We start from the raw sequence: 141,503 nt of genomic DNA on the forward strand, positions 1-141,503 counted from the left end.
CACATTCTTCCCCAATTAAGCCCTTTCACCCTTTGCTAATTAATTAGCCCACGACAACGAAAGTCGTTCTGCTCAGTATCTAAGCAGCAGAGCTGCCTTGGACGCCGAAACCTGGGGAGACAGCCCTCCCAAGGTGACGCTAGGTGTGTCTACGTTGACTTCTGACCTTTGTCACTGAGATAAGACACGAATGGACAAATGCCTGTGGAAACCCCGTGGACCCCGATGAAATGTCCACAGAGAGTAGCAGAAAGGCCCAAGCAGACACAGGTCTGTACCCACAGCGTTCTCCCATTGTCACGGTCACGACTCGCTGATCTGCGTGCCTCTGCGGTTTCAGAGCGCTGGAGCGGGTGCACACAAGGGAAGTGAGGCCTGTTCTTCAAAGAGCGCCTGGAATTTCTCCTCCTCATCCTGCCCCTGCCCTTCCCTTGCTGGTTGGCAAAGGACCAGGGACTGGCCTATTGGTGCTACGGTGATTCGCAACTCTGGAGAGCTCTAAAACCATTAATACTGTCCCCCTCTCCCCCCGCAGAGACGGTGATTTAATTAGTCAGAGATAATCCCCAGACATCTATTTTGAAAAGCTCCCGGATGAGTCTACCTGTGCAGCTAGGGCTGGGAACCCTCGGCAACCACACGGAGACCCGCGTGCTATTAGAGACTCAGCCACCAGGTGGCGCTACAAACTGCCCAAAGACGTACAATAGGCTGTCCGACCCAAAGCTCCCAAACCCGGCTGCGGCTGAGTCTCCTGGGAGGAGGCAGAGTCCTCGGACTCGGGCAGCAGTCACCAGCCTCTGGCCACTCCGGGTTTTGCCCACCCTAAGAGTGCGGGGTGTCGTGCGTACCAGCGGTGTTTCCCCCAGGTTTCCAGGCTATTCCTAGTTGGAGCCTTGGTGGGCCTCAGTAGGCTACGGGGGGTCCCAGAAGGGGCACCCACTCCACCACAACTCACACAGAGCAAACGCCCATGCACCTACGCCCTGGTCAACTAAGAAAACAAAAGGGCTGCTGGCACCCCCTCCCAATGCAGGAGCCCCAGGAACTCGGAAAGAGGCTCCTCCCAGGGCCCAGGGGTGGGGACCTCAGGCCCCTGGGCCCACAAGACAGTTGCCTCCCCTTTTGGCAACCAGGGGAGAGACCTCTAAGCAGGCAGCACTCGCACCTTAACAGAAGCCAGTGGGTCCACATCTCCCTAAAATGCCCTTGGGAGAAAAAGCCGGTTACCAGGTGGTGCCTACTCCCCAAAGAGAAAGACAGACCCCCCGGGAAGTCCCATCTCCCCGAAGCACCTTGACCTCCCCAGCGTTTAACATGGAGGGCATGGACCACTCTCACCTGGTGCAAAATTCTGTGTGTGCATTCTTCCCCCCAAGAGAGAATCTATGGCTTTCACTAGAAAGATTTAAAAATACAAATGATTAAGAACTGTCAAAACAGATGGACTTTAATAAAGAAATTTGAGATTTTGGGGATCCAGTTACTGCTCATCCCACTGCTACAGCCCTCCTGACGGGGAGACATTGCTAGACCCCCACCCTCAGTGGCTGGAGGGCTTGGCTAGCCAGCCTAGGGCCTCCCCCCAAACACCGCTGGTCATCTGCAGGCTCTGGGTGGGATAGAGCCCACCTTGCTCAGGAGGCACCTTTTCTGGAAAGTAATCAGAAAAGAGATTGTGTTTCAGGTGCCTGCATGCCCCAGGGGAGGGGCACGCCCATGGATCATGGACCCCAGGCACTGTGGGGCCCCTACCTGACGAGGGGGAAGATGAAGGAGGGAAGCTGGGGCTTGGGGAGACCAGGCCTGATGGTCAAAGCCCCTGTGAGTTGTAAGTGCTTTTCTGATGGACCGGGCACTGGCTGCTCAGGGTGGGCTGCAAGGGGCCCTGAATTCGGTGGTGCCTCCCCAGCCCTCCGCCAGCGGGAGAGGTGGAAACAGGGTGGGACAGAGCCTAGTGCCTCATTTTACCGGGGAGGAAACCAAAGCTCCGAGAGGGGCAGGCCCCACCCAACATCACACAGCAAGGGGCTGCAGAGCCCTGCCTCAGACCCACACCTCCTGCCTTCCATGCAGGGCTGTCCCCTGGCCCAGGAGGCGTCCCCAGCTCCAAGCACCCCTGCTGCTGATGGAGGAGCTCCATGGGAACAGAGCCCACCCAGGGTGGGCTGCTGGCCTGCCCTCCAAGGGAAGGAGGCGCCACCCACCCCTCCCTAGACACCCTCCGCCTCCCCTGACTGGCCTGGCCACCCTCGAAGCTCCTGAGGTGACCCGTTTCCCTCACTTTCCTCTCAGCTTCAAAACAAACCAAAATACAGACCAACATCCTTTGTTTGTTTTGGGGGATCAGAGAAAGGGGAAAGCAGCTCTGTGGGTTTGCTCTTAAAAACAAAACTGCTCCGAGCTGCCCTAGCAGAAACCAAACCAAAGGTGAATGCAGAGGCCAGAAGCCCTCGTGGCAACGCTGTCTCAGAATGAGTCAAGGGAGGGTGTGGTGCGCTCGGAAACAAGGCCGCCCGCTGGCCCGCGCTGATGGCCTGGGCTCAGGCAGCCCGCATCGTGGCTCAGACCTCGACCACCCTGAACTCGCCCCGGGCAGTGTGGGCTTCCCAGAAGACCTCCTCCCTTAGCATGGGGGCGGGGTGGGGGGTGCAGGGGAAGATGGGGCACAGCAATGGAAACCAAGCCCAGTGACTCTGGACCACACTGTCCCCACCTATTCTCTGTCTTAGCACCCCTTAGCCCCTAGGCCCTGGCTGGGCACCCAAGACTAGGTGAACAGATCTGGGCCCTGCCCCTGGGAGCTCCTGGCCCTCGGGTAAGACATGGGGGCCCACCTAGCACTGGGTGCTTCATGAGGGCTGCCCAGGCTCTGCCTCGCCTGCCTGTTGGACTAATGCTCCATGATGGGCCTGGGTTCCCCCAGCCTCGCCCTCTGGGATGGGACACACAGTAGGGCAGAAACCAGGATGCTCCGGGGCACCTGCGGGCTCGCCTCTCACCAGCCAGGCTATGTGGGCCGTAAGAGACACGCTGGGTGGGGCCCTGCGAGGCTTTTCCTGAGTCTGGGTGAGGGAGCGCCTGAAGGCTGACCACGGGGCCCAGCTGGTGCTGTGGGATCCCGCCAACAGCCCCAACGAACACCTATGAGCCAGGTGGGACAGATGGCAGGAGAACAGTGGTCAGAGCCTCTGGGATGAACGGCGGGTTGGCCGGCCTGCAGCGCGACACCCTGGATACCAAACCTGCAGAGATGGCCAGAGAAGCTGCCAGATAAGAGAGGACCCCTCCCGGCTCCCAGCAGTTCAGATGCACAGTCTCACTGGGGCCTCCCAACCCTCCAGGCTGGAGAACGCAAGGCAGCTGGGGTTCAGGCGGGCCAAGCAATTTCTCACATTCGCACAGCCAGCCAGCGCCAGTCAGCAGGGCCAGACCCCTCCCAGGAATCAGCCCATGCAGGGCTGCTCCTTGGAAGTCACTGGGCAGTGCTGGGAACACAGAAGAAGATTCGAGACTGCAGGACTGACTGGTGGGAATTGGCTGGACAGGCCTCCTCACCTCCCCGCTGGCTATTCTAGCCTAGGACGGGTTGGCAGACTTTGGACTGAGTGGTTCCAGTTTCTTAAGCTGCCTTTTTTTGTCTATTTATTTGGCAATGAGCCGAGCGCTCCCCTCTGATTCTCTTCCAATCCTCCCGGCTGCTGTGATAAGCGGGTGCCTTCATTAGCCCATTTCAGAGATGGGGCGGGAACTAAAGAACCAGCCCAGGGTCACGCAGCTGGCGAGGGGCAGACTGGGACCCAGCCCAAGCCCCCTGCATCCCACCCCCATCTCTGTACCCGGGGCACGTTTAGCTAGCACGTCCTCGTTTCCAGGATGACCGCCGCAAACTCGGGCCTCCCCACAAATTAGGGTGGGTTGCAACTCATGGCCTGGATGTCAGGGGCTCGTCCCCCCTTGCGGGTGCGGGGGGTGGACCCAGACATCTGTGCCGGCTCCTGTCACACGCAGGTGTGCGTACCCACCAACGGCAGCGGCATCTGGCGACCACCGCCTATCAGCGGGAGATCTGCCCCATCCTTCCTGCTGCGCCTCCCAGCACGGGGCCCCCCAGGGAAGCCCCTGCTGCCCGTGGGCTCATAAACTCTTCCCAGCCCCTGCAACGCCAGCTGGCATCTCAGCTCTCTTGGTGGGACCGTAGTGTCCTCTCTTCCTCCAGAACAGGGGCTCGACAGCTCTGTGTGTGTGCGTGGTGTGTGCGGGAGCCTATCGAGGTGTGTGTCTAGGCACCGAGGTGTGTGATGCGCTCAGGGTGTGTCTGTGAGTGTCATCAAATCATTCATTCAACACACAGTGCTTGAGTGCCTGCTTGGGGGGAAGCCACAGGGCCAGTGCAGGGAGCACAGATGGGGGTCGGGCAACGAGGCCACAGGCAGCTGTGGCCTTCTAGGGCCTTGGTCCCAAGACAAGCCCAGCACAGGGGTCCAGCTACCCCCAACACGGCCCACACCCTGCAAAGCTGCACTCTGTGCCTGGAGTCTCCTCACAGGCTAACCCCCCAGGGCCACAGGAGACAAGCCAAAGCTCCTTCCATGGGGGAGGAACAGTCGGGGTTCAAGTTCTGCAAAGAGGCCCCGGCCAGGCAGCTCAGCTGGTGAGAGCATTGTTACCCGAACTCGGCAAGGTTGTGGGTTCGGTCCCCAGTCAGGGCACATGCAAGGAACAGCCGATACACGCATAAATCAATGGAACAACAAATGAATCTCTCTCTCTCTTCCTTCTTCTTCCTCTTTTAACATCAATTTTTTTTTAAATTAAAATAAAAAGATTCACAAAGAAAGTCCACAAAACCAGCCAAAGCAGGCGCGCCCCGCTGGCCTGACCCCACAGCGCCCCCACTGGCCTGGCCCTCCAGAACGCCCGCTTGCTGAAGGCAGGACAGCTGGAGCCCAGCACGGCCGCTTCCTGTTGCTGCTGTCACAAGTGACCACGGACTTGGTGACAACACAGCACACGTTCCTTACCTTACAGTCCCTGAGGTCGGAAGTCCTACAGCAAGGTGGCAGCTGGACCCCACCTCTGCAGGCTCAAGGGGGAGTCATTTCCTTGTCTCTTCCAGCTTCTAGAAGCTTCTGGCATTCCTTGGCTCACAACCTCACCCTCCTTCTTCAACGGCAGCACCTTCGATTCTCCCTCCTCAGACCTCTGCCTTGGTTGTCTCAGCTCTCCTGCCTGACCCCTGCCTCCCTGTCAGCCCCACCTGGGCGAGCCAGGCACCTGCCCCCCACCCCCCGCCCCGGGGCCTAACTCATCACACCTGGGAGGCTCCGGCCACGTCAGGGAGCGTGCCCACAGGCTCTAAGAGTAGGGTGAGGTCAATCCAGGAGGAGGAATATTTTTCTGCCTCACACACCCAGAGAGCGGAAGGACCAACCCAAGGTCTAAAGGGATTCAGACGCCCCAGGTCTGGGTCCCTCTGGGCAGCACCTCAGGATAGAGGAGAAGGAGGCGCCCCCCAAACTTCAGCTGGTCTCCTAAAACACTCTGCACACAGTGTGGCCATAGCACCTGGTGTGCGTTTTAGCCCAGCCACTACTACCTACTAGTGGGGTGACCTTGGCTGTGGCTTAGCATCCCTGGGCCTCAGTCTTCCCATCTGTGAAGTGGGGGGAGATGCAGAGAGTCACCGTGTGCCTGGTCTGGGGACAAGAAGAGCCTGCGTTGTGGCCGCACCCTTAGAGCTGTGGCAGTGACCTTAGCCCACCCCGTCCGCACCCCCCCACACACACTCCTTCAGAAACCAGGGACGTGAGGGCTGACTGGTCCCACAGGGGTGCCCCTGGCCCTGGGAGACCTTCTCCTGCCCCTGGGGCTGCTTTCCTGGAAAGCCCCCCAGGGAATGAAGCCTTTGGTACCACGTGGGTCCTGGAAAGGGAAGAAAGGGATGCTTTTTGCCTGAAAAGCCACCTGCTGGTGCAGGGAAGAAGCCTGGTTAAAAAGTGGGGGGAGGGGTGACTGCAGACACAGAGGCAGGGGCTCCATGGGGTACCTGGGGGCGGCATACCACAGGGAAGCAGCAGAGACTCAGGAAGAGCCCCCCAGCTTGGAGGGAGGGTGGACAGCAGAGGCACTGCCGGAGCCTCTCCACACCAGAGCCAGCCTCTGAGGACCACTCCTGTAGGGGATAGGAAAGATGCTCTCTCATCCCTCTACAGGCCGTGGGGCCTCCATTCACCCCCATAGGAGGGCCCCCAGCCCCTCACTGAGGGGGCTGTCTGCTGCCGGGCCGGAGGCGCTTCCCCGCTCCCGCTGCTGCAGGCCCCGCCATCCGCGGGAACCCCAGGGTCTCTCCTCCGCTTGCTACCTTGTGTCCGAGTCTGCTTGCCTCTCCGTGCAGTGTGGATGCAGGCGAGGCTTGTGGTCAGCACAAGCCCTGCCGGGGAGGCGGGCTGGAGGGGAAGGGGCAGCAGGGCGGGGCGGGTTCCACACGCCCACATCACAGCGCACATGGGAGCGTAAAAGGCTAATCAACACGCACCACCACTTTCCCCTCACTGTTTAGATGTATGTATAGAAGCTTGATGACGACTCATAAAAGAAATTCGCACTCATTACAGAAAACTGGGGTACAGGGACCGACACCCCACAGCCTCGCTCTCTGTCCTCAGGCAGTCCCCACTGGCAGCTCGGTCTGTTTCCTTCCAGCCTTTTTTACCCCGGAGAGCTTTCCGTTGTTGTAACTTATTGATTTCTGTATTTTTACAGCTCTGTACTCTGAACTCTGTACTCTGTGCTCAGGCTGCACACAAGCCTCCTGTTTTTCCACTGAGCACTAACTTAGGAACTTCCGCAGCTCCAGCACTCAGTCAGAGCAGCCTTGGCGCAAATAGGACCTCAGTAGATAGGGCTGGACTGCTCACACTGCGTAGCTCAGTGGGTTAGAGCATCGTCCCCACGCACCAAGGGTGCAGGTTCGATCCCCAGTCAGGGCACATGCAAAAAGCAACAAACAAGTGCAACAAGCCAATCTCTCTCTCTCTCTCTCTCTCTCTCTCTCTCTCTCTCTCTCTCTCTCTCCCCCCCCTTCCTCTCTCTCTAAAATTCAATAAATGAATGGCATAGGTGATTTTTCTATAGTATGCTAAGTAATAACCATCAGAACATACATGTGAGTGAAGGATTTGTGCCAAGTACTTTATACGTGTTCCCTTATCTGATACGATAACCCTAGGAGACAGGTGCTATTATCACCCCATTTTGCAGATGTATAAACTGAGGTTTGGAGAGAGAGAGTAAGCCCCAAGGCTGTGCAGGCGGTGCTGGGGGTCTGGCCCAGGTCTGACCCCACTCTGGCTGACCACAGGCCTAGACATCACTGCCTCCCAGTGAACGTTTTTTAGAAACCGCATTTAAAATGACTTCATAACATTCTTTTAAATGGACTTATCCATTTCTCAAGCACTACAAATTTAGGTTGTTTTCTGGGTCTTTTTCACTGTCATAAATAATTCTGCAATGAAGGACTTTACACATAACCGAACTCCACGTTCAAGGGTGTTCATCAGCAAAAACTCCCCAGAAACTGAATTACCGGCTCGCAGGGTGCAATTATTTCTAAAGCTCTTGAGTCATGTTTTCACTCAATTATGCTGTGTTTTACATACGGAAATTGAGGTGCATTATCCCCACCACCTTCTCTTTTATAATGTTGTCCACAATTCCCAGCTTTGAAACACCTTCCCTTCTCAGAGAAGGGAACGATTCTGCTTCCCGGTGGCTGTACAGTCTGCTTGTCAATTGTTCAGCCGGTTGGTTCCTCGGCACATCCTTTGGGGGCCCCATTTACACTTCCAGGCCCGCCTCCCAGAAGCCACCTCTCCCTCTCTCCGTGGGCAGGGGCAGAGGCAAAGGTGAGATGGGGAGAGAGTGAAAGAGGGGGCTGGTGCTTTCCTCATTTCAGGGCAATGGTCGCCCCTTCTACTCACGCCTGACTTTCTCTCACCTTCTTCCACTGAGTCTTGGAAGCTTCTAAATGCCCCGGTTGACTTGGTGTTGAGACAGAACTGTCCTAATGCTTAAGAAGCTCCTTGAAAGATTCAAAGGATGTGAAAGTTCTTTAAATGGGATATTAGAAACGTGTCAAATTGGGAGTGCGGGTGTTGCCACATATATTGATTTTTTTCTGACTTGACTTTGGGCAAGTGGTTGCTGGGGTCCGGCCAGGGACAGGGGCTGTGACCCCAAGGGATAAAGACCTACCACTCCCCAGCAGCCACGGGGCATCTGGCGGATCAGGGAAGGCCTCTGGGTGGTTCTCGAAGGCGTGTGTGACGCTGGCTGCGGTCAGAGCAGGCTGTGTGGCATGCATGCCATGTGCAGCGTGTGGGCCATGCCCTGCAGGAGGCCATGTGGTCAAGGGGGCCGGGCGCGTGGGGGTGGGCTGAAGTCCAGCCTCGCCCTCCAGCCAAGAGCACCGAGCAGCTTCGTTTTCTTAGGCAGCTGCCTGAGCTGTTCAGCATAGAAGGAGCGCTGGCCCAGGAGCCAGGGGGTGGGCCCTGACCCCAACTCTGCTGTGGCTCTCTGGGTGGGAACCCAATCACCCTCCCTGGCCTCAGCGTCCCATCTGTACGATGAGAGAGAAGCTAGCCCGTTCTGACGTCCCGTGCAGCTCTGAGGCCGAGTCTATGCTGAGAATCTACACACAGCGCCCCTCGCTCTGTCCAGTTCATCGGCTTCTTTTTGTGGGCTTGCTGGTTTGCAGGAGCTGGCTGAGCAAGTCAGCCAGGCCCGTTCCACCTCTCTTTCCCCTTCCCGTAAACCCAGCTGAAACTGTACTGACTGTCAACACCAATGGCTTTATGGAGCGCGGCCGGTGTGCCATCCCGATGCTTGCCGCTGCCGTGCTGACCCATTTAACCCTGACCTCCCAGCCCCGAGGAGGCCGCTCCCCCCATTTCTGCAAGGCTAAGAAACAAAGGCCCCAGATCCCACAGTACATAACCAAGCAGGATTCAAACTCAGACCCGTCTGACTCCAAACCCAAGCCCTCCTATCAGTCCCACCTCTTCTGCAGGTGAGGAAACCACACGCGGAGAGGTCCTGCCACTTGTCCAGTCACCCAGCACGTCAGCAAGAAGAGGACTTTCAGCTCCTCTCAGGAAGGCCCTGACCCTAGTGGCGAGGGCCCTCAGAACCGCGCCCGAAGCCTGGGAGGGTCTGCATTTTGTCGATTTCCTGCGCATCCGTGGCTGGGCCCACTGCCCATGCCTCCGCCGTTCCCTAGGGTGCTCCCATGGGCCCTGCGCTCCAGGGAGGAGGCCTGGCACCCATCCTGGAGGAAGAAGTGCTTGGGGTGGCCTGCATCCGGGAGTCAGTCCCAGGGAGCTGGGCTGGGAGGAAGCCTGGCAGGGGGTGGGGGGGGAGGGGGGGGGGAGGGGGGGCGGGGAGGGCAGGTAAGAGGAGGGGCCGCAGAGCAGGTTGCAGGCTCTTCATCCTGCCTGCCTCAGGCCATGTTGTACTCAGGGCAGGAGCATCAGCCAGGCCACCCCGCACTGTAAGGGAAGGGTCTCCCCTCCAACCCTCCCTTTGCTGGGCAATTTGGGCAAGTCTCTCAGTGTCTCTGTGCTAGCCCAGGCCCCAGCCCACTGGCTGTGGCAGATGTCCAACCAACAAGGCTGCCCCCTCCCAAGTCAGCCAGTCAGAGACAGGGCTTCCCCTTCCTTTATCTTTAAGGCGGATTCCTCCCGAGCTGGCATTTACTCACAGGCATTAAAAATGCAAAGAAACAAAGTTACGACTTCCGACTTCCCGTGGGCTGCAGGAGCCAGGAGGAGGAAACAATAGGGCCCTTTGTTGCAAGGGTGGCTGTTTGTCACTGACAATGGCATTCTTAAGGAATTATGATATTAAAGACTTAATCACCATTTGATATACGCACTAAAACATTTCATTTACAGCATTCTGGAAAGTGCTGTCTTCCGTCTGTTACAGGAATTTGCTTAGTGTCTTTTAATTAAGCCGGCCCTAAGTGAGCCACCTCCTCCCTGGTGCGGAGATCTGCTGAACGGAGCTCCCCTGAAGTACTAATTAGTTTGTTTTTAATGCTTCATTTACTCCGCCAGCACCGTGGCTAGGGTGGGGCCGCCCGCTGAAACTGGATGGGGTCCCTCAGGCCGGGCCCTCCCTCCGTCCCACACGTTAGGGCTCCGGGCCGGCGGAGAAATGGAGCCACTTCACTTCACCCTGTCGGGCTCCTCAGCTGCCCGCTGAGAACTGACCACAGACTTGAAATTGACTGCGCCACTGTCCCTCCTCTGAGTAAGTCAAGGAAGACACTCACCCCCTTCAGGAAGGGGACTGAGCTGCCTGGGGTGGCAGTGGCTGCCCAGCATTCGAGGTGTCCAGCCGAGGGCATTGGGCATTGGGTAGGACAGGGGGCGGGGTGAGCTCGGAGGTCCCTTCCCACCCAGTGTCCCTCCGATGGTTCCTACATTATTCAGTCTAGTGTTACTCACCAAACATTTCACGGGGCCCCTCTCTGTGCATAGAAATGAAGAGCGCAGAGCAGCAGGATCCTGCCTGGATGGTGCCCAAGGACCAGGGGCAGCGGCATGGGATGGGGCGGGGACATCACCAGGGTGAAGTGGCCACATAGGAGACAGGCAGGGGTTCTGGGAGCACAAATGGGGGCAGAGACATCCCCTGGGAAGTCCCGGGAGGGACGGAAGGTAGGCAGGGGAGGTCGTTGGGAATGGGAGTGAGAGGCAGCTGTGGCTCCCACCAGGAGAGCAGGCCTCAGGGAAGGTTTTGGCCACCGGGAAGGCGGGAGAAACCTCGTCCACGTCTCCCATCTCATCCCGGGGTGTCCAACCTCGGCGTCTCTGGGCCACACTGGAAAAAGAAGAGTTGTTTTGGGCCACCCGTTAAATACATTGCAACACGTAATCACACAAAAATCTCATAATGTTTTAAGTAAATTTACCATTTTGTGTTGGGCCCCAGTCACAGCCGTCCTGGGCTGCACGCGGCCAGCGGGCCACGGGTTGGACACCCCCGACACGCACATGCATTCAGGTCCTCGTATGGGTAAGGCCAATGGCCTGTTTCGTTGTCAGTTGTTTTTTCTTTTTTACTTACAGTGAATGCACACTTGCCCTGGCCGGGTGGCTCATGTGCTTGCGGTGTTGTCCCTTACACCAAAAGGCTGTGGGTTTGAATCCTGGTCTGGGACACGCAGTGTTTCTGTCTCTCTCCCTCTCTCCACCCCGACCCGCTTCCTTCCTCTCTCTCTAAAATCAATAAACATTGAAAAAATAAAAGAAACTAAGCGCACACTTTTAAAAGCACCACACGACCTAGGAATAGATTGAAAAGTCAGTCCCCTCCCAGAGAAAATCTCCACTGACTTCCGTCCAAACCTGTTCCTCTGTGTGGACGCCCCCATCCCCGCCGGCGCTTGTTTAACAGACTCACATTAACTCACGGTCCTGTGACCCGCTTTTGCTCTGCGACACGGCACGAAGGCCCTTTCGCGCCGGCCAGCTCACACACACCTGCCTCGTCCCTGCGAACGGCTGGAGCATCTGCAGAGGCAGGACTGTTCACACGCCACCTCCCGAGGGCGTCGGGGCTGCGACGCTTTTCCCACAGTTGCGGACAGAGCTGCCGTAAACATTCTTGAACATAACTTTTTGTGATATACACTTAGAGAAATACGTGACATTGTAAGATGGTTTTATATCATTGTGTACATTTTTCTACACAAAATGTTCTCGGAAATGTACTGCTGGGTCGCAAAAAAGTACAAAATGCCTGTCTGTCTTTTGAACACTCACGAATACCGCCTGGCCCTCCGGAAACAGGCCCGTGCTCCCTGCCATGTGACGGCACCTGCTTCCCGCGTGCTCTTCAGTCCTGGGGACCATTAGGCCTTCCATCTTTTTGCTACTCTGATGAGCAGAAGAAAATTGAAAGGCACTCCTCGCCATTTTCACTTCTGTCCTTGTTTGCAAGAAAATAATGAAAGAAGGCTGAGTGAGTGGTGGGAGGGCCCAGGCCGGTGGCCTGGCTGTCCCTGTGGGACCTGGGACCCTGACTCTGAAGACCCCCTGCAACACCTTGGGCAGACCCCCCGTGGCACCAGCCTTGGTTACGTGAGGTCTGTTCCCGTCAGGGCCGATGGGAGCAGAGTCCCAGCAAGGGAAGGGACCTGGGCAACATAGGCCCAGCCTCCAAAGGTTCTCAGAAAGCCTCTCTCCAGCCACCCCAGCAGGCAGGCTCTGGGGCTCACCTCCAGCTCTGCCCAGCAGCCAGAGGTGGGCTTCACCTGCCCCAGGGCCTCAGAGGGGCTAGGCGCCTGGCACCCCTCAGCAGCATAGACAAGCCCAAGTGACTCAGCACTGCCCGTGAGTCACAAATTACAGGCCTTCCTTCCAGCAGGCTCTGCCAGCCTGTGAGCAGCCATGGACGCTGGCAGGCAGCTACGGAGCTCTAGGCTTGGGGTGGTGGGAAAAGAAAGGGCTGGACAGGAGCAGCCGCCTGGGCACCCTTACAGCTTCCTGCCCTGCCAGCCAGCCAGCGGAGACTCCCAGGCTCCCAGGCCAGAGAGCCAAGGCCTGCTTTCAGGGGTGCAAACCCAACGGAAAGGCCTGGACGTGCTCCGACCCAGGTCTCCCTGGGCTCCAGACCAAGACCAAGCAGAAGCTGGCTGGCGTCAGAGTCAAGTGGAGTTTCAAGGCCTGCATCTTCCAACTGAAACTTCAGGAGAGTCCCGTGCCTAGCGCCTGCCGTGTACTCTAGGTGCTGGGCCCCGAGGGGCACACCGCTGCCCTCCATGGTGTCTCCCCGCTGAGGCCTGGATGCCGACCCCTCCGGTCTTTTGGGCATCGACACACCCCCGAGACATTTTAGGGGTTTCGGAAGGCAGCAAGGGCTTCCAGACTTTCCAGAAACTAGGTGATTCTCTGGTGCTATGATGATGGAGCCAGACACTCCTGCCTCCCCACCCCACCCCATCTCACTGAAGCCTTCCTAGTTCCCACAGTTTGCCGGGAGATGTCCTTGAATTTTTTTACGTAAACGGTCATGTCATCTGCACTTCAAATTGCAATTATTTTCTTCCATTGCAATTTTCACTTTTTAATTCTCTTCCTTGTCTTTGCTTCCTAAAACATGCGGTGCAATTTAGATGGTGTCGCCAGTAGCCGGAAGACCTCTGTCATGTCTGATTTTGAAGGAAATGCCTCAGTATTTCACCACCAAGCGTACGGTGTGCTGCCGGTGTTTAACATATTTTTTTTATCGGGTTCAGGAAGTTTCCTTCCATTCTGAGTTGCCCAAGAATTTTTGTAATGTATGATGGTAAATTGTCATCAAATACTTTTTCTTTGCATCTATGATACGATTATGTGGGTCTTCTTTGCTCTGTTAACTTGGTGAATTATTTGGAGTGTTCTGATTTTACTCCTGCTGGATCAATTATATGTATTTATTTTCAGTTTGCTAATATTTCACTTAGGATTTTTGCCTCTTCATAAGTGACATTGGTCTATAATTTTCTTTCTTTTTTTAAATTTTATTTATTTACTTTTAGAGAGAAGGGAAGGGAGGGAGAAGAAGAGGGAGAGAAACATCAATGTGTAGTTGCCTCTCATGTGCCCCTCACTGGGGACCTGGCCCGCAACCCAGGCATGTGCCCCGACTGGGAATTGAACTGGCGACCCTTTGATTTGCAGGCCGGCACTCAATCCACTGAGCCACACCAGCCAGGGCTAATTTTCTTTTTTCATATTGTCCTTGACTAACTTGCATACCAAGCTTATGTTAACCTCATAAAATTAATTAGAAAATACTCTCTCAAATTTCCATAACAGTTTAAAGAAAAGAAGGATATCTGTTCCTTGAGTAATTTGGCAAAAATCACCGATAATACAACTGGGCCAGTTTTTCAGTATGTTGGAGGGTTGTTGCTTTTTTTAAAAAAATAAACTTTTAATTTTGGAATAAGTTTGATTTACAGAAAAGTTTTCCAAAGATAGAAGGAGGGTCCCCCTATTCTTCTTGCCTAGCTTCCCCTTATGTGAGGGTTATACAGCCCTGGTACATTTGTCAAAAGAAGAAACTCTGATTGGTACATCACCCGACTTTATGCGGATTTCACCAATTTTTCCGCAATGTCCTTTTTCAGCACCCAATGTGGAATAATGGCTCATTATGTTGAGGGAGGGTTGATTTTTATGTTTGCTTAACAGTTGTGGTCGATCTGTGCCCCGTGAGTGTCTCTCTCTGTACCCTTTCCCTGCGTAAGCCTCCCACGTCGACTTGCTTGGGCCAAGACTTGTTGTTATTTGGCCAAAGAGACATTGGAAAAGATGACACACGCAGAGGCTTGAAAATACCTGTGCACCGGGGCCGGCCCATTCTGCGGCTTGCTTCTGCTCAAGGAGAAGCCCAGAATAGCCTGGTGGAGGCCGTGACTCAGCTGACAGCCGGCATCACTGCCAGACACGAGAAGGAGGCCACCCAGACCTGAGGGAGCGGCTGACGGCTGCCACCATCTGAGTGTCCCCAGGTGAGACCCACGGAAGACCCGTTCTCATGGTGATGGCCAGCTGACCTGCTGACCTGCTGACCCGCTGACTGGCAGAATCCTGAGCCAATAAAGCGGCGGTGTGTCAGGCACCGTGTTTTAGGGTGGTTTTGTTACCCCGAAATAGAAAACTGGTAAAGAGGATATGAAACTTTTCTGTTTTCCATACATTTCTAAACGTTTCTCATGTTTCTACAAAATCATCCATTTCTTTTGAAATCTCAATTTTATTGGCATAAAGCTATTTGTAGTAATCACACGTAATATTTTTTTAAATCTCTCTACAGTGTTTTTATTACTTTTTAATATTTTAAAAGTAATCCATTGACTACACTAATTTAGTAAACTAATCTAGTATTAATTTGTTCCTTTTCTCTCTCCCTCTCTTTTTCTTTTCTTTTTTTTGGTTCATCCATCTTGCCAGAGGTTCGTCTTGGGTTTTTTTTTTCAAAGCATTCTTTGTATTTATTTTGTTCATGTCTATTCTTATTTCTTTTTCACTACATCCTGTTATTCTTTTTTTTAATGTTTGAGTTGGATACTCAACTTATGAATTTTTAGGTCTCTTCAAATGTATTTTTAAAAGATACAAATTTCTCCTCCAACTGGTGCTCTAGCTGATTCCCACAAATTTCCTTAGATGATGTTTCAGCGTCTTCCACTTCCAAATATTTTGTAATTTCCTTTATGGGTTCTCCTTTTTCCCATGCATTCTTTAGACAGAATTCCAAATGTAACGGGGTTATTTTCTCTTCCTCTTTGACTTTGACCTCTCATTTTATTTAATAATGTTAGGGAACATGGGCAGCATGATAGCTATCCTCTGATGTTTGTTAGAATTTGCTTTACGAGTGACTTCAGGGCTCAGCAGGCTTTTTCTGTAAAGGGTCAAGTAGTCATTTTCTTTTACCTTGTAGGCCATACCTCTCTGTTGTAACTATTTGACTCCTGCAGTATACCTTGAATGCACCTGTGGGCTGTATGTCACAAACAAGTTGGCTGTGTTGATTCTGGGGTTTTTTTTTGTTTTATCTTAACCTGAAATCATTGTCTTTTACCTGGTGAGTCTAATCCATTTACTTTTACTGTGACTTATAACATTTATATTTCTACCTACTAAATAAGTTAGTATACTGGTTCAGATGCTTTTGCAAAGATAGCAAATTAAAAATGGCTTAAGCAAGATGGAAATTTTGATGTCGCACATACAAGTTCTCGCTCAGATGCCGGCGCTGTGCGCGGTCACCAGGGGCCAGCCCCCTTAGCCTCAGTGCTCTGTCGCTCTGTTGTCCTAGCAGGCACCCGACTACCTGCAGGTACAAGGCAGCTGATCTGCAGCTCATGCCGTTACATCTAAATTCCAGCCAACCAGAAGAAGCAGAGGAGAGAGAGAAGGGAATTTGCCTTCCTTCTCATGCAACCCAGAAGCGGCAACACCACCTCTGTTCGCAAATCGTTGGCCACACCTCTCTGCGAGGAAGGGTGAGTGGGGTGAACTTTACATCGGTATGGCTGAAAATTCCACTACCGTGTGCAAAAGGGAGCACAGCTATCCATGGTCAGGTGAAATTTTGGCCACATTTGCCGTTCCAGTTTGGGTTTTCTATTTATAATGTCTTTCCTTTGCCCCGCCCCCATCTTTTCCTGCTTTTGATTGGTTTGATCAAACTCTCTTATCTTAATTTACCCTACCAGGTTAGAAGTGACACATTTTGCACCCTGGTCGGTGTGGCTCAGTTGGTTGGACATCGTCCTGCAAACTGATAGGTTGCCAGTTCTATCCCCAAGAGGCAACCGATGGATGTTTCTCTCCCTCTGTTTCTCCCTCCCTTCCCCTTTCTCTAGAATCAATAAAAGGAAAAGAAAGTTACACATTTTGTTTCTTACACTTTTAGTAGTCTTTACATTTTTTCTACATACATAACTGTTTTAATAAAATCTAAATATAAAACATTAACCCTACCCCAGAGGCAGATCCAGAGTTATGGGACCAGAAGCTTAATCCCTTTGGGAGTCTCTTTAAGAAAAAAGTTGAGGCCTGCAGCTGACACTTCCTTCGTTTCTTGATAAATTAACTCTCTTTCTGCCCTACTTTCTTCCAAAACAACAAAAGAATCATAGAATGTTTTACTCAAATGATCCCGTTTCATCTGATCTATTATGGCTGCCCGGTACTTTTTTGTTGTTAAACCCTCCACAATTAGTTGCCACTGTTATTGTTGTTGCTTGTTACTTTTTATATACAAGGTTTATTTAGATTTCCCCACACATACACTTTCTGTTTCTCTGTATTGCTTCGTTCATTGCACTGCTTCCTTCAAGGTGGAATCCCCTTCTTCCTGAGGAATCTGTTGGGCAGAGGTTTCAGTGAGGACGTGTACCTGAAACCCTTTCTCAGCCCTTCGCTGTCTGCGTGCCCGCTTTGCCCTCCTTCTAGAACAACGTGGAAGAAGTCAGAGTGGAAGTGGAGAACGGCCATCCTTTCCCCTCTGCACGGTGAAGCTAGCATTCTCACCGCCTTTGTTGCTGATGATGTTTAATGATCGTTTCTTTGTAGGTAATTTTTCTTTTTTCTGTGGTTTCTTTCAGGACTTTCTCACTGTCTTTGGTGTCGGGAAGTTTCAGTTCAGCACAGCAAGATAAGGAGTCTTTGGTATTCTTTCTGCTCAGAAATCGCTATGCCTAAACATTCACGGACCCGTCAGCTCTGGAAAAGCAGGAGCCATTGAGTATTGCTTCTTTCTCTCCACCGGCTACTTCTGAAATCCACGTTAGCGGTGTCGGACCGGTTTATTCTAGCCTTAGTGTTTTGGTCTCCTTTTCTCGTTTATTTCCAATCTTTTAAAAATCTCTACGTTGATTCGGTACATTCATCTAAAGTGAATTTAGAACAGCTACAACAACAAAAAAAGGTTCTCTGGGAGGTGATTTTTGTGTGTTTTAGTCAAAGCAACTTGTACTTCGCAGCAGAAACTTTGGGAGGTGGGGCAGCAAAACTCCCACCCACACAGCCCCCGCTTCGCCCCCAAGGTTTTACTGTGCTTTCAAAGGAAAACAAAGATGAATGCTAAGGAAATCAGAAGCGTGGAATGACTTAGAGTAACAAACTGCCGTGTTAGCAGCAAGAACATCAGAAGATCTCCAAAGCTAACTAGAGAAAAGGGAATTTTTTTTGTTCTCCGGTCAGTCTGGCAAAGGCGGATGGCCGCTTCACGACGGCAACATGGCAGCTGGGCTCAGCTCTCTGAGCACGTTCCGAGACAGCGGACCTCTCCTCAGCACTTCTGTCCCAGCGTCCTTGCCCTAATGATTCAGGACTGTCCTTCACCACAAGAGGGATCAGCCATGAGTGGGTGGGTGGGGAGTGGAGAGGGGTGGATGACCACGCAGAGGTGGAGGGACCCTCCCACAGCTAAGTAATCACACCTTCTAGAAAGAAAGCTGAACGTCTGACATTTTCAAGTTCTGTAGAAGCTCCTACCCCCACCCAGGTCTCCCAAGTAGCACCAAAGAGTGAAAAAACCCAGACCCAGGGCCTGTGGGAACCAGGCCATGGTCTGGGGATCCCATCCCTGCTTCGTAACTTTCTGGCTTTCTCACTGCTAGGTGGCTGAGGGCTTGGGTTGCACTGGGAGGGGTGTGCATGCTGACACAGCAAGGAAGCCAAGAGTACCTGGGCCCTGGCCACACCTGAAGGGGACATGTGGTCAGCAGTGGGCAGAGCCCAGGGGAGCCTGCTCGGGATGGCGCTGTTCTGCCCAAACCCCCCCAGCACCCCGACCGCCGCTCGCCCCCCATTGTCCACTCCCTGACTCCAGGCAAGCTCTGAGAACTGGAAGGAGCTCTTTGTGGTTGAAGGACAGTCTGGCCCTGCTCTGCCTCCACCTACAGGCCATCCGTCACCTCCCAAGGCACCAGCCTCCTCTTCTGTGACAAAGGGGTGATAATAATTGTCCCCCCACACACACCGAGGCTGGTGGCTGTTTTGAAAACAAAAGAGAGAAATATACTGAAGTCTTACAGAGTGCCATTCCAATTCAGAAACTGGGAAACTTGGTAAAATTTTGCTCTCTATTTTTAGAACTGAAGTTTTTTTCTATAAGATTTTAAGAAAGATTTTATTGATTTATTTTTAGAGAGTGGGGAAGGTAGGGAGGAGAGAGGGAGAGAAGCAGCAATGTGTGGTTGCCTCTCATGGGCTCCCCACGGGGATCCTGGCCCACAACCCAGGCCGGGGCCCTCGCTGGGGATTGACCCAGCGACCTCTTGGTTTGCAGGCTGGCACTCAGTGCCCTGAGCCACACGAGCCACGGCTTAGGACTGAAGTTTTATTTCAATAAAATTTAGTGCTTTGAAATACATGACTATGGTAAAGAGTGTTAACGATTTTGGCATCCTACATACTTTCCCGTCTTTTTTCCATCCAGGCACACATCGTTATTGCTTTAATTTAGCACCAAGAGCATTGGGGTAGTAAACTGTTGGTCTACGTCATCGTTGCTGGCGCTTTGAAGTCAGGGATTTTTCCAGCGGTACCGGGCCCGTGGTAAACTAGTTGGTGACTATAACCAGTCTCCACGGGCCTCTGCGTCCAGTTTCCCGCTCGAGACAGTTCCAACGCGCTGCGTGTGTAGACATCTTTGCTCACTTTTGTGTGATTATTTTCTTTGCACCAATGGAGTTGCTTGATCAAAGGCGTGCAGCGTTTAACTGCTGGTACAAATATGTTGCCAAGGTGGCCAGTTGAGTTTTCCTTGAAAACTAGTCCCCACGTCCCCCAACCCAAGCCACCTCCTCCGTGCAGAGGTCCTGCCCAACCCACCTCCGCCAGGGGGACTCCGGGGGCTCTGACCAGCTCGCCCTAACTCTGGAGGTTTGCGGGGCTAACCCTGCACTCCTAGGCTCTGAGACCCCGGAGGCGAAGTGCCCCGGAGCGGCCCCCGCGCCGGGCCTTCCGGGGGAAGAATTTACAGAGAGTGACCCGCGGGTGTCACCGGGCCCTTTCCCATGCAAAGCGCCAGGCCGCTGCCCAGGTGCGGGCGCAGCGGGGGTGGCGCTGCACTGGGGAGGGGGGCTCCCATCTCGGCCACTTCAAAGCGCTCTGTTTGGGGCTGTCAGGGGAAGGGCTGGGCTCCGAGGCCCACAAAGGGAAGCCTCCTGGAGCTGCGCCCTTCCCCACCCGTCCGGGAAGGGGAGCGGGTGGCTGGGTTGCGCTGGGCAGGTGGGGACATCCTCTTCCTCCCGCCTGGGGCAGGAAGACCCCCTGCTCAGCCCGACCCCGGGACCCGATCCGCACACTTAGGCTCCCCTAGCCGGGGGGCACTTGGGGTGCAGCCCCTCCCAGATTTAAAGTAATACCCTGAGCTTTTCCACTGAGCAGAATTCCCCCAGCTTGTACTTTCGCTTTTGGGGTTAGGGGTGAGTGTCTTGAATGAAATGAGAAGTTGAGTTTTGAGTCTGAAAGGGTTAAAATAGTCCCTTCACTCCCCCCAGTTCCACTATTACTGCAGAGCCCGCGGGTGAAGGCGGGAGGAAGCGTGGGTGATGGATGGGATCCAGGACGCGGGTCCTTGCCCGAAGCACTGCCGCCAGGCCTGCGGCCAGGCTCTGAGATCCACCCCAGCCTTCCTCCCCACACTCCCCTCCCTCCTCTGGAAGCCCCTGCAGAGGAGGCAGAGTTCCCCGCACCCCCCAGTCCCCTTCACAGCGGAGGTTGTGCAGAGGTTTTCCAGGTGGGACCCAGCACCTCAGGGCTGGACGGTGCCCTCCACCCCCAGGGAGCCAGCGGCCTGGCCCGAGTCCATCTTGCTGACATGTACTAAGATATTTATTTGTTCATTTTTAATTTATTCCACAAGGGCCTGTTAGATTCTCATTATGTGCTAGGTGCTGAGATGACAACCATGAAAAACCAGATAAGCCATTCAAAACCTTAGCTGTAACCCAAAAGGAAAAGGCCCACCAGCCGGTTTCAAACATTTCTGCGCCAGAGGAAAACTAGATGCGAATGTTGCCCTCGCGGAAGGAGCGGGCCGGCTCTCCTGGGGCAACGGCACTGCAGTCCCTCACTGTGGCTGGCCCTGGGGCTTTCTCCCTCCCCCTTGGGCCGCCTGCAACAAATAGAGAAGCCAGCAGTCCTGAGGAAGCTTCTTTCTGACATCAAGGTTGCTGGGGTTGTAGACAGCACCTGGGAGTTCAAAGGGCAAGGGAACGGGTAAGCTGCGAGGCGTCAAATGTCAGCTCAGGCAGGAGGCGCTGACCAAATGTCCCTTGGGGTCTGGCCTCAGTCTGCAATGGGACCATCCGCAGATGCAGAACCGTCCCTCTCAAAGCCACCAGGAAGGCCTGGGAAGGGGGCATGTTTTTGGTTTCAGGGTCCAGGCTCCAGGTTCCCTGACTCCCATTCCCGTAACAGTGTCCCCCAACCCCCTTGCGACCTCCTGCAGTCCAGCTGGGAGCAAGAGTGCCTCCAGTCCCGAAACCTCAGACCTTTAGTAGCACCTCTCTGGGGATGTGGTCTTCGGTTGTTTCTTTTATGAAAACCTCAGAGCGCTTCCCAACCACGCAGTGTAAACAGCTCAGCACCAGCCTGGGAGCCCTTTCTCAGGCTGCATGGGGAAGATTGGGGTGAAGGGCAGGGGTGGGGGGCTGCCCAGAAAAGGCTGGTCCTGCAGGCTACGTCTAGAGTCAACAGGCCTCTGGCTTGGGGGCCCAGCTGGAGTATCACCAGACAGCCTTGCTAGCCAGCCCTCTGGACCCACCACCCGTGGCCTGCAGGGCACTACCTCCCAGCAGGACACCAGAACACCCACTCCTCATCAGAGGAAGAGCCCGGGTGAATTCTGGGCCTGGGCCTTGTCACCAGGCAGCCCCACCTGCGAACTTGTCAGAAATGCAAATTCTCTGGCCCATACCAGACCTCCTGAATCAGAAACTCCAGGCACCTGGCCCAGCCACTTGCATCTTTAAAAGCTTTCCAGGTGATTCGCACACACAATAAAGTGTAAGCATCAGTGTTCTGAGGTAAGGAAGACATTATTTCACCTTCTACTTGAATGCCTCCTCTGATGGAGATCTCATCACTAACCAAAACAGCTATCCTTGAGTTGAGTAGGCCGAGAGCCACAGGAAAGGGTTTGCTTGTGCAGGTGAGGCTCTGGAAGCAGTGTGAACGAATGTTCATGAATGAGCGAATGAGCAAACAGCCCGGGAAATGCTGTGCAGCCGTGAAAAAGAATGATGCTTCAAGATCTCTAAGACGGACCATTCAGTAAAAAAAGACGTTACTAAATGATGCAAAGGGCTCACATTTATGTAAAAAGAAATATTTACACCAAACAAAACCATCTACCCTCGTATCTACACACATATCGATGAAACTGCATCGAAAACAGACTAGAAGACCCACCTGAATGACAACCCCCAGGTGGGTGACCTGGATGAGAGAACACTAGCTTAGCCAGGCTGTTGTTTTTCCCCCCAAGATCTGTATTATTACATCATTAAACGTCAACCTTAAAGAATGAATAGAAAGTTTGAAACAAAATCTAATTTGAAAAAGGAGCTTAACCTGAGAAGCAAGCATGAGGGGTTGCGGGCATCCTGAAACCTGGGGTCAGGCACCAGCCTCCTGCTCAGGGCTGGGGGCTCTGGGCTCAGGAGCAGCAGGTGACCTGAGAAGGAAGGGAACCTGAGAGAGAGGAAGCAGCGCGGCACAAGCAGAAGGTGGGCCGTTCGGGGGCCTGGGAGCTGCTGCTCTGTTCAGATCCACCTCACCTGTGGGACAGGGGTGGTGTTCGCATTTGTTTAAAAGATATATTTTATCTATTGATTTGAGAGAGAGAGAGAAAGGGAGAGAGAGAAAAACATCAGTTTGTTGTCCCACTTATTTATGCATTCCCTGGTTGCTTCTTGTATGTGCTCTGAGTGGGGATTGAACCCACAGCCTTGGTGTACCAGGACGATGGTCTAAGCCACTGAGCCCCAGCCAGGGTGTTAGGACAGTGATTTGCAACCTTTTTCTTCTCATGGCACACATAAACTAATCACTAAAATTCTGTGACACACCAAAAAATATATTTTTTCCCAATCTGACCCAAAAAAGGGGTATAATTTGGATTCATTCACACCCTTACGCCTCCTTCCTCTCCCACTTGCCTGGCAAAGTCTTCCTTCCCAGGCACAGGAGAAAACTTGACCTCAGCACGGTCCAAAATATCAAAAACTCTAAATCCTTCCCACAGCCTCCTGCTGAGCACCTACTGTGAGCCAGAAGCAGCCTCTACTCTCCCGGAGCGGATCCCTCATGGCAGAGGGGCCTGGCCTCCCCCACTGGGGCCCAGACACTCCCTGCCACCGGCACCCCATCATCAAGGCTAACATATATGGACCTAACTTTGCTGTTTAAAAGCTTCACGCGTGCTCCCTCATTTAATCCTCACAATAACCTCATGAAGCAGGGACTCCCTGTTGTCCAGATGAGGAAACTGAGGCACAGAGAGGGCTAGGCCTCCCTTTGGCCTGCCCAGCACTCACCCAACCCAGAGGGGCCATTTCTCCAGGAGTGGAGGAATATTTTCTCAGGAGCTGGGCAGGTGGGCTGAGTGCTCCAGCCTCCGCCACAGGCCACACCTACGGCCACAGGCAAGGACATGAAAGGGATTCAGTGTCCACAGACATTCCCTTGGACAGAGACCCTGCCCCCTAATTACCGATTCCACAGGGCACGTTCCTTATAAAGCAAGCTGCACCAGGGACCCGGGGACAGGAAGTTGCTGTCACATGCCAGCTGCTTCCAGACCCGAGGCAGATTCCCTGGGGTTGTGAGAGGGACCGAGGGACAGCTGTTCAGGACACACCTACCAAGGCCCTGCTCCATGCTGGATGCTCCTTGGCGGGACAGGGCTGGGCTGACCTGCAGACACAGAGCCCCCCCACCCTCAGAGGCTGGAGATGTGTGTGCATGGGCGGCAAGGGCAAAACACGCTGCACACACATGGGCAAGGAACCAATGCTGGCTGTTTCTCAGGAAAGGCCGAGGGGACCGGGGGGAAACAGGGGTGCTGGGGGGTTCAGCTGGAGGGTGAGAGTTGTTGCCCTGGGAGGTCCAAGGCCAGGCAGGGGCCCGTTCGGAGCATCGTGCAAGGCCCAGAGCCCAGGGAGATGAGAGGCTGCCTGGGGAGCCCCGAGTTTCTGGGAACCCTCAGCTCGAAGGGCGCTCATCTCTGGGAGCCAGCATGAGCTCTGAGAGGCAGGGGGCCACCCTGGGCCTTATAGGCCACAGTAGGGACTTCCAGTTTGCCACCAGTCTAGGCAAGAACGGTAAGCAAAAAGGTTCATTTGTGATGGGGTCGTCCAGCCTCTGGGAAGGATGGTTCTCCAGCTGCTGTGCTGTGTGTGGGCGGAACTGGGGCAGGTGAGAGGAGGAGAGAGGGAGGTGCCGTGCAAGGGGCCCGGGGGCTTGACTATCACCGAGAAGGGGGAGGCAGGGTTGGGGAAACGCTGAGGAAGAATGACAGGTGGGCTGAGTGTCCACTTGGGCTGGGAATTAGGGAGAAGAAAGGCCAGACAGGGGCCTCCTGTGTGTCTGGCACAGGGGAGCAGCTAGAGGTGGTATTTGCTGGACCAGGGACTGAGGAGGAGCTGCCTCTGTGTGGGGACATACCACATTTCACTCTAGATCAGTTGAGCAAACATGCAGGGAAAGCCTACTGTGTGCCCGGCCACAGGCTGCCTTTGCTTGCAGGGCCCCAGGTGAGCTCGGTCATTTTCACAGCCTGCTGCACACAGCAGCCTCCCGGGCCTCCCAGGTGGGGGCTCTGGCCGAGGCATCTGCTGGTGGGGCCCTAAAGGCTACTGTCACCCCAGACTTTCAGCCCAAGAAACCCACTGCGCAAGAGAGCCCAGAGGCCAGAATAGAAAGAGAAATAAAGGCTGTTGTTGACATAAGAGGAAAAACCAGGCTTCCTGTTTGAACTTGGGCAGGTACTGGAAGCTGTGAGTAATGTCTGAATCTTGGCCTGCGCTGAAGGCGGCCTGTGGTGGGGGCTTCTCACACTTGCTGTGAACAGTGGCTTTGAATCACTCACTTGCAGGGGACCCGGGCCCGGCGGGGCTGGCTGTGTAGAACCAGGCACACAGGCCACACGGTGCGAGGCGACAACTCAAGGTGGGCAGCTCGCTGCGGTCAGTCATTCTGAATTAGGACCCAACGTCAGATGCTGAGAGATTCTCAAGGCACAGTGCCCAGTGGCCCTGGCTCCCGACAGCCAGACCATCCCCAGATCCTCGGAGGCTGGGATTGTCTCCTTTGGTCCTGCTTGGGGTCAGGCCAGTGCGAGGTGCCACCGGTCTGGGGACCCACTCAGGACTGGGAATGCTGGCCTGCGCTGCACCAGCTCTCTGGGAGGCCAGGGGCAGTGTGCTCAACCCGTCCCAGGGCCAGGCCCTGTCTGTAAAGATCTCATATAGGAATGAAATCTGCAAGCCCTCTCGAGAGGTAAAATGCCAGACCCTGGGCTAACCTGTATCTCAAGTCGGCTTCTCCCGGGTCACAGACAAGCAAACCATCCTATTCGAAAATGCATAGTTTTCAACTTTATTGAAGAATAGTTGGAACATACAAAACTATCCAATATTTAAAGTGTACAGCCCCAGCTGGTTGGCTCTGTTGGTAGAGTGTCGGCCTGTAAACTGAAAGGTCAGAGGTTCGATTCCTGGTCAGGGCACATGCCTGGGTTCGGTCCCGGTTGGGGTGCACGTGAAAGGCAACCAACTGATGGATGTCTCTGTCACATCGATGTTGCTCTCCCTCTCTCTCCCTCCATTCCCCTCTCTCTAAAATCAGTAAATAAAAATTCAAAAAATAAAATAAAGTATACAATTACTAAGTTTGATGTGTTTATAGCCATGCAGTCACCACGCCAATCAGCAGAGCAAACATCCCCATCACACCCCGAAGGTGCCTCATGACCCTTTGGAAACCGTTCCTCGCTCCTTCCACCCCAGGCCCAGGCCGGCTGCTATGGGGCTTTCCTTCTTCCTCCCTTCCTTCCTTCCTTCTTTCCTTCCTTCCTTCCTTCCTTCCTTCCTGTCTTTCTTTCTCTCTGTGTTTATTTGATTTTACAGAGCGAGGAAGAGGGAGAGAGGGGGATTGAGAGAGGAAGAGAGACATCGATTTTTTGTTTCGCTCATTTATGCTCACTTTGGTTGATTCTTGTATGTGCCCTGACTGGGGATCAAACCTGCAACCTTGGCATACGGGGATTATGCTCCAACCAACGGAGCTACCCAGCCAGGACCTTGCTGTCCACGTAGATTCCTTTACATTTTCAAGAGTTTTCTATGAGTCAAACCATATAGTATGTACTCTTTTGTCAGGGTTTTCTCATTCAACGTAATTATTGTGAGGTTGATCCATGTTGTTGCAAATAGCAATAGCTCACTTCTTTCCACCACTCAGGATTGGTCCACTGTGTGGAGCACAATGGACTCCTGCTTGTTTATCGATTCACTGATTGGTAGACATTTGGGTTGTTTCCTGTTTGGGGCTGCTACAAAGATAAGTTGCTATAAACATTTGTGAACCAGCCATTGTATGGCTTCATTTCTCCGGGGTAAATATCAAGGGGTAGAACGTCTGGGCCAGATAGTCGGTATTTGTTCAACTTTTCAAGAAACTGCCAAACGGTTCTCCAAAGTGGCTTCACGGCCCCACCGGCAGCACAGCTGCTTCCTATCCTGCCCGACATCCGGGATGGTCAGTTGGGCGCGCTTTTTTATTTAGCCATTTCGGTGCACATGGCAGTGGTATTGCATTGTGGTTTCAATTTGCATTTCCCTGATGACTGATAATGCTGAGCACCTTTTCATGTGTTTACCAGCCATTTGCATATTATTTTTTGTGAAGTGTTTGTACAAATCTTAACATCTGTGAAACTGAGATACATCTTACAATTGATACTTTTTCTTTCTTGGTGGGAACTTACAAGGGATGGAGCTTTAGATCCATGAAATCCATGAAGTCACTTGCCCCGGGTCGCATAGTGGACGGTGGAGAGAATGTCCCACCCTGACCCCATGTGTTTAAATAGCACAGCACCCACGTGGTTTGAAGAGTCAGGAGCAGGTCCGTGGTTAGTGGGCATGAAAAACAAACTGGGTGGCCCCGCAGCACGGCCACACTCTAAGCGCTCAGCCAGCACCCGGAATGGTCAGCAGCAGGCCGTGTTGGACCAGCTGGAAGCAGCAGCAGCCCCAAGGCTTGCAGGCCCCTGCCGGCCTCGGCACCCCTCTGCACAGCAGGTGTCTGCCCTCGCTGAGCCTTCCGCTAGCGAGGGCTTACCGAGCCCAGCTCTGTGCCAGGCAGGTGTGTGGGGTGGATGGTGCCGAACAGGATGCAGCCCCTGACCTGCAGGACCCAGAGCCCGGAGAGGGAGACGAGAGAGACCCACAGAACACACACTTCTTTCAGGCTGGGGAAGCTCAGGAAAGGAAGGGGTGTCCCCAAGTGCTTTGGGAATGGGATAAAGTGTCCTTCGGTACGTAAGGTCTTGGGCCTTGGAGATCACGAGGTTCAAATCCTGGCTCCAGCCCCTACCAGCTGTGTGATCTCAAGCATGTGGCTTAACCCTCTGAGCCTCGGTTTTCCCATCTGCAAAACAGGAGATAAATGCTGGTACAGGGGTCCTGCTGTTCCCATATCACAGATAAGGAAACAAAGAGGATTAAATAAGAGGTTTGCAGAGTACTTGCCTCAAAGGAGGACTCTTGGGTCTGGGCTTTAAGGAGAGCTAGGAGTTCAATGGGCCGCAGGAATGAGGGGGTCGCGGGAGGGGGACCTATGTGATCCAAGGTACAGGGTGTGGACATAGGAAAGGGCTGAGGGGGAAGAGTCTGCTGGAACGGTGATCCGCTGCCTCCACCTCGAAGGGCCAACTCCTGGAAGGGTTGCCAGGAGTCCCGCCCGCATGGGCCGTGGGGCCCAGCAACTGGAGATGCATGTGGTGAGCAGGTGCAGGGGCCCCACACTCAAACCCAATCCTGAAGCTCTGGCCCCATCTCAGGCCCCTCCAGGATGGCACAGTAGGGATCCCTGATGGAATGAGCTGCCCACAAGACGTTCTAGAAATCCCCACAGGTCTGCTCAGGTCCTCACCAGCCACCAGCTCACTAGGGTTCCTACGGCTAGCCTCTTCACCTCCTTGCACCTCAGTTTCTCGGTCTCTCAAGTGGGGATGTGAAAACATGACATGCCTGACTGCCCACCCCACAGAGCTGCGGCCAAGATCAAATGAAGTGCTGAAAGGTATGTGAAAGTGCTTCGAAACCTATATGATGTTATGTTTATGCAAATCCAGGGTAATTCACAGAAGCACCAGATCACGGGTTGCCATGTATGGCAGGGATCCTCAAGAGCTTTTACTATGACACCTGGATTTTCCTGATGAAGAAACTGAGGCCCAGAGAGGTAAAGTAACTCACCTAAAGTCACACAGCTGGGAAACCAGATCCAAGCCTCTATTCTTCAAATTCAAGCCAGCTCCATTTCCTCTGCCTCCCAGGCTGGGGATCTCTGGGGTTCCTGAGCACAAGGTAAAGCTAAAAGCGAAGTCAACAGCCAAGATGGTCACTCCTAAGACACTTGGGAAGCCACCAGGCTTGGCCCAAAGCTGAGAGGTCTTTGCGAATGCCTGGTCTCTGCAGACTCAACTGTGGGACTGTCACCGAAAACCCCTCCCTTGGCCCTGGGGTAGTCCTGCCATAGTTGCTGTTAGTCACTCTTCCCTTATCCAGAAAATGAGCATCGTTCACTACTGGGGTTGGCCAGCGCTGCCATATTGATGCCGGCCTTCTCCATGGAGCGGGAGATGAGATAATGGACCTGCAAGTGCTGCGGGGACGCAGCCGAGGCTTGCACAACACCAGGGTCTGCTCCCGTGGTGATGTAACGGCTCCAGCCGTGGGTGGCCCTCGTGGATTCCAGGCACTGACGCGCTTAAACTGAACCGCAGGGGAGGCGGCAGTGCCCTTCGCAGAACCTCCAGCCCTCCCCAGGACAGCCAACATCCCGACTGTTTTCTTTCTTTCTTTTTCTCTTTCTTTCTCTCTTTCTTTCTTTCTTTCTTTCTCTTTCTTTCTCTCTTTCTCTCTTTCTCTCTTTCTTTCTTTCTTTCTTTCTTTCTTTCTTTCTTTCTTTCTTTCTTTCTGTCTTTCCTTGTGAATTGTTTTTATCTCGATATAAAAGATGGCGAGGAAACGTCACTGTGGGTAGTTACGCTCTGCCAGGCTACCACCGTCCATTCCCACTCAGGTGTCTGCCCCCGCCTCCCCATTAAAGAAAACTGATGGGCATTGAATGCACAGCCTCTCAGCAGCTTTCACCAGCGGGGAGAACATTTCTTTCTAGGACATCGCCCACCATTGTCTCCTCTCACAAAATCCCCTTCTGACACGGGCTGGTTCTCTGCTCTTCTCTTTTTTTCTAACACAAAATCTCTGATACGGCAGCAGAGAGGAGAATTTCACAGACTCAGCACATTCCCACCTGACTTCTCACAAGCTCGGGCGCCTGGTTTTCCCTAGTGACGCGCGTCCTAATGGTGAGCACGAGGTACAGTGAGTGGTTTTGAAGGTGGCCCCTTATCACGGAGCGTTATCTCAGCCATCAAAGTACACTTTAAGAAAAAAGCAGTTTCGACATCAAACTTGAAGGTTTGACTGTTAAAAGTAAGAGCCAGGACAAAGCGACCACAGCTTTATCGCACATTTCTGAGGGCGGCGTGCGGTGGGAATACTCTGTATTTCGGGCCTGCTGCTGAGAAGGCCTCCATGGCCTTTGAACAAAAAACAAACCAAGCTATGGAAATTGCCGGTAATCGCCTTCACCTACAGTTTCAGAGGGCGCACACCGGGCCTTGTGGTTGTGGGCGCCGTTTCATGCCGGGGTTCGCGGCCCCCGCTCTGCTTGGCACAGAGAATGGAACAGATCGGGCCTCCTGCCTGCCTGCACCTGCGGTCGCTGCCAGGAGGCCGGGCGGAGCGCTGCGATGAGGCGGCAGTGGAAAGTTCCTCACCTGAAAGGTCCTCGGAGGAGGCAGGAGGCCTGGGGGCCTGGGGAGACTCATCTGCCCCCAGAAACGGGCAGTGAGGAGGAGACCAGCCCCTCCCACCTAGGGACCCCCGCCCCCCACTGTTCATTTTCTCCCACGGCTTCTTCAACAGCAACATGGAGGGATCCCTTTTACCCATTAAACAGCGATGCCTGCCTCCATCTACTGATATTTTCTCCCTGAAGAAAATAAAAAGAGCAAACAGAACTTTGAAGATCAGAGATTTTTCTTTCTTTTTTTTTTTTTTCTTCTCAGAAAAAATCTTCATGTTCTAAAGATAAGCCCTTGGTTCATGAAAAGGTACCCCAGGGCATCCCTCGGAGAGCGGATCTTGTCCTGCCAGAGGCCACAGGATGGCTGTCTGTCTGCAGAGGTCCCCTGGTCCTTTTCCTCAGCCTGCGGGCGGTCCCTGCAGGGACCCAGGAGAGGACGTCCATGCAGCCCTGCCCACTCCTGACCTGACGAGGGGTGATGCAGAATCTGTCCGTGGCAGGGAACTTGTCCATGGGGCACCATGCTGGGCTAGGCCCCGAGTGGGCCAGGGGCCATGGAGAAGGGGGACCCATAGTTCCTTGAGCTTCCAGGTTCTCTGGGGTTTAGCAAGCCCCCCCCAGCCTGTGACTCCACCGGCACCAAGGAAGGCCTGGGCCTGAGCCAGGTTGGGTGGGCCCAGTGGGAGGGGGCTGACCAGGGTGGGGGGTCAGGGGGAAGGACAGGGCTTCCAGGGGCGCTGAGCAACAGTGAGCTGGAGAGAAGAGGCAAACTGGGGGTGGGGTGAGGTGGGGGGCGGGCAGTGGGGGCGTGCCCAGTCGTTCCATGTCCCTCTGGGTTTGTTTCCTCATCCTTCTTCATGGTAAGAGAGAACACATCCCAAAAAGTACATAGAGCACAAATGTACAGCCTCATGAATTAGTGGGGTGACTCTCCTGCAGCCACCTCCAAGATCAGGAACCAGGACAGGGCTCTGGCCGGGTAGCTCAGTTGGTTGGAGCATCAGCCCCGTGGGCCAAGGTTGTGGGTTTGGCCTTTGGTCAGGGCACATAAAGGGTCAACCACTGAACACATACATAAGTGGGACAACAAACTGATGTCTCTCCCTTTCCCTCTCTCTAAAATCAATAAATAAAAATTTTAAAAAAGCTAAAGAACTAGAACATGGCCCGCCCCCTAACAACTCCCCCCTCAAGCCCTCCCCTTCCCTTCTCAGTAGAGGTTACTACTACGTGAACTCCTAGGGTGAGTACTTCCAACTTTGTTTAATCCCCTAAGCTTGCCTGCCCTAACACCACAGAACAGTTTTTTGCCCAGTTCTGAACTGGGTGTGAATGGAACCACGCATCCGCATTCTGTCCGCCCCTTTCACTCAGCACCACGTGTTTAAGATGCAGCCATGATGTCATGCGTAGCTTTGGTTCATTTGTCTTTCCTGCAGCCGGCCTCCCGAACGGCTCCGCTGCACTGCCCCTGGGTCTGCAGGAATCAGTGCCCGGGGGAGTCCAGAGACCTCGATCCCCTGAACCAGCTCGGCACACCCGGCCTCCCGCGGGCTGTGGGGCTTAGGCCACATTCAGTTGTTTCCAGATGGCTTTGCTCTGGGGGGACAGGAAAAGACAGAGAGCAGTATGCTCCTAACTGCCTCCGCTGAGCTGCGCCCGGGGCACGCTGGAGGCCAGGAGGACCCCTACCAGAGGCTCACCCCAGCCTTGGCACAGACGCCTGGCAAGGGTGGTGATCCGCGGCTGCCCCGCCATCTCCGAAAACCAGCCGGGCACTGGAAATAAACAATAAACGCAGGCACATCCCAAATGAGAAGCAGGTGGCTTCCTGGGACCAGATTTCTGAACATTCCACCCTCTCGGTTTACCCGTCTCCAATGTGGTTCCCATTTGAAGGGGTTGGACGGAGCCTTTGGAGCCTATAGCCCATATGAAAAATGATATAAATTACAGCTCGCCATCATAGCCTGGCTGTTTGACATCTTGGCATAAACTTTAAGGAAGGGCCACCCTGATTATAAGGTAGAGGCACCGGGGAGAGGTGGGCAGGGCCGGGCGGCCCCCCAACATGCCTCTCCCGACTCCTGTCTGGATGCAGGGAGCAGCCAGTTCGCCTCCCCCAGGCACGTTTGAAAATGATGGTCTGTAGAAGTTAGCGAGGCCGGCTCTGAAGTGCCGGGAGCAGGGACAGGCCACCTCCTGTCTCATCGAGCTCCAGTTCCTGCCACATATCTCCCATCATTCCCCACATTCAGGCCCTGCTGGTTCCTGCGCCCCAGCTTGTTCCTGGGCCGCTGGGCCATCCTCTCACCTACCCAAGTTTTCCCACACCCCAGGAACTATTCTACTTCCCCGTGAACTCTTCCTCGGCGGCTGGTTCAGAGACCCACTGATGTCCTGCCCCCAAACGCCTGGCATTCCTCCTCCTCCTCCGAACCACACCAATTAGCCCTGATTACAGAATGCATGCATTGTTCTCTAAGGGTTCCATGCGTGCAAGTCCCAAATCCTCAGATGGGGAACGGGGATGGGCTGGGGGCGGGGGGTTGTGGAGAGGGGCCTCTGTGTTCCCATCTCTGAGGAGATGGAGCCAACCCCCCTGTCCCCTCCTTGGCCCTGAAGTGTATGGCCTGGAGGCTCTGGTCACCAGGAAAGAGAAGTGATGACAGACTCTCCTCACCCCCCTCAGCCTCCTCCGTTGGGCCCTCACCCCCCGGAAACCCACTCCCACCAACCCTCGCGGGAGGTCGCAGCCCTAGGCCTCCAGCCCCAGCCCACCCCCTACCACTGAAAGGCAGTGTTGGGGCAAACATCCTAAACCACCGAGTGCTTCTAAAAATACGGTGTTTTTGTCAGAGAGCAGCCTTCCACTTCCTTCAGACTTTTATCTCCACGCAGCCCACGGAGGAGGAGACACACCGACAATAACAGTTGAAAGCCTTCGTCTTCCTTTGGGGGCTACCTCTCTCTCCAGGCCTTTGAATCCCCAGCGGTGGGGTGGTACCCTGTGGTTCTTCTGAGCATGCTCAGATGGCCGCTACTGGCTCAGGAATGGGAGCTGCCTCTGGGTAGATCTGTCGCCAGGGAGAAAAATCCAGGACAGAGAGGCCACCAGGGCACAAACTGGCCCCTGTTTATGAAGCCCTTAACTGTCTCACATTCAGAGAGTAATTAATGTACAGGACAGGGTGGAACAAATCAGCGCTCGAGGACAGAAACGGGCTGGGAAAAAAGAGCAGGGAGGCTAACGCCTGTGCGGGGCTCTGACAGAGTGGGCACTCAGTAAATGTTTGTTGAACTTGCAGTGAATGTTTCTGACCGGTGCCCTGGGCCTTGGAAGGGTGCTGATGGGCAGCGATGAGGAACTAAGGGATTTCCTGGCAAAGGAACAGCATGGGCAAAGGCTCGGCCACGTACTGCACAAGAAACACACAAAGTCACACCATATTTGGCAGAAACAGGGCTCTGGAAACTCTCCCACCCCTCTGCAGACACACGAGCTGCCGCCACCCTGCCGGAAGCACAGGCACTGGCAGAAAGAACAGGGCCGGTGATGAAATGATCTTCTCGAGCACCAGTCGCGTGCCAGGCGCCATTGTAAGCATGGTACACACAGGGCCTCGCATGGCTGCCGCTGTCATCAGCGTTGATTTTCTTCCTGCAGGAAAGCAGCCTCAGACAGGCGGAGTCCGTTAGCCCCCGACCGGTGATGGATCTGGATTTGAACCCAGCTCCTGAATGATGAGGCCGAGCAGGCTCTGTCTGAAGTCTCCGCTCAGGCTGATTTTGTGCTTGCCCCGCAAGAGCCTGGCCTTCCTGCCTGACCAGGTGCCCGGGGAATAAATCCCCATGCCCACTCGCTCAGGCCTCCTCGGGCCCGAGCACTCTCTGCCTGTTACCTCCTTTACTCCCCAGCAAGCTTTGAACTAAGTGCTGGTGTTAGCTACCAGAACCAGATGCGGAAACCGAGGCTTGGGGCAGCACAATCAGTGGCCGAGGTGGGATTTGAACTCTGATTCAGCTGACCCCAAATCCTATGCCCCCAGCTTCCTCAGCAGCCTCTCTGGGTCTCACCCCCTGCCTGGGAATTCCAGACTATGAGTAATTCAAACATGTCTGAGAAAAAATCAAAATCACTATAATTTCCTAAAGACTTTAATAGAGGCAGATCTTACTTCAAAACAAAAAAATCTATCAGCAAAACTGCCGAGGGCCTCTGAGTCACTGTCTCGGGCTTCTCGCTGTTTGGAAGAGGGGCTGTGTGTGAGAGGACTCCCGGACAGGGCCCGGGGGGAGAGGCCAAGGCTGGGGTCCTGGCTTTGCCCCTTACGTGCTGTTCCATCTTGGGGTCCTGTCTTCACCTTTCTGGGTCCATTTCCTCATCCAGAAGATAGGCAGGTTTCTCGGGGGCGGGGGGGGACTCCAAAGCTGACTTCAGGTCTGCCCCCTCATCCCGGTTCCCTGCTCCAACCCCCCGCCCCCAGGGCTGCAGGTACTCTACTTGGAACACTTGCGCTCAGTCCAGTACATCCGCCACCGGGGCCCACCCAGGTTAGCACAGGTTTCCATTCAAGTCTCCTTTCTTGGTTGCAGCCCTTGCCTCTTCTCGAGGACCAGTAGAACTGCTGGAATTTCCTTGTCTGGTGGCTCTCAGCTTTGACCAGGGTTTGCCAAAGACTCCAGCAAAGGCCTCTTCTGAGCAAATGCATCGTCATCCTTCCTGGGGATAAAGGTGGTTTATGGGTTCCCGACCCTGAGTCATAAATGCACCAGAGACCTGCCGTGGTCGGGAACGGCCGCTCCCCCAGCCCTTGGCCGGCCCGATGTGCCCGTGAATCATCAGAGCACAAGTGTCCCTCACCTGATAGAGCTGGACGTGGCCCTGAAGAGTTAGACGTACACGGAGCCCTGGGGGGAGCCACTGGCTCCTGCGCTGGGTAAGATCACTGCCTATTTTTAATCAGGTTGGATGTTTGTGTATTGGGAGCACGGACATGATGAGGAAGGGGTGCACGGCAACAAGACTGACACACTTGTGTGTGTCCCCAGCACAACCACGGGTGTCCCAGGGAGTGGTGCACCCAGAGCGGTGCTCCGGCAGGTGCTGTGTGTCCACAGGGACTCCGGCCAGGCCTCGGGGCTCCGGGCTGGGTGCACTGGCCCTACACGAGGCAGCACCAGGAAGCCTACCTGAGCCTGTGCCCTTCGTACCCATCACTGTGCAGCTGGCTGGCACTACCTCTGTGCAGGGCCTGCCCAGGCCTCCCAGGATTGGCTTCAGACTCCCGGAGGCGGCAGAAGGAAGCATTCCAGATTTCCCACCAGTAAGTATTCCTCATGTCAGGCTGGGGGGAGAGCACAGGCCTGCATACAGGGCAGAGACCTGCACCCAGAGAGTTCTGGGAGGATGAGGGGTGAGGGCACTCCTTCCCGTCACCCAGAGGGGACCGAACCTCCCCGTGAGGGAGTGGCACTGCTGGGCTGCAGCCCCCCCAGAGAGGGACAGAAAGCACATCCTGCTCCTGCTGGCCATTCCTTTGCTGGGGAGCGCCACGAGACACCTCTGTAAGTCCCCCACTGGAATTCCCTGCCCTGGAGAGTAACTGTCAGCTTCCTGCCACCCACAGCTTGAAGTCCACTGTGGTGCCCCACAGTCCTGGGCTGTGTTACACGGGACTGGCCAGGCCAGCGGCCCGAGGGCAGGTTATAACTGCCTCACCGCTTGGGTTAAGGCCAAGGTGGACAGGGCTGAGTGCTGCCTCGTGCCGGCAAGCACAAAGTTTGCTGGTTGGAGCTCTTGGATCCCCCTGCAGGGCGGCAAGTCCCAGCTGGCTCTGGGACTTGACCTCCAAACTGGCTACCTGGACAGGTGTAAGGAGCACCTGACAGATACCTGCCCTGCCTCCCCTCCTTCCTCACCAGGGTCCAGCTCAGACACTGGAGTGACAATAGACCTTCTCCCAGTCCACCCTCTGTGGCCAGTCAACGCCACGGAGACTCAAAAGACATGAAAAGGGGCAGCTGCCTCTGTGCTCTCCACCAAGCAGCCCATGTCCCCACGTCCTAAGGCCAATGGGCAGGGCGCACAGTGATGAGGCCCCAAAGGCCCCTGCTGGGCTCCTGCCCAGGCCGGGGAGGGCTGGGGCCCCAAAAGCCCATCCTCCAGGCCCTGCAGCCAGCGGTTCCTGAAGTGGTGCTTCCAACGGAGCTGAGAAAAGGGCGCAGCGGAGTAGAGCTGGCCATGAGGGAAACATCCACCACGCCAGTTATCAAACAACTTTCTGTGCGCCTCGGTGTTTTACAAAAAAGCAAAAATGCATATGTGGCTCTAGCCGGGTGGCTCAGTCGATTAGAACATCATCCGACACACCAAGGTTGCAGGTTTGATCTTTGGTCGGGGCACATACAAGAATCAACCAATGAGTGCATACATAAGTGGAACAACAAATTGACGTGTCTCTCTCTCTGAAAACAAAAAAACAGAAAAACAAAATTTTAAACCCTCCCTCTAAAATAAAATGCATATATGCAGGAAAAAAGGTCTGGAAAGAAGTACTCGAAAAGCTTATCAGGATTTACTCTGGATTCTGGAATTAGAGATTATTTTTATCTTGTTTCCTACAATGAACATGTGTTGTGTTTTAACTCAGCTGTTCTCCACCGGGGGTAATGCATCCCCAAGGTGACATTCGGCAACACCTACGGACACTTTTGGTGTTACACATGTGCTCCTGCCTCAGGTGGGTGGGCGGAGGTGGGTGGTGTTGCCAGGAATCTGACAGTGCGCAGGACAGCCCCGATAACGAGTTACCCAGCTGAAAACGTCCACAGTGCCAAGATTGAGAAACCCAGAGAAAACCATCAGAACTCATTCTAACGGAGAGACGGGGCTGGGGAGGCACGAGGCCCTGCGGGCAGAGGTACCTGTCCCTTGTCCTAAGAGACAAGCCCTTCCCACCCACCTCACCACATCCGGATGGGCTTACCAACAGGCAGACGGGGATCTGGCCAAGGGGCTTGCAGTCCCCTCCCAGGAGGACCCACCCCGTCACTGAGGTTCAGAGTCTCCAGCACACACCCCAAAGCACCTCCCCATCTGGGAAAAAGACACCGACCCAGACTAGTGCTGACTGCCAGGCGGCCATCGCTGCAACCAGTGAGACCCCCAAGTCCTCCCGCATCCTGTTCCCCGTGAGACCCCCGAGTCCTCCCACATCCTGTTCCCGGTGAGACCCCCGAGTCCTCCAGCATCCTGTTCCCAGCACTTCGACAATGGCATCCTGTTTTCTTTCGGAAGGAAACACAGGTTGGATTGATTAACAAAAACAGTCATTATTTGACCTCAAAACTTGGTTTCAAAATTAATTTACAATAAAAGAAAAAGTCCATGGTAAATAATCTAATTATACGTTCAGGGCTCAGAATGGAAAACATTCGGGAACACCAAAGGCCCGACCGAGCTCATTAGCTCTGTTTTGCCTCTGAAGCGTCTCTATGGCAACTCACTGGCGGGGAGGGGGGTGGTGCTTTTAAAATCAGATCAACAAGAACTTCACCCAGAACAGCCACAACATAAAACTCTTTTAAATAAAACTTCAGATGATGAAATGGTGAGCGTTTGCTTCCAGTCGAAGCTAGGCTCAAGCACAGGGAGGCCACCTCTTCCTGGAAGCCCGCAGTCCTCTCGGTCATTCCACTGGCTGGAGGGTACTTGGCCCCTGCCACTGTTCACACCCACATCTACGGTGGGTGGCTGCCGGTGACTGGGTTGCTCCTCTGGGCGGGTGGGCAGGGCAGGAGCAGAAGCCTGCGCTTGTGCAGAAGGAGTTAGTTGTCTCATTTTCCTGGCAGCCATGGGTCCATCTTCCCAGGGGCTTTCCCACTGGGACCATCACAGGGTCTTGCAAACACCAGGATTCCCTTCTCTTGGACCAATCATCTGCCAGCCTCTCACACTGCCGCCCTTGCGCCTGCCAACCCTCCATGCCTGGACAGGTGGTGGAGCCCCGCCTTCACCACACGCAAATCCTTGGCCCCAGGCTCCTGAGCCTTCCTGCGTCCTGCTGGGAGCTAGCTGCAGCCTGTACAAGTACAGAGGTTAAGGTCATGCTGACCAAGGCCAGCCCAGCATCTACCCTCCCCCCTGGACTGAAGCAAAGGGGAGGGAGTCAAGGCCAAAGGGGCCAAGTTTTAGTCCATAAGGGACAGGAAAACCGTCCATCTGGACTGTGCTGGACTCAGAGGTGTGTCTGAAAGCCTGTTACTCCGGAGCCTGTGTACTCGGCAGTGGTGGGCACGCCGCCTGGGGTCCAGGCTGCAGCCCTGCAGCGCGAGGAGCTGGTGAGGGGCGTCAGGGCCTGGGAAGCTCTCCCCTAGCCTGTTCAGTTCTTCTGACCGGTGAATAATTCAAAGGACATACAGCAGATTAACAGGAGAAAATGAAATGTGACTACATGTGCATGAAAATTCCAAAGATAGGCAATGGGGTATACACACATCATTCTGTACAAAGGAGAAAAATAGGGAAGGGCAGCTTAGATTTCAAAAGTGGAAACGGGCATTGTGCAGTCGCTGGGAGAGTGGCAAACAACCCCCCACCCCGCGCCCCACAACTCAGAATAATGGGGCGCAAGGGGACCCAGCGACAGGCCCCTGCTGGCCGCTGTCCTGTCTAATGCTGAGGTGAAAATGCTTAAGGTGACCGTGCCAAGGTTCTCTTCCTGAAGCAGGATTTTCTATCTGAACCTTTTTAAGAAGAAAGGGGGGTTTTCATTGACTTCAGTTGGGAATAGCTGGCATGCCAGGGTGGCGCTTTCTGAAACAGAGCCTCAGGGAGAGCGGAGAGTGGAAGGAAGTGGGGCGAAGGGAAGTGGACGGGCAGGCAGGGTTCGTCGAAACTTACCGGCTGAGGGCCTGGTGCGCCTCAGGTGAGCCAGACTCTTACACCGCGGGCTTTGCAGGGGACTGTAGTAATTCGAGCCACCAGACAAAGCCAGCCTCAGGCCAGGCCTGGCCTGCTCTCTAGTCGCTCTCTCGTCACCATAGAATGACCCCTTGATGAGAGGGGCCCTTGAACTTGTCAGAAGTTAAGCCCTCAACTTCTCAGGGATGCAGTGAGGAGGCGAGGGCCCACGGGGTCCCTCTCACCCCCTTTCTCTCCCGTTGGCTCTCTTCTCACTTGCACAGCCTGGCACAGCCTGGCGGAGCAGGGCATCACGTCTGTGGTCTCTGGGGCCTCTTTTACACAAAGGTGTGAAAGAGCCCCCATGCTCCCCCCAAAGCCAGCTCTTCCCAGTCCCCTTCCTGGTCTCTCAGAATCTGTCGTCCAGGCCCAGGGTTGAGACCAAGGGAGGAGGGAACCGCTTATATCTCCCAGGCTCTGCTGGTACCTACAGCTCAGCCCCCCGGCTGACCCTCGGTCCATCCAGCAGGCCCTGTGTGCCCAGCCCTGCACAGAGGGCACAAGTGGGGAAAGCAAAAGTAGCTGATGCTTTTTATTTGTCAATTTAGACTTCCCTCCATAGCCACTCATTAGGGACTTTTGAGGCCCCTCGCAGAGTGGGGGAGTTCTAAGCACCCAGGGCTGCAGACCCTACCCGAGGCCCAGCAGGTCTCCAGGAGGAGGAGAAAATGGGTCTGCCTGAGGTCAGGGCTCTCCCCAGGGGGTGAGCTGGGTGGAACACTTTCTGGAAGGCACAGAGCTAAGTCCCTTGCACGTCGTACCCACCCACTGGGCTTTGAGGGCACCCCCTTATTTGCATACTGTTTGCATTCTATTTGGTGTGATGCAAAGGATGGAAAATCACCCCCATTGTAATCTGGGCCCCAGATTACAATGCCTAACGTTTTGCTCCCATAGTGGCAGTGCCCGGCACAGGGAGGAGGTCCTGCCCGTGGTCTGGGACTCCTGCCTCGAAATGGCAGCTGCTGTGAAGGTGGTGGCAGCAGCAGGCACAGGCCTCACACAACTAGAGACTTTCACATGTGACTCACGCTCCGAGGGCCAGAAGCAAAATTACAGCGTGAAAGCCAGAGCCCACTGCGTCTTCTCTGGGGAAGCCCCTTCTGCCTCTCTTGTTTGACTCCCGTAAAAGTGCTGGCGCGGCCCGGCACTCTGGAACCCTCCAAAGCAGTGCCATGCTCCCCTTGCTAGGGTAGGCAGGGGCCACACCGCCTGGGCCGCGCCCCCTGATGCTGGGTGGAACACTTTCCCAGGGTTCCAGGTCTGGGAAAATCTGTCGGAGCAGAGAAATAGACAGAGGAAGGTTCATGCCTGGGGAAGCCCAGCTGGGACCCCTGAGCAGTTGCTGCCTCCTAGGCCCCAGGGCACTTCACGCTCCTCTTTTCTTGGCATGGCTCCCTCCTCCCAATCCATCGTGTGAGCCAATACACACTCTTTGAATAAACGCCTGTTCTGCCCTAGGCCACCGAAGCTGAGTTCTGTTGCTTGCAGGCAGTAATTCTAACAGGCACATCCCTAACTGTGGCTGCAGGATGCCCAACGCCCTTAGCAGAGGCCACCTTCAGCTCCAAACACAACCCAGGGTTTTAGCCCAAGACAGCAGCCTGGCTGGAAATCCTGCTCCTGTTGGCTACCGGTGGGCTGACCTCTGAGGTCCTAGCTCCCTCCCCTTGTAAAATGAAGCTGTCAGGAAGCATAGGGCTGGGGTAAAGATTACGTGAGATAAGGGAGGCTGACATGAGGACTCAGCAAACCTTAATTTCCTCGAATTGTCATATTTCTTTGTTATTTTGCCAGCTTTCTATTAACTTGTCTGATTGCTTAATTTCACTATTATTTTCATTGTTATCGTCAGAAGAACGACATGGTGCAACCCTGGCCAGGGCGGTTCGGTTAGTTGGAGTGTCATCCTGTAACCGAAAGGTTGCAGGTTTGATTCCCAGTCAGGGAACATACCCAGGCTGCGGGTTCGGCCACTGGTCTGGGCATCTACGATTGCTGGTCCGGGCGCATGTGGGAGGCAACCAGTCGATGTTTCTCTCTCTCCCTTCCTCTCTCTCTAAAGGTAATGAAAAAATGTCCTTGGATGAGGATAAAAAAAAGAAAAGAAAAACGTGGTGCACTCATGCATTAGCAAAGCAATCGTCATTATTCTCCATGTTACAGAGAGGGAGTCGGACGGAGGCCCAGAGAGAGTGACTTACGGCAGGGGGGTGGGGGGGATCTAAGTCAGACACCCCATGCTCAATTACCATCCCCGCATTAACAAGCCGTGTGACCCTGGGCCAGGTGGCTTGTCCTCTCAGAGCCTCCACGTCTCCCTCTTTGACGTGGAGGCAGTCAGCGTGCCCACCTCACAGGCTGGCTGTTAAACGCCACCAAGAACTGTTACTTGCTTTTTTTTTTTTTTTGGATACAATGATGGCTTTGTGGTTCTGTAGGAAAGTGTCCATATTTTTAGAAAAACGTACTAAAGCATGCAAAGGTGACGTGACAGGATGTCTGGGATTGTCCTTACACTAACTAAAAAGAGAGAGAATGTCAACTGAAGAACAAAAAGGAGAAAGAAAAAGAAGGGAAGGACACAGGAAACAATGGCAAAATCTTGATCACTGTGGAACCGGGATGATGGGACGGATGCGGGTTCATTGCACTATTCTCTCTACCTCTGTTTGAGCTTTTCCATTAAATTCCCCCACAGACTCCCACCTCCTAGCGCTGTCCTGGGGCTCTGCCTACAGGAGGCGTCGGCGCAGTCACTGCTGCTGTTGCTTTTTTATCACCCTCCCAGCTGGCGCCCGGCCAGGGCAGAGCCTGGATTCCTGACCCCCAAATTCAGGGATTTGGACTGCCCCTCAGGGTGTGGCCTCACCAGCTGTGTCACAGCTCTGTCCCTGACACTGAAGGCACGGCTCAGGCAAGACGCTAAGGCACTCCCGTGGAGCCTGTTCCCCACTTTAGGACCCTGTGAGGGACCCTGTTCTAAACGACCCTCTTCTGAGGCTGTGAACCCACACATCTAGCTACTGGGCCTGCTTCAGAGCCCCGATGAGAACCCTGTACAACTCCCTGATGACTGAGGGAGATGAGTTCTGCCAGTGACATCCATTGCCACCATCGAGTATGCAGTGGTGGCAGCTGTAGGGGAGACAGGGACCCAAGGACCAAGCAAGCATCACCCACCATTCCTCCCATCCCTGCAATTCAGACACAGCCTTTTCCAGAGCCAGCCACCAGGGGGAGCCTGTGGGCGCTCCCGGCGGCTCAACGTTGGAATGAGATCCTCCCAAGGACTGAGCGCGGAGGAGGCTTCCCAAGGAGCCACCTGGTCACGCGAGGCCAGGGCAGTGAGTGAATGGCGGCTTGTAATGGAGCAATCACTCGAGCCCCACCCGGCCCGCAAGTTTTTATTTCCACCTGCATTTTAAAGATAACATTAAATGGTTTATTTGTTTATTTACTTTACAAAAGTAACTCATGCTCAATACACTAAGTAGGTGCTTCGGGTTTCTGTCTGTTTTGTTTGGTTGCGCGTTCCAAGATTCCCTGAGCTTAGGGCAGATGGCTTTTAAATTCTTGGGACTATGGAGTAGAGGAAGGAGTTCAAATGGCCTCTGAGACCCAGGCAGGTCCCTGCCTCTCTGGGCCTCAGCTTCCCCTGTCTGCATGTTTGGGGGGCCTGGCAATTTCCTGCTCTCCTGAGGCTGAGCTCTAGCAGCCCAGCTTTCCTCAGGGTTACTGAGGGAACCATCCTGCACACGCATGACCTTTTCCAGACTGTGGCCTGCGACCAACCCTAAAAAGCAAACACTTCTTCAGTGGGACCCTGCACCTGTCCCAGAAGGAGCCCCGATTCACCTTCTCCCACCCCCTTCATCTACAACCAATGTGAATTCTTTCAAAACAACTGTTAAACAAAAATGGTTAACTCCCACCAGCTGCGAGTCTTTTTAGTAGAAAGGGTTCATTCAGTCACGGCTAGCAAACAAGTAGAGCAGCCTTGGGGCCTGGAGTCTAGACCCCCAGCAGCACGTCTAGGTGGGAAAAACCCCAGGTCCCTCGTCCTGAAGTTTTGCAAGTACCTTTTATTTACCAAGTCGGGGAGAAAGATGTGAACTATTCCAAAAGGATTTACATTAGCTGTAGGGGGGCGGGAGGCTCAGGCTGGAGAAGGTGAAGAGGGCTCCACCGGGACAGTGCAGAGAAGGCTCCACAGGAAGAGGTGTCTTTCCCCGTGGATTAGCTGCGGGCAGCAGATTGGGAAATTCATTTGCAAATAAGAAGCAGAGTCTCCTGGGGCCCAAGGGCGCTTGGCTGTTCTCTCTTTTGGGTAATCTCAAAAGAGCCACCTGGAAGTTGATCCTAAATTGCACCCAATACACAGGAATGCGAGCCGTCTCCCGTCAGAGCTGGGCCACAGCGATGAGAAGGCTACCTGTCCGGTCTCTTTCTCACTCTCCGGCACCTGCAATTTTAATCTAGAATACCTCAGAGTTTTTCCCTTGCCGCAAGTTACATCTTTCTTCCCCCTACTCGATGTATAATGGAGCCCTTCAACACCAGGACGGGGAGGGGGGGGGCCCATATTGTCTTTTCCATCCATCCCTGCAGCTGGCAGTTTAGACATCATGCCCCAGGGCTTGGTCCTTTCTCATGCTACTAATATGGCCCAGTAAACCCTTTCTTTTACAAAGCCTTTCAGCCTTGGCCGGGCAGCTCAGTTGGTGAGAGCGTTGTCCCGATACACTGAGACTCCAAGTTCTCTCCCCAGTCACGACACATGCAAGAATCGACCAATGGGTGCATGAGTAGTAGGACAACAAATCGATGTTTTTTTTTTCTCTCTCTCCCAAATCAGTAAATTAAAAAAACAAAATTTTTTTAAGGCTTTCGGCCTTGGAAGCTCAGATTCATGTTGAACACCACCCTCTGAGGACCTGCACAACCTCACCTCTGCCGGCCTGGGCACGTAATTGCACCGGGCCCCAGTCCACATAGTGTACTCTCTAAGTTCCCCCACGCTCGCTCAGTCACTGAGGCTCTGATGCCAGCAGTGAACGAGGCAGGCCCAACCCTCCTGCTCAAGCATCACAGCTCTGCTCCCTGACTAGCCTGAGAACGGGTGCCCGGGGCACCTTTGGGACTTTCTGTGAGAGCAAAGGAAAGGCCAAGACAGCGTTTCCCACGCTGGGGTGCAGGCTGCTGTGGGTCTGCCTCACATACAAGTTCCAGTAATAAAAGGGGTTTTAAGTGCTTTCGCCTGCAGATCTGAATCTCACCTTCTAACGCAAAATGTTATAGGGCTCAGCCTCACAAACACGAGTAGTTAGTTCAGCATCAGCCAGGTCCCACCCCTACTCTTGTGGGGGGAGGAGCTTGAGACTTCTGTCCCGCCCCAGCTTGGGGTCCTGGGGGCAGGGCTGAGCTGGAGGCAGGGAGCATCTCCCAGGTAGAAGTAGGAATTCAAGTGAACCTCTGGAACCTGGTGGCTCTCAGCTCTGCAGACCTGTCCTCCCAGAAACCAATCACCAAGCACTAGCCCCACCGTCAACATGGAAGGACTGGGACCAGGACCAGCCCAGCCCCGGCCCATGGCCAGGAATCCATCATAGCAGCCTGCTGCAACCAAGAAACCCCCACCCAACCAGAGGGGCTGCAAGTACTCAGAAAGGGAGTTTTTGGCCACAGACCTAGTCCCACAATGAATCAGGATGAGCAGAGGCCCCATCCCCCACCTTCTCAGGCTCTGCCGAGTTTCCCAGGGCACTACAGTCCCCCCAAAGTGAGGTGATCTTGGCACAAGGGAGCTGGATGTGCAGGGCTTGAGGCACCAAAGCTCCCACTTAGAAAAGCACCCAGTTCAAAGGGGTGCACTACCCCCACCCCAGCCATGGGTCTGCCCTGGGGGTTCCCTCAGCCCTTTGGGGGCAGGGGCTGGGAGATGAGAGTGCAGGGGAAGTTGCTTTTAAAGCTGCCCCGACCCACCTCCTACTTTAGCATCTTCCAGAACCATGGGCTGAGAAGAGAAAGAAGAGAGGAGAGGAGAGGAGTCCTAAAATTATACACACGAGAGACAAAGCTTGACCAGAAGGGGAAACCCTTTAAGATGTCAGTAACGATAGAGCTGTGAACACAAAGTAAACAGAGCAAAGCTGACAAGGAAAACCGCAGTCGTCAGCAGAGGCCCGCCAGCGGCCCGAAGGTGCAGAGAAGCGCTTTCACCCCTGCAGAATGCAGGCTGGCTTCGCGGGTCCGGGGGCCAGCTCACAGGCTGGGGGTATGGGAAGGGGACGTCCCCAACAGGCCACTGGTGCTCGGTCTCCAGGAACCAGAGTGCCATTCCCCCTATCGAGGCAGAGCTCCCACGCCCCGTCTTTGGGACCGTGACTTGGACCCCGCTGTCTGGCAGAGAACTCCTGAGGGCCTGGACCTGTGTCTATCCTGGCTCCCAAGAGGCTAGGAAGAACTTGCTTCCTAAATAAATAACCCTCAGCACCCCTGGTCGCCCCTCTCCCTTTAGAAGCCCTGGTGGGTGTGTCCCTGTCTCCTGACCATTTCTGAGGAGCGCTTCTGGGCTGAAGGAGGCCATCAGTGTCCCCTGCCAACTACGGGTTCCTCCTGCCCTGTCCCCCAACCCCCTCCTCACACAAGGAAAGGGGAGATTTCTCCAGGGGCTACAGAGCTAATTTGAAGCCCTGAGACCAGGCTTTGAGCGATGTGACCTTGGGCAAGTCACTTCCCTCCGTGAGCTGCAGTCTCCTCAGCTGTGAGACGGGGTTGCAGGACCCACCTCTCAGGGCTGTTGGGGGATCAGGTGGGATAACAGATGGGAAGGACTTTTGCAAACAGTCAAATACAGTGCTCTCGTCTGGAGGCATTCTTGGGTCCAACACGTACCCTATTTTTCGGACTATAAGACACACCCCCCAAATTCGGGAGAAAGGGGGGGTGCATCTTATAGTCCAGATGTAGCTTACATTTACATTGGTGAAATATTATGTTATTAAATATTTTACCACCTTTTTTTGCTTCAAAAAATTTTTCCCCTATTTTCCGCCTCTAAAACCTAGGTGCGTCTTACGGTCTGAAAAATACGGTAATCCGAAAAACACCCGCCTTCTGCCAGGCCCTGGCTCAGTCCAGGGGACCCAGTCATGGGCAAGACAGAAGGCTCCTGCTGGGACAGAAGAGGAGATGGGGGTGAGGAGGACACCCTAAGCCCACAGCTCCTGCAGCACCCACACACCCAGAGAGACTGGGTAGGGGGCCTGGCTCCGTCCCTGGTCCCTGGAGGCTGTCTGGGGTGGTCCAGTTCCCCCAGCAGTGTCCCCAAGGCAGACACAGCCAGCCCCAGCACACTGGCTGCTTCCAAGACCCCCCCCCCCACGCAGATTACTCAGCTGGAGGAAGCAGGACGGCAGTTTGTAATCCGAGCCACCCAGCAACATTTCCACAAATTAGTCAGAGAGATTTCTCCCAGGCAGTCAAGGAGAGGGGGCTTCCAGCCTGAGTAAGTGGGGGTGGGGAGGGAGCGTGGGGCTTTCGCTGAGTGCCCCTTGTCTGAAGACCCGCTGTAGCCCTGCTCCTGTGAGCACTTGACCTCCCCAGAGCTGCTGGGGCAAACTCCTGGCGGGCGGGCGGCGCAGCGCTGAGTGGCTGAGACAGAGTGGGGTCTGGGAGACCTACCATCCTGAGTTTAAACCTTAGTTCTGCCTCTCGCCAGCTGTGTGATCTTGGGCAAGGAACTTGACCTTCTCAGATTCATTTCCCTAATAATAGTATTTTCAACTTCATTAGGCTTCTGTGAAGACTAAACAAGGGATGTAAAGCCCCTTGCGTATTTCTAAACTAGACATAGATGAGTTGCTCAATTAATTTTTGTCTATTTAACAAATATTTCTATGGTACTCACTATGGGCCACACACTATTCCAAGTACTTCACAAACACTAACTCGCTTAAGCCTTACAAGAACCCAATGAGATGGGTATTAGCATCATTCCATCTTACAGAAGAGAGAACTGAAGCCCAGAGAGGGTAAGCGACCTGCCCAAAGTCACAGAGCTGCCCAGTGGTGCAGCCAAAACCGAAACCTGGGCTCTTCCTCTCCTGCTCCTTCCCATCTCTTGCTTTCCAGCCCCTGGCTTTAGCAGTTGAAGCAAGCGAGAGGAGACTGATTTAAGAAGAAGCCCCATCCCACCGCCAAGCTCTGCCCTCCCTGACCCCAGCAGGCCTGAGCAGGTGCTTGGGCGTAGAACGGGCTCCCACTCCAAGCCGCTGGCCTCTGCACTAAGCTTCTTCCCCAAAAGGCGATGTTGTTACTAATCCCCCTCCCTCTTGTGATCAACCTGTTACAGCGACCCTCCCCTCGAGCCCCCAGCTCCAATTTGGAGCCAGAGACAAACGTCCAAGCCTTCGCCCTCACGCTCACCTCACTGCCAGTTCTTGCTCAGACGCCTGCTGCAGCTCAAGTGGGCCCAGTGGGGGTAGAGCCACACAGGAAGTACAAGCAACTGCCCACAGCCTTGGAGAAGCCTTGAGATAGAAACCCCGTCGGTGGCTTCCCTCCCTTGGGAGCCCCCAGCCTCTGCTCTCACAGCTCTGGTGACTGGGAGTGCAGGGCCTCTGTCGGAGGCCTGGGGGGGCCACGGGTGGCCAGCTCCGACTGGTAGATGTGCTTGATGAAATCTCTCCATGGTGTCATTTCCTCCCATTAGTCCTGTCTCTGCCCTCAGGCCCCACAGGCCAGCTGCTCCCTCTGGCTGGCAGACATCTGGGATGGCCATCGCTTGGCAGGAGTCCCCACTTGGCCTGAATGCTTGGTGGCCTCAGCCTGGTGTCAGAAGACAGGGTTCCTGGTGCCGTGCCCCCCTCCCGCCCCTACCGCATCCCGCTCTCCACCCCACAACCAGCAGGGCTGCAGGAATGTAGGGACAGCCTCTGCTAAGTACATCTAAGGGCCTGGTCCCAAGCACAGCCTTGCTGGCTAGGGACAATAATAATTGACATTGGTCACCACTTAGCAAGTGCCTGCTCTGCCCTGGACACTGTGCTAAGTACTTTACCAGCAGGGACCCCTCTTCCCAGCTCTTTGAGACACGTATTATTTTTGCCCTCACTTAACAGATGAGGCAGGGAAGGCTCCCAGAGGGAGGTGACTCACCCAAGGTCCCGCCTACAATGATTAAGTGGAGAAGCCCCAATTCACACAGAGGCTGTAAAGTTCAAGGCCAGCTCTTGACCCTCAGCCCACAAAGATAACAGGGGAAGAACAGGAGACTCACAGGAAACAGACTGAATCGCTCACTAACTTGAGCAGCTCCAACTCCAAAGGCCACAGGAGTCGGAGGCGGGGGGTGGTGAGAGGCCTTGTGGACGGAGAAGGTGGCACGGCTCCTCGGAAGAGGCAGAGACCTCAGATGAGTCTTGACCAAACAAGGCGTCTCAGACACTGTAGGACCCCCAGCCAACAGCCCCTGGGAAGAGCCCCCCAGGAAGCTGTGGAACTGAGCTGGGTTGACCCATTATATAAGAGCCCCATCTCATGGGCAGCAAGCATTTATTAAGCACCACAGTATGCTTGGTCCATGTTAGGGCTCAGCAAGGGTGCAGGTAAAGCTCCCATCATCCCAAGAAGCTACGAGTCTAGCAGGGCAGGAGCGAAGCCTCACTAGAGCTCTGATGACCAGTGTGGGAAGTAACTTGCTAATTTTCTCCGTATCAGGGACACAAACCAGAATGTGTTCTGGGATCAGGAGCACCCCTCCTTCCCTCCCGAAACCAGGGGTACTAGCGTTCCCTGCCAGGACTTTCAGAGGAGCCATGTTCTTTGGAAAATCATGTATTTAAAAAAAAAAAACCAGTTTTATGGTCAAATACGTTTGGGAGGCACTTGGCTGGAGGAGCTTCGGCAGGATTTCTCTAGGGCAGGGCTTCTCGGAGTCTGCACTGGCTGCGGGCATTGAGCGTGACAGCGACCACGGCATCTGGCGCAAGTCCTCTTGGGGACCAGGCCACAGACCACCCACTACCAGGTTCCTGGGAGACCAGTGTGCGCTGGTGGCACTGTGCTTTTGGCACAGGCCAGCCATTCCTGACTTGCCTTTGCGGCTAACGCCTCGGTGGCTTTGACCCCAGGCCCTCTGCTGTGGAAACCCAGGGCTGTTCATTTCTCCGGTGAGTAAATCCCAGCTGCCTTCATTGGGAACAGCGGCGGGCACGACGGGGGATTGTCCTAACAAGCCCTCTGAAGCTATGGGGCAGCTCTCTGTCACCTCACTACCACCACCCCTCAAGCCAATTTGGCCAAACTCCCTGGGGTTTCATCAGGGATAGCTAGCATCTAGCTTTATTATTAAATTTTTATTGGAAGAGCATTTCTTGGCTATTGTACAAAACCGGGGTTGAGGAGGGGTGGCTGGTAGGGGAGAGCGCCCACTGGAGATGCTAAAGAAAGACGACCTCAAACCCTTCTTGCTTCATTTTAAGGTAGCTGCCTGGTCCGACCAAGGCAGGGGCATCATAGCAGTTGTGTCTTCGCCCCCTTAGGCCAAAACCACCCCCTTGCACACACGGACACATGCGCAGTGAGACTGCAGAGTCTCCAGAGAGCAAACTGTGTTTCTAGTAACAAACCACAGTCTGCCTCTGGGACGCGTGGCCAGGCTCTGCCCTGAGACAGGAGGCTTCACCACGGGAAGCGTTCCTGCCCCAGCCGGCAGCCCAGCCTGCAGGCAGCGTTCGGCAAGCCCCGACAGGATGCCCGGCTGGCTGGCGGGCAGGGCAAGACGCCGCTCCGAACCTCTCCCCATTGTAATTTACCAAATCCATCTGGGGCTCCTTTGAGCCATTTTCTGGAAATGCTACATTTCAAGGGTCTCCCTGTTAGAAAAGGTCAGAGTTCATGCGGGCCTTTCATGTTAAAGGAACTTGAAAGAAAGGAAAGGAAATGTATATTTTAAGCTTTAGCTGTGATTAAGTGGGCTCAGGCCACGAGAACACTCAGATGATTTACATGACGTTACATGAAGAGCCAATTAGCCTAACAACTTCCGAAAAATTTCTAGCTCAAGAGCACCCATTTATTAGGGCACTTGGAATGTGCCAGGCGTTGTGCTGAGTTCTTTCCTGGGGTAGGTGATTCATCTCAACCTTGCTCCCCAGGGAGAGGCAGGCTCCGGTGTGATGCCCATTTCACCCATAAGGCAGGGGAGCCTCAGAGAGGGGCAGTGATTTGTCTGCAGCTCCCCCGCCCCCCCCCCCCCCCCCCCCGCTAGTAAACGGCAGGGCAGGGGTGAAATCTCAGGTCTGCCCAAATCCAAAGCCAGAGCTCTCTTTTTCCAACCCTCAGCCCTTGCGAACTCTTCGTCCAGCGTCCGGCGTCCGGCGTCCGGCATCCGGCATCCGGCATCCGGCATCCGAGGACAGCACAGGCCCGCCTGGTTTATCTGCATGAAGATGAAGCCTTGCTAAATCTCCAGGCTTCCTAAATCCTCTGACCTGGCCTTCACGAGTCCAGAAGACTCTGGGACCTCCCTGCAGCTGGCCCTGGTCCCAAGCCTCCCCGGTCCCATCCAGGGGGCAGCCACAGCAGATCTTAGTCACCTCTCTGTGGAAGAATCCCAGGGCCCACTGTCTCATTGCCGTCACGTCTGAGTCAGTACCCAGAGCAGGCAGTCCGGGGTGGGCCCGGGAGGAGCTGGTACAGATTGAGGTTGCTCTGACTCAAGGGAGGTGTTCTGGACCCTTTCACCCAGCAAAGGGCTTGAGCCACCCTATCCAGACCAGCCAGGGAGATTCCCCAATCCTCCTGGTGGCCACTTCACACAGCATAAGTCACCCATGAAGCAGAAACTCTATTAGCGACCGCTCACTCATCAGTATTTGTCTGCCAAGACCACAGAGTGGACAAGGACCACGCTGAGATTGTAGACGTCATAATGGAACACTAGTTAGGGTATAAAAGTTCGGGTGTGTGCCCTGACTGGTGTGGTTCAGTGGGTTGGGGGTTGTCCCACAAACCGAAGGGTCGTGGGTTTGATTCCCAGTCGGGGCACATGCCTGGTTTCCAGGCTAGGTCCCCTGTTGGGGCCATGTGAGTATGGACTCAAGAGGTAACCGGCTGATGTTTCTCTCACACATGATGTTTCTCTTCCTCTCTCTCCCCCTCCCTTCCCCTCTCTCTAAAAATAAATAAAATCTTTAAAAAAGAGAAAGAAAAGAAAAGTTAGGATGTGGGCTCAGGAGTCAAACTACGTGGGTTGGGAATTCTGATAACCTTGCTTCCAAGCTGTGAGACCTTGGGCGACTTACTCAACCTCTCTTAGCTCTGGTTTCCTCACTCATAAGTGGGCATAGACCCTACGCCATAGGGTCAGTATGATGATTAAATGAGATGCTGTGTGCGAAGCTCTTGACGTGAGGCCTGGTAGGTGGTGATCGCTTAGTAATAGGAAGTCGCTGCGTGGATGACGATGACAGAACCAGTGGTCACCAGACACGGGGCTGCTGCAGGGCCTGCACCTGCCCTGTGGGGACAAGCCCAAGCTCCTTCTCCTCCGTTTTTCCTCTCGACCGCTCCAAGCCCTACATCACCTTCCAGGCCCAGATGAAGTCTGCCTCACCCAAGAAACCAGCCTGACCACGGGATCTCACCGTGTCTGAGCTCCTTCTATCCAGGGTTCACAGAAACCAATCCAGCAACAAACTTGGCTCTAACAATTTCTCAGCTTCTCCGGCAGCCAGTGCCTCCTCGAGTGGCCTCTTCTGCCCCTTCCCTCTCCACAGCCTGAGCTCCCAGTCAGGTACTCAGGCCTTCAGGCTGATGTCAGTGTGGCTGCGGATGTCTGAGACTCAGCCTGTCTCTCCCTCCCTTACCCCTCCTCACACCTGTTCTCCCTACTCACCTGCCCCCTCCCTGGTTCCACCCAGTGGGGTTGGAGCCATGACCCTATAAGGGCAGTGGTTCCCAGACTTTGGGATTTCAGAGCCCTAGAAAATGTCCAAAGAAATTTGGGTGTGGGAGAGTGAACAGGGAGTTGTCAAGTTTTTCTTTTGCCACATAAGAACATTACAAAAAAAGATCAATTCTCAACTTCCGGCCAAGATGGAGGCGTAGGTAGATACACTGTGCCTCCTCGAACAACCAAAATAAGGACAACGACAAATTTAAAAACAAAAAACAACCAGAACTGCCAGAAAATCGAACTGTATGGAAGTCCAACAACCAAGGAGTTAAAGAAGAAACATTCAACCAGACCTGTAGGAGGGGCAGAGACGGGCAGCTGGGCAGAGTGGACTCGCGGCTGGAGGACCAGGGCGGGCAGGGCTGCAGCTGGCGGGCAAAGTAGCAGCTGGCGGACTGGGTGGTCCCACGTTCGTGTGCAGATAAACCAGTAGGAACAACTGCGGAGCGAGACAGACCATGCAACCCAGGGCTCCAGCACGGGGAAATAAAGCCTCAAACCTCTGACTGAAAACACCAGTGGGGGTTGAGGCGGCAGCAGGAGAAACTCCCAGCCTCACAGGAGAGTTCGTTGGAGAGACCCACAGGGTCCCAGAACATACACAAACCCACCCTCCTGGGAATCTGCACCAGAAGGGCCCAATTTGATTGTGGGTAGCGGGCAAAGTGACTGAAAGCTGACAGAGAGTGGAGCGGGAGCCATTGCTCCCTCTTACCCCTCCCCCATGTACAGCGTCACAATGCAGCCACGTGGGTTGCTCCACCTCTTAGGTGAACACCTAAGGCTCCGCCCCTTACTACCGAACAGGTGCGCCAAGACAAAAGAAACAAATGGTCGAAATGAAAGAACAGATCGAAGCTCCAGAAAAAACACAACTAAGCAACAAAGAAACCGTCAACCTAAAACAGCTCAAAACACTGGTACCATCAGGAAGCTCACAGAATTGGTTGAATATGGTTGCAAATTAGATGAAAAAATGAAGGCTATGCTAAGTGAAATAAAGGAAAGTGTACAGGGAGCCAATAGTGACGGGAAGGAAAGCGGGACTCAAATCAACGCTGTGGACCAGAAGGAAGAAAGAAATATTTAACCAGAACAGAATGAAGAAAGAAGAATTCTAAAAAATGAGGAGAGGTTTATGAACCTCCAGGACATCTTTAAACATTCCAACATCCGAATCATAGGGGTGCCAGAAGGAGAAGAGGAAGAGCAAGAAATTGAAAACTTATTTGAAAGAATAATGAAGGAGAACTTCCCCAATCTGGCAAAGGAAATAGACTTCCAGGAAGCCCAGGAAGCTCAGAGCCCCAGAGAAGTTGGACCCAAGGAGGAACACACCAAGGCACATCATAATTACATTAGCCAAGATTAAAGGTAAGGAGAGAATCTTAAAAGCAGCAAGAGAAAAGGAGACAGTTACCTACAAAGGAGTGCCCATAAGACTGTCAGCTGATTTCTCAAAAGAAACCTTGCAGGCAAGACAGGACTGGAAAGAATTTGAAGTCACGAAAGGCAAGGACCTATATCCAAGATTACTCTATCCAGCAAAGCTATCATTTAGAATGGAAGGGCAGATAAAGTGCTTCCCAGATAAGGTGAAGTTAAAGGAGTTCATCATCACCCAGCCCTTATTATATGAAATGTTAAAGGGACTTATCTAAGAAAAAGAAGAAAAAAATATGAACAGTAAAGTGAGGACAAACTCACGGTTATTAACAACCACACCTAAAACAAAAACAAACTAAGCAAACAACTAGAACAGGAACAGAATCACAGAAATGGAGATCACTTGGAGGGTTATCGGAGGGGGAGGGGGGAAGGTACAGGGAATAAGTAGCATAAATGGTAGGTAGAAAATAGACAGGGGGAGGGTAAGAATAGTATAGGAAATGGAGAAGCCAAAGAACTTACATGTACAGCCCATGGACATGAACTAAAGGGGGGGAATGCTGGTGGGAGGGGCGTGCAGGGTGGAGGGAAATAAAGGGGAGAAAATGGGACAACTGTAATAGCATTATCAATAAAATATATTTAAAAATAAAGAAACAAAAACAAAGCTCTCGCAAAGACAAAGATCCATTCTCAGCATCATTTCGGTACAGAAAGGCTGTTTCACACCAATAAAGCAGAAAGGTCACAATCTCAGGGAAGGCTAATACTTTAAGTTGGAAAACAGCTCTCTTGAGAAAAACAAACTCACGCACTGTTGCCCTGACTTCTCTCCTTTCTCCATGGACTGGAGAAAACTTCGGCTCTCTCTGGCCTGTGTCCCCTGGGACCTCACAGGTCTGGGGACCTTTGTCCTATGAGGCTCCTGCTAAACTGGGGTCACCTGAAAACTGCAGAAGACCCCCAAAGCCTTTGGGTTAGGCAGACCAGTATTCCCGCTGAGCTGTTGCAGAGTAGGCTCATCCCAATGCCAGACCTTACAACTTCAGGGGCCGAGGTGGGGGGAGGCCGGGGTCCCTCCTCTGGCACTCGGCCCAGGGACTGGGCCACGTCTGGCTAGAGCCCCTCCCCCCACTCTAGAGGGGATGAGGTGAGACTCAGCAGCAAGCTCACACCAGGAAAGTTGACTGGGGGGACTTAGTGGGCAGGGTCTTCCCCACATCTCCGTCCCAACACTGAGCACTAGTGCCCACCCCCCATCTCCGCCCCTCCCCTGGCCCCCCGGAAGGGAGGGGAAGAGGGCACTGCAGCCCTGAGGTGGGGGTGGGGAGTGGACCGAGGCGCCCCGCTGGGCGGGCGCAGATAGGATCTGAACGCGGAGAAGGGCGGCCGGGCCTCTTTGATCCGCAGCCAGCCAGGCTGGGCCGGGACCCGGAGGGGCGGCGCGGCTGTCTTCCGGCCCGACTTTGCACTGCAGCTGGGGTCCTGAGACTCTGAGTCGGAGAACTGTCCGAGACGCCCTCCCTTCCCAAATACCTTCTGCCCCAGTTGCTCTCGGGAGAGGTGGGATCGTCTGCACTGAATCCAGCACAGGAACCTGCTGGGGGCTGCGGTTCCCTGCACCGGCATCCAAAGGGGCCTAGACGCAGTGGCTGAGCTGAGGCCGAGCGTGCCTTGTAGATGAGATGGGAACTGGCGGTTCCTGCGCTCCTCCCGGACTCTGGAGCCTGGATCTTGCGAGGGACCGCTTGCGCCAGACTCGCAGTCAATGGGCTCCACGGGAATGCGACTTCCCGGGTTAAGTTGCTTCGCACGACCCAGCCCTCATCGGAATCCCGCGGCCCACGTGGCTGACCAAAGCCTGGCACCACGGGGCCGCAGGCTCTAGGCGTGGAAATGAGTTGGGACAGTCGTGGGGGGGGAAAGGGTGTGACTGGAAGATCCCTTTGGGGGGGCGGGGTCCGTCCTCCAAGTCCTCACGGCTGTGTTCGCGCCTCACCTCGGAGCCACAAGGCTGAGAGGCTGTCACAAAAGTGATCTGTACGAGGCCCACTTGCAACAGGCGCTCAATAAATGTGTGGCGGGCATATGCTTTTGTTCGCGCTGTGAGTGGGCGACCCGACCCGCGTAGGTTTGGAGAATGGGGCTTTGAGGCCTAGTACTGCCGGCCCGGGGTCGGCCTCTGAGCGTCCCAAGCTCTAGGAAATCCCCAGTTCCAAGCCCAGGACGTGCTGGGCCGGGGGCACAGACGCAGTTCACACCCTGGCTCCAGTTCCAGGACACCCAAAGAACCTAGAGGACTTCTAGGCGCGGGGCGGGAATCCCCAGGTGAGGAGGCCGGTCGGAGTCTCCTTTAAAGTCCCCGCATTTTAGGAGATGGGTAACGCTTTTCAGGGTCGTCCAGTCCAACGCCTCTCTCTAGTTACGACAGGGAGAGCGAGCCCTTTAAGACTGTCCCCCCCCCCCCCCCGGGCGTGTCCCCGCCGCTCCCTTGAGAGGAGGGGCGGGGCGACTTGGCTCCGCCCATCGCCCAGACCCGCCCCCATCGCCCCCGCCCCGCCCCCCCGCACTCAGCCGGCGGCGCCTTTGATGTTCGGACCCGCCAGCTCCCCTAGCCGCTGAGTCCAGCGCCCGCGCCCAGCGCCCCGCGCCCGCAGCCCGCCCAGGCGGAGTCAGCCCGCGCTCCGCCCGCCGCGCTCCGAGCTCGGAGGTCCGGACTCCGGGCTCGCCGCCTCCCGGGCCGGCTTCGCGCCCCTCACTCCTGCGCCCCGCGCCCCAGCGGGCGGAGCGCACCATGCCGCAGCTGGATTCCGGCGGGGGCGGCGCAGGCGGCGGCGGCGACGACCTCGGCGCTCCCGATGAGCTGCTGGCCTTCCAAGACGAGGGCGAGGAGCAGGACGACAAGAGCCGCGACAGCGCTGCGGGCCCCGAGCGCGACCTGGCTGAGCTCAAATCGTCGCTAGTCAATGAGTCCGAGGGCGCGGCGGGCGGCGCGGGGGTCCCGGGGGATGGCGCCGGGGCCCGCGGCGAGGCTGAGGTCGGGGCTGAGGTAAGCGCCGGCCTGCACCCAGCTCCTTCCCCGGGGCCACGGCCCTCGGGGTCCCCATCCCTCGGAACCCCGCCTGTCCCTAGCCCCGAGTCTCCAGCTTTTCCTGCGCCCCTTACGGCCCCTCTGAATCTCCCTGCAGGCTCTCGGGCGGGAACACACTTCGCAGAGACTTTTCCCTGACAAACTTCCAGAATCTCTGGAGGACGGTGAGTTTCTACACTGCCCGACTCCCCTCCACCCGCTAAGGCCCAGTCCCCCGTGGAAGGGAGGGAGCCGAGGGGGTGCCTCCCCCCAGCTGCAGCTCGGGGAGGTGGTAAAACCGAGGGGGTGGGAGGAGTGGGGGCGGGTTTCCCGGGCGCCTCCGGGCTCGAGTCACTTCCGGTGCCCTGACCTTTATAGGAGTAAACAGACCCCCGCCATCGCCGCCTCCCCTCCTGCCCAGGTGACTGACTAATCCCCTGTCTTGGGGAGAAAGCGTTGGCCAAGCTTCCTTGGCCGGCTGGGGGGGTGGGGGTCGAGTAGGGGTCGCCAAGCTGAGGCCTGGACTCGGTTCTTCGTCACAACTTGGCACTGCGGGCACCCCCATCCTGTTCTTTCTCAAGTCACAGACTTGAAGGGGACCCCTTGGCAAGTCTTACTTTTCTCTAGAGAGCAGACAGCCTTCAGCCCGAGCCATCCGGCTGGCGAGTCTGACCCAGCTGTGGTTTTTCCAGGCCTGAAGGCCCCGGAGTGCGCCAGCGGCATGTACAAAGACACCGTCTACTCCGCCTTCAATCTGCTCATGCACTACCCAGCCCCTTCGGGGGCCGGGCAGCACCCCCAGCCGCAGCCCCCACTGGTAAGTGGCCCCAACAGCCCAGCCGGGTGCCTGCTACCTCTTTGCCCAGGTGTGTGAGTCAGGGGCAAGAAGTAACTTTTGCTTACAACAAAATAGGTACATGAGAACTCTGTTCTGGTCTGAACCAGAGGAGAACTTTGCTGAAGTCAGGAGGGGTGGCCCTGGGCACCCCACTTTCCGCTAGCTCTTGGCTTTCATCTTCCCAGTTTGCTCACGGCAGGTGCAGGCCCCATCCTGGCGCCAGGTGATGCTGGGGTGGAGTCGCCTCGGAAAACTTCTGAGCTGAGACCCACCGCCTGGCTCCCAAGGGTGGTGTGCAGAGCGTGGTGTGAGCTGTGACCTTGGTAGTTAGCCGTCTCCTTAAAGCCCAAAGCCCTGAGCTGTGGTGCTTGGAGGAACAGGCAGAAAAGCTGCTTGGCGTCAGATCTCCTGGTTGTGGGTGTTCCGCTCCCTCCGGCTGTTGACATGAGTGTGCCCTTAAAGGCCCTGAACACCATGTGTGGAAATTGGGTTTTTATGCAGCTGGCTTCGTCAAACGCACCACGAAGGGTTTGAGGGTGTTCGGTAATGTCGGTAAGGGGCCTGTTTAATGAATTTGCAAATTCAGAACGTGTAAGTACCCAGTGCTTTGAAAAGACTTCGTGATCATTACAAACCATGCTTTTCTGCCCATTGGAGCAGATGACTTCAAGTGTGAAGAGCCTATTCTGAGTGCTTTGGAGCAGTTAAGCTGTACTAGTATTTAAAAAAAAATCAGATTCATGTTTCACTTGTCCTCAGCTAGCCCAAGGTGGGGTGAGCTTAGAGCTTCCAGAGTACATGAAAAGTTGGGGGGGACTCTGGTAGACGGGTGTTGGGTGTACCTGTAGGCCCAGTGTAGGTGGGGCGGGCCAGGGGGAGGCTCACATGGCTAGTGGCAGGGTCACCCAGAGGGAGGTGGGTGACCGCCTGGCTGCTTTGGATCCGGAATGAGGAGAGTTGGTTCCAAGAGCTGTTTCATGCCGAAGGTAACGGGAGGTGAGAAGACAGGCTGGGGCTTCTCTCCAGAAACTCAGGATGGAAAACCTTGTAGACAGCTGACTCAGGACATGAGCTCCTTGCCCTTTGGACCCCCATTTCCTCCCTGTAGAAGGAGCATGTTGGATGAGTGTTCTGTCGGTCTGACTTTCTGTTCTGAGATTGCTCTAACTAGATGTTCGCTTCCTTTCAAGTCTAGGGGGGAGGGGGCCTGGCCACTGACCTTGCCACCCGGTGCAGCAGCCCTCCTGAGAGACCTTCACCCACAGGAGCAGATGCTTAACAAAGATGCTTTTTGGGTGCTCCAGTAGGAGCAGACCCTTTGATTTTGGGCCACATTGACATAACCCCCCACTGCCAAACCTCTGGTGGGGGAGTTGCTTGCTTGCTCGCTTGCTCGGTCAGGGGCTGGAGTCACTGGGAGCGACGACTAGACCAAAGGCCTCTGCCCATAACGGGCCTCGCAGGGCAGACTCTCCTCCTACTGCTTGTGATTCCACCGCAGTGCAAGGAAAAGCTGAGTTCCTGAGCTCCTCTCACAGGCTGGACGAGCAGTGGGGGGTGCCCGGAGAGGGAGGGCCTCCTTCTCTGTAGGGGCATGGCGAGGAGACCATTTGGTGTCCTCTCATTCACTCTGGTCACTCTGGTCGCTTTAAGGATGGTGGGGAGGGGGATGTAGAGCGTGGTGCAGAGGGACAAGCACGACACCTGGGCCCGGACCATTTCTTTTCAATGTAAGGCCCTTTCCCAAGGCACAGCAGACACATCTGTCTGCATCTGTCTCTCCTAGAAGGGCGAGTCCCCTGGTTCTCCGCCCCACTCAGCGGCAGCCTCCCGCCGCCGGGCCTCTGGGAACACGGGGAGGGCAGGCTCTGGCTCTGGCTTTCGGTGCCCCTGTGCCAGCTGTTCCAGGGGGTGGGGACAAGGACAGAGGCAAGTGCCTAAGTAGAGATGACACTGGGTGAGGAAGATACATGTGAATGCAGTGGAGCTTCTTTTCAGGAAACTGGATAGGAATAAGCAAAGAGCAAGTAAGAGGAGTGGCTTGCCTCACTTGAGTTATATAGACATTCAAACTATGGTCGGGTTTTAAAAAACAAAATTGTCCCCATGTTTGGGGAGCACATTTATCATTGTGGCTCAGGGTTCCCGCGTCTGGAATCAGAAAAAGCTTCCCTTAAAGTGGGTCTGGAGCCCCTTGCAGGGCCCGGAGGGAAAATTACCTTTGGAGGTTTTCTTCAAAGCGGGTCTTCACGTCAGATGACGTGCTGCCCGGCCCTGGCCTGGCCCGGCCCTCGCAGAGAGAATCCCGGTGGTCTGCAGTTGTGCTGAGGGGCTCACAGCCAGTCCCTTGAGTCCCTAGACAGTGGGGAAGCCCATGCCGGGGACCTCCGCTGCCTGTGTGTGGGTGGACCGTCCATGAGACTGCCACACGGGGTACCTTGAAACTGGCAGGCGCAAGCCTCACCAGGAGCAACGGGCCCACCTAAGTGCAACTGCCACGGGGCAAAGAGAAAGATTTAAAAAAAAAAAAAAGGTTTGTTTCTCTTTGGTACTTGGCTTCTTGTAGACTCTGTGAGGGGAAGGGGAATCAGGCCACAGTTCATGTCGCGGCTGGTGTCTGTCAGGCACCTCCTGTGGGCTCGCAGGCCGTTGCTGGCCTGGAGCAGTAGCTGCTCCTTCTGTCGGTTTTGTTTTCTCTGCTCTGAGACCTGGGGGTGGGGGGCAGTGAGTTGGTCCCGGGCCGGACTTTGAGGGGCTTCTGGGCTGAGTAAGGCATCATTCCTTAGGGGAACTCAGGCTCTTGCATGTGGGGGCTGATGGACTGGTGCAAATCCTCATCTCAAAAAGAACATGGCGCCTCGTTGCTCTTGTGGCCCCTTTCCACGGGCTCCACTGGAAACCTGTGGCCTGGAAGGCTGCCGAGCCTCTCGCCGTTTATTTTTAACTTTTTTTTATTAAAAAAAATTTTTTTATCCTCACCCGAGGATAGGTTTTTATTGATTTTTAGAGTGAGAGGAAGGGCGGGGGTGGGGAGAGAAGCATCGATGTGAGAGAGAAAAACGTCAATTGGTTGCCTCCTGTGTGCGCCTGGACCAGAGATGGAACCCACAACCTAGGTATGTGCCCTGGCCGAGAATCAAACCCGCAAACTTTTGGTAATGGAATGATGGCTCTAACCAACTGAGCCACCTGGCCTGGGCGAGCCTTCTGCCATTTAGATGAAAGGTCCAGAGCTGGCAAATCCGCAGGGATGGACAGTGAGTACGTGGCTGTTCGGGCCTGGGAGGAGAGGGCTGTGGGACTGACTCTAAAGGCGTTGCTCTTTGTGGGGATGTGTCTGTTCTGGAGTTAGTGGGGACGGTCCTACAACCTTGTGTCCCCTCGTGAATATACTAAAGTCACTGAATTGTACGCATTATAACAGAATTTTATGGTACATGAATTACATTGCCACACAGGAAAGAAAAAGTGAGGTTTTGGGCTCCCCTAGGGCCTTGGCGCTCTTCGCCCTTGTCTGAGCTCCGCCGCCTTGCCGTGCCGTGCCTGGGCGTGCCCCAAGCCGGGGGTCAGGCAGCAGCTACAGGTGGAGGAGCCCCGTTGATGTGGTGGGCTCCTGCTGGGGTCAGTCAGGGTTCACGGTCCCTGACTCCAAGGTCTGAGGATCAGGTGGGGGCTGTGCAGACAAGCCCTGGGGGAGCAGGAGGTGAGGGTGTGAGCGGTGCAGAGGAAGGAAGTGCTGCTGACACATGGCCAGCCTATCCAGGGGAGCTCTGCAGAGATGCACCCACCCAGCCCTGCACACCCCTCAGAGAGAGCACAGGGCCTCGTTAGGGGGGTTACTGATGCTTGATCACCGGCTCTGGTTGGAGTGAAGCCTGTTAGGAGGGAGCCTGGTACCAGGCTGGGCATCCAGATGGAGCAGAAGCAGCGTCTGCCTCTGGGAGTACCTGGCAGAGGACCCCCTCCTGGCCGGAGGAATGTTGTCACAAAAGGCCCAGCTGAGGGCATCCTGGCCAGAGCTGGCTCAAGAGGAGGGTGTGCTGAGCAACTTCCCAAAAACGCACAGTCGTCCTACAGGTGGAGACGGGACTGGCGGGCAACTGGGCTCCCCTCCTCCTAGACACCCCAAACTTTCCAATTCTCCATTCAGTTGTCACCCTCAAGCCCAAGCATAAAGGAGTGGGGTAACAGCTTCCCCCAGGGTCCCCCTGCCCCCACCCTAGCGCCTACTCAAACCCCCATTCCAGGCTTCCCGTAGCAGCCACAGGGATCCTTTAGAGACATAAATCAGATGCCATCTCTCACCTGATCAAACCCTGCAGTGGCTCCCTATGGCTCCTGGAGGGGAATGCAAAACACCCGCGTAGCCTGAGTGCCTTGGGGGACCAGCACCTCCCAACTGCGTGCCAGGTCGGCAGCGCACCCTTCCCCCCAAACAGCCACCTCAGTGTCGTGATAGGACAGCCAGCAAGATTCTTCCCACCTCAGGGCCTTTGCACTTGTCCCCTCAGCTTGGAATTCTCTCCCTGCTCTTAACATAGCTGCCACCGTCTCATTCCTCATTCCACACTTAATTCAGAGGTCCTAAGAGGGACCCCTCCGACCACCCAGCTGGCGGCCTCCATCACGGCCGGGGCCCTGCCAGCCCTGCCCACCCTCTCGGCTCCGCCCTTCGGCCAAGGTGGCCAGCCCTGCTTCGTGATGCACCCGCCATGCTTAGACCAAGAAAGCCCACGTGTCCCAGGTGTCCCAGCGTTGGAATGAGGACAGGGGCAGGAGTGCCAGGGAGCAGCCCAGGAAAGTGCTGGTGTGGCCTGGATCTGGGGTGGTGGGGGTTGCCCATGACTAATGCTGTGTCCCCTGCTGTCCTGGCTCCTCTGGGGCAGTCGTGGCTTGGTGGCAGGCCCACGTGGACTCCCGGCTAGAGGGCTGTATCTCCGCTCTGGGCCACAGGGGCCTGGGGATCTGAACCCTGGGGGCCAGCCCGAGGGTGGGGACCCTGGTTCACACACCCCTCCTCACTGCTCCGCCTTACCCAGGGGTTCTTGGAAGTGCTACTCCTGGGGCCACTCAGTTTCCCCTCAGAACCCTCTCCCACCACCCCAAAGATTTACCTAATAAGCCCCCTTCCCCAGCCAGATAGAACCCCTGTACACAGGGCGAGAGGGGCTTAAGCTATTGTGTGAGGGAAAAAAGGGGAAAAGGTCCACATGGCCTTCAGCGTCAGCACCATCCTCAGGCCTTTCCTCACGTGGGCACCCACCTGCAGCCCTGCGTCTGGGCCTGACGCTCCCCTCGGGGTGGGGGGGAGGGGGCGCCTCTGCAGGCCCCAGCAGTGCCCGTGCACGGTGTCTCCGCTGGCCTCTTGGCCTGACTCTGTCCCGCATGGGCTGCCTTCTGTGCCAGCGGAAAGGCGCTCTGCACAAATCACTCCTTAATTGCCATTCTGCGTCTTTTCCTGGAGCACAGCGTTCAAGGAGAAACATGGACCAAGAGGGCGGGGGAGGAACCCGGCATTGGCTTCGCTGTGGCCCCAGCTCACTTTGGGGATCTCGCAGGGCCTGAGCATGCATTTCGTAGGTTTTTGGTGGGCAGCAGGGTTTAGAAGTTATTTTGACTTGTATTCCCCGTGGTATTTGGAAAGCCTGCAGCCGCCCACCCTGCTCAGCCACTCCCAAGGTCGGACTTCCCTTTCAGGGTGCCCCCTTGATGCCTTGCAGGGCTGGGAAGGCCCATCTTGCAGACCCTGCCCTGCCCTGGCTTCGGGAGCTTCCCTGTTAGGGCCACCCTCTAGCTCGGCAAGGTGGGAGGGCTGTTGGAGGGCCCTGGGTTGGTTGCCAGGACCTAGGTATATTGTTCCTGGAGCCCTACTGCGGTTGCACCAAGCCAGTTTCCACAGCCAGCAAATGGGGACATTCATGCCAGCTCTGCCCACCTCCCCAGGTGCCCACAGACTCAGGTGTGAGTGGCCTTGAAGGGAGGTCTTAGTGGTCCCCTCCCAGAGGCTGCAGGCAGCCCACGCCCTCCTGGGTCTCCTGAGGCCCCACCCCCTGGCCCTGCGGTAAAGGAGCGTTAGCTGAGCTGTAAGGACAGGCTCCAGGGGCGCTGGCTTCGAGTCATGGAACCACCAAGGTGAGACCCGTCAGGGCGGGCACAGAGCCACATGGAGGGGCGAGGGGAGCTTCCTCAGGCAGCTGCGGTCTCAAAGACACATAGTCACACTCCCTCATACCTTGTGACTGGCTGCTTCCTGCCACTGTGTACAAATAAGACTCCGTTGGAGGAAACAGGTGTTTTATCAGGTCACAGGATCCCCCTCCCCCAACGGTACAGTACCCGGATCCTCGGGTAACAACCCTCCTTCTGCAGGTGGGGACCATAAGACCAGGTCAGGGGAGGGGCTAGTCCAAGCCCCTTAGGAGAGTGGAAGGGGAAGGCACTGAGTCTGGGAGATCCACCCTCACGTACATCCGCCACATCTTGGCTGAGTGGCCCTGGGTAAGTTACTAATCCTCTGGATCTTAGTTGCCTCATCTAAAGTTGAAGACAATGAGGGTTCTGCCTCCATGGGTTACTGTGGAATGGATTGAGAGTGGGCATGAGGTCCCTAGCACGTAATAGGTGCTTCATGAGTGGAAGCCACTGTGGGAGGGCTTGTTAACACTGTGGCCCTGAAGCCAAGACTGGACTGGAGTGTGGGATGCTGTCCCTCAGCTCAGTCCCCCCGGGCAGTACAAGGACAGCTGTTCTGCCCAGCTGGCCCCTGACACTGTGCCCACTGGATCTGGAATCCTGGGCGCAGACCCCTGCTGGTGTTTACTGAGCCCTTCCCCCTACTTGTACGGTTGGCCTTGGCTCAGCACTGAGAGGGCAGCTGCCTCTGCGCCCCCAGAGCCCAGTCCTGGCGAGGCAGAGAGCCTCCCTGGGGCTCCGAATCAGCTTTGAGGTCCTGCCCGCACTGGATAAAGGGCACTGAGGAGGGACAGTGGCCAGTAGAGTAGCCAGGAAGGGTTCCAGCTGGCCAGGGACATGCACGGGTGAGTGGGAGAGACAGCTTGAGGAGAGAGGTGAGCTGGAAATCAGTACGCTCCTGGTCATTGGACGGGTGACCCAGAGCCCAGGTCTGACAGGGCCACGAGGTGTGGCTGGAGGAGAAGGGCCAACGTGGATGGCCTAGCCTGCAACCTGGGTGCCCAGGCCGTGCTGGTTCCAGAGCCTGGGAATGGCTGGTGGGCACGTGTGGCATGTGGCAGCTCCAAGGGCAGGGTGGTGGCCACCAGCAGATGGTTTGAGTTGCACGGGGAGGGCGAGGCGCGCAGAGCCTGCGGCTGGCACAGTATGGACGCTGGCGGGCGCGGGGGCAACTGCAGTGTGAGCCGGCCTGGGGCGGCTCGGGTGTGCTGGCACATGCAAGGAAGTTTCCACTCTGTGTCGTTGTAGCTGACTCTCAGTTTCTCCAGGGTCACGAGCCCGGGGTTGTGGCCCCTGCGTACTTAGGGGAGCTGAACCCCAGAAGTCAGGGCCCACCGTCGGTGGTTCAGCCAGGATGTGCGGAGCACCTCTCTGGTCAGCATTGTCTCTAGCAGGACTCTGGGAAGGGTGGGGGTCTCTGAGGAGCCAGGACATAGAGGGCTTCTTCCTTCAGGCAGTTTGTTGTCTCAGCTCACAGACCTTGGCGCTGGGAGCTGGGTGCCGCCTCCTTCCCTTAAAAGGTGTGGCCAGCATCCACTTTGCATGCGTGAAATCTCGGCTGTAGCCCGGTGGGTTTGTCCCGGTGTCAGAGCATTTGGCCCCTTCTGGTACTGCTTGGAACATGGGGCTCCCCGGGCTCAGTTCCCCAGTGGGGGAGGAGACTGTCCCTTGCTGGACAGGGGCCCTGGCCTGAGGTGGGGCCATGTTGGGCGTGAGCATGGCCCCCTGGAGAGACTGCCTGTGGAGCCTGTCCCGCCCTGGAGACTGCCTGCCTGGGCCGTGTCAGTAGACATAGCTTTAAAGCCCAGAAGGGGACAGCGACACCGCCATAGCTCCCCCGGAGAGCAGAGGGAGCAGACACTCTGCCAAATAAGCTCCCCCCCCCGCCCCCTCACCTCTCTCATCAAAACAACCAACCCCGTCTCCAAGCACAGGAGAACTGTCTGGGCCCCACTATCTGCTTCCGAATGACGGGAGTGCAACTGAGGCTGCAGGCGTGGACGGGCAGGCCGTGGCCCCAGGGAGCAGTGGGCTCTGGGGTTTGCACAGTTAGGGCTACACACTGGGGCTGGAGTGTCCAGGGGTGGCAACTGCTCCCCCCCCAGGAAGCCCTTTTTGCCCGTGAGCCAGGGGCCCAGGGACGCCCCCTCTCCTGGCTGTATGACCCCGAGCACATCTGTTAACCTCTCTAGGTCTGTTTCCTCCTCTAAAATGGGGGCGGGATCCCTGGCTCTGGACGGTGTCTGAGGTTCAGTGCTGGCTGGAGAGGCCTGCTGCTTGGGTGGGCTTCAGGTGGGGCTTGCTGGGCCTTGCAGGGGCTACGCCAGGGCCAACCTGCCATCAGACAGGAAGGGGTCCTGGGGAGAGAGGGACAGGTGACGGGAGCCCCAGCTCAGGCTCTCCTGACTGACTCTGACCTGCTCTGGTGGCGGCAGGCCCAGCCTCCTGGTCTGCGGGCCACCATCTGAAACGCATTACCGACGCTTTGTAAACTCCACATCACTCGGCCACATGAAAGCCTGGGATCTAAAAATAGCCACTCCCAGAAGACGCCCCGCATTGGTGAGGCTCAGCTGACCTCTGCACGAACACCCACCACCAGGCCACCTCCCTTGCCAGGGAGCCCCGACTGGCAGGGCCACACCCGCCCATGCTCCCAGCGTGGGCAGCCGCTGCCCAGGGCCACTTTATCTGGGCCCAGATCTCAACCAGCTGGTCAAAGCTCCAGGCCCCAAGGCCTCACCCAGGGCAGAACGTCTGGAGGAGCCAGGTGGACGCAGTGGAGGGTGTGATGGTGGCCCTAAGAACCCGTCCCTGGCACCGTCATGTCTGGAACGTCCCCGGGAAGCTCATGGGAGAGCCGCTGGGGCCCACCCACAGATGGGGATGGGGGTCCTGTGGAGGGGAGTGCAGAAAAGGGGCCCAGGCCCCTGTCAGATGGCGGAGAGGAGGCCCCTGGCCGACGTGCTGGGGTGAGGAGGGCCGGGGCCTGCCTTGCGTCTCGAGGGGTCGCTGGAGGGCCCGCTGCAGCAGGAAGGGCAGGCAGCCGTGGGTCTCCGGGCCGCTGGGCTTGACTCTTTGCCTGCGTTCTGTGGGTTCCCTTTCCCTATGGTCTCCATGACCAACTGCAAACCACTCTTTTCCCTAAAAATAAACATGCTTATGGGATCGGGGGAAGCTTTGTAGCTATCAGAGGAAATAATAGGGTGTTTAAGAAAATTACATTGCGTTTTAAATAACCAGCATGAAAGTCATTAAGTTTGAAGTTTCATTCAAATCAGATGGCTCTGTGGCTGGCCTAGTGGCCAGGCAGGCAGAGGGTGGGTGGGCCCTCCGGGACGCCATGGGGCAGCCTGGGGAGGGCTTTGCCACAGCGGCAGTGAGGTCTTTGGCGGGTGCAGCCGGGGGTCCAGGCGGCGTGGCCACTGAGTGGGATCCAGGCTGTGGCCACCACCCCGGAGCTTGCTGGCATGCCTTGAATTGGCATGCAGTCTGGGAGCCACCCAGCTGTGGTGGGCAACCCCATGGGTGGGGCTGGGGTGACCACAGTCCACAGGGTGTGGGGACAGATGAAGCTAGGATTGCTCAGGCCACAAACGTTGATGGTTTTGTCGAGTTGGGAGTTTTAGGGATGATGGTTTGGATCAAAAAGGGGCAGAGAGGATCTATGGGGCCAGGGCCACATCTGTCCTCTTCACTGATGGAATCTCCATGCCCAACATGAGGCATGACACACAGTAGGTGCTCAGTAAGCAGTTGTTGAAAGAATAACAATAGCAATAATGCCAGGCCTGTGTCAGGAGCTTTTAATCCCAGTATCAAGATCTTTACAAGAAGCTAAGAAAGTAGATACTATTATTGCTCCCATTTTGCAGACGGGGAAGCTGAGGCCCAGAGAGGTTAAGAACGTGCTAGTACCTGGCAGAGCCAGGACTCGGACGCGTGTCTGTGTCCTCTCAAAGCCCGGGCTCCGCGCCGCCCTGCCCCTTTGCTCTTGAATGTGCAGAGACGGGGCATTGCAGGCTGAGAAAGCCGAGCATTTCCTCTGCTCCTGTTGGGTTCATGAGCTGGATCCCGCTGGATTCCTCTGGCCCCGAGGAAGGATTTGGGCTCCGCCACCCCTGCTGCATGTGACCTCACAGCTCTGGGCCCGGGCCGGACCCTTCCCTCCCCGATGGGTGCCTGGCAAGGTCAGGACTCCCGGGGCCAGAGGGGCTGTGTTTCTTGGTTGGAGGCAGGAGCCCAGGGGTTCCACAGTGAATGTGCCCTGGAAGAGTGTTTACATATGACGCTGAAGAGTGACTCGGGTTCAGTGCGTGACCCGAGGACAGGTCCTGGCTTAGCTTGGAGCTCGCTGTTGGACCTCAGTGGGCCCAGGTGCCCTCCTCTGTGTGGCCCAGGGCTGGTCTAGAGGGTTTCCTGGACTCCCAGTCACTGAGAATTGTTGGATGAGGATGCCGAGGGTGTCCCTGAGTGTGCTCCCACCTCCAGTGGGAAAGCTGCTTGGGAACGGAACCAACTGCCAGCCCTGGTGGGGCATTCAGACAGCAGTTTCTTCTTCTCTGGCCGCCCTCCTACTGGCCCTGGTGGCCGAAGGCCAGTCAGGAGCTCAGCAGCCACAGCCCAAAGGAAATAGAGGGCCAGCGGCCCCAGCCTGCACAGAGGATGGCTTTCCTGAGAGCCCTGGTCTGGGGACATGCTTGCCTTCGTCACTCTTAGCTCAGTCCCGACATCAGGACCATGAGGTATGGACACACACCTTGTAAGTGCTGGAAGAGGGGTTTGAACCCACCCTGTGCAGGTCCCCCCAGGCCTCAAGAGGCACCTACCTCTGTAGTCACTGCCTGTAACCACCATGCTTCCTTGCCTCTTAGACAACCTGTCTCTCCACTCATTTTGAAAAATTGGGTTTTGTAGATCCAGCTGGATCCCCTTGGTGCTCTGTCTCACCCCTGGGAATGTGGCCTTTCGCCCTCTCACGGGTGTTTTTATACTGCTCCACGCAGGTGTGTGTGGGCTTGGGACCCCTAACTCAGCCTCGTGAGGGAGGGGACGCCGCCGAGAGAGGCCCCTGTAGCAGCCGGCAGCCCTGCTCTCCTCCCCCCACTGGCGCTGCGCACTAGGGGCCTGGGGGGAGCACATTGGGGCCTTCAGCAGGTCCTTCCATTCCTTGCTTTCTTTCCCTTGGGATAAACCGCGAGACTTAAGTCCAGGCAGCGCCTCACGGGCCTTATCTGGCAGGAGCTGCCAGGGGCTAGACTTGAGCAAGCTCTCTGCCTGTGGCCCCAGGGCAGAGCCGTCCTCCTGAGGCAGGCTTAGGCCAGGCAGAGCCGACGCCTCGTCTTGTTCTTGTTCCTCGGGAGCTGGCTGGGACGAATCCAGGGCTGGGGTGAGATCTCTGTGGCCCTCCCTCCCACCCTCAAGCCATTGCTGACACGGGCCTCCACGGGTCCGGGCCCAGCTGTCCTCTCTGGACAAGTCCTGTAGAGCCACCCCAGCTGCCCGTGGTTGTCCCACCCTCCTTGCGTGTGGGGCGAGAGCACAGGCCGGACCCTGTGGGAGGGGAACCTCTCGCTTCCTTTAGTCGTTGGTGACAGAACCAAAGTCATCTCAGGGACAGGGCTCGGAGGGGTCAGAGCCATGCTGCTGGTCACTTTGTTCCAAGAGAAGGTCTTGGCAAGGTGTTGCTGGCAAGATTGGTGGTCCCAGCTCCCCAGTGGGCTGGAGACCCAGCGTTGGGGGGAGGGGAATCTGGGAGCTACTGGCTCCTTGGTCCCCATGCTGGCACACCACCAGCCAGCCCAGGAGGTCCCTCGACAGTGATAAACATCTTTGGCCAGGAGCCCCAAAGGGTTGGATTCAAACCCAGACCTGTCACTGCTGGCTGAGACCTTGGGCAAGTCTCCGGACCTCCCTTTCCTGTTCCGCAAAGGGGTGGGGAAGACTGGTGGGGTCCTGGTGGGCGGCAGAGCTCTGCGTGCAGGGTGGTAGGCCCGCAGCAGAGGGGACTGCCATCTCTACATCTGCACCTCTGCTGCTTTTCTCCTGCCTTTTCCACAGAGCCTTATGGCTTTGCTCCCAGGGGAACAAAACCTCTGAGCTCCTCAAACGCCCCCTTCTGCAGAGCCTCGCTGTCCCTACTGCCAAAGGCAGGTTGAACTCCGAGGTTGTGTCCTGGCCTCGGCTCTCGGACTGCTGGGCTCCGAGTGAGCGGCCGCCTGGGGAGAGGGGGACGCATGGGGCTGCTGCAGAGTCCCCAGGCCGTGTGTCGGTAGCACCAACTAGCAGCTCTGCTGCAGCAGCTCCCGGAAGCTTGTATTTTCCTCTAAAAACATCCTGTCCTGAGGGGCGTTCACCTCAAAGAGGAGGAAGGAAAACACAAACGAATGCAGAGAAACCACTGGAGGCCGTGGGCCAGGCCACTTAGCTCAGCCAGGTTCAGCTAGCTCCGAGGGTGACTCGGGGTGGGGCTGGGTTTAGAGCAGGCCTGTGGTTTGTCAGGGCTGCATGCAGGGACTCCCGTCCTCACCTCTGCTGGGGCAGGGCCCGTTATCTGATGTCGAGGCCAGGCAGCTGGTGGACTGGCCACATGCACCTGGCAGGGCTCTGTGCAGCCATGGCAACAGCCCCGTGCTGCAGGCAGGACCAAAGCCTCTGGTCCACGAGGGTGCGGCCCTGCCAAGTCCCAGCCCTCCACCTCAGCCACTGCCCGGTGTTCTGGGGTGGGTGTCTAGCACAGAGCGTCCGGCATGCTGTAGGAGGGAGCTCTGGGGCTGCCCTCTGAAGGGCACCATGTCCTGGGCAGCGGGGCCCAGCATGGGCACTGGGGGTGAAAAGGCACAAGCCCAGCTCAGGGTGTATCTGCAGTGGTAGGGCCTGTGGGAGCCCACACATTGAGGTCCACTTGGTATGCAAGCAAGTCCCCTCTGGAAGATTTTGGGGGGCCCTGCTTCCCTCTTATGGAAGTTCACTTTTATGGTCCTAGGCCTTGGGGGAGCTTCCCACTCAGCAACTGACCAGCCTGCTTAGCACTTAAGCACCACTGGTGCTGAACAGTGGACGCCAGCTCCAGACACCGAGGCCGAGGGAGCTGTGGGGCTGCCTGGAGGGTCCTGGAGCCGGGAGAGGAGCCTGGAGGAACTGACCGAGGCCAGAGTTGGTGCGCAGGGCCCGGATGCGAATGGAGCCTGGCTCAGGGCTGACAGGCCTGGCTCCTGGCAATGTGGGGAAGAGAAATGAGAAGTCGAGGGGCCCTTGAGCAGGGTCGCATGGGGGAGCTGGGCCAAGGACCTGAAACCCAGCCTGCACTGTGCTTCCCCCAAGCCATGCATCTTGGCATGAGCCTGGCTGCCTGTCCAGAGAAAGGGGTACTTTGTCTAATGCACAAAGGTACCATTTGAACAAGTGGTGGCCCTGGCTTTGTCTGGTCATTCTGACTCCCAGAGGTACTGCAGGCAGGTGGAAGGCAGGGTAGGAGGCGGCTCAGGGTCCTAGGTGCCAGGCAGGATGTCCCTGACTCTGAGCAGTGGCTTTAGCTCCCTCCAGCCTCCTGCATGCTGCTCTGACCCTGTGGCCAGCCTCAGCCAGGGCGCTCTGTCTAGTGCTGCCACATTTCCCCTAAATACTGGCTCAGTCTGGGCAGGCCCTGCCTACCCACACTGCTAGAGACCCAACTCTGAGGACCCAGCCCTCGTGGATGTAACAGAAATAGTGCAGGGTGCAACCTCAGACCTCAGCGAGGGCAGGGAGACAGAAGGAGACACACAGCAACGTCAGGCCAGGGCTACAGTCGGCAGGCCTTGGAGGGGGTGTGTGTGTAGGGGGAGGCTCCTGCTCAAACCGGGAGGGTAGGAAAGGCTTCCAGGAAGAAGTCTCATTTATGATGGCACCTGAAAGATGGATAGGAGTTGGGAGAGCTCTTCAAGCAGAGGGGACAGCACGGCCCTCAGGGCTGGCGGCCCTCGGTGGCTGGTGCCCAGTAAGAGGCGGGGAGAGCTGACAGCTGGCTGGCATCGCTGAGGACTGAGAGCCCATGGAAGGGCCCCTGGCACTGACCTGATGGGGGCTGTGTGGCTACAGGCAATTTTCTTGACCTCATGCCCATCATGGTAAAATGGGAAGGGTGATGCCTGCCCATATTGGTCGTCACACGTGACATTTATAATGCTCTTTCACCTCTGTGCCATGGAGGACAGAACAGTAATTATCAATAGCCCACCTTTCTATCTGGTCAGGCCCTGCCCCAGAAGAAACAGAGGCTCGAGGTGTGGATCTGCCACTCCTTTTGGGGGCTTGTCCCCAAAGGCCTCTCCCTCACTCCAGAGCAGGGTTGGAACCCTCCAGGGGCCAGGAGCTGAGAGGTCAGCTTCTGGCAGGTGAGTGCGGGAGGCAGGCAGCGGCGCTCCGGCACCGGGAGTTCTGCGGGCCTTTGTTCAACAAGTCCAGTGACTGTCTCAGGACTGGACAGGCAGAGAAGACTGACAGGCCAATTCTGCCCGTCCCTCCAGGACCCTCAGGCTGACCTCTGCACAGGTGGGCATCTCTGCCTCCTAGGCTGAAGGAACCCGACCGAGGTCATGGTCCTTTCCAAGGAGCTGACCCTCAGACTGAGGTCAGCACGAGGAGCCAACCTGGCAGGGAGCAGGAGTGTGGAGGCTATGAGAGGAGGGAGGCAGGGTGGGAAGGTGCTGAGAGGGAAGCTGGGCCCCTGGCTGGAGAGCCGGCCCGAGTGGCTGGGCCGTGGTGAGCAGGGTAGAGGGGAGCTAGGGCACTGGGGGGCCATGTCTGGTGGTCACCGGCAGGCAGGCGGGGGTGTGGCCAGAACACCGGTACCAGGGGTCCCAGACCTGCTGGAACATTTTTAGGGTCAGGGAAGCACTGGCCCTGATAGCTCTGACCAACCAGGCTGGAGAGGGAGAGTGGCTTTGGGGCTGGGACTCCCTCCCTGCTGCCCCTTGTCCTGTCCTGGCCATGGTGACTGCAGAGCCTTTGCAGCACAGTGGTGGAATCCCAGCTCCGCAGCTAACTAGCTATGTGACCTTGACCCATAGACCCTCTCTGTGCCTGACTTCCCTCATCCATAGAGTGGGCATAGCAGTTGTCCCTATGTCACGGGTTTGTTTTAGGAGCGTGAGTTGAGCTCTGAGGTGCCCAGAGCTATGCCTAGCACAACGAGCTGTCTTTAACAGACAGCTGCTCCCTCAGCCTGGCACATAGTAGGGGCTCAGTCAGGAAATACATACTGATTGAATGTGTCTGCCAGCAGCAACCGAGAATCCTGGTGTGTGTGGTTGGGGGGGAGCTAGGGGGTGGGTGCCTCTCCAAGCACAGCCCCCTGCCCCAGGGAGGCCTTCTTGGGAGAGCCTGGTGAGGCCCCACATGCTCCCCCAACCCCAGTCTTGAGGCCAGAGGAAGCGGCAACTTTCTTCTCTGGGAAAGTGTCGTGGGGCTCAGGCGCTTGGGGGTTTTTCAGAGTCAACCGTCAGAGGCGAGGGAGTTTCTCCGCCGACGGTGGCAAGGGCTCTCAGGGCGCAGCGAGCAGACCGCTGCGGTCTGCAGGGAAAATGCCGGTCTGCAGGGAAAATGCCGACAGTGTTTATTTTTCACCTGAGCCTGCAGGAAGTTGGGGGGGGGCTCTGAGGAGGGGAAGGGGGGCAGCCCAGCCAGGCCCCAGCTCAACCTCAGGGCAGAGCAGACCTGCCTCAGAGTCCCTCATTTCTCCCTCCACCTGCCTAGCCCTGCCCTTGGGCCCCTGCCTGGCTGCAGCCTGCTCTAGAGGAGGCGGCATGCCGGGGCACCGCAGTGAGGAGTTCCTGGTCATGGGCCAATGGAAATATCCCAAAAGGGCAAGGAGCACCTCTGGGACGGTAGATTTTGAGAGTGGCATGGGAAGAACAGTAAGCCGCACAGCAGCAGGAAGGACCCCCTGGCCCCAGGCTCAGTCTTGGACCCATCCTGGAGTCGGGAGGGGGGAGGGGGTGGAGGTTCTGGGGGGTGCTGCAGGCAAAGGCAAAGAACAGGGGTCCTGGTCAAGGAGTATGGACTGCTACTGAGGCATTCATTTATACGCCCCAATGTGCTGGGAGCACTTAATGAGTGTCCAGCTCTGTGCTCGTCACTCTGCCTTCAGAGATAAGAAAGGTGGGGTTGAGCCCTGGCTAGGGTGGCTCAGTGGGATCAGCCTACAAACGGAGGGGTTGCCAGTTTGATTCCCAGTCAGGGCACATGCCTGGGTTGTGGGCCAGGTCCCCAGTAGGGGGTGCACAAGAGGCAACCACACACTGATGTTTCACTCCCTTTCTTTCTCCCTCCCTTCCCCTCTCTCTAAAAATAAATAAATAAAATTACAAAAAAAGAAAGATGCTCAGGCCCTGGTGGGGACAATTGACCCAGGCCTCCTGCCCTTGGAGGCTGGGCAGTCACCATCAGGGGAAGGAGAGGAGGGGTACTGCCATCACTGGGCTCCCCATGCACACACCAAGCCTCAGACAACCCCACCCTGTTGTCTGGGCAGCCTGGCCCTGGGACAGCCTTGTGCTGAGGCTGTGGAGCGGGACGTTCCACCGGCGGACGGGGGTGTGGGGCACTGGACCCTGTGCCAGCCAGTTCCCCCTGGCTACCACCACCAGGCATGGAGGGGGCTGGAGAGTGAGGCCGAAGGGCAGCCAGCATGGATGTGGGAAAGACTGACCAGGCCCTCAGTGCCCTGCCCTGCAGCCCTGGCCACATCAGGGCCTCCAGCTGCCAGCAGGCTCTCTGTTCCCCCCTGCCCACCTGGCACCTCTCCTGTGCTTTGGCTGCAGACTCCTGTTTAATGAGGCTTTTCCCCAGTTCCCAGGGAAGGCTGGTAGACAGGGTGAACCCTTTGTCCACCAGGCAACGCCTCATGCCCCACCCCACTGGCCGTCACCCACATACCTGCTGGGCCGGAGGCTGTAGGCCGAGCTGAATCCCGCGGTTTCCCAGGCCTGGCGGAGCTGTGCTCCAACCTGGGGCTTAACCAGCCTGGCCAAGGAGGGTCCGCTCTAGCCCTCCCTCAGGGCTTCCTGGCCAAAACTAGCCCTCCTGGGGCAGGGGAGGGAATCCAGCTAAGAAACGTGCTGAGGAGCTAACACCGGCCCCCCACCCCCACCCCGGCCCTGCTCCAGGCAGAGTGGGGCTCTGGGGCTGTCTTCCCACAGCCGGCACCATGGACCCCAGGCTCTGCCGCTGAGGCTTCTCGAGGCCAGAGGCGCCCACCCGGCAGCCAGGCATATGGCCCTGAGGGCCCTGCCAGAGCTGGGCTGAGTGCCAGGGTCTTCTCTGAAGCAAGAGCTGAGACTCAACAGTCCCCTAGGGTCCGGAGGACCTGTGGAGAGTGTTCATGCTACCTGGTGGGCCAGGGCTGCAGGCATGTGGCCCTCAGGCAGTGAAGGGTCCCAGGTTCCTGAGGCAGTGGGCCCTGAGGCTCAGTTACCTTGGCTGCTGTGAAGCCTGCTCATGGCTGATACTGTCAAAAAACAAAAAAAAAAGTCCCCAGAGGCTTCCAGGAAGCTTCCTATCTGCATGGGCCCTCAGCTCCTGTTCCCAAAACGTCTAGGAGATAAAAGCAGGACTGTTGCATCTGTGCCCAGTGAGGTAGCCAGGGCTGACATACTCGTCCTCATTTTACAAGGGACAGACTGGCCCAGGGTCCTGCAGTGAAAAGGTCAGCGAGCCTAGAGCCAGGCTTCCAACTCACTTCTCATCGTGGCCCACTTAAAATCATCACTGGAGTAACTGCAGAGGGAGGCTGGAGGCTGCAGTGGCGGAAGCCCTGGGCACGGTGAGCAGGAGAGGGCGAGGGAGTGGCAGCCTGGGCCTGTGGAGCTTTGGAGGCCCAGGTGAGGCTGTTGGAGGCTGGAGGCAGGGGAGTGCCAGGACCTGGTTTATGGGGCTGCTGGTGGGGGGCTGGCTTGGGGCAGGAGGTGGCTGCAGTCACCCAGGAGAAAGGTGGCTGTGGCTTGGACTGGGTGGGGGCCAGGAGGGAGGAGGAAATGGCTGGATACTAGGTATACTCTGAAAGTAGAGCCACTAGGACTTGATGACAGACTGGACGTGGGGTGCGCGAGCAAAACAAGGGTGACTCCGAGGTGTTTGGTCTGAGCAACCAGGAGAATGGAGCTGCCATTCATTGAGGAAGATGGAGAGGAGTGTCTGGGCAGAAGTCCAAGGTTTTGTCTTGGCCGTGCTGAGTCGGGGTAGCATTTGAGACCTCTGACGGGTGTTTATGAGTAGGCATTTGGAGAGGGGAGTCCCTAGGAGAGGGGCACTGGAGACATATGCGTGGAGCCATCAGATGGAGGCCCGTAAAGCCAGGAGCCCGGAGGAGGACACCCCTGGGAGTGAGGGAGACAGAGAGCTGGAGGCCAGGTTCCAGTCAGGGCACGGAGAGGGCGAGGAGACAGAAGCAAGGCTGAGAAGGAGTAGCCTGTGAGGACGGAGGAACATTGGCGAGTGTGGTGTTCTGGAAGCCTAGCGAAGAAACCATTTCAAGGAGGAAGAAATCAGTCGTGTCCAATGCTGCTGAGAGGTCAGGCCACGTGAAGACTGAGAACTGAACACTGAGTTCAGCAGCGTGGAAGTCACGGAGACCCTGACAAGTCTGGCAAAGGGATAGGGCGGGAGCCTGGCTAGGTAGGAGGGAGGACGAGCCAGGAATTAGAGGCAGGGAATGCGGACAGATCTGCTGAGGTGTGCAGTAAAGGGGAGTGGGACACGAGGTGGGAGCGGGGGAGGGTTTACAGATGGAAGAGGTAATGGCCAGTTGGTAGGTACTCCGGGGGGAGGGGAACGAGACTGGGCTTGCAAAGTGCTCTGCCCAGTGCCTGGCATGTGGCAGGCACTTGGCCTGTGAAGGATTTCCTGTGTGCCCACATACCCCATGGCTGGCCGGCCCACTCCTCTTTCTAGCCACCTGCAGGCCTGAGGCGCCTGCATCCCACCTTCCATTCCCACCCCTGCACCCACGCCATCACACTGGTGTCTGAGCTCAGGGCTGGAAACGAGAAAGCCTTCGAGTGGCACGAGACTCCCCCAGCTTGCCCAGGAAGCCTGGCCTCAGAACAGCGACAGGGGAGCCACGGCATCCACGGCCTGGGGACGGTTTGGTCCTGTTGTCGCCCTCTCCAGGTGGTGCGACTGGGCTGCCCGGCATGCCTGCATCTTCAGCCAGCAACCCCTTCCAGGCCGAGTGTGTGGCCTGTGGGTGGCCCAGCAGAAGAGGGCTAGGGAAGCGCAGTGAGGGGCGCTGCCTTTGCACCTGTATGGGCTCTGGGCAGACAGAGGGCTTTCTGCACGTCCCTTCCTCGTCACCTGCCACTGAGTCATTGAGCTCTTGGGTGTTGTCTGGCTTGATCCTCACACCTCACAGCCCTCTGAGCGTCTCTGTTTTGTGAGGAAATGGATGCTCAGATACTGCAGTGTTTGGAGACCACACGTGTCCCCACTAGGGTCTGCACGTAGTCGGCCCGCCGCTCCTCGAGTTCACTCACAGTGGAGAGCCCTCCGTGGGGCTGCAGAGCGAAGCTCACCTGCTCAAGGGGACCAGGTGGGCGCCAGCCAGAGGGGAGGTATCGGGCTCAGGAAGGGGCTGGGGTGCTATACGCACTCCAGTTGCAGAGGAGGAGCTACCACTGTTGGGCCATCAACCCCTGTCTGCCTGAGGACAAAAGGAAGGCTGATGAGCCCTGTTTGTCAGGCTGCTCCCCCAAGCCCTGAGGGGGAGGGTGCGGATGGCAGCACAGCCTCAAGCTCCCCTGGAGGCAGGAGTGTGGGGAAGATGGTGGCCAGCCCATGCTGGGAGTTGTGGGGGCCTGTGCCCACCTGGTAGCCTCCCCCTTTGGCTACCTGCAGTTCATACTCTCCCTTCTCTGTAGCCTCACCCTGGACCCCCAACAGCCAGTGCCAAGGGACCTGTGCCAGGCCTCCTCACCATGAGCTTCCCTAACCTTTCCCCAGACCTGGGGACACGGGACCATGGACCCCAGCCATTACACAGAATGGAAAACTGAAGCCCAGAGATGTTGCGGAGTCTGGCTGAGCCCAACTAGTGGGAAATCGCACCCCACTAGTAGGAAGGAGCTCAGGCAACGACCTCTCGTTACCATCTCGCCCCAGAGAAGTCACTCATCTGTGCTCAGCCAGCGGCGCCCGCGCCCCTGGACTTAGTGAGTAGGAGCCAAGCCTCAGTTGCAGACGTCTCCAGGGCCACACAGATGTGCCCTGAGGACAGGCAGAGCTGGGCCTTGGCTCTGAGCAGCAACCCCCTGTGCCTGGGTCGCACGGGGGAGCCCCCTTCTCAGCCTGAGTCACCTCATGACAAACCCATGTGACTGGTGTGAAAAGTAAGAGTCCTGTGGTGCTGAGGAAACAGGAAGTGTGGGGTTGGGTGGGTTGGCCCTGGAGGGAGCCTGGCCCCACCTAGCCCCTCCCCCATGTCCCCAAATTCTGTTAAGCCTGAGGTGGGACAGGGAGTCAGACTCAGGACCCCTAGTCCGGGGCTGCAAGAGGAAGGCAAGCTCCTAGGGTAGGGCAGGTCTTCAGACCTTGTCCTGGTGTGTATGGGACTAGAGGCTGAGCCAAGTCAGAGGGCCTCTGAGAAACTGGGGGATCTCTGAAGCCCAGAGGCAGGAAGAACCTCCCGGACAGGGAGGCGTGCCTCCTGGGACTGAGTACACAGAGAGACTAGAGGCTCTCTGGGAGGTGCGACTGCTTGGGCCAAGCCTGCGGGTGGGGGCAGGAGGGCTGGACCACTGGACACAGCCTGGTTTGAGTGGTGCCCCTCCTGTGAGCCTGTGGTTTTGACCACCCCCGTTTTACCTGACAGTTGAGCTGCCCACACATACAGCTAATCGGGGCTCTGCCTACACGTAAACCAAGCCCCGTGCCTGCCTCCCTCGGGTCTCCCCCCACACTCACCCATCCTCCTCGTTTTTCAGCACAAGACCAGTCAACCCGCCCACGGCGTCCCCCAGCTCTCCCCTCTCTATGAACACTTCAGCAGCCCGCACCCTACACCTGCACCGGCCGACATCAGCCAGAAGCAAGGTACAGACCTGGGGTGGGGAGGGGCCCAGTGAGACAGGGGACTGGCCCTTTTTACAACTGGAGAACTTGAAGCTCTGCAAAATCAGGAACCCCCCACCCCCGACCCCAAACTTCCAGAAAGCTGGATCAGGGAGCCTGGGGATACCAGAGGGCTGGGGGAGGTGATGCCCGGCAGAAACCTGAAGGCTTCGGGTTGAGGTGGGAACCTCCCAGTGCAGTAGGAGAGCAGGCGTCTGTGTGAAGCTGGTAACTATAAAACTTGCAGGCTTTCCCTCCCCCAGTGAGAAAATGGAAAGTGGTGGTTGTGATGGCTGATTCACCTCGGCCTCAGGCAAAGTCATTCTGAAATCAGCCACTGTCGACTGTGGGAAACCTGCTGACTCAAAGGGGGGTGTGAGGGGTGGTTTGGAACTCTGGCTCCACAGGCCAGGTTCCCCCAGACTAGGGGCCCCCGGCAGAGAGGCTTCAGTTGCAGACTGGTGGTGGTGAGGCCTGGTGTTCCCTTCTGGAATGGCTCCTGCTCTGCCAGTGGCCAGCTAGTGTCCTCGGGCACATCACCCACCCCCTCTGCCCTTGGCTCCCCAGCCTGCAAGTGAAGCACTGCTGCCACACTGGGGTAATCCTGAATGAAGCTGTATGTCTGGTACTCTCGCAAGGGGGGTGGGATCTCAGAGGCCCCCCACAGGCGGCTCTAGGGTGCGGGTACTAGCTACCTAAAGGGGCTTCTAAGTCAGGCTAGCTCACTCGGCCCCTCTCCACTGCAGTTCACAGGCCTCTGCAGACCTCTGATCTCTCTGGCTTCTACTCTCTGACCTCAGGCAGCATGGGACAGCTCCCCCACACTGTGAGCTGGTAAGTGTGGGCCCAATAGGAAAGGGGCACCTTCCACTGACTGGACCCATACCTGCCCTGCTGTTTTCCTCCTCCATCCTGTGCTGTGCGCCGTTGCCATCTCTGTAGGTACCAGGGCTGGCCAGCAGCTCTAGCCACTCCCCTGGTAACCTGACATACTCCCTTTAGGAAAAGAGGAATCTAGGCTATGATCTCAGCCCTGTTGCCCTTGAACTCTGCTTCAGTGTCTGAGACTTGAATGAGAGAACCCTGGGCTGCTCGGAGCCACATGAGTGAGGAAGAAAAAGGTGGCCTGAGCAGGGAGGTAACAGCAAGAATGGCCATAGTGAGGCTGTAGCTTCTCGGCCACCTGGTGGGCAGGAGGATACTTCCCACTTGCCTCAATGCCTGCTGCTGGCCGGTCCCTTCCTTGGCCAAGCAGCTTGAGGGGCAGGGTCCCTTCCTTGCCCCTATGGTGCCTACTTGAGCCCACCCCCTAGCCATGTCAGCAGGCCCAACTGTGGGCTGAAAGGCCTGTCTTCAGCTGAAGTTGGTCTAGCAGGCTAACTGGCCCTTTGCCGGCAACCAGTGTGACTTGAGTAGGTCTCGGCCTCTCTGGCCTGGGGCAGTCACTTCATTCACAGCAGGAAGGCCTGGCTTCCCCAGAGGGCAGGGTAGGCCAGAGGCCCAACCTAGGAGCCTGCCTGTCCCTTTGCACTTGCCCTTTATCCATGTTTAGCTCATCCCTCTATGTCTAAATTCTCCTTGGACAAAGCTCCACTCTGAAAACAAACCAGGGCTGCTCCCACAAGTACCCCCAGGTCTGAAGTGTGCCAGGCAAGGGTCTGGGCCCCAGAGCAGCACTGCTGACGCAGGCTGATCCTAAGGCCCCACCCTCATAGAACTCAGCCTGTGCCACCCAGACCAGAGGCCAGCCAGTGGCAAGGCACTGTTAGCAGGGCTTTGAGTAAGGACTGCAGGAATCCAGGGGGCACCTCATCTGGCTTGGGATCGCAAGGGCTTTGGGAAGAAATGGTCATTTAGGGTGGCCAGGAGCCGAAGCACGCAAAGTGGGATGGGAGCACGAGTCAGACAGCATCAGTAGAGGGTGCGAAGGCCCTAGGGCAGCTATCAACTCTGTACTGACAGGGACATTTCATTTCAGGAGGAAAGGCTGGAGGGGACCTGGGGGCCCGCTGAGCCGGCTCCTGGGAGAGTGTGGCCATTGCTACCCCTGAGGCAGCAGTACAAGCCTGTAGAGGGAAATAGGTGCAGCACAGGTTGCCCTCTGGTGGCAGATGCTTAAAACACAACAGAGTGCTCCAAGCAGAAGCCGCTTTGCCTCACAATCTAGGGTCAGGCTGGAGCGTGGAGGGAAGTCCTTCCCCACATATGGCCAGTAGCAAGACTGCTAACAGCTGTCTCTCCCAACCACAGGCCCAGCCCTCCTCTCTACCCCTTGTCCCCTTCCTGCGGATATAGACAGCACTTCCCTGCCCCCACTGCAGCCCCTGGCGCCCCCTACCCCAGGTGAGTCCCCTACCCTGCAGCCAGGCTCCTGCTTCCTGTTGCCCAGGCTTCAGTGCCCACAGAAGGCCATGCCCAGGTCACTGCTTGCCCTGTGCTAGTCGTTTGTCCATCCGTCTGTCTGTCATTCTGCAGCCTCTTGCTGCCCTGTGCCTGAGAATGAAGCCAGTGGAACTACAAGAGGCCTAAGCCCAGGCCAAACTGCAACAGAGCAGCCAGGGACAGTTACACGCACATGGGTGCTCGTGCTCCAGCCTCTGTGCATGCGTGAGTCCGCCCATGTGCAGGTGTGCATGCACTCACTGCTGTTCTGCATCCCTGCTGAGGGAAGGGCCGGTCCAGACTTTCCTGGGCATTCCCTGAGCCCTGCCCAAGCTGAGGCAGCAAGCTCTGGCCTGCTTAGGGACCCCACACCCATTTAAGCAGCAAGGGGCAGAGTAGTATCCGTAGGACAGAAAATGAAGTGGGAGGGGTGTGTGTGTGTGTTTGTGTGTGTCCTTTTAGCTCGTTTCTCTCACTGAGGAGTGAGCTAAGTATGGAACAAGGAATTCAGCAGACTTCTCCAGTGCTATGGGGCTCACAGGATAGGAGCACCAGCAGTTGAATGCTATGTGGGTGTTGGGGGGCCCCAAGGAGACCCCAGCCAGACCTGGTCTGTCACAGATCTTCTTGAAAAGGTTAACATCTCCTGAGTGAGGAGGACAAGGGGAACAGCAGTAGCTGGGGATGGCTGGAGGGGGACGTGATGGGAAATGGGAAAAGATGGGGCTAAAATGCCAGCAGACATGGTCAGCAGTGCTCTGGGCAGTGGGAGAATTTCAGCAAGAGCAGCCAGGAGCACTCAGGCACTGTTAAAAGGTTGTGTGGAGAGAGTCCTAGAGGAGCCCATCAGAAGAGTGAGGAAGGCCGCAAGGCAGTCACAGGCTCATGAGGTGAGCTGGAGAGGGCAGGAGGTGAAAAGGGACGAGATTCAAAAGCTATTTTAGGCCTTAATTTAGTAACCACCTGAATGATGAGTAAGATTTTTGCAGTGTCGTCTGTGTAATGTGTCGGGAGCAGGTATTTGCATGTATCGGTGCTTGTACATAGGCCAGTGGGGCTGGGATATCTGTTCACCTGTCCTTGTTTACTGTGCAGGGTCTCTTGTGTCCCAAGACCTGGCCTGTACACACCTGGCTCAGAGTTAACTCTCTTCCTGCTTCTAGGTTCACCCACCCATCCCTGATGCTAGGTTCTGGCGTACCTGGTCACCCAGCAGCCATTCCCCACCCAGCCATTGTGCCCACCTCAGGGAAGCAGGAACTGCAGCCCTATGATCGCAGCCTGTGAGTGAAAAGGCACACAGTGGGGAGGAGGGAGGGAAGCAGGTGAGCAGAACCCAGGCTCCCATCTGTTTGTCAGCCAGGATACACATTTCTTCCACCAGGCCGAAGGCCTGCTGCCTAGAAGCTCCAAAGACTACCAGAGAAGGCCTCTGGCCAAACTGTCTTGTGGCTTTTGCCACTGACCACTGTTTTTGAGCTTCAGAAGCTGGAGGGAGTGGGTGGAGTGGGAAACAAAGATTTAGTTTAAGCCAAGATGGGAGGGGTTGAGAAATCCTTATATACACTTTTCTTACTTAGCTGCACTATACCTGTAAGGAACTAACTCTGCTCATCAATTTTGGAGTAGCTTAAAAAAAAAAAAAAGATTCCATTTACAAAAGCTAAAGTATCCATGCCCTTACACATGCACTGGATACAGTAGCATTAGGTGGGCATTGTGGGGGCTCCCAAGTGACCTGGACATGTGTCCTTCAGGAAGACTCAGGCAGAATCCAAGGCAGAGAAGGAAACCAAGAAGCCAACCATCAAGAAGCCACTGAACGCCTTTATGCTGTACATGAAGGAGATGAGAGCCAAGGTCATTGCAGAGTGCACACTCAAGGAGAGTGCTGCCATCAACCAGATCCTGGGCCGCAGGGTGAGGCCATGGGCAGATGGGCTGGCGGGGATGGCCCCTGACCACCTCCCTAGTGCAGCCTGCTGACTCCCTGGTGCATTCTCTCTGCCCCCACTTTCCCTCTGCAGTGGCACGCACTGTCACGAGAAGAGCAGGCCAAGTATTACGAGTTGGCCCGCAAGGAGAGGCAGTTGCACATGCAGCTATACCCAGGCTGGTCAGCGCGGGACAACTATGTGAGTGGCCAACAACACACAGTAGGGATGGGTAGGGGAACCTTTCAGATTCCGTGCCCCACAGTCTCAGCAAGGAAAGCAGGACTACTGTCCCAAAGGCACAGAGGAGGGGAGGTGGTGGACTGGAGGGGTTCAAGGCCTCCCACAGCTAGTTCAGAAGAGGGTCAGGCAAGGGGAGCTGTTGGTAAAGACAGGCCCGTGTCCTTTTTTCCACCCAGGACCTACTCCCACTCCATGCAGGGCTATTGCCCTATATTTGATTTGGGCTCATAAGCAGAAGGGAGGAAGGGGCCTGGAAGTTACCTCTTCCATTCAAAATGGAGACCAGTGTGGGAAAGGGAGGAGGAGCCCTTAATTGCCTCATGGTTTACCTAGCAAGAACTGCAATCAAGAAATGCTAGGGTCCCCAGGTAGAGACTGTGTGCCTGGAATCCAGTGTGCCAGTGGCAGCCAGGCTAGGCAGCTGACTGCAGGTATCCCAGCCACTCTCACTGGGGTTAGTGTCTACCTCCTAGATCTGATGATTCTCTTCCTTTGTTTCTTGCAGGGGAAGAAGAAGAGGCGCTCCAGGGAAAAGCATCAAGAATCCAACACAGGTGAGACCTTCCCTCAGCAGTGAGGCTCCTCTCCAGGCCCCCATTTGACAAGCATCTATAGTCTGGCACAGAGGGAGGGTCCACCAACCTTCCGTGTGTGGGCCTGGGCTCTCTGGAAACATGGCCTGCACCTCGCAAGTCAGACCCCCACTTGAGAAACAGCTATACTAAGTCCTAGGGAAGACCAGCAGAAGCCAGTTCACATAGCCATGGTGTGAGGGCCCACCATGTTTGCTAGCCCTGCTGTGCTCACAGCTCGCCTCTGCCAGGGGAAGTTAGTGAGGAGCTGACTGTCCGATCCACGCTAAACCCAGCACCACATCCTGGGGGTTCTGAGGTGGACAGCATGCTGTCTGCATGGAGACTGAGCCAGACCCCATCCCTACGCCCATGGTCACACAGCCTGCTGGCTAGTGCCTGGCAAATTTACCCCCGTCCACCATTTTTCATGGCAGTGCTGTGCAGAGGACCCAGGAAGTCCACACTCTGCTGCAAGTGTCCTTCATGTGGGTGGATTCCTGTCCCAACTCCGATCCACATTCATGAATGACTTTCTCAGTTGTGCTACCTCCCACGCTTCGACTGGGGCAGGGTAGGCTTCAGCCCTTTTTCTGAGGTTGAAGAATGGGGTTTTACTTTTAATCTGGAAGTGTGTAGAGTAGGTTTAAGCTACAGCACGGAGGGTATGGGTTAGGCAGATAGGGTGTTGGCAAAAATTGGGGGGCGGGGGGGAATTGGCAGGGAATTCAGGGGTGGAGACAGACCTAAAGCAGAGGTGGCTAGGTCTGGATCCCCAAGAGCCTCCCTGGTTTCTTTCACAGCTCTTATGCTGCAGGGAACCCCACAAGCCAGAGGAGCCAGCATGATAGGGTCCTCTCTCTTCCCCACCATTCTTCCCCTTCCTCTTCTGCCCCACTGGGTGCCATGCACACCTTTCCTAATACTTTGGCTTTGGGCCCTAGGGCTTCCCACTGGGGCTGGCTGTGCCATGGAGAGGCCCTCTGCTTTTGGGGGCTGTGGGGTACCTGTGACTGGATAACACTGATGTTACCTCTTCTTTCTGGGCCCTGCTCTGCCCTGCTGCCTGCCTGCTCGCCCTCTGCCCTGCTCTGCCCCTCTGGCATGGCTGTGAGCAGACCCTGGCTCGCCTAAGAAATGCCGTGCTCGCTTTGGCCTCAACCAGCAGACGGATTGGTGTGGTCCGTGCAGGTGGGTTTGTCCCCACCACCATCCTCCCTTTGCTTCAAGCTGCTTCCCTGACTCTGCATATGCTCTGCTGGGCCTATAGCCTTCCTTTGCCCACCCCCACCTCCTAACCCCTTAGGATACCTGCAGATTGTGCAGCCCATGTCTCCTAAGAATGGGAGTGAACACTGAAAACAGTTTGTAGAGAAAATCACTTGGGTCTAAGTGGAAGGAGGGGAAGAGACAATGTTCTATGGAAGGAAAGGCAGGCTCAAGAAAGTAGTTCTGGTGCCTACAGTCCTCAGGTAATGGTTTGGTGCTAACCAGGCCTAGCTGGTACTCAATAGCCAAATAACACCATTCAGGTGGCCTCAGCCCCTGGTCCCAGGCATGAAAGTCATAATGGCCAACCAGTTCCATCACTTCAAGTTGGGATTCCTGCCTGAACCCTTAAAGCTAAGGGAAAAAAGGTGACTATAATAGAAAATACCATAAATAACCTGGATGCCAAATGGCAAAGTAACTCATCATCTTTTACCTATTGAGACCAGAGGGCTGAGAGGAAGGGAGAGAGGAGCAGGCCCTGTAGCAATAACTCTGTTTCACCATGGAACAGAAAAATGCTTACATGTGTGAAAAGAATACCTACCAAGTGGCTAAAGGTTGCCTAGTTCAGGTTCACACCAGGCCTGGGAGGGCTGAGGCTGAGGCTACTCCAGATAGCTAGAATCTGGGTGAATAGGTATATGTGTGTATGGGCACATGGTGGGAGGCAACCCTATCCTCATAGGAGGCCCTCATTCTACCCATCCTACACTACTCAGAGACAGACTCTGTCCCAGAGAACGCAAGATGGTTAGAATGGATGAGAAGAATCACTGTCCATTTCTTCTTCCCCTTCCCTGCCCCTAACCTAGCTTTGAGCACTGGGACTGCTCAGCCCAAGAAGTGACAAGCACTGCAGCCCCTTGCCTTAAATGCAGATGTGAACCTCACAGAACCACATGAAACAGGCTCAAAAAGGCCCAGACTAGGAGATGGTTCCCTTGGAAAACAAAGGCAGCCCACAGGCTCCAGCTACAAAAGGTCCCTGTGCCACCGTGTGGCTGTGCTGGGAACTGCACCTGGCCAGGCCCAGCAGAGTAGCAGTGCTGGTTCAGTTCTGAAAGCATAAACACATCACCCATGTCCTGGGGAGAGGGGACAAGGGGTCAGCTAGGCCTGTGCAAGGACAGCATTTTTTGGTTGTGGTGTATGACTATGAATTCACCCTCTGTTTACAGATAACTCTCTTCACTATTCCTAGGAGGAAAAAGAAATGCATTCGGTACTTACCCGGAGAAGGCCGCTGCCCCAGCCCCGTTCCTTCCGATGACAGTACTCTAGGCTGCTCTGGGTCCCCAGCCCCCCAGGATTCACCCTATAACCTCCTGCTGCCCCACTTCCCCACAGCACTACTTGCTAGCCCTGCGGAGCCAGCGCCTACATCACCAGGTCTCTCAGCAGCTCTCAGCCTCCCAGCCCCGTGGGCCCCCACAGGCCCCCAGCAGTGCCCTGCAGAATTCACAGGTACAGCAACAGGAATTTCAGAGACAGGCAGCCTAGCATGCACAGGACACCTGGCTTCCAGGGACCCACTCTTTGAGAAGCAGCGACAGAGCCCCAAAGCATGTGGAAACCAGCCAGGGGCCCTGTTAACTCCTGAGGGTCCCCGTGCTGGAGATTTCAGAGGCTGCACAACTTCTGCCTGAACCTGGTGCCATCAATTCAAACTGCTCTGAGTGGTGCATCACATCTGTGTTATCACCTGACTAAGGGCATCTCCTGTGCCTTGTAGCAGCCTGCATCTGTTCTTTTCACCATCCATCTTGCTAGCCAGATGCCCCAGCAGCTTTCCCTACCCTGCCTCCCTAGCCCACCTCCCCATCCACACCACTGCCACACCCTCCCCATGCCAGGCACTTCGTGGACCAAGAATAAGCTGGCTTATCAGACATGAGCCTGGCACAACCACAAAGCCCAAGATGACCATGCTTTTCTCTTAAGGGCCTAGAAAAGCCACGTTTTACAGAAACCTAGCTGCCATTTGCACCCTGGACCAGAGAAATCCTGCCACATTCTCAGGAGCTTGTGAGTAGAGGGAATGGAATAGGTTAAGTTTAGGCCTACCACCCTAGGCAACAGAAAAACCTGACACCACCTTAATCAGGCAAGTGTGGGTGGTGGGGATTATCTGGCTCTCTAGTTCAAATTACTTGGAAATGATTCCTGAGAAACTCAATCCCCTCAGAAGATAGCAAAGCCCCAGACCTGTCACTAGTGGCTGTAGTCAACAGCTCGAAGTCATGGCCCAAAATCTGGTTTGCACCTCTCCCCATTCTGAGAGGCTTTTTCACGATCCATTTCCAGCTCCTCCACCTCAGTCTAGCCAGCTCGTGGGCAGTGGTGAGAAGCCAAACAAAACCAGGCCAGCTTCAGTTTCCCTATGGGGCACTGGGAAGGAGGACTGTTACAGCCAAAGCAAGGAGCCCAGAAAACCTCCAGTGGTAGAGTGGGCTTTCACCACAGCCTAATTAACCCAATTCTGAGCCAAGCTTCAACCCTGAGCCTTAAACAAACAAACAAAAAAAAAAACAAAAAAAACCACCCTTTTTAATTTAACTTGGGTTTTTGGTGCCTCCTCACTGTACATAGCCTGAATCCAAAGAAAAAGGGCTGTCTCTGTACCCACACACACCCCTCAACAAAAGCCTTTAGTTCCTACTTTAGCTACTGGCTTCTCTGATTCCAAAGATCATATATTCTAGTGTAGTGTTGCAGGAAGTCTTAAGAAAAAAGGGCCATTGTAGTAGTAAAAATATTTTTGTATTGTTAAAGCATCATCATAGAAAAACTTTTTAAACATGAGAATAAAGATACTTTTTACTGGTTTTTTTTTTCCTCAAAGCTTGACCCTGAGAAAAGCTGTTTCAGGAACAGCGTGATATCCTTTTCATGACAGCCATGAAACTGGAGGTTTATACTCTGTGGTACACGTTAGACTTTCAACCTGCAGGAGCCAGGGATTACTCTCACCTCCCCTTACAGGGCTTGGGCCCTGCTGGGCTCATGCTGGGAATGTGCTCCCACTCCAAGCCTTGCTCTTATCCCACCAATCCTAACAACCGATGCAGGCACAGACCAGACTCTCCCTCCCCCCAGTGGGATGGGTTGGAAACTGCTACCCACAGACCCTAAGATAATCCAACTAGAAATAGGTGCACCTGACCACTAGGCTCCATTTTGTCTGAGGGTTGAGTTTGGATGAACCATTCCATAAGTACATATCCTATTATGAGGAAAATCAGCAAACAAGTCTTTGTATACTATACTGGTATAAAATCCAAAAAGGTATTTAATAGAACCCTTTCCTCCCAGAGACTATTAAAGTGACTGAAGTATGTTCATATTTTTATATAAAACCTGAATTTGAAAAATCTCCAACCTACCTTTTACACAGCTTTATCTATCACGTTAAAATTCGCTGTTAACTTTGAGACCCATCATGAATGTAAAAGGTGTCATAAAGCCACCTCAATAGGTCAATTAACCATTAGGTACACTCAAGAACTGTATACAGCAAGCAGCCACTGGGCCATCATCATGCATTGTTAATTTTCACTGAGTTATATTTTTTGATTTTATGTTTAAAAATATTTATAAATAAAGTCATCTTCCAGAGTAGTGTCTATTTAAAGTAGGCCATTGGAAGTTGTAATTCTAGACCTTTTTCTGGAAGGGTACTAGAGACCAGCCGTTCTCTTGACATCTGTCCCATTTAAAGAATTCCGCTCTGGCTACTGGCCTAGATGTTTCAAAAAACTACATTCTAACCAAGGCTTATGCAAGACTGGGTTGCTGCATCTGATTAGGTGTCTTATTTACAGTACACTGGGTACATGAACAATGTACTCTTTGTGTAAGTGAGGGTAGAAGAGGGGGGCTTTGGCAACATTGTTAAAATCCAGCCTTAAAAAAAAATGACATCAAAGAAGAAACTCAAACCCTCCCCCCCCCCAGGTCACACCAGCACATTCCTTTGAGGTCTCAGGGTGGCTTGAGAGTGCAGCCCCCAATTCAACTTTGAATACCCCACCAGTCCCAGCTGACTACCAAGAACCAGCCCTATTTTTTCTTTTTTTTTAATATATTTATTGATTATGCTATTACAGTTTTCCCATTTTTCCCCCTTCACTCCCCTCTGCCCTGCACTCCCCCTCCCACCCACATCCCCCACCTATAGTTCATGTCCGTGGGTCGTACATATAGGTTCTTTGGCTTTTACATTTCCTATACTATTCTTATCCTCCCCCTATTTTTTAACCTATCATTTATGCTACTTATTCTCTGTACCTATTTTCTGACATGACAAGATACCCCAACCTCCCTTACACATTCCCACACAACTGGCAGATTTGCTTAAAATGTACATCTTGAGCCCTCTCTTCTGGCAGCTGCTCTCACTGTGCTCAGGATATTGTGATGGCTCAGCCTGGCAAAGTAGCAGGGACTTACCAAGTCTTCCAATTTGAAGGTATTCTGCATGCATTTCTAGAAAAACATCACAAAAGGAACTTGCCAGGCCTATACATCAAAGTAGAACATTTGAGACCAAAGAGTAATTCATAACATAAAGACAATGAATTGACTTTTGAAGTTGCTTCAGCATGACTTTCTCAGGTCTCTTCAGAACTATTAGTTCACCACGAGTCCTTGAAACTGAACTTCCCATAGAAGACGACTCTGGTTCTTAAGTTGGATCTACTCTCTCAATTCCAACTGTTCCAATCACTTTGAGATCTCAAATCACCATGGGACTCTTAATTCAGGCTCCGGATGCTACACTGGTCCAGAGCAGCTATTAGACTTTCACTGGTCTTGTCCACAATGGGCATGGTGGTCTGAGAGGAGCCCTAACTTCATGTACTCAAACCACAGAGTTTAAAACAACAGATGTGGATGTTCCTATAGTTCCCTAGAATAAAAACCCAGCTTAGGTCAGGGTAGATTTTGAAATTGCTAAGTATGGGACTGAGCATAGAGTTAACTGGAAAGGGCAGACTCTGTCCTGGAAGTAGGAATTAGCCTAACCCCAGCTGTACTCATGAGCCAGGTCACTAGCAATACAAGGTAAGGGGTATTTTCAGCAGCCATGAATTGTATGGAAGATAATTAGTAGTAGTTAAGGTTGACACTTATTTCAAAGTAAACCAGAGGTTCAGCATGAACCAGGGTTTACGTTTTCATTCAAGTGTTCTCATTCCTTTATCTGAAGTCTTGTTTCCTTCAGATATGTGAAGGCAATGTTAAGGGATGGAGGAGGGGGAATTATGTTTCATTCACCATCCCCAACCCACAGCCCAAAAGCCACTATGGAAACAACTCTTGAATATATAGGGTCTGGCAGAGGCCTGCTTGAGTGTGGTTGGTAGGGTAATAATATGGGTGTAATAATTTAGAGTTTTAATGTCAATGTTTCACCTAAAATGTCATACGGTGTGCTTGAGTGTGATATTATGTTACAGAATTACAGGCTTATGATTTTGTAATAAAAGATTTTGTAATAAAAAGGGGGGGGCATTATTTGTGCTGGACCCTGTAGATTTCTGAGATTGTAGCTCTCTATTCCCACCCTGCCTAGAATCCTCCTGAGACAGAAATCCCTGCAAACCATCTGAAGCAAAAAAAGGGAGGCTGAGGCTGTGAAATGGCACACTGAACACAGAAAGGACACATGAATTTGCCCCGTATAGATGGGAGGCATTGAGAGTGAGAGAGCCCTTTTATAAAATAGGCTGATTTTTGGAGTGAAAGAAGAGGCTGGTTAGGTGCTTGGTAAATACTTCCTGAAAATGTTAAGGTCATGAGAACCAGAGAAGAGGAAGCAGATAATGTTGTGAGCAACTATTTCTCCCCCAAAAAATGCCTCTCAGTATTGCCAAACAGACCAGTTGTATCCAACAGTGCAAAATTCTGCAAGACAGCAGGTCAGCCATGAGTTAATCACTCAAATGAAGTCCCACATTGGAAATCTGTCGAACAAAGGCACCTCCAATACCTTTATGCCACCAACAATGCTTGTAACTACTGACAATCCAACAGGACAACTCAACAGGAAGGACCAAGTGTCCAAATCCTGCTTAGGTGTCCAAATGGCACAAACTTGGGTCAAGGTACATGTTCTAAACTACTTCTCACACCATTCTTTGTCTTGATATGCACATTGAGTTCTCACTCATTTTTTTTTAAGATAGTGATTTTTAACAACAGTAAACAAGGACTTTAGTTGTAAAAACCCGAATATTCAGAATACTTTAGTAATTAAAAAAAAAAAGTTTTAGTTCTAACACTCAAAAATAGCAATGCCTAACATGAATCTGATACTCTTCCAAAAGTGTCATAAAAATTGTCACCAATCTGGCCTTACTGTCACTTTCCAGCCTATATTTGCCAGCAGACTTACCAACACCCAACCTTCTGCTGCCAGTTTCAGACTGAGCACTGCTTCCCCCTCACCTTGGCATCCCTCCATCCACAACCAAATCCAGCTTCACTTCTGAAACTAGTTTTTCCTCATGGAACATTTTCTAGACCCTTACAGCCCTGTAACCCCCAATTTGCTCATGAATCTTGTTCTGTCCAGGAACATTTTTATTGAAGTTATTCATCCTCTCCTAACTTTGCCTCCTTAACTATTCCAAAAGATGCCAAGAGGGCAACCATGCCTTACACTTCCTACAAAGTATAAGCTAGGAGCTACACTTTAGGTAGTCAACCATTTCATACGCTTTCCCTTTACTTGCATTATTGTCTTTTATTCTCTTCTTTCCTAGCTAGAAATCAGTTTTCACACAAATCCAGATCATTGAAGATTATCATCTTTTTAAAGCTCAAGCAAATCTGTAGGGAAAACATTTGATTCCTCCCCACTGAGATTTAGAAAAAGAAAACTCGGATCTTCAAAAGGAAGTGGTGGCAAGCAAAGTTAAGTTTCGAAAGATGAGTGAGATTCTGATGGTTGTGGATGAGATGAAGGGCATTCAGAGCAAAAGACATGCCATTCTTAGTTCTTTTTCCCGGTGAGTACCCCTTCTGTGCCTCTTCAAACTGCTATTAAGAGCTTAGACAACCTACCTACAATTTCTTCTTAATTTACCCCTGGGTCAGAAAACAAATTACACTATCGGCCAATTTTTAAGTAAATTAAGGGATCATGCTGTTTGGAATATCTGCCTGCCCTGAGCCGCAGGCCCAGAGTGGCTCACCGTTATTCTCCTTCTCCAGCTAGTTCCAAGCTAAGCTCAGCATTGCCATGACGTCACGTTAGAGGGCTGCAGTCCCAGGAGACCACTAAGTTATAATACAGATTTAGTCCCAGCAGCTAGAATAAACAAATCACAGTTACATCACTCAGGCATCTATAACTTGAAGGGATGCCCTTGTGAATCTTTGGAAAAATATAAAAACTGTAGAGCAACACCTACCTCATGTTGTTAAAGGTAGATTTATGAAGGCAAACTGGTGAAATAGGGGCATTATTACAATAAATAATGTAAAAAAAAATGGGCATACTTTGGGATATTGCAGGTTTGGTTCCAGAGCACGACAATAAAGCAAGTATTGCAATAAAGCAAACCGTAATTCTTTTTGTTGGTTGAGGTTCTTACCTTCAACTAGTAAAGCACACATCTGTTAAGTACCATAAAACGAAATGCAAGGAAATGTGGTCTGGATAACCACTTCAAAAGAGGTAACTTGTTTTTATAATTTAAAAGTTATCAGAATCTATTTGAGGGAGCTCATCCTTAGTCCACAACATGTCAGGGAGAAAGTAACAAGGGGTTTGGTTTACTTTTCAATCACAAATGACACAAGTCAATGAAAAGCTGAAAAGCCGAAGGGCTGTCACAGAGGAGTCTTCATCACCAACAGTACCACACTGCAGGCAGCTACTATTTCCATGTCATCCAGGCCATGTAGGTATTAAGAGTCAGAGGCAGACGTGCCACAGTGTTACTTTAGAAAAGTTGGAAAGTGAGAGGATAGGCAGGGGTGGGTGTATCTTTGAAGACAGGTTTGGGTATTATGGGAAAGGGCCACTCACTTCACCTGGCTAAGATGAGAATGTGGAAAACTCTTGGTAGACATAGTAAATGAATAGCATATAGCAAGGGAGGGGAAAAAGAGCGCACCAGACAGCTTGAAGGGTCTCTTACTACTATGCCTACAATTTAGTTGGGTACACAATATCCACAAATGGCCTGCTTACTCTTGGATGAGCTGTCATACCTACATTAAGCATGAAGAGTTTAAGATTATCAGGAACTATTGGTTTAAAAACTAGGGCAATAATCTATAGAGTCAGGAAGGGAACAAAAATTTGAACTGCTACATTGTCCACTCAATCTCAGCTGTTCAGAAAGGACCCAGTAACCTTTACATATGGGCAGTGAGGTTCTTCAGTCCTGTGAGTCAAACAGTTTGGGGGCGTTATATGGATCAAGAGCTAATATAGGCTCTTGTTTCCTAGAAGCTGTTACTTCATTTCCAAATTAAACACAGCATTTGCTAATAATCTTAGACTTTCAGTACGGACTGTGTCAGTCATGATATGGCTATGCTTGGGTGTACTTGGGGTGGTTAAGCTGTTTGTCAGAGCAGACCATTACGGCAAGAGTTAGCAGATGAGACACTCCAGCCGTGAAGTGCTACCTTCCCCACTAAAACCAGGAAAAATGGAAAACAAGCTTATTCCCTGAGTAAAAGGAATCAGGAATTCAGAACTAGTCACAGAGGCTGGCAAACTTTCTGTGTAAAAGGCCAGAGAGTAAACATTTTAGGCTTCTCATCAAGTACAGTCTCTGTGTACGTATTTTTAAACAATCCTTTAAAAATGTGAAAATCATTTTTAATTCACAGACTGCACAAACAGGCTGTGAGCTGAATTTCACCCACACACAGGCTGTAGTTTGCTATCTCCAGTACAGCCAACAAATGGGGATCCATGTGATACAGCAAATGGGACTTTATTAAATAAGGTAGATTTGGAGAAAATAAAAGGTGAAGTAGAGGCAAACTGCTGTCAATAATCTAAGCCAAAACAGCTCAGAGTAAATACAAAGAGAACACAGCAATAAGGCTACATGTGAACAGAAATGATGCTAACTGGGAAAGGAAGAAAAAAGAAAACACAGAGGAAATGAAAAGAAAAAAAATTTGCGTGCGCTCTCAAGCCATCAAGACGACTTCATTCTACTGTAGGGGAGAGGCTGGAAACAACGGCGGCACGGTCTGGGCGCCTGAGCACACCATGTGAGAACTGACACACTGGCTCCAGCCACCCCTCCAACGACATTAGAAAAGTCTATCAAAACCCTACTGTTATGCCAGCAGTCTCCAGGAAGCTAGACTGCCAGGTCTTTGCCAGCTACACCACCATACATAAATTTAACTCACTTAATATTAAATGAAGAGACACATTTAAGTACACAAAAGCAAACCGTTTACTACCTACTATGTAACTTACTTTTTATTTAAAGTATCTTGCATTCATGATGGATGCTTTCTGGGTTTTGCCACACGTTTTAATGTTAAAGGTTAAAACTGTTTTACATGCAAGTAGTGTGAATAGTTTCCCCCATATGGGATCACTGATTATAAAATGACGACATACCACTAGGGTTATCTTTTCTAACTGAAAAATTAACAACTGTCTAATTATATTTCCTCCAAAACCACAAACTGAGTAGTAACTGAGTCTCTAGCCAACACACTCAAGGCTGAGAGTATTAAAAACGCAGAAACAAGCCCCCAGATCTAATTAGGGGAGCCCTGCTACATACGGGCTGATCTGTATCAGTGGTGCTCCTTGACCCCAGGAAGCTGGCAGACATCCTAATAACCCAAATCAGAGCATTTACCTCAAGTAGCCTTTTTCCAGCCTCCAACTCATGAATAAAGATAATACATTGTTAATTCTATTTCAGAAAACTTTTGCAAGTTGTTTTATTTACAATGCCAACTTTTAAAAGGTCACTAAACTAAAGTAACTGGACAATAAACTAGGAAGAAATCGCTTTACAAAAAGAGGAAAAGCCCAAAATGCCACTTACCATAGAGAACCCACAATTCAGTTTTATTTAGAGCAAAGAGAAAAACTTTTTGATCATACTGGAAGAGACTCAGCCATAGGTGTGGAGCCTGTACCCAAACTACACATGCAATGAGGACAGTACTCTGCTAATACAGTTGATTTGCTGCTGCATTTGTCTACTGTTTGTCTAATATTAACAATTATAAACAGAGCAGTGCAACTAGTATTTGGAACAATCCTTACAGTGTTACAGTGTCAGGCACAACGTCTCACTTCTCTTCACACCACTGGTTCTCTTTGCGCACCTGAAGAGAAGAGACGGATGTAAGAAGCACCTTAACTTTAGCCTTTCCTAATACTACCACCTAATTTCACCAATAATCTGTTAGGTGGGTCTAATAGGAACAGATGGAAAACTGGAAAAACACCAGGTTAAACTTCCTAGTCACTCTTCTTCTCCCCACCAGGTTATTATTCTGCCCTGCCAAAATTACCAAAAAAAACAAAAGCAATGGGTAAATTACTGCTTCAGTCACCAGAGCTAATGGAGCAAATTCAAATAGTTCATTCACATAATTTCAGTTTGTAACTGTGTCAACAAAGTCATTCCGATCTATTCATTCTTGTCTTCCCCATTCACTAAGTTGCTATAAAGTATGCTAGCATCTAACCATCCCTAGGGTCTGCTTTTCTGAAGTCACTTATGGCTTGTATGTAAGGTCCCAGCTGCCAAAACTAGTGACTGCTAAGGAATGAGTATCAAAGAACACCTTTGGTTGAAATGCAAGTATTCTTATGTTTATTAAAAAAAGCAGTATCAGCCCTGGCTGGTGTGGCTCAGTGGCATTAGTGCTGGCCTGTGAACCACAGGGTCGCAGGTTTGATTCCCAGTTGGGGCACATGCCTGGGTTGCAGGCCAGGTCCCCATTGGGGTGCATGCGAGAAGCAACCACACACTGATGTTTCTCTCCCTCTTTCTCCCTCCCTTCCTCTCTCTAAAAATAAATAAATAAATAAATAAAAAGTGCGGTATCATTCAAGTATTTAGACTCATTCAAGTGTTTGCACTCATTTTAGGACACAGAAGGTACCTATTACATATATATATACCTCAAATAAAGTCAAGACTCCTTGATACAGGCTCTTCTTTTCCTAGAATGTTATGGGTTTTCTGCTCTTTTAAAAAGCACGTGATCAAGCCCTGGCTGGTGAGGCTCAGTGGACTGAGCACCAGCCTGAGAACAAAGGGTCACTGATTTGATTCCCAGTCAGGGCACATGCCTGGGTTGTGGGCCAGGTCCCTAGTAAGGGGTGCACAAGAGGCAACCACACATTGATGTTTCCCTCTCTTTCTCCCGTCCTTCCCCTCTAACAATAAATAAAATCTTAAAATAAAAATAAATAAATGAATAAAAAGCACGTGATCAAGAACAAGCTGTGGGTTGCCTACCTGGGCTTCCTCTTCTTCGGTAAAGTCATTTTTGATGTTGAAGGTCTTACGAATCTCCTCCGGAGTCTTCCCCTTGATCATATTGGCAACAGTCTTGCACGTAACATCAAGCAAACCTTTGATGTCTAAATAGTTTGCAGCCTGTAAAGAGATTATTGTTTTCATGAAAATGCATTTGAAGTTTTAAACTAAATCCAGAGTTAGTGGCTGACAATCCCTATCTAATTAAGCTTATAAGCTAGTTAATTTTGAGAAATTAAATGGAGAAAAGTAAATCGGACAAGTTTTGTGAAAGATATTTGTGCGTCCCCTTCACTGTATACTTCTATAATACTGTGCTGCCTTAAGTACCCTACAGATGGCCACTACCTATGTGTGGTGTGCACATCTGAGTGTACAAGTACCTGTCAAATCCTGACAAAACATTCAAAGAACTCAGACATAAGCAGTTATGGCATTACATTTTATTAATTTTCTGGAAAAATCAGCTTTTGGTTTCTTTGATTTTCTCTGCAGTTTTCCCATTTTCTATAGATTTCTGCTCTTTAACATTCCCTTTTTCTTTGGGCTAATTTCATCTTTTCACTAGTTTCTTAAGGTAAAAGCTTAGGTCACTGATTTGAGACTTCTTCTTTTCCAACATAGGTGTTTAGTGCTACCAATTCTCCTCTAATACTGTAACAGCTGCATTCACAGATTTTCATGTGTTGTATTCAAAATACTTTCTAATTTTTTTTTTAATTCCTTGACTCATGGGTTACTGAGAGGTATGTTATTTTCAAATATTTGAGATTTTCCAGATAGCTTTCTGTTACTGATTTCTAATTTAATTCCATTGTGATCAGAAAACACACACTTTGTGTGACTTGAATTCTTTTAAACTCAAGACTTGTTTTATGGTCCAGACACGTCTACCTCGATAGTATATACTTCAACAGGCATAGAATATGTATTCTGCTGTCATTAGATGTAATATTCTGTAAATGTCAACTAAGACAAGTTGATCAACAGTGTTATTCAAGTTTTCTATATCCTTACTGATTTCTCTACTTGTTTTAGAAATTAGAGATAAGTATGGAAATGTCTCACCACTAACTGAAGATTTATTTGTCTACTATCCTTTGAGTTCTGTTGGTTTTTGTTTAACTTTCTGTTAAGTTCTACATTTAGGCAGATAAATGTTTAAAACTGTAATGCCCTCTTAATAATGAATTGATTCCATTATCATTATGCAATGACCCTCTTTAATCCTGGTAATATTCTATACCCTGCAATCTACTGTAATATAGTTATTCCAGTTTTCTTTTGATTAGTGTTAGCATAATATATCTTTTCCCCCCTTTAAACCTAATGTGTCTTTAAAGTGAGTTTTTTTGTAGACAGCACAGCTGAGTCTTGCTTCTTTTTAATCCAATATGACAATCTCTACCCTTTAATTGTGGTATATAGACCGTTTACATTTAATGTAATTATTGATATGTGGATTCCTCTGAGTTCACAGAGTGTTATATTTCAGTAGCAAATAATTTAACAAATTTAACTCTATAAGAAGTGCTAAAGGCTCTGAGCTAGAGATACCTTATAGTATTCATTAAAAACATACCAGAATAAGTTCAAAAAGTGTTCCTTGGTCAACCTTCAGGAATTCTTGGTCCCATACAGGGATATCATCGGTTCGTTTTTCTTTGTTCTCATCATCCTCAGGAGGAGGAGGGTCATCCTTGTGGTGGGTGCACCACTGAATGACCTACAACAAAAACAAAAGTTCGTTCCTCTGTGTATTCATTCCACTGCTGAGGTATGGTTATTCCCACACTGGGCTAAGAACTAGCTAGAAGTTGACTTGAATAATAAAGTTAGTAGCCAAGCTTGAAAGGCAAAAATGAAGCTTGAGAAATCTTTACAACTCTTAGAGGGTGGAAGATCTTAGATAACAGCGAATCCTTCTGTCAGATTACTATAATTAACCACATTAAAAAGCTTCTGTGCAAAAAAAAAAAACACAGGACAAGGACTGGAAAATACCTACAACATGTATAACCAGCAATGGATTACCCTATAGTATGTAAAATATTAAAAATCACTACAAAGAAATAAGCTAAAGATATGAACAGGAAATCCACAAAAGAAATCCGAATAGTCAAACGGGAGGAAATGCTTAGCCTTATTAGATGCACAATTAACACTACAGTTAGATCCAACTAGTTTAGATTCCCTTTTGAAAAGGAATCTAGCACTACTTAGTAAAACTGAATATGTGTATATATTACCACCAAGCAATTCTAAATACCCAAACAAATAACATAAGACTATTCAATGGAATAACAAAGCAGGAAAGGCTAAATGTTCCCTTACTAGGGGCATGAACACATTATAATTAAATTTTCAGGAAGCTGATCAGCTATACTTATATGTACCCTGGTAAAGACCAAAATCAGCTCTGGCTGGTGTGGCTCAGTGGATTGAGCACTGGCCTGTGAAGCAAAGGGTCACTGGTTTGATTCCCAGTCAGGGCACATGCCTGGGTTGCAGGCCAGGTCCCCAGTGGGCGGGCGGGTATGAGAGGCAACCACACATTGATGTTTCTCTCCCTCTCTTTCCCTCCCTTCCCCTCTCTCTAAAAATAGAATCTTTTTTTAAAAAAAGAGCAAAATCAACACTAAAATTATTAACTCATAGAATCTAAGTGGAAGGCAAATGGGTGTTTTCCTACATAATTCAACTTTTCTGTACGATTAAAAATATTTCATAGTTTAATATTAGGGGGGAAAACGTCAGAGCCAAGAAATTATACTGCCAGGATGCAAAACTGGGAAAGAACTCTTTCTAGAAGGAAAAGCCAAGCAGAAAAGGCTTTAATGAAATAATAGATTTTTAAGAAGTATTCCAACTGTGTAAGAAAAACAGCAATTAGTATCTGCTTATATAGGCATTAAAAAACTCTTAAAAGGGTATGTAATTAATGTTGATTATTATTTATCAACATTATTAATGTTGATTATTATTTCTGGTCAGAAGAGAGACAAAAGAGTTTTATTGTATATTTTTAGTTTTTGGATCATGTGATTATTCGATATACTTAAGGTTTAAATATTCATAAATAATAATCCAAATAGGTTAAAAACAACTTATTCTCAGAAGTGGCCCAGTATCACCCAGCCCATCAACTCTGACCTTCTCTACACTATCTCTCTGCTTGTTGACTACGTTCTAGCCACCCCAAAAGGCAGGGCATGCACTTGTCTTAAGGAGTCAATGCACTTGCTCCCACTGTCCAGAATTCTCCTCCCCCATACAGTCAGTCTTTGTTCAAAGATCATCTTCTCAGTAAGGCATTTCCTGACCATCTTCACTTTTAAAATAACTATCCATCTACCAACCCACTTATAATCCATAGCTCTTCCATCTCACATATTTCTTTGGTTGTACATTTCCCTCAATACCTAAAAATTGGTATTTGAATGAATGCAAGCAAAATTCCTTTTAGAAGCATTTTACATTAGTATAAAGTAGAATGTTAATTACAAAACAATACTCAGAAGCCAGAGAGGAGACCTAACTAAATAAAATATAAAGCTTCTAACCCATAAAATACTATGAATTGATGTAAGACAAGCAAACTGGTATTCGACTACAAAATGGATGAAGCTTGAAAACATTACCCTAAGTAATGATATAAGCCAGACACAAAGGAACAAATATTGTGTGATCCCATTTACATGAGGTACGAGGAACAGTCAAATTCACAGAGACGGAAAATAGAATAGTGGTTACAAGAGGCTGGAGGAAGATGGTAAGGGGGAATTACTGTTTAATGGGTCCTGAGTTTCAGTTCTGGAGATGGTTAATGGTTGATGGTTGCACAACTATGTAAATGTACTTTATGCCCCTGAATTGTTTACTTAAAAAGGTAAACCTTATGTTATGTATTTTATTACATTTTTTAAAAAAGATTTTATTTTTAGAGAGGGGGAAGGGAAGGAGAAACAGAGGGAGAGAAACATCGATGTGTGAGAGATACATCAACAGGTTGTCTCTCGCACACTCCCAGCTGGGGACCTGGCCCGCAACCCAGGCATGTTCCCTGACTGGGAATCAAACTGGTGACCTTTTGGTTTGCAGACTGGCACACAATCCACGGAGCCACACCAGCCAGGGCTTATCTTACCATAGTTTTTTAAAAAGACCACTAGAAAGACGGGCAAAGGAAAAGGGACAATGCAGAAAATATCAATGGCCAATAACATGTGAAAAACGGTCAGGCTTAGAGAACAGTAACTTCTCACTCAGTCTAGAGCTATTAAAAAGACTGGTGATAGCCAGCTGAGTAAGAACATGGAAACATATGCAATGCAGCTACATCTCATACCTGGGTCAAGAGAAAGCAGATGAAACTGTACAAGATCAATGACTTTTGAAAATTCCTTAGAAAGGGGTCAACTGGAGAAAAGCTAAGCCTAGCGAGTTCTTCCCCCAATGTGGAAACTGGTTGCTGTAAGTATTCAATTTAAATAGCTTGCTCTGTTAAGGAACTATGTGCACTGAAGCACTAAAATCCTATTCAACATGGAGAGCCATTTATGCTTAGACACACGGTAAGGTGATCAATTGAAGGAAAAAAAAGCACATCTCTTGTTCTCAAGCTCCCTTTGAAGCATACCCACTCAGTGGACAAACAATACAAAAACTTCCTTTCTGCTAATCACATACTGTTATAGTTAAGTAACTTAAGTGTGTTAATGAAAAGACTATACAACTCAACCCTAGCTATGTAGCTCAGTTGTCTAGAGCATCATCCTAATACGCCAAGGTGTAGAGGGCTCAGTCCTCGGTCAGGGTACATACATGAAGCAGCTAATTAATGTATAAATAAGTGGAACAACAAAATCACTGTCTCTTAAAAAATCAATTCAAAAAAAGAAAAAAACAAAAAAAACCCCAGATTGGACAACTCAAATATCCAAAGGGTTTGGGTAAGTAAACAACAAATATTTAGAGTAAATCATACTACATAGGGTTTTCTTTCTTTTTTTCTTTTTTAAAGATTTTTATGTATTTATTAATAGAAAGAGGGAAAGCCCTGGCTGGTGTGGCTCAGTGGATTGAGTGTTGGCCTGCGAACGAAAGAGTCACTGGTTTGATTCCCAGTCAGGGCACATGCCTGGGTTGCAGACCAGGTTCCCTGTTGGAAGCACGTGAGAGGCAACCACACACTGATGTTTCTCTCCCTCCCCAGTGCCTATAAACAAACAAACAAACAAACAAACCTTAAAAAAACAAATCTTTAAAACAAGGAAGGAAGGAAGGAAGGAGGGAGGGAGGGAGGGAAGACGCTATCTCAGTATCAATATAGAAAGGATATTGTTATATGAAAAAAGACATACATATACAAGTGTATAGTTTGCTAGCTCACCTTTTTTAATATTGCTGCATTAACATTTGGTAGAGGAACTGGGTCATCATCGCCTTCATCATCCATTCCCAAATCTAACAAAAGCAGAATAGAGTTGCCATTATTTCCTAACTCCATTATAACATTTATACCAAACGAGGCTATTTCTCAAACAAGTATTTTGCATGACATGTTGTCTGAAAGACTATAAAAAGTACTTTACTAAGAATAGTTCTTTTAGTAGCATTTAAAATTGGTGGTTCCTAACAAGAAGTCCATGAACCACCCAAAACTAAATAATGAGTGAACAAATACAGGAATATTATAGCCAAAGAGTTCTAAAATTGTTGGAAAATGATTTATAAGTGTGGACTCAGATGACAGGGCAGCCATTTGGGGGTAGAGGGGCAAAGCCAAACCCTTATCCTTACTCTTTCTCTAGATGGATTGCATTTAGAAAAATAAAACCATGACAAGTATCACAACAACACATACAAAAGACCAAGCAGCTACTGACAAAAACAAGGCAGGCAGCTTCATACATACTGGTGTAAGTTGAAGATTAAAGTTTTTAAAAACCAGGTATAAAAAGATACATGTTATCTGAATAGAAAAAGGGAATATACTTACATATTTATATTTAAAATATCTCCATAAGGATACATAGGAACCGTTATTATATCTAGGGAAGTTGAGGAGAATGTAGGTTGAGTGATTCCGTTTCAGGGTATACTTTGTTACTCCTCACGTCCATATTACCTATAATTTCCAATCTGTAAGTTTCTCTACTAAAAAGGCAGAACTTTCAGATTCTCAAAGTGGTTGGTAAACTCTAAAGACAAAATTTAATTTTCAAATCAAGTGGGTCCTTTGGTTTCTATAAGACTAAAAATGCTGCCAAAGAAAGTTATTGGGTTGGCCAAAAAGTTCATTTGGTTTTCTCCCATAAGATAGCTCTAGTAGCGTTTGGCTGTCTTAAACTTCACTCGAAATAATTTTGTTAAGACTGTATTGTGACAGCTGTCATATCAGCGTGCATTAAAAAACTTATCAAAATTAGTGAATTTGTGTGTAGCCATTTTAAAATTGAAGATTAAAGAATACATGCATTTTTAGCATCTTATGTTTTATTAATTCAAGAAAGATAACAACACCACTGAAACCCCCAAAAGATCTGTGCAATGTATGGAGAAGGTGCTGTGACCAACTGTGTCAGAAGTGGTTTGCAAAGTTTCATGCTGGAGATTTCTCACTGGACGATGCTCCACCATCGAGTAGAACAGTTAAAGTTGACAGCAATCAAATCGACATATTAATTGAGAACAATGAATGTTATACCATGTGGGAGATAGCTGATTCATTCAAAATATCCAAATCAATAAAGTTTTGGTGAAAATGAAAAATGTCTTTTACAGAAAAAACTAAATGGACTTTTCGTTGTGCCAAGATTAGAAGCCAAAACTTAACTACAATACTATATTGGTGTAGCCGAATATCAGTTATGTTGACATGGCCAGGGTTGAATCCAACATTTGAGTTCCTGATACACCCAGGTGCTGTGCTAGGCAGCTGAGAGTCAGCATGAATACAGGATGGAATTACCGCAATTTTAGAGATTAGGATGCCTCACTGAGATAACATTTTAGTGTAATTTTAAATGAGGAGGGAACACCTAAGCAGAGGAATGGCAAATGCAAAGTCCTTCTGACAGGAGTGTCTGACATGTTCTAAAAACACTAAGGAATCCATGTTGCTAGAACAGGACTGGCAAGGGTGAAAAAACAGGGGGCCTGATAATTATAGGGCCTTCTGCATTTTGGCTACTGTATTGGGAAGAGGCAAAAAAGATCAGAGGGAAAAGTGGGAAACCAATTATGGGGCTAGCAATAATCCAGGCACAAGATGGTGGCTTACACAAGGTTTATAGCTATGGAAAAAGAAAGAAATAATCAAATTCTGTATGCATTTTGAAGGTAGAGGCAATAGGACTTGCCAACAGATGGTAAATAGAATTGAAAGGAGTCAGAGAAGACTAAGGCTTAAGACATGATAAGATATGGAAGCAGCCCAAGTGTCCATCAGTAGATGAGTGGATAAAACAACCACGGAACGTTTATTCAATGGAATACTACTCGGCCATGAAAAAGAAGGTTTAACCTTTTGCAACAGTATGGATAGACCTGGAAAAAATTATGCTAAGTGAAATAAGCCAGTCAGAGAAAGACAAATACCATATGATTTCACTCATATGTGGAATCTAATGAACAAACTGAACTAACAAGGAAAATGGGGACAGACTCACAGATGGAGAACCAGGATGACAGCTAGTAGGGGGGAGCTGGAGGGGGTGAAGGGATTGAGCAAAAAGGAAAAAGGACTCATGGACATGGACAGCAGTGTGGTGATTGCTGGGGGGGTGGGGGGAATATAAGGGGACTAAATAGTAATGGAAAAAAATACAATAAAGATTAAATTTAAAAAGAAAAGACATGATGAACTAGAGGGATGGAGTTGCCATTAACTGACATGGGCAAGTCTGTCAGAGAACTGTGAGTCTGGATGACAGAGAATCAAGAACTCTACTTTCATCACAAGTTTGAGATAGCAATTAGGTATACAGGGTTAAACATGCAAGTCTAAAAATCAAAAGAAGAGATGAGAACTGTAGGTAAGTTTGGGAATTGCTGTACAGATGGTTTATAACACCATGAGACTAGATGAGATGACCAAGGAGATGAATCAGTATAGACAGAATGAAGAGGTCCAATGATTAAGTATGCCCTGGGAACCCTCAGGCTTTAAAGACGGGGAGAGGGAAAGCTATGAGTCCTACTAAGTAAAGTATCCTGGAAGCCAAATATAGAAGAGAATGATTAATTGTCAAATGCTGTCTACAGGTCTAGGTGAGAAATGAAAACAGATGATGCACTTGACAACATGGAGGTAACAAGCTTAACAAGAAGTCCCAGTGAAGAAGTATAGGTTCAAAAACTGTCTTCTTTTCCTGTATGTATTAAGGTTACTCATCTCCTCTCTCCTTCTTCCCACTAATGCCTTTTCCTGATCCTATCTCTGCGCAGAGGAAAACTATAAAATGATAATATCCCAATCTGGATCAAGCCACTTACCCTTTTCCTGAGCTAGTATAAAACATTTTTAATCAGAGGGGAGAGAAAAAAGTTTTACTATGTAAAACACCTGTGTTTGGAGAACTAAGATTTAGAGAAAACATAATTCAAAAGACCATTATTTTTAGATACGAACATTATTTGAATGAAGGCTTAAGTCACGTAAAAACAAGGGCCTCATGGCCCTGGCCAGGTGGCTCAGTTGGGTGGAGTGCCGTCCTGTGCGCCAAAAGGCTGCGGGTCAGGTCCCTGGTTAGGGGCATGCGAGAGGCAAGTGACTGATGCTTCTCAGGCACATCCATGTTTCTCTTCCTTTTTCACCCTCCCTTCCCCTCTCTCTAAACATAAATAAAAAAAGTCTTCAAAAATACTGCTATTAATAATAATGGCCTTATGGTTGTAAATGATTACTTCTCTAGCATTTAAATTAAGAATAGGCAATGTTTTTTGCTTTTAGACTGAATGCACAAGTAGCAAGTTGTCCCTTTAAGCTATTTTGTTACAAGGACTTCTGAGAGATACCTACATCCTGACCCCGAACCCTGTACCTGAAGAAATCCATCAGTCCACATGTACACAAGCCACAATTTCCATTTGACTGTCATGTGATTAGAAGGTTTCATTTTTGTTTTCTAAGTCACACAGATAAACAACAAAACAACACCGTAACTAGAGATACTGCAGATGCAAAACAAGGAAAGCAGTGAGTTGCCGGATTTAATATACTCTAGTCCTCAAGAGGCTAGAATTCTATATAAACCACTGGTACTTAAGACAACGCCAAATGCAATGGAGGAACAGATCGTTTAACTGTTGCTGGCATTCCACTTGATTCAGTGACCAAAGCTGGTGTGAAAACCTTCAAGGAGCCCTATGTTCTTACATTGGCAAATGCTTCTTTGAAGCAGCACAAGACAGACTAGTGTGCCAGGCACCAACTAAGACAAAATAAAGAACACTTTCATTGCCAAAGCAAGTATTCAGGCGGCAACTGTGGTATCGGTTTCTACATCTTCTCGATAAAGCCTTACCTGCCTTTAGGGACACTTGGATTGCTTTCATACCCTTTTGTTAGTGACCACACCATAGTTCTTCATTCAACAGGCACTTTACGGACAGTGAAGTGTTCAGCTTTCACTAGCAAACAGAAATCACAAAGAAAACAAAAGACACACCCTCTGCAATTCTGCCTCTACCACACCTAGTATCTGTTAGAAGTCCTCTAAGTTATTAATTGTGAGATCCTAAGTTACCAGTCTGAGTGTATGAATCTCCGATAATCACTCTGGCCACCTCGAAGAGCCTTCCCCTTACCTTGGCTTCCACAAATCCTATTTCACAGATTCTCCATTTCTGACTTCTATACTCCCGCCCCAACATGGCCACCTGCCAACCGCATTCACTCCAATAGATACTCACTCTCATAACTCACCATACAAAGTAAGTCTATTTACCTCAGGAGCCTACAACTCAGGGACCAAGATCCACGTACTCAACCGCCTACAGATTGTTACAAAGGTCTACTGAAGAAATCTCAAATACATATAGCGTGTTCAAGCTCAAAGGCATTTTCTTTCCATTCCTTTCAAACCCATTCTTTAGGCCTACCAACTATAGTATCACAATCTCTTCGCACCCCAAAAACCCCGACTAAAAACTTCCATTTTACTTTTCTCAAACACATCCTCTCTACCTCAGAGCAATCTCCCCAAACACCCTAATTCTACGACATTTGAAATATCACTTCACTAGGGCTACACACCACAGTCTCTCCACAAGACTGAAGAAGCCTCAGCCGAGACGTTCCCACAGCACCACGTGGCACACAGCTTCGTGACTGCACTACTTACACCACGTGCAAGTGCCACTTGTTTGGTGTCTGCCTCCCTTCCCGGTTTAAAAACCCTTCAGGAGCAAAGACCATTTCTCACTTACCTTCTTTTTCACCAGAACATAGCTAGTATTAGACACATAACTTCTTTTCACTTAAGTATCTATAAGCTACAGATCTTCCCTATGTAAGAACATTTTATATTTGAGTAATAAACAACATTCTTATTATACAAAAATTTTTTTCACCAATTCCTCAAACTTATTTGTATGTCTCCACTCCACTATTAATGTCCACCAGCCCACTGGTAATACTAAGAGACCCATGTTAACTAGCAGAAGTTTCAAAATGTTTCAGAACCTGTTTTTCTGTCTTACTTCTTTGTTGTGCTGTATATATACTTTGCAGAAGTTTCAGAGGAAAGACAAAGTAGACAAAAGGGAAAACTTGGTTTAAAAAAAAAAAAGACAGCTACTCAGTTTACAATCTACTCAGTTTACTCCCTCTTGAAACAAAGTGCTCTATTTAGCTACCTTATACAAGGGATCTCTTTTCCAAAGGTTTTAATTTTTGTCATTAGAAATTGTGAATCTAAATTTACTTGAAACAGAAATTGGACATTTCAATATTAGCTTATGGTTTTATCTATTTAATAAGGAATAAAACTTCATTAATTCAGACAATGAAGAAAGAATGACCTATATCAGAAAAATGCAGTTAATACTTAAAAAAAAAATTTTTTTTAAAGGTAAGCCCTTGCCAGTAGCTCAGTTTGTTAGAGAGTTGTCCAGATACACAAAGGTTGTGGGTTCGACCTCCCACAACCATGGTCAGGGCACCTACAAGAGGCAACCAGTGAATGCATAAGGAAGTGGAGCCACAAATTGCTGTTTCTCTAATCATCCCCTTGCCCCCATTCCGCTCTACCTCTACAATAAAGAAATTTTAAAAAAATTTTTTTGAAAGGTAAACTACACCCCTTCACACTCTTTGTATAAATTCGATGATCACAGGTTATCTCAAACTACTTATTTTTTCCTCTTTCCCCTGACCTAGGTTTTAAAATAAACTTACCTTCTAACATGGTCTTGATAGTCACAGATTGTTTGGCGATTTCAACATCAACTTCAAATATCTCTCCATCAGAACTCTGCAACTTAATTGAAGGCATCTATAAAAGAAGGCATTATACTGAATTTGATATTTCAGAGATATTAATTCTATAAGACATTTCATCAACTACTGTCTATTAGAAGCCCTCTATAACTTATTAACTACAAAATCGTAAGGACCTATAGTATATGGCCCCGTAAAACAGAGTGGTTATCCACAGACTAGTATACAAATGTTTCTATAAAATTTTTTCAAAGTGTATTTCCTAGGAACAGAAGCTTTTAAGGCCTGCCCTACTGAACTCATTGCTGGTATAAATTTGAAAGTTATATTCCATACTTTTGATGTAAAATATACCTAAAATGGACTTATTTATTCATTTTGCCCACCTTTCTACTCTTACTGAATACTGGCTACTCCATGTGAACAGTTAACTGCCACAATTAACCACTTGCAAACCTGAGGGAGGTCAGTCCAAAATAAACAAAGCTACCAAATAAGATAGTAATTTCCCCCTAGTGAGACTTAAATGAGTTCAGATCCAAAGAGATGATCAAGACATATTTATGTTTAGATCAATGCAAGGTCATATGGCAGAAAAGATCTAAGGAAACAGATGTCCATCTAATTCCCTAAGCCAAATATGAAATGTAAATGTCCTTTTTATCTTTCATTACTGACTGTCAAGGTGTCCAAGTTTGAGATCTTCTGCCAAAATCCTCATGGTAATAACCTATTACTTGCTTCAAAATGAATTTATTAACTCAGATGAATTATGAGTCATTAGGAAAAAGACACTTCTTACACAGAAGTTAATTAAGCAATTAACTTCAGGAGACTTGAATTCTGAGGGAAAAAGAACTTTAAAATGAGAAATTCTAAGGCAGCAATTTCATCTTCGCATTCTTGGAGGGAGAGTGTGGGGGAGAGCAGCAATACCTGACTATAAAAATTCAAGACCTCTTCAAATTTCAAGTATAGATTTCAAAGGTCTGTGCTTCTGAGACATCCATAATCCTGTGATGTCACTAGTAACTTGAAAGTGGGGGATCTGGCATTTAAAACACTCAACGCAGGCCCTGGCCAGGTCACTCAGTTGGTGCAGGGGTGTCCCACATGCGGCCCAGAATGGCTGGGAATGCTGCCCAACACAGAATTGCAAATTTACTTACAACATTGAGATTTTTCTGGTTTTGTTGGTGTTTATGTACTTAATGTGTGGCCCAGAAACGCCAAAAGGTGGGACGCCCCTGATCAGAGCAGTGTCAGGATAAGCCAAGGTTGCGGGTTAGATCCCCAGTAAGAGCACATACAAGAACCAACCCGTGAATGAATAAACAAGTAGAACAACAAATGGATATTTCTCTCCCTCTCTCCCTTTCTTCTCTAAAAAATTAAAAAAAAAAAAAAACATTCATTGCACCTATTTTAGGGTTAAAGACTGAAGACCCATTATACCAGTTAAAACTTTCATTCAGCTTTTCCCAGACAATTATTTCTAACCCCCAAACAGACAAACTGTTGGGGAAAGGAAACAAAAAGGTAAAGGTGTGTTTTAAAACCAGGCACCGAAATATCCCGCCCTCACTGATCCATGGTTGTAATGAACCGAATTTCCCTTTTCGGTTCACAACGGTGTGTGCTTCTCCGTGTTGCTTAGCGCTCGCCAACAACGCAGAGGGCCCAGGGCAGGGTCATTCCCTGCGACGAGGCAGTAACAAAAGGTATTCGAGAAGAAACATTTTAAAGCGAGCCCAATTTCTAATTACAAAACATTCTATTTTTTTTATGTTCCATATACTGAAATAAACATTACAGAATTATAAGTCTGGCAATGTAGTTGATAAAGTTTCTCTGAAGACGACCATTTCATACTTCTTTCAAATAACTCAACAAATAACACGATCTGCTTAGTCATAGTCAAATTCGTGTGTTAGGTTACTCTTAAGGGAGTTGAGGTCTCATTAAATAGCAAGGAGGCAATTGGCTAATCTGTAATTCGAGGCACTTTGTAATCCTAAACTTAATATTCAGAGAGAACTTTCAGTGTTATACTACTGGAATTCTGTGCAAGATTTTTAGATGATAATGGATGACATTTTGATTTGACGTGCTTCCAAGGCCATTCCTTCCATCTTCAGGCTCTTGTACTTGGAAACCAAATCACTCTCCATGACTGTCCTGATGTGGGTTCTCACATCATAAAGAAAAAACGGTGCTTTAAGGGAACCGAAATTGACACCTCGCCTCTGTTCTGTCTGTATTGCTCTACGACAGATACATTCTATCCTGACGCTGAACCCCCCCCCAAAAAAATTCGTGCCCCCAAACGCAAACCTGCGTTTGAGTGAACCAAACGCAGGTGAAAGTGAACCAAAAAAGTGAACCAAAGCAGGTGAAAGTCGTGTTCCTCTTTAACAGCTACACTCGTTTGCCTTTCCAGTGTAAGGGTTCCTAAAAGTCACACCCTGTGACTATGGTACCTGCTTCGTAACACTGGTTTCACTAACTCCAGGCTGTAGCCAAAATAATGGAAATATTCCAAAGGAGCAGGCAGCTACCTGCAAAGATTCGGCCCCAGCTCGGCTGGCGAGAGAACCAGTGACTAGCGACGCCCGAGACGAGAGAGAAAGGATGAGAACTAGAGTCAAGCACTCCCCGGACTATCACCGCCACGCTCCCTCCGACACCAAAACACGAACATAGGCCCACGCCCACGACAGCCCGGGGCCGATCTCCCCGACAAGCTCCGCCGCCATGCCCGCCCTGGGTCCCCAAGGCCGGCAGGCTCGACCCCAAGAGAGGCCCCGGGCCCGCAGCCTGGGCCTTGCAGCCCAGCTCCGCGCCGGCTGACGCTCGCCGGCGAAGAGGAGGCCCAACCCCGGGCTCGGCTCGCAGCTTCTCCCACCCGCCGCGGCGCCCAAGCGGCGTCTTGAACGCCTCGAAACCAAAGGAGGCCTCGCCGAGTGAAGGGGCAGAGTGGGAAAACGGGGCCCGCAGGCATCTCCCGGAGAACGGGGTCTGAAACGGGTTGCACCGGGCCTGAGACCAGGGCAGGCCCAGGTGCCGCCTGCCTCGGGCGGGCCGAAGCCGCAGTGGTGTGGCCACCAGCTCGCGATGCGCGGAGCCACCGCCCATTCCAGCTCCGTCGCCAGCTACTCACGGTGCTCAGAAGAGAGCGGGCCGGAGGCTGACGAGAGCGGAGAAGCGTCCACAAACTCAACAAGAAGAGGCGGAGAACAAGGTCCCTTCAGCAGCGCGGCGCAGCGTCGGCTTTTATAGGAGCGGCGCAGGCGTCGAGGACCCAGGGGCCGCTGGCGTCACAGAGCGGGCGGGGCTGGCCGCCGAGTTCGCCTGACCGCAAGCGGAAAACGCCGAGCGGCCTCCGGGCGCCAGAGGGGCGGGGCTGGGCGCGGGGACGGCGGGCGCGGCGGGAGCGACGGTGTGGGGCTCGATTTTTATCCCCATGCTGGAAAGCGGGGCTCGCAGTTCTCAGAGGAAACGGGAAAGTGAACGGGGGGCTATGCGACCTGCCAGGGTCTTTCAGGCAGGGGCTGCCCTAAGCCGAATTGAAGACCCCAGTCCTGAAAAGCTTAGGAACTGGTAGTGTGGTGGAGCGTGGCGGGAGGGACTGGAGGCCGTGCGGCTCTGCTTTCAAACTGGGGAAACTGGGGCTCGGAGAAAGAAGGCAGATGGGCGTTGCTGTCACCTCTGAGATCTTGCCCAGGGCCTCAGTGCTGTCCACTGACCCCAACATGACTTAGCTCCCTGTCCACAGTAACCCAGGAGGCGAAATAGCAATACCCTTTTTCTCCTATAAACGTGAGGGAACAAGTTCCGAACAGTTCAGTGGCAGAGCCAGTATGTGATCTTTACAGTTTGGTGCTCTTAACCCTTATTTGCTACCATCGATTTCTATCGAGGGCTCCAGGCCCAAAATAACCACTGTTGCAGGGAAACCCCGAGTCTCGAGCAGGGGCCTCCTTCTGGCAGTGGATATCCGTCCATGGAGGAAACGAGTGTTGAGCTGCTGTGTGTGTGCCGGGGCGCAGGGTTGAGGCTAGGCAGTGAACCAGCCAGTCAGCCAGGGTCCAGAACTCCTCTATATCTGTAAGATGCTGCCTGAAGGCTGTGATAGGGTGCATAGGATGAAGCCAACCCTAAAGGAAAAGAGTGGGTCTGAAAGCCCCCCACCCCCACCCACTCAGCCCGGGACTTTACCTGGCTCTACCCTGCTCTGCTCAGGGAACATTGCCACCCCTCCCTGGGAGACTCAGGCGCCAGGCTCACCTAACCGACAGGCACATGATGTATTCCTGACGCCAGGGAGACAAAAGACACCTCCACACAAGGCCCTCTGAAGAAATCAGAGGCCTACAGTTCTTCTGGGATGGGAATGGGCAGGGAGGCCGAGCAGCTTCTTGAGTTACCAGGTCTTTGTCTACGAGCAGGGGTATCCAGTATCTGCCAGGTGCCACAGCTGATGAAGGGAGATGAAAGGATCTGCACCTCTCATGCTCTTTTTCCATCACACAGCCCTGCCCCCAGCAGCTGAGCTTCAGGTCTCCGAGGCAGGGCCCCCTGGGGCCCCTTTGCCCCGCCTGCACAAGGCGTACAAAGTGTCGCCTTGTAAACTTTTGTTGAGCATCCTAAGCAGGACTGGGCAGGGCCAGGTCACCCATCTAGCCCAAGTACCCAGCACAGGGTCTGGCATAGAGCAGGTCTGTGTTTTTACAAATTTGTCTGGGGACCCCCCAGTGTTAGAGATGCTTGTTTTTAGAGTTATTAAAAAATGGTTTCTCTCTTCTAAATTTTGCCTTAATGTAGTGTTGTTATAAATACTGAGAACACTGAATTTCAGCAATTACCATTTATATAGTATTTTCTTTCTCTCACATCTGTAAATATTAAATTATCTTAAAAATTAATTCCCACAATTCCACTGAAATAAGTGAAATTAATAGAGTGATATGAGATTGTCATAGCAAATATGTTTTGCATGCAATTATTTTTTCTTTAAGATTTAATTTATTTATTTTCAGAGAGGTAAAGGAAGGAAGAGGGGGGGAGAAACATTGATCGGTTGCCTCTCTCACCTGCCTCCACCAGGCACCAGGCCTGCAACCCAGGAATGTGCCCGGACCGGATTCGAACAGGCAGTCTTTCACTTTAAGGGACAAGGCTCAACCAAATGAGCCCCACTGGTCAGGGCTCTTGTGTACTATTATTAACTGCTTTATTTTTATGACTAAAGAAACTTTTTCAAAGCAAAAAAAAAGAGATGCTTGTTTTTAATATACAGACCTCATTTATTCGTACATACTATTCTATGCATCAATTATTTCAGGAGAGGTACACAGGAAATTGGGGAGGGGACTAGGTGACTGGGGGACAGGGGTTGGGTGATTTTTCACTTTATACCCTTTCTATCTTTAGGATTTCAATCCATATGAACGTATTACATATGTCAAAAATTATTTTCTTCAGAAAATAAATTGGCATCGGTTCAAGAAAAATTCAGATTCCCAGGTCAACTCTTGACCTAATGAATCCACTCCCCTGGGGGCAGGTTTTTCTGCCTTTTAAACAAGTCTCCAAGTGATTTTTTAAAAAAATATTTTATTGATTGTACTGAGACAGTTGTCCCAATTTTTTCCCCTTCCCCCCCACCCTCCACTTCCCACTTCCCTCAGGCAATCTCCCTACCTTTGTTTGTGTCCCTGAGTCATGCATGTAAGTTCTCTAACTATACTGTTTCCTATGTTGTACTTTACATCCCCACAGCTATTCTGTGACTACCGATTTATACTTCTTTTTCAGATTTTAAAAAAATTATTTATTTTTAGAGAGAGGGGAAGGGAGGGAGAAAGAGCAGGAGAAAAACATGGACGTACAAGAGATTCATCAATCGGCCACCTTTCACACATCCCCTATTAGGGCCCTGGCCCACAACCCAGGCATGTGCCCTGACTGGGAATCAAAGCAGCAACGTTTTGGTGTGCAGGCTGGTGCTCAGTCTGCTGAGCTACACCAGCCAGGGCCCAATTTATACTTCTTAATCCCCTCACCTCCTCACCCACTCCCCCAAACTCCCCTCCCATCTGGTAACCATAAAAATGCTCTCCATATCCGTGATTATGTCTCCGTTCTTGTTTGCTTAGTTTATTTTTTAGATTCAGTTGTTGATAGGTATGTGTTTATTGCCACGTTATTATTGATAGTTTTGATCTTTTTCTTAGATTAGTCCCTTTAACATTTTATACAATAATGGTTTGGTGATGTTGAACTCCTTCAGTTTTTTCTTGTCTGGAAAGCTGTTTATCTGCCCTTCAACTCTGAATGATAGCTTTGCTGGGTAGAGCAATCTTGGCTGTAGGTCCCTGCTTTTCATCACTTTGAATATTTCATGCTACTCCCTTCCGGCCTGCAAAGTTTCTTTTGAGAAATCAGCTGACAGTCTTATGGGAACTCCCTTGTACGTAATTATCTGCTTTTCTCTTGCTGCTTTTAAGATTCTCTCTTTATCTTTAAGCTTTGGCATTTTACTTATGATGTGCCTTGGTGTGGTCCTGTTTGTGTCCATCTTGTTTGAGACTCTGTGCTTCCTGTATTTGCGTGTCTATTTCCTTGACCAAATCAGGGAAGTTTTCTTTCATTATTTTTTCAAATAGATTTCCAATGTCTTGCTCTTTCTCTTCTTCTGGCAACCCTACGATGTGAATGTTGGATGCTTGAAATTGTCCCAGAGGCTGCTTACACTATCCTCATTTTTTTAAATTCTTTTTTCTTCTTCTTGTTCTGCTTGGTTGTTTTTTTGTTTCCTCATATTCCATATCATTGATTCTCGGCTTCATCCACTCTATTTTTGACTCCCTGTGCATTGTTCATTTCCATTAGTATATCCTTCATTTCTGCCTGGCTCTTTTTTATGATGTTGAAGTAGTCACTGGGTTCCTTAAGCATCCTTGTAACCAGTGTTTTGAATTCTGCATCTGATAGATTGTGCATTTCCATTTTGTTTAGTTCTTTTGCTGGAGTTTTGATCTGTTCTTTCACTTGGGTAGTGTATCTTTGCCTCCTCCTTTTGGCAGCCTCCCTGTGTTTGTTTCAGTGTATTAGGTAGAGCCACTATGATTCTCTGTCTTGGTAGCATGGCCTGTAGGCTCCAGTGGCACAGCTCCCCTATCACCCAAACTAGGTACGAGAGGTGTGCCCTCTGTGTGGGCTAAGAACTCCCTCCTCCTGTAGCTGAGCCTTGATTGCTGTTGGCAGGTCTATGGGAGGGATTTACCAAAGCCAGGCAGCTGCAAGGACTGGCTGTGACTGACCACCAATCTCTGCCCTCTGTGTAGGATCAGCTGTGCTGGGGCGGGGTGGTGGTGCTCTGACATTGTCTGTAGCTGTCCACTGGGTGTGCAGGCTCTGGGGTTTCCCGAATAGTACAGGTCAGGTCAGCCACCACCTGTGGTCCCCCCAGGGGCCTCCCAGTGTGAGCTACCAAGAAATCTGAAATGGGTGCTACTTGTGCTGGCCTTGGAGGTTTCCTGGCGTAGCCAAACTGTGATCCCAAGTTGGCTGCTGCTAGTGCTGGGCCTGAGGTCACTGAGCCAGTGGTATGGGGCTGGGGGCAGGCCTGTAAGTTGGGTGGGGCAGAGCCTCCCGTAAACACCAGGGTGGGGCCAACAGTGTAGGTCTCAGATACAGCTCCTGCCTGCTGGTTTTGTGGCTCTGTGCAGGACGGGCTTAGAAAAGACACAATGGATTGATGATGACTTCCTCAAATGCATTCCTTGGAAAGCTGAACAAAATGAGTGAGAAAAAAAAAAAGAAAAAAAGAAAAGAAAAGACACAATGGCCTCTGCCCACCTTTGTGTCTGGGAGAGAGCTGTCCCCTAGTTCTTGCCCTAATACCAGACCCTTCAGTTCCTCCCTGTATGCCACTGGTGCCTTTCAAGCTTCTGCCCCAGTGGTGCTGGCATGTGTAAATTCAGCACGGGCCCTTTAAGAGGAACTGCTAGGGAGTCCAGTAGTTTTTTTCACTGACTCCAATCCCACTGGTTTTTAAAGCCAGAAGTTAAGGGGGCTTATCTTCTTGGCACTAGTACTCTAGGGCGGGGGTGCTGGTGTGGGGCTGGGATCCCTCGCTCCTGAGTGTCCCTCCTGAATTTTCAACCACCATACACGTGGGACTTGCCCATTCTGTGTGTCTGTGTCTCCACAATCCTTCCACATTGATGTGGATTCTTTAGTTCTGTAGTTGTCGGACTTCCATTCAACTTGACTTCTGATGTTTTTGAGTGATTGTTAGTCTGTAGTTTAGTTGTAATTTTGATGTGGTTGTGCAAGGAGGCGAGCCGTGTTTACCTAAGCCTCCATCTTGACCTCCAAATGATAGTTAAGTCCAAGGCCAGTTGCCAAACCTCTGCAGTAGGGACTCAGTGATGACGCACTGCTAAGCAGGGGCCAGGATGTCAGCCCGAGGTGACTCAGTTAGCTCCATACTTTCTGAATCAACCCTACCCTCGTTCAAACCCTCCACTCAGGAGGGAGGGACAAGGCAGCTGCTGGACTGTGGGGTACAGGACAGGGGTCACTCACTCCCACTCACTAACTGTAATCACCAGGCTCGGTCGGAAAGGACTGACCTCCCCACCATCCGTTTGGTGTGTGTGGGAGAAAGGAGTGTTCCTCTGGTTCCAGAGCTGGCCCTGAGGCAGCTGAGGTGTTGTTCAGTCACTCCACACACCACACAATGAAAACTCCTTGTTCTATAGGGGCAGGAAATGAAACCGAAGAGATCTCCCATGTCACACAGCCATGGCAGAGTGACAGAGGAGGGCTGAGGCTCAGGCCCAGCTATGCCTCTGCCACCACAGCCCACATATTGTATTGTGACTGTACCCAGCATACTACCTCCAGGGAAGCTAAAGGGCTTGAATTCCAGCACAGCAGGTGGGAAGACCTGGTTTTTATGGTGAATTCATCTCCAGAGATGATCTCCCTTTGTAAATGGAGTTTCGTTACCTGCAAAGGGCTCACAGGAGAATCCCGACGAGGACCAGCCCTCTCAGGGCATCTAAAATCGGACTTTGTTGCCCAGAATTCAGTTCACAGCCCCTTTCTCAGGCACCTACCACCCACGGACAGACTTTGGATTCTAGACTCTACACGTGTTCCAGTCCACAGGACCACATGTCACATGGTCAGGGGTCTCCTGGTTGCGCTCTGCTGCTGCGTCAACTTCCCAGTCTTGCTCTCCTGACAGAGTGGTAAGCACAGCGACTCTGCAATGTGATCTTGGGCGAGTTATTTCCCCTCTGTGAGCCTCACCGTCCCCTGCTGGGCCCCTCCTTCCTCCTTTTTGCCACACTCTAAGCCTTCCTCCTAAAATCAGACCATCTTATTATTCCAAGGAAAGAGTCAAATTCTTGAATCCTGATTTGCAAAATAGATTCTTGAAACCCAAAGCTTTTTAGAGCAAGAAAGTTTTTTGGAACACTGAATTCACAAGAGGCTGAAGGAGCCCTGGCTGGAGTGGCTCAGCTGATTGGGCATCATCCAACAAAGCAAAAGGTCACCTGTTCGATTCCCAGTCAGGGCACATGCCTGGGTTGTGGGCCTGGTCTCCAGCTGGGGGCTGTGTGAGAGGCAACTGACTGAAGTTTCACACTGATGTTTCTCTCCCTCTCTTTCTCCTTCCCTTTCCTTCTCTCTAAAAATAAATAAAATCGTTAAAAAAAAAAAAAGAGGCTGAAGGACTCAAATCTTAAATTTTATACCAGAAACAACAGAGTTGGAAAGACGATGTGATGATGCCAGAGCTGGATTTTCAAAAGGCTGGGGTTGAGGGGCGGGGGAGGCAGAGAAGAGAGCATCGCAGTTAACTACCAGCATGGGTCTCTGAGGAGGGACCCTGCCACTTCCTACCCCCTCCTTTCAAACTAGGGATATGGAGAGATTAGGAGCCCCAGGAAGGTTTGGGGGCTCTGAGAGGTGAGAGAATCTGTGCCTTGGTCTGTGAATAAGGTGACAGTCTAAAATCTTTCATCATGAGAGGGTATGATAGTGGTCAAGTAGAAATGGCAGCTGGTTGTGCCTAAGCAAGTGGGCCTGAAAGCATCTCAGGCTCATGCTTCATGTGTGAGGATCCCAAGGAGCATTAAAATACGTCCTGAGCCCTAAAACAGCATGGAAGTTGCTCCAACAGGGGGCAGGTGACCAGGAAGGGGCTTCTGGGGATGCAATGCAAGGAGCACGAGAGCAGATGAACCTAGGCAGTCCCAGCCAGAGACCATGGCGCAAATGCAGACATCTGTGGCCACCATAGAAACTGAGGATGACAGCTCACAGCCTGGTAGTGGTGAGGTCTGCCTGGCTCCCCGAGCAGGAGAGGAAGACGACCAGCTCCTCACCCCCACTCCATGCCATGACCACATAAGCTCTGCAGAATGTAGCTGTGATCTTGGATAGCAGAAGAGGGACAACTTGACTGACGGTACCCATGAAGTGACTGAGTGATCATACACTCACCCAATTGAATTCACCAGGAAGTGACCAGATTATATTTCTGCTATCAAATGGAAATAGGTACTATAGAAAGTCATTAAGAAAATAAGACAGTTATCGTTTTGGCACACCTGAATTTACTATTATTATTATTATTATTATTATTATTATTATTATTTATTTTTACAAGCAACAGTTTATTTAGAAAGTCACAGAGGTAGAAGAAGTGAGCCATGGAAGATGTGAGCCAGCTGGACTGCAAGGGCTCAGGAAACAAGGTACGGAGGCAAAAGAAGGGCCCTTATGGAAGCAAAGGTGCACGCCTTGAAGGAAGAGAGGGGGGAGGAAAGGCACAGGTGTGCTCAAGAGATAGTGTGCACCTGAGTTTTCAGACTCCAAAATTTCAAACAGCCACAGTTGGCCAAGAATCATGCAGACCTGCTCCTGCCCACCTGCTGCTCACATCCTGTGCGGTCTAGGTGAGTTCTTCTCCCTAGCCTCTGTCTTTGTCTGTAGAATGGGGCATAGAGCGGTATCTACCTCACAGAATTTTTGTGAAAATTAATATTTTACTCAGCAGAATGGCTAAACTTAAGAAAGTGACAACACCAAGTGTTGACAAGGATGGGGAACCATTGAAGCTCTCACCAGTTACTGGTGGAGTGCAAATTGATACACTTCAAAAACTGACAGCGTTGCCCTGACCAGTTTGGCTCAGTTGGTGGGAGCACTGTCCTACAATCAGAAGGTGTGGGTTCGATTCCCAGTTAGGGCACATAGGTAGGTTGTGGCTTTGTTTGGGAATCAACCAATCAATGTTTCTCTTTCATATTGATGTTTATCTCTCTCCCTTCCTCCCTGTCTCTCTAAAAGCAATGAAAAAATGTCCTCCAGTGAGGATTTTTTTTTGAATTATATATTAAAAAAACCCGGACAGTATCTACCACAGTTAAATATATGTATACCTAGTAATTCCAATTTTGGACAAATATCCAACAAGAATAAGTCCTATGTCCACCAAAATATATGTTTAAGAATATTCACTGCAACTTTATTCATAAGAGAAAACAAACTAGATGTCAGCAATGAAAAAATATATATGAAATAAAGTTGCTTCAAATTAAAGGTTTTATTTATTTACTTTTAGAGAGAGGGGAAGGGAGGGGGAAAGAAAGGGAGAGAAACATCAATGTGCAAGAGATACATCGATTCGTTTATTCTTACACACCCCCAACTGGGGACCTGGCTGGCAACACAGGCCCTGGCAAGGAATCAAACAGGTGACCTTTCAGTTTGTAGGCCAGCATTCAACCCACTGAGCCACACCAGCCAGGACTAAATTAAAAAAACAGAAATAACAAATCCATCAACTACAAAGTGAAAAAATAAAGCACAGTATATTCGTACAATGGGATACCAAACGGCAATGAAAAAGAAACTACTGATATAAACAACACCATGGATGAATTTCACAGATATAACGTTGAGCGAAAAGAGCTAGACTACAAGAGTATTTATTCTATGAGTCCAATGAAATGAAGACCCAAAGCAGGTCCCGACTAGGTTAGAGATGATAGAGCAGTAGCTACCTTTGGTAGGGAGGCAGGTATTGATGAGGAAGCTTCTGGGAGGCAGGAAATTCTCCATCTTGATCTAGGTGGTAGTTTCATGGGTGTATGCAAATATAAAAATTTACAGAGCTACAATCACACTTATGTACTACATATAAGTCATAAGTCAATTTTTAAAAGGGGAGGAGTGTTGCCCCGGCTGATGTGGCTCAGTGGATTGAGTGCCAGCCTGTGAACCAAAGGGTCGCTGGTTCGATTCCCAGTCAGGGTACATGCTTGGGCTGCAGGCCAGGGCCCCAGTAGGGGGCACATGAGAGAAAGCCACACATTGATGTTTCTCTCCCTCTCTTTATCCCTCCCTTTCTCTGAAAATAAATAAAAGATTTTAAAAGAGGAGTGTGAAAAGTGGCATAGTGCATACCACATGCTTAGCATGACACCAGTGTTGCTTCTGGAAGGAACTTTGCGCCCCTGTATTCTCTCCTTCACATGGCGGTCCAACCCTTCCCAGCCAAGGCTAGAGGAGTCATGGAGGATGTTGGGAGGGAAAGTAGGGGTGGTTGCAAGGCCCCTGTGCCCGGGAGTCCAACTGAGGCCTTGGACAAAGCTGCAGAAAAGAGCACTCATCAGCTTCTTTGCTTATACCTCAGTCAACCAGTGCAGTGCTGCCCCTGGTGAGCTATGGGCCCACCCCTGGGAAGCTGCTCTGGAAGCTCTAGGCAGCAGGGCAGCCACACCTAAATGGTAAAGGAGAAAACTTATCTACCTGCACCCATCACCATCAGAGAACTGTGGCCCAGACTGGACGGGAGGGTTGTCAGAGTGGGCCTGCCCAAGAGGCTGAGGCAGATTATGTAACTGCCTCAGGCCACACAGTGGGGATTTGGGGAGGTGGGCTTTCAACCTAGGTCTGACTCACCATGGGTGAGTGAAAGCTTCCCAGAATAGCATGGGCTACGCTCTATTCTATTGCCTCCCCCCAGAGGGAAAGTCTGTGGGGATACATGGGTGTGTGTTGTGGTCTCAGGGTGGCCACACACCACACAGCAAAGATAGGGAGAGGGTTGGGGTTGCCCACAGTCTGGTCCCAGCCAGTCCCCAAGAACTACCAGCACTGATAGGCTCCAGCCAGCAGATGGTGCCAGAGGGTCAGATGAGCATCCAAAGAGAGCGTCTTCCTCAAGCCTGCCCCTCCCAGGTTTGCCCTTTTTACCATGACCCCTCACTGAGATACCTCCGCAAGCAACCCTCTCTCCTCTCCAGGTCCTAGACCCCTGGTCTGGCCATCAGAGACTGAGTGCCAGCGCAGCTTGATCATAAGCCCACGGTGTACCCCTGGAAGAAGGCTGCAGCCCTGTGGGTCAGTGTCCCTCTGGGAAATCAAGTTCACACACAGCAAATCCTGGCGGTTGGGGCTGGTAGGCTCGGTCAGGAGCAGAGCAGTGCAGTGCATCAAGGGGTGTTTTGCAGATGACAAAACCATGACAAGCATGACCTACCATCTCCCGCTATGTCCTCCCCTCCCCATCTGCCTGAGTCTCTGGGTTTCCAGAGGATCCCAGCACACTGGGGCAACGACCACCAGAGAGGGCAACCTGTCCGAAAGCACTGCAGCCGGGCCTGCCAGCTGGCAGCGCCTGTTGCTCCAGGCCACGCCCCGAGATGCCGAGCATTCCAGGAGCATTCCAGGAGCTAGACTCCGGGAGACAACAGTGGGGCGAATGTGAGTGTGACTTCAGTAGGTCCTACAAGCCAAGTGCTAGTGTGTAAATGCTGAACACTCAGTCAGGGAGGCCTGCCTGCCTGCCAAGCAGCCACTGAGTAGTACCGGTTTCCTAAGAATTCCTGAGAGGCCCGGCCACTGGCTCAGAGAGCTGCCAGTGTGGTCTGTGCCCATCAGTCAATAAATATTTATCCAGTACCTTCTCCACCTGTCCTACGCAGTGGTAGACAAGACAGAAAAAGGACTTCTGCCTTCAGGGAGTTTATGTTCTAGTGGGTTAGATGCGATAAGCACAAGCTAGAGAATGTTAGGTAGCTAAGTAACAGAGTTGATCAAGGAAGGCGGGAGGGCAGAGGTGAAGTATATTTAAGCAGAAACCTGCTGAAGAAGGCACCAGCTGTGGACAGAGGTGAGAGAAGTGTTTACATGGAGCACGTTCAAAGACTCTAAGAATGACCTTGATATGCCCTAGAACAGCAAGGCCAGCATCATTACAGCTTAATGAGTGGGGGAGATTGAAAAGAGATGAAGGCAGAGAAGCAGGTGGGGGCCAAATCATGAAGAGCTTTGCAGGGAGGACACCCTAAGTTGGATTTTATTCTATTTGCATTTAGCAACCTCAAAGGATGGAGAGTAAGCAGCAAGTGGCGTGATCTGATCTACAGGGTAGGAAGATCCCTTTTGTGACTGTGTGGAGAATGGATTGTAGTGGGGGGAAGAAGGAAAGTAGTTAAGATCTTTTAGGAGCCTTGAACTAGGGCAGGGGCGGTGGAGATGAGAAGATATACCTATTGACTGAGATGGGGAGCACCAGGTCTTTTTTTTTTTTTAAGAATTTATTTATTTATTTTTAGACAGAGGGGCAGGGAGGGAGGAAGAGAGGGAGATAAACAATAATGTGTGGTTCCCCTCATGTGCCCCCAACTGGGGACCAGGCATGAGCCCTGACTGGGAATCGAACCAGTGACCCTTTGGTTCGGTAGCCGGCGCTCAATCCACTGAGCCACACTAGCCAGGGCAGCACCAGGAATCTGAGTGGGAGATCAGGAGTTCAGTTTGAGATCCATGTTATACACGTGGGTCACGCCCTGAGGGCAGCTGGGTGCATAATTCTGGAACTCAGAAGTTAGGCTAAGGATAAAAACTTGGGACTCTTCAGTATATAAGTGGGATTAGATGAGGTCACCTAGGTAGAGGAGAGGCACAGAGAGACCTAAGCATCGGGTCACCCTAACATTTAGAGGTCAGAAAGAATTAGCAAAGGAAGTCGGGAAGTAGCAGTCAAAAAGACAGGAGGAAATCAAGCAAGTCTGGTGTGATGGTGGACCGATTATTTCGAGGAGATTGTTTTGGTTAATCACTTCAAATGCTAAAAACTAGAACCTAGTAGTGAGAAAAATACCTACTCTACATGGCAATGGGAAAATAACCTTACTAAAGGCAACTACTACTGGAGTGGTCCAGTGAGAATGTAATAGAAGATGGACAGAGAATGGACAACAGTTCTTCCAAGTTTTGCTAACAAGAGGGGCATAGAAAAAGGGCAGACACGGAGTTTGTGAGGTGAAAGTTTGTGTTTAGGATTAAAGATACTGGTGCCATGTTTGAATGCCGCTGGGACTAACCCAGTTGAGGCGGCCTATATTACAGGTACAGCTGCAGGGAAGTTGGTGGAGGCGGCGGCCGGAGGAGGAGAGAGATTGTGTCGTGTCTGATCGCACTCAGAAGTTAACAACAGGCAAGGCCACCAGAGTTGTCGGGTTCTAGAGGGGAGCTGCTGGCAATCTGAGAAGAGACCATGTGAACCCGTCCTTTTGAATCTCAGGAAGTGGAGGGGACTGTCTGGCAGTAACCCCAGGCTGACATTTGTGTAAATGAGTCCCTGTCATTAGCGTTGTCAGAATCTCTGGCCACGTTCTGCTGATCAGGTGCAGGCATCAGGTTCCAGGCGGAAAACCCCAGCCTGGGCTACAACAGGCTCCCATCCGGCAGCTTCCTTCCTGGGGGCCCTGACCTCCAGCGCCCAGCAGCTGAAGGCAGAACTCTCTGGGGGTGTTGGCAGGTCACAGTCAGCACTGCTCTGCAAACTATACTTCAGCCTTTTCTTTTAAAATATGTCTGAAAAGTGTGATAATGCCTAATTCAGGCGGGTAAAAAAAGATAGCTCCTTTCCATCTGTTAGGTCTCAGCTCAATGTCACCTCCTTAGAAAACACCAGTGTCATTACTCGCCCTATTAGTGCACTGTTAAATTAAAATTCATCCGAATTTAAAAAGTTAAAAGCCACCACTTCAAAGTGAGTTATTCTCATTGGGAAGAAAATGGTCGTACTTTACAAACTGACTGAGCTGTGCAGCGGACCGCCAGCTCTGGCTGAAGGGCACTTCTTTTTGCCTTCTTGCCTTCGACCCTGCTGTACTTTTCTTCACAGCACATTACTCCTTTTGTACCTGTCTCTGCAAGCACAAGCTCTACTGGGACAGACACGTGGTGTTGTGCCTCACTGCGTTACATTCCCAGTGCCTAACACCACCTGGCACACAACAGGTGCTCAGTTGTTGGGTGTTTAAAGGATTTCCTTGTTTGCCCTTTAAAGGCTGTCATACTTTCAAAGGCTCCTGGCCAACACATAAAAGTGGCAAATGAAGAAACTTCAGAGCTACAATTACCCAGGACCACACACCTGGGAACAGGGCCACACTCCCTTTCTGCTTCCTTTGCACGCAGGACAGTTCTGTCTTATGAGGACAACACACAGCCTTGAGCTGCGATGAAGTCAAACAGCTCCCAAGCCCAGCCAGGCCTTCCGTCCACACTTGACTGACTAGCATGAGATTGCTTACTATGCTTGCACCTGGACCAGCCGCTCCCAGCACTCTGCCAAGCCACTCTCAGCTGGTGCCTGGCAGCGGCTTGCTTACTCCCGGGGACATTACTCAAACTCCACGGCATTAAGTCTTCCTGCTCATCTGCTATGCTCCCCCAGACTACACTCCTATAATCACATACTCCACCCCTTCCAACATGTACAACCCCTACTTTCCCGTTCTTTCCTATAGTTCTTGCCAACTTATTCTAACCTCTGATGTCCCCCCTAGACAAACATGTCCTTTGCCTCAAGAGTTGGAAAGCCTTAGCATTCTTTCGTAGACAAGAACATGAATAGTGCACAAGGAATGTTGGGTGTCAGCAGGTTCTGAGTCATAGGCTTTAAATCAAACACAGGTTCCTGCTAGCCCAAGACATCACCAGACCAAGCAACACATGAACTTAGGATTCACGACTCACGTCTGTCAATTCATCCAGCTACCACTTCCGCCACTCCCTCAGCCGGAACTCAGATAAGAGCCAAAGCAGAGCCTCGATTCTATCAAGCTAGGGGCTGGGGGTGGGAAAGGCTTTCTGTGCCTACAAGATGTAGGCACAGGGCCCCTACTGGTTAAGTTTTCAGAAGGTGGGGAGACGATCAGGCGATGAAGGGCTAGCTCGATTCCATGCTATGCTTGTTAAGGCCTGAACAGCTGACTAGTTTCTAACAGTCTTACACAGATTACCAGTTTACTGGAGTCTAAAAAACCAAGGTCAGTCTTCAGGTACAAGAGTACTCCAAAATTAACTGGGTATACAGGAGAGAGGAGCAACTATTTTACTTGATGTAACACATGGCGTGAGGGGGTGGTAAAATGACAGCACAGAGGACCTGAGCAGTGAACACACTGCAACGGTGGACACACATAATCACACATGTCCAGACCTACAGAACGTGCAACCACGAACAGCATGCACAACGTGGAATGTTGGCGAACCCTAATGTAAATTGTGGACTCTGGGTGATCAGCTTTAACAGATGTGCCATCCTGGTAGGGGATCTTATAATTGGGACAAGGTTACGCACACGTGGGAGCAGGGGGCATATGGGCCATCTCTGCACCTTTTCAACTTTGCTGTGAACCCAGTACTTCGTGTCCTACTCCACGCATCTCCTTAAAAGAAACCAGGTTTTCCTTTTCCATTTCTAACGTACCTGTCCATTTAAGTCCACTCTGACAGTTCCTTACCCTCAGGAACAATAGTTAGGCTGTGGCGGCAGGTACTGAGTTGAAAATCATTTTCTTGATTAACTTTCACTTTCAAATCTGACTCATATAATTGTCCCGAGACAGTCATTCCATGAGCTCTGGCAATGCAGTGCCCAGGACACCTGACTTGGTCCAGTATTCCAGAAGATCCATGTGCATACAAACCTCCCGCATGACTGACTTCCTGATGCAGAGGTCAGGTGCACACACGCCACTTCCTAGTCTGTATGTAAAAGCTGTGTAGGCTCCTGGCCAGCCTTCAAAGGCCACTAAATACAAATTTCAGCAAAGAAAGGGAACTCTAATGCTGAGTTAGGGATTCTGGGGTCAGACTATCTGAATCACCTTATCTTCTTCCCTCCCCTTCCAAACGTTGAAACAACTTAGTAACTCATGTAAAATGGGTGGCACCTGGGAAATGCTCAGTGTCAGAAGACTTTCTCTGCCATGTCAAGGACCAAGCGTCTAATACTTATTGCTGTCCTGGTCACTCTGAATTCGCCTAACCCTTTACAGTACCGGTCATTTCGGCACTCAGTACTCTCACTCACAAATGCTGAGTGCACCAGCACCCTACCCTAGCTCAGAACGTCAGCTCTTTCAGGATTGCAACATCGAACTTCGTATTTCAGAAGCCACACATCACTTACTCTGGAATTTCCTAAGATACCCAATGATGTGGGCCAACTACCCCTCGGGTTGATGGCAGATATGTCCAAGTACCTCCGAGAGATGGCTTAAATACTCTTTACGAAAACCCAAGTCATCTATCCACATTCCCAGCCCTACTTAAAAAAATCTCAGCATCTGATTTTCTAGTTATTTTTCCCAGGATCTGAAGTTGGAAAAGCCCAAAGGCCTATAAAGCAGTCCAGAGCCAAAGACAAAATATGAGCCCCCCCACAAATGAAATTCTTTTGTGGGGGGCGGGACCCTTACACAGGCTTCCCCCACTAGGTGTTATAGGAACACATCTGTATCAGTGTACCAGCTGGCGTTGTTGTGAGAGGCTGCATTCAGCTTCAGTTAACTTTTTTTAAGACACTGTGTTTACACATTTCGTGGTGGGTGATTTTCAAGCGCACCCACTCAGTGTTCAGCAGTTTTTCACCAAAGAACAGCATGACCCTCATGCCCCACCCTTATTCACCAGAGCTGCTTTTTTCCCCCCATTTGTCTGCCCAGATGAAAGAAGTCCTCAGAGGGAAATGTTTTGCTGATGTGGAAGAGGTGAAACAAAAAACTGACAGAATTACTAAAAGCCATCAAAATCAATGAGCTCAAAAACTGTTTTGAGCAGAAAAACCATCGGTATGTACACTGCATCAAAAGGAGAGCACTTTGAAGGCAACTGAAGCTTAAATGTGTAAGAACACACATAATTTATAAATTCTAGGGGATTTTTGGTTCCCTTTCCCATGATGCAGTGGTATCAAGGAGATATAACTGGATCTCTCATCACTGTGACCTTTTCAGAGGTCATGAGCTACTGCACTGATTTCAACCTTTTCCATCTCATGGCACACATTACTAAAATTGTTCAACACACCAAAAGTATTTTTTTTGCTGATCTGACAAAAAAATAGGTGCAATCCTGACTTATTCACACTAGACAGCTGTTGGGTTGGCTGTCATCATTATTACATTTGACAGTCCAAGGAAAAAGAGCGCAGTGCCCCTAAGTAGGTAACACGTTTTAAAAATTCTTGCGGCACACCAGTGTCCGTGGCACACTGGTTGAAAACTGCTGAGCTACTACTGCACTGCCACCTCAAAGAACCTGATTCATAGTCGAATGTCTATCTCCCCAGCCCTTCACAAGCAGCTCCGGTGTGGCTAAAGGGCAGGAGTGGAGAGCTGGGGCTTATGTTTGCCTTTGTGGCATACTTTCAATCACAGATCATAGAAAGCATTAAAAAAAAAAGTCATTTTATTCAAACCAAGGTAGAGATTATTTATACTTCTTCTGCGTGTGGTTCTGGGAAGAATGCTTAAGACCAAATACATTCTATAGCTTCCCTTTCACTCCTCCGTCTCCTGCATTCAATACACATTGCAGACACTCGTTGCTCTTGGCAAGGGACTAAACTTAAAAGCAAAGCTGGCTGGACCCACTGGCAAGGGTATTCTACATCTGTTGTATTTCACCATACTTTGTAACATGGCTTTTTCCTGAGACATGCTTGGACATATCTGACCTCGTAGTTAGGACATCCACCCATGATTGGGCTTACAAAACCTAACCACTGCCCCAACCCCTGCCCCCTAAGTACCACTGCCATGCTGAAGCAGTTCTGAATCAATCCTGAATACCAAATCAGACCACTGAGTTTGCTTACAACTCAGAAAGCATGCTAAGCCTTGAGGTACAAGCACTCAGCAGCCTCTGGCATTTCCAAAACATTTAATTAGACTTTTCACTTTGCTCCTCCAGTGTCTGCAGAACAAGTACTCTTTACTTCCTCTTCTAACAATTCTGGTCTTTGACTTCCATCAGTGGGCACTGGACCTGCTGCTAAGGTGCAGCCTACCACTGCATTCAGTAACCTCCCGAAGAACACACCTGGTTTGTCCATTAAAGCTTACCCGGACTTTCATGACAACATGCTGGGTCACTGAGGCTATCTCAGGAGAAATTCCCAAGAGGTCTAAGTAGCAAAAAATGAGCTACACGAAGTAGTTTATTACATTAGGAACGTTTTAGGTTTTAGGTGGAGGGTATGTAACAGACCCAAACAGATTTAGGATACAAACTCCATTCAGTTAAACATCAGTCATGAGAATTTGTGGCTGGCCTTGAAAACGCATTCAATCACTAACTCTACCTACCTCTTTTTGACCTCCTGGAAAAGGAATTCTGGTCCAAGTATGACAGAAGACACAAACCTAGAGTCTGCTGCCCAGTCTACTCACTCTTAGGTATCACTGACTGTTGCAAGTTCAGCTTGTAAACAAATTGCACGTTATAAACACCCACAGTCCACTTTTCCGACCCTGAAATTCAGACGTCAGCTGACAAATGAACACTGCAACCTATTTACAGGGGAGTACTAGGACTGCAAGCCAGCAGTGCCGCTTGTCTTCACGGCAGTACCCGCGCAATTTATCAGTGTATGTAAATAAAAAGCAGAGATAAAACGTATTTACAGTCCTAAGACATAAGGCTTAAAATTATAATTGAAACAAATACGGAGATCATCAGGCATGCCCAAAATACTACAACTACACCTTTCATAAGGCTATTCAAAAGAATAAATGTATTAACCGTGAAGGGAGAAAAACCTAAGATTTGGAAAGGTTAAAGCTTTAATGAAAAAGTTTTAGCTCATGGGAAAAGATTCCACGTCAAAACAAGCAAGCTGGTTACTGTACTTGACGGTCCATTTCCAGGAACATACTACAGCTGAAATCAAGGGACTACTTATTATGCAGAGCAGGTTCAACTCACTACTGAAACAACAAAGCCACATGGCATACCTTAATTATTTACCAAAACCAACGATGACCACCAATCACCCAAAACCCAATTTAAATGTACAATTGGTGCCTTGACTAGTGTGGCTGAGTGGATTGAGCGCTGGCCTGCGAACTGAAAGGCTGCTGGTTCGATTCCCAGTCAGGGCACGTGTCTGGGTTGTGAGCCAGGTTCCCAGTGGGGGCTGCGAGAGGCAACAGATCAATGTTTCTCTCCCTCCCTTCCCCCATCTCTAAAAAAATAAATAAAACCTTTCGTAAAAAAGTACTCAATTATATTAGAAGAGATAAAAAGAAAGTGGACCATTAAAATACATACATACTGTGTATGTGTATTTTCCAAAAGCACTTAGAAAACAGAAAGGTGAAAACCTCTTATCAGTTCCAAATTCAACACAGTACAAAGCAAAAAAACTTTTATTACTACACTCACACAAATAATAAGTGTCCCGAAGTTTACCCCGATAGTTTAAGATTATCCAGTACTAGTTTCCACAGGAGAACTGCTTTAACTTCCAAATCCCACTCAAAGGATAAAAGGGGGGGAAACCGCTCTGTAAGTGCTTAGGACTGCCCTTCACTTCAAACGCCATCTTTGTCCCTGGGTGAGTGTACCTCAGCACTAAACCATGATCCAGCGATAGTTCCCTATTTGATTCAGCAAGGATCACTTCAGGAGCTCAATACAGGATAATGCTGTCACCACTCTCTTATGAGACAAATTTAACTTTAGGTCGTATCACATGTGGTGAAATATCTGTTAAGAAATTACCCATCTGTCAATCATCTTAAAGAGTCCGTATAACATACATAGCAGTATTATATTTATAACCAGAAACTGCACCGACTGATAGACACATTAGTTTGTTAAATTCTACCTGAAAACGTGCTATTTTATTAAAACAAAACCCCCCAAATTTAAATCTCAAGTCACACGGTTTTAGAGTCCAGTCTCACTGAAGTAGCAGGCAGACCTCCTTTCTCACAGACGAGTCAATGCGCAGGAAGAACCCACAAAGAGGACACCGCCAACGTGATAACTTGTGCTACCCGAACTGCAGATTAAGTCATGAAGCTCACCTGAAGAATGCCAAGGAGTTACCACAGAGATCATGTAATGGCCTTGATTTTTATTTTTCTTTACCTAGAATTCTACAAATTCTAAAATTTATCAATTGATGTATCTTTTAAGTAAACAGCACCAGTCTTGCCCATTAATACAATTAAAATTTGACTTCCTCGGTTCTTAGTTCACGAGTTTATTATGAAAAACACTGCAGCGCCCTTGTGCAGCAGCGTCGTCTTACAGTAGGGAAAAAAAAACATTCTGTTCAAAACAACTCACCAGGTTCTGACAGTAACAAAAAACAACATGAGGCTGAGATTTGAGAAGGGAAATAAACTTGAGTGCAGACAAATCATACAATTAAATTAAACGGTATCCCTGAAAACAAACAGAACGATTTCAAAACTCACAAGTAGAGGGGAGGCCTTGGTACTTATTTTTAAAAATGTTCATTAAGCTCCAATGATTGTTGCTACCCTTATCTACAGTCATGCTGAGTAAAGCTATAGCTAAATGGAAGTTAAATTGTATTCACGAGGTGTTAATGTTTACATCTTATTATCTGCAGTCTCTCAGAGAAAGCAAAAGTAACTACAAATAACGCTATGCCAGAAACTGGTTTCTTGACCAACAATGTCGCTTCAGCATGCAATGAACTGGTTCATTCTAAAGTGGTCACGGCTGTTGATGACAAGAGGCTTTGTATTTTTATATGGCACATCTTTTGGTCCGTGTGAAAACAAGTTTTTTGAATGTTAACTATTCTCTGACACTTTGGAGTTACTGTTGCTCTTCCCATTTCCATTAGGTCAATATATGGTTCATGGCAATACTGTACAAGTTTAAAATTTCATTACAGGAAGTAGTCTGGGGTACGACGAGTAACGTGGGGCTCACCCCTGCGAGGTGCTGGGTCAAACTGCAAGCTGAAAAACAAGACGCAATTTGTTTATACTCTAAGACATCAATGTACTGACAAGTCAAAACCAAGGACAACAGTCTCAAATTCTACACAGATTTTCCCTATCCAATTTCAACTTGCCTCAGTGTAACAGAGACTAATTGTAGCCTCCTCATGCATTTAGTAAGGGTCTTCTAGCTGAATACCTCATCAACAAGCCACGGTAACCTGAGCCAGAGAGGATGTGCTTTTATATACTGGGCTTCCCTGAAAGATGGGCTCTACTAAATAAATAAAACATAGGTTTAAAAGTTGTAATTCAGACCTGGCTGGTGTGGCTCAGTGGACTGAGTGCTGGCCTGCGAACCAAAGGGTCGCTAGTTCGATTCCCAGTCAGTGAACATGCCTGGGTTGTAGCCAGGTCCCCAGTTGGGGGTGTGCGAGAGGCAACCACACAATGATGTTTTTCTCCCTCCCTTTCTCCCTCCCTTCACCTCTCTCTAAAAATAATTAAAATCTTTTAAAAATTATAATTCATATTAGGGTCTATATATCACAAGTTTCTGTTGACGTATTTCAAAATACCATAGGTCTGTTTCAAAGGAAACTTAAAAATCAAACTGGAATGGATTTAGCATGAGCTTTTCAACTCTTAATTCTGCCATAGTAATGGCAACCAACTACTCAGGTGTAGATACTTACAAAGAGTATTTCAGAGTATCATCAAGTTCCATGATTGCAGCTTGGTTACCACAACGATAACAATAGTTTGGAGCACTGAAAATCGTTACTACATTCCGGTCATGGCACCAGTTATATCCCTACAGAGAAAAGAAAGGACATAAAAACTCACTTGACTCCCTTTTTTAAGTGACCGAATGTGACTCCACTTGAGAGGAAAAAAAATATCATAAGACTTGACAACTATCAATGCTGTTTTTGGATAATTTAATAATTTTCTGTACTTCACACAACTTAAAAAATAAACAGCACCAATAACCAAGGAATAAAATGCTTCTGAAGTGTGTGGCCTTCTGTAAATAGCAGTGTCTGATCAGCCTCTTTCATTGCAATGGCTCCGAACAAGCAGATACATTCTCCAAGGAGACCTCAACTTTACCATTCTATCCTCAGTCGTAAATGAAGGTCCCCCTCAAGCTGGTCACCAACCAGGTGCAAAGGATAGAGACCTCAAGGATTTCTGGCTTCACTCAGACTACTTGATCGAATGAGTTACTTTTAAAGTACTGTTCACCAATTTCTTTCCCTATCTTTAGCAAAATCAGACTCTATTGATAATCACAGAACTATATTAATAAATAGGACCCTAGTTTTACAAATATGCTAAATCAACGTTCTATGCCAAGAATTTGAGCCCATTTCCCCTTGCTCTTCTTTCAAATCATCTGTAATCCTACCATCCAAAGGACTACTTATTTTGGTTCATTTCTTCCCAAATTCTCCTCCACACATGTATGTTAAATATAGAAAATAACAAAACTGGGATCATAAAATATTATATTCCCCTTTCTCCTGCCCCCTGAATCTTACATTCCTGCTCTTAAATCCCAAGAACTATCCCGTCATTAATGTGTGTCAAATCTATGGTGACAGAAGGAGACTGGGTTTGGGTGGGGAGCACACACTGCAACATTTTAGATGATGTATTACAGGACTGTACACTTAAAACTTACATAATGTTACTAACCAATGTTACCCAATAAACAATAAAAACGTGTTAACTACAAATTTCATTGTGATCAAAAGTTTGAGATTTTAATTCTAGTGTGCAGGCTATACTGGGAAACATCAGAAGGAATATATGGAATGTTCTCATTAATACCATTCATTTAAACTCCCTAATATCTTCCTTCATTACGTTTGCTTAGAAAGCAAATCAGGTTTCAAAGAACAGAACATACCTCCATCACCAGCTGGTGAGCTCTGGACACCAACGTGAGGCCATTGGCATGATTAAATGTCTCAGAAATATCCTGCCCAAAGGTGTAACCAGCTCCTCGAGGAGATATCCCCCAACCACCACGGTCATCTGGATCTGACCACAGCAAGTCACACATTGGACCCTAAAGAACAAGTTCAGTTTTAAACAGCTTCTTGCAAAAATGGTTAATACATGATTTGAGTAATTCTCTAGAAGCAGCACTCTGCTAAGCCACACTTTTTAAGTGGTGTTTGCTGAAAACAGTAAAAGGTTTTACAGCTCAAGTCAAACATCTGTGTCAAATAAACTATTTTCTGATGTCTTTAAGAGGAATAGGCTGTATCAGTGAGCCCCAATAGCAACACACCCTAAGTAATCCATCTGCCTATAATATCCAGCTTTCAATGTTAGGCGGTACAGTATCTGGTAATTAAGGCAGAGACTCTGAAGACACCCTATGTCCTAAGCCCAGTCCCGCAACTGTTGTGATCTTGGCAGGTTCCTTAACGTCAGCTGCTTCTGAAGAATGGGGTGGACAAGAGTGCTCACACTACATGGGGTCGTTTTTGAGAATTAAATGAGAGAAAATATATAATGAATTAAGTTACAATTAAATATTTCCTCTCTCTTAGGAGGTTTGCTAAAAACATTTTATCACTAAATAAAAGCCAATTACCTCATGGGGAACTTCTTGTAGGCGATCAAGTGCTCTGATGTGATCCAGTGTATCTATGGATGGCGAGAGGCCACCGTGTAGACAGAAGATCTGAAAGAGAGGTTTATCCTGTGAACCCCACCTAAAACACAGCCCACCGTACTTGTCCCCACGGGCATTGTGTTCTGCCACAACCAGGCCTGTCTCTGCAGCCTACTCTGAACTATGGAATATACTCCTTTTCCTGATGAACCATCGCTACTTCATGCAGTCTCCACGTCAACCAGTTAGGTCCTGCAAGAAAATGTTTCTCTGACATCACCCTCAACATAGGCTACTATCTTCCTTCTCACAGAATTTTTTTGGAAGTGCCTTAATGACACCTCCCAGATGTGTTCAGAAACAGTGTGAGAGGATGAATGGGTTATATCTTCCATCCTCGTGGTCTCAACACATAGGTCAGGACCTGATACAAAGGCACTTCACAAAGGCCCCAAAGGGATGTGAGGGTGGAAAAGTAAGTTACTGGCACTTAAACAGTAAGAAAGCACAATACTGAAAGCAATGAATCAGTAATGTAAGTTTTAACAAGATCTACATACCTGTCCATCCACCAAAGCAGTAAGAGGAAGATAGTCAAAAAGATCTGTAAAATATTTCCAAACATTTGCATTTCCATATTTCCTTAAACACTCGTCATAGAAACCATATACTTGTGTGATCTGTCTGCTCTCATGATTCCCTCGAAGAATAGTGATGCGTTCACGGTAACGAACCTGAAACAACAAAACAGAAAACAACATAAAATGCTGGCACCTTCAAAATCAAATGACAATTCAGCAAACCTTCCACTGGGAAATCCAGAGTTCCAATTTTGTTAAAATCAAGCCCTTACTGAACTGAAACCACAGACCTAAGACGTTTGTCCATTTGAGTACCTGTCAACCTAGGACCAAACTCCTGCTACCACCACCTTTACATTATCCCCAAAAGATACTTTCCTCATGCCTATTTGAGGCCACTTCCAACTCCCAGCAACCACTGATTTACTTCCTAGTGAGACTTTCTTTTCTAGAAATGTCAAATGTAATCATACGACGTGCAGCTGTTTTGTGCTTGGCTTCTCTCACTAAGCGGAGTATTTTTCAGGCTCATCTGTGTACAGGTCAGTGGTTTGTTACTTTTTATTCTGCACAGTATTCCATTATATGGCTATACCACATTGTGTTTCTTTATCTATCACCAGTCGAATGAACACTTGGATTGCTTGTGGTTTGGGGCTATTATGAATAATGTTGCCATAATCATTTGCATGTAAGTTTTTATATAAACATGTATTTTCATTTCTCTTGGGGAGACTCCTCATTGAGTGTAATTGCTGGGTCATATGACAGGGATATGTTTAATTTTTCAAGAAACTGCTGAACTGTTTTTCAAAGTGGCTGGACCATTTTACATTCCCATCAGCAATGTATAAAGGCTCTAATATCTCCGCAAATTCACTAACATTTAGTATTATCATCCTTATTGATGACAGCCATTCAACTGGCTGCAACTGTGACTCTAATTTGCATTTCCCTGATGATCAATGACTTTCAGCATCTTTTCATATGCTTACTGACCATTCAAATATATTCTTGGGTGAACTATCCAAACACTCTGTCCATTTTTAAATTATCTATCATCTTGGAGGTTTTTAAAAAAATACATGACTACAAATACTTTTTTCTCAGTGATGTCTTCTGAAGAAAAAAATAATTCCGATGAAGTCCAATGTATTAATTTTTAAAAAATGGATTGTGCCTTTGGTATCATAGCTAAGAAATCTATGCCTAACCCAAAGTTAAAAGATTTTTCTCCTATGTTTTATTCTAGAAGTTTCATAGCTTTAGCTCTCATACTCAGGTTTATGATCAATTCTGATCCTTTTGTATGGTATGAGGTATCTAAGTTTGGTTTTTTTTTTTTTTTTTTGCAAATGGATACCCAACTGTTCCACCACTACATGCTGAAGCCCCCACCCCCCCACCGCCATAGTATACTAGTTGTCCAGGGCTATCATAACAGGCACCAATGACTAGGTGGCTTAAACAATAGAAGTTTATTTCCTCACAGTTTGAGAGGATGCTGGCAGGCTGGTTGCACCTGAAGGCCTCTCTCCTTGGCTAGTAAATGCCCACCTTCTCCACAAGTCCTCTCATCACCTTTCCTCGGCATCTATGTCCTAATCTCTTCTTTAAGGACACCAGTCACATTGGATCAGGGCCCCTCCATATGACCTCATTTTACCTTTAATTACCTCTTTAAAGGCCCTATTTCCAAATATAGTCACATTCTGAGGTTCTGAGGTTTTCAACATAGGAAATTTGGGGGCGGTAGTGGCACAATTCAGCCTATAAAGCCTCGCACATGAATTCTTAAACGTACCACATCCACCCCGTCTCTGAGCACTGGGATTCACCCTGGACTTTAAGTACAGGTTAGCTTGTAAGGCTGCTCTCCTAATATCTAAAGCCACTGCAAAAACTTTCCATCCTTTAACCTAACTCCTTTATTTTACAGATGCAGAGCATAATGACCTCCAAAAATAGTTTGTAGCACTTTTCATGACTCAGATTAGCAGCTTCACAAACACATACACTGTATTAACTGCCTAAAACTCAGCTCTTGCCAAAACCACATCTCACTGCTTCTCCAATACTATCAGAAGTCTTTGGCCGTTTTACCATTCTGCATATTATTTAATACAATCTTCTCCCCAAAAGGTAAACTCGAACTATTTCTTTTGAGTGAAAAGCAGAAGCATACCTACTAAAAGCTATTTACCATTTTGTGTTTCACCGTCAGATCTTTGAACATTTGCCAAAGCTGTAACTGGTATAAAGCGACTTGCTTCCTTTAATGACCATTTCTGTTATTCTAGATTATCATGTCATGTCTAATGACTGCAAACTAGTCCATTGAGATAAATCATAATTTAGGTATTCACTTACTGTTGGATATTTAGGTCAATTCTTTTTCTGATATTAAAACAAGGCTGTACTTTATGTTCTTATAAAAATAAAGCTCTTTTCCTCTTGAATTTCTACCTCTAATGAAATTATAAAATTACTGTGTCACAGGATATAAATATTCCAACAAGTGATATGTCTTATTCCTTGAAAATACTTCAAAAATACCCAGAAAGGTCATTATATTACCTCTCCACATCCCAATTTATTGATGTAAAATTTCTATTTGACTAGCCTTCTAATATTTTTTCAAATAATCAGAGGTATTCTATTCCTTAAAGAATATCTTTTTAAAATTTTTTTACCGTTGTCTTATTCAGAATGAAGACATACCTATGAAAGCCCCAAACATGAATACTTGCATTCCTAAATTTGAAGTTTCACTCTAAAACCTAACATTCAGATGGAGAAAATCACAAATCCATGGGAAAAAGAACACCCAAGAAGACTGTTTCACCCAGTTTAAAACATCCAAACATAAAAATTGAAATCACCTTAAGAGCTACGAGCAGAGTAACTGTTTCAACTGAATAGTATCCTCTGTCAACATAATCTCCCATAAACAAGTAATTTGTATCTGGTGATTTGCCACCGATTCTAAACAGTTCCATGAGATCATGAAATTGCCCATGCACATCTCCACAGACGGTGACTGGACATCGAACCTCTTGCACGTTGGATTCTTTTGTCAGGATTTCTTTAGCCTACAGATGGAGAAAAAAAATAAACCAATACATCAGACATTAAACATTAACAAGCATATGTTTATTTACACTTAATGTAGCTCATGGGGTGAGCTCAGTGTAAGATGAAATTGTAGGCAATTATGATCCCATTAAAATAGGAGGGCAAGATTCTACTCATTGGTTCTCTCTCCTCTTGAGTCTTAGAAAAAGTGTGTATCAAGATGCATATTCCCTGTTCCTCTCATCAGCATCAGTTTTTAGGCCTATCAGCTGCCATCCAAGTAAAAATTGAAGAGATTATATTATTAGCAGCTATAACACACACTTACTGATCATTTACTATATGGCAGAAATTGTGAAGAGCACTGGGAGATAATCATTCATTTGCTGAATTATCTGAGTGATACTATGTGCCAGGCCCTGTGCTAGTGACTGGAGGTACAGTGAACAAGTCATTACCGTGGTGGGGTGGTGGGGTGAGGGCCCACAAACAAGTAACTAAGTAACAGAGTACAGACTATGTTAAATGCCATGAAAGAATGGGAGAGAGTAACTGGTACAGGACACTTTAAATAAGATATCAATCACAACAAACAAGAAAGACCGAAAAGCACAGAGGAGGGCAGAAAAGGCAGACAATAAAAATGATCATTACAAAAGAAAGGGCTAAGTGCTAAAACAAGCTGAAGCAAGCAGCAGTGTTCCAGGATTACAATCCCTGGCACTGCTAGGAAAACTGCTCGAGGTCCAAAGAATGAATTAGATACAGAAAGGGGATGAAAACTAACAAATGGGAGGAGGTCCAATACAGGCAGCCGAAAGTGTAGGCTGTCCTAGGAGTTGAGGGAAAAATCAACACGGCTGAAGCACAACACACAGGAGTAGAGAAGAGGGTGGTCTGGGGTGGGGTTAGGGTAACTAACTACCCCGGTTTTAACACTGAAAGTCCCACATCCCTGGAAATGCCTCCACTGCCCTCAGGCAAACCGTAACAGTTGGTCACCCCAAGTAGGAAATGATGGGGGAGAACGAAGCATGGATACAGACTGAGCAACAAGACTAATCAAAGTAGTATTAGAACACAGATTTGGTGGCAGAAAACCTGATGAGTGAATTTAGTATTTTGGAGGTAGGGCTATGGTTGTGGATCTGAGATGGAGTAGAATTTAAAGGCCACTAGAATTCATGGACCAATCCACAGGCAGGTCTTGCCCAGTCTCCTTCTGAAACACATCTCGAATCCATCTGCTTCATCTTTTATGCTACTACCCTGGTCCAAGCCACCATCATCTCACTAGATTACTGTGCTGGCCCCCACACTGAACTCCCTGTTCCATTTTCCTGCCTTAATCTATGTTCCATGCAAACAATCAAAGTAACAATTTTAAATGTTCACCAGATTCATTTTATTCAGGACTGCGTACACAGCACCTTGCTGGAAGATTGCCTGAGATACACAAGGCATTTCATACATATTTGTCAAATCGATCAAGAACTTAAACCAAGGTCATCTTCAGAGAAAGCCATGGTTATCTCCCAGGACATCAGCAGGCCTGGAAATTCTTATGACGTTCTTTGGAGAATGAAGAAACAAGTAATAACAGTGAGGAAAGATGCCCAGATATCTAGGTAGAGGTCAGAAGCCTGAAAAACAGGGAATTTTATCCTTGAGGAGCTGGAGGCAGCACCCACCCATCAGGGAGAGCTATCATCAGAGAAGGTACCTTAATGACGTCCTCTGAAATAGCCAGATTTCAGTTGAGCCGTTAAGGCAAAAGAAATTTGTCTTGAGAATGGGTTAAAGGTGTTTTACTTCACATATTCAATGAACATTTATTGAGTACCCCATCTATGTGTGACCAAATCATGGAATGGTGTTCCAGAATGCACAGTGGGAGGCTGGTCAGGGAAAGGCAAAACACTGCAATACAGGGTGAAGTTACCACTCAGAATTGTTGCTAATGAGTCTTTGCTCACTATATTTCCAGCGACAACCAAGTATGACAGGCTTGGTTTTAAGGCAGTGGTATGCAACCTTAGCCACACATTAAAATTCACTTGCTCTTTTTAACCAAAATCAATCAATCAGCCCCAGCTTCTCCTCGCCCAATTAAGTCAAATATTTGGGGGTAGAATCCAAGCATAAATAATTTTTTTAAAGTCTCCCCTCCCCACTCTACCCCATACCGATGCTCCCAGGTACAGCCAAGTTTAAGAAGCACTATTTTCAAGTCTCCAAACATTTTGGGGAGCTTATTGCAGCACATTCACCCACCACTGACACCTAAAATTAGTTATTAATCTGACCTAACTTTTAATGTAGAAAAAATCCAGTGTCTCAAAGAGATATTTCTTAAGAAATACATATAATCTATCTCTATAGTGTAATTCCAACCTCCCCTGATTTACTACTACTGAAAAGCATAAATTAGCTAGGCATACTTTATTACTAACTCTGTCTGGCACTAATACCACATCTAGTGTTTTAAGCACCTACTATACACTAATGAAAACAGCTGTGAATGAAATGACAGGTCTACTTCAAAGAAATTTGCAAAAGTTACTGACCACTGTCCACACTCTCATTCCCCACCTTGGGCCTAAAGTAACCACCAACAGCATTCCCATGTATATATATCCTTTCAAAACACTGTTTATACATTTTAATGCCTATTATATGCCTAAAGAAACATAACTGTATATTTAAACTAGAAACAGTATGGTTCAGCAGTTTGTTTTTCTCCTTAAAAATGTATCTTGGGAAAAAGGCAAATATCTTGGAATTCAGAATGCATATCTATAGACCTGGCTAATTTCTCACAGTGGGTGCACAGTATTCCCCGAGGAATGATAAAATTGGGGTGGGGGGGAGACACACAGAGCAGTTACAATATATAGCCCAGTATTTGCTCCCTTGTATACACATATGCAGGCACATTTCCTGAAAGAAGATACTATAAGTGGACCTTAGTATATTTAGTAGTTTGAATTTTTTTATGTTGACACTACCAAATGGTCTTCCAAAATGGAAGCGACACTGTATCTATAAAGTGAACATTTTAACTGCTAAACCTGGGAAAGTCAAAGCTTTCTTTCCTTCCTACCAAATTTCAGACCAGAACAATTATAATTAAATCCTGAAGAAAGCAGTAGTATATATCAGATGCAGTAAAGTACATATTAACAAAAACTCATGTTTACAAAGAACCACTTCTAAATACACCTTTTGTTGTTGTTTTTGGTTTTGGTTTTTTTTTTTTGTCTCAACTTACCAGCTCCCAGATGGCTACTATACCAAAATATTCTTAAAGGCTGCAGATGTCCTTATTAAAGGTTATTTTACAATCAGGAAAACTAATCGTATGAAAAGAGGTCTGACAGAAGCTGTGCTATCACAAAATGGCAGGCCTTGTAAATCCCACAAGCACCTCAAGGAACCCAGCAATGGGTCACCTAGTGGGACCTCTGAAGAGTCTTCTTCAGAGCCCCCAGGCCTTCCTTCATCAATCATTACAATGTCAACTCTCTAGCCTAATACTCAAAAGTAAATGGTAGAACCAGACTTTCAAAGTCACAAGATTAGAGATTTTTAAATGTTAGTAACTAATTTTTTCACTTTCTGGTATTCTGACTGCTATAACTTAAAACCCCATGTCACCTGAATTATGCACAGAAACAAAAGCAAAACACACCACCCAAACTTTTTGTTGCTTTCCCTAAAACATTTTTTCCAGACCTTCAAATGTCTTAGCTAATTTGAAAATAAAGCTAATCTGAAAATAAACGAAGATTAAGCTTTAAAAAAAAAATAGCGTAATTAGCATCATACTGATTTTTTATTTATTGGAACCCTACTTATTTCAGTCAAATGGCAAAGACTGAAATGAATGAATTCAAGGGAAAAATATTTGATATAAAACTTCCTAGAACATGGTTAAAACAGAAATAGGCTATTCCATTAATAAGAGCTTATCCCAACTAACCATGTGAGGTTAAAATTTTACAGCATCCTAATATCCAAACAATTCAGAGTCACTTCAAGCAAAGTTACACCTTTCCCCAAAGGTGATACTAATTTATTATCAAAATCCTCTCAGCATTCTGGGTTCAGGTTCAGGAATCACACAACTGTATTTTTCAACCTACTATGAAACAATCAAGTGTAAGGGTGAACGACCTTACAGACTCGTTTGACGTTCTTAGATGCAGACCGTTCCTAAACACCACAACGTGAAACTACAAACAAAGCAGACTTAAATTAGACCTCCCAGATCCTCCAAGCCAAGATTTTTCAAGGAAATAAAAGAGGAAAAAGAAAATGAACCAACAAAAGATTTACCAACCACTTACATA

The 141,503-nt window shown here is 50.6% G+C and overlaps 3 protein-coding genes and 1 non-coding gene across 7 annotated transcripts in view; 2 read left to right on the forward strand and 2 right to left on the reverse strand.

Annotated features, from left to right (window-relative positions):
• Positions 1 to 55,598: 55,598 nt before the first annotated feature.
• On the forward strand, positions 55,599 to 86,155 carry TCF7 (transcription factor 7). Of its 4 annotated transcripts, none has more exons than XM_045183891.2 (11): positions 55,599 to 56,057; positions 56,197 to 56,263; positions 56,771 to 56,895; positions 78,066 to 78,174; positions 78,939 to 79,026; positions 80,443 to 80,535; positions 81,738 to 81,857; positions 82,332 to 82,494; positions 82,602 to 82,709; positions 83,257 to 83,305; positions 85,797 to 86,009. In XM_045183891.2, exons 1-11 carry the CDS (start codon positions 55,803 to 55,805, stop codon positions 85,874 to 85,876), a joined length of 1,257 nt encoding a protein of 418 aa, XP_045039826.1. In that variant the 5' UTR covers positions 55,599 to 55,802; the 3' UTR covers positions 85,877 to 86,009. The 4 variants fall into 4 exon arrangements, with proteins under 4 accessions (XP_045039826.1, XP_024431069.2, XP_024431070.2 ...); XM_024575301.3 differs by having other exon boundaries at positions 85,774 to 85,926; XM_024575302.3 differs by lacking the exon at positions 80,443 to 80,535 and having other exon boundaries at positions 85,774 to 86,155.
• Positions 86,156 to 94,106: 7,951 nt separating this feature from the next.
• On the reverse strand, positions 94,107 to 110,853 carry SKP1 (S-phase kinase associated protein 1). Its single transcript, XM_053912718.2, has 6 exons — positions 110,700 to 110,853; positions 107,498 to 107,594; positions 101,486 to 101,559; positions 97,676 to 97,819; positions 96,073 to 96,213; positions 94,107 to 94,927 (listed from the first exon to the last, which is right to left on the reverse strand). The coding sequence occupies exons 2-6, from the start codon at positions 107,592 to 107,594 to the stop codon at positions 94,892 to 94,894; spliced, it is 492 nt and encodes a 163-aa protein (XP_053768693.1). The 5' UTR covers positions 110,700 to 110,853; the 3' UTR covers positions 94,107 to 94,891.
• Positions 110,854 to 115,295: 4,442 nt separating this feature from the next.
• Positions 115,296 to 115,386, forward strand: LOC112318217 (small nucleolar RNA SNORD116). The gene has a single exon (XR_002976190.1). It is a non-coding gene; the product is annotated as a small nucleolar RNA SNORD116 (small nucleolar RNA).
• A 14,746-nt stretch (positions 115,387 to 130,132) lies between these two features.
• The window catches only part of PPP2CA (protein phosphatase 2 catalytic subunit alpha), a 20,860-nt gene continuing 9,489 nt past the window's right edge, over positions 130,133 to 141,503 (reverse strand). Inside the window, exons 2-7 of the mRNA XM_024575134.4 lie at positions 136,959 to 137,168; positions 134,056 to 134,229; positions 133,475 to 133,564; positions 132,779 to 132,940; positions 131,559 to 131,677; positions 130,133 to 130,881 (exon numbers count right to left, since the gene is read on the reverse strand). Coding sequence (XP_024430902.1) covers positions 130,809 to 130,881; positions 131,559 to 131,677; positions 132,779 to 132,940; positions 133,475 to 133,564; positions 134,056 to 134,229; positions 136,959 to 137,168 — 828 coding nt within the window. The 3' untranslated portion in view covers positions 130,133 to 130,808. The remainder of the gene's footprint in view (positions 130,882 to 131,558; positions 131,678 to 132,778; positions 132,941 to 133,474; positions 133,565 to 134,055; positions 134,230 to 136,958; positions 137,169 to 141,503) is intronic.

The sequence above is a fragment of the Desmodus rotundus genome, chromosome 10 (assembly GCF_022682495.2).
Source record: "Desmodus rotundus isolate HL8 chromosome 10, HLdesRot8A.1, whole genome shotgun sequence".
In the NCBI taxonomy this organism is placed as follows: domain Eukaryota; kingdom Metazoa; phylum Chordata; class Mammalia; order Chiroptera; family Phyllostomidae; genus Desmodus; species Desmodus rotundus.

Excerpts from the sequence above, each read along its gene's own strand:
- TCF7 (XM_045183891.2), top strand. The coding sequence starts at position 55,803 with ATGCCGCAGCTGGATTCCGGCGGGGGCGGCGCAGGCGGCGGCGGCGAC. Across the intron at positions 79,027-80,442 it reads CTCCCCCACACTGTGAGCTG|GCCCAGCCCTCCTCTCTACC; the intron begins GTAAGTGTGGGC and ends TCCCAACCACAG. Across the intron at positions 82,710-83,256 it reads GGTCAGCGCGGGACAACTAT|GGGAAGAAGAAGAGGCGCTC; the intron begins GTGAGTGGCCAA and ends TGTTTCTTGCAG.
- SKP1 (XM_053912718.2), bottom strand. The coding sequence starts at position 107,594 with ATGCCTTCAATTAAGTTGCAGAGTTCTGATGGAGAGATATTTGAAGTT. Across the intron at positions 97,820-101,485 it reads ATGCAGCAATATTAAAAAAG|GTCATTCAGTGGTGCACCCA; the intron begins GTGAGCTAGCAA and ends TTTTTGTTGTAG. Across the intron at positions 94,928-96,072 it reads CCGAAGAAGAGGAAGCCCAG|GTGCGCAAAGAGAACCAGTG; the intron begins GTAGGCAACCCA and ends TCTTCTCTTCAG.